The 144,179-nt window shown below is 35.2% G+C and overlaps 4 protein-coding genes across 4 annotated transcripts; 1 reads left to right on the forward strand and 3 right to left on the reverse strand.

The window, feature by feature from the left end:
• Positions 1-21,075: 21,075 nt before the first annotated feature.
• On the reverse strand, positions 21,076-27,107 carry LOC117336320 (patched domain-containing protein 3-like). Its single transcript, XM_033896811.1, has 4 exons — positions 27,003-27,107; positions 25,412-26,393; positions 24,573-24,773; positions 21,076-23,911 (listed from the first exon to the last, which is right to left on the reverse strand). The coding sequence occupies exons 2-4, from the start codon at positions 26,385-26,387 to the stop codon at positions 22,476-22,478; spliced, it is 2,613 nt and encodes an 870-aa protein (XP_033752702.1). The 5' UTR covers positions 26,388-26,393; positions 27,003-27,107; the 3' UTR covers positions 21,076-22,475.
• Positions 27,108-32,745: 5,638 nt separating this feature from the next.
• On the forward strand, positions 32,746-36,912 carry LOC117336781 (patched domain-containing protein 3-like). Its single transcript, XM_033897418.1, has 3 exons — positions 32,746-33,863; positions 34,444-34,644; positions 34,929-36,912. The coding sequence occupies exons 1-3, from the start codon at positions 32,885-32,887 to the stop codon at positions 36,365-36,367; spliced, it is 2,619 nt and encodes an 872-aa protein (XP_033753309.1). The 5' UTR covers positions 32,746-32,884; the 3' UTR covers positions 36,368-36,912.
• A 19,111-nt stretch (positions 36,913-56,023) lies between these two features.
• On the reverse strand, positions 56,024-66,018 carry LOC117336381 (polyketide synthase-nonribosomal peptide synthetase hybrid himA-like). The gene is made up of 5 exons (XM_033896886.1): positions 65,842-66,018; positions 65,528-65,702; positions 58,627-65,262; positions 56,750-56,926; positions 56,024-56,362 (listed from the first exon to the last, which is right to left on the reverse strand). The coding sequence occupies exons 1-5, from the start codon at positions 65,941-65,943 to the stop codon at positions 56,220-56,222; spliced, it is 7,233 nt and encodes a 2,410-aa protein (XP_033752777.1). The 5' UTR covers positions 65,944-66,018; the 3' UTR covers positions 56,024-56,219.
• Positions 66,019-66,833: 815 nt separating this feature from the next.
• On the reverse strand, positions 66,834-71,397 carry LOC117336555 (putative uncharacterized protein encoded by LINC00614). Its single transcript, XM_033897166.1, has 4 exons — positions 71,382-71,397; positions 70,095-70,323; positions 67,577-67,737; positions 66,834-67,072 (listed from the first exon to the last, which is right to left on the reverse strand). The coding sequence occupies exons 2-4, from the start codon at positions 70,301-70,303 to the stop codon at positions 66,834-66,836; spliced, it is 609 nt and encodes a 202-aa protein (XP_033753057.1). The 5' UTR covers positions 70,304-70,323; positions 71,382-71,397.
• Positions 71,398-144,179: the final 72,782 nt, after the last annotated feature.

Consider the following 144,179-nt stretch of genomic DNA (forward strand, 5'->3'; position numbering starts at 1 on the left):
AACACGCTTATTAGTGTGCATAGAATGTCGTATCGGCGCTTTGGTGCTTTCCTGTTACACATGCTCAAACAGCGGGCTGAAGTTAGCAGCGGATTCGTTATTCGTTATTGGGGATTCGAATAACGAATCCGCTGCCAGCAGCGGATTGGGGATTCAGTTTTTTATGTTTAAATGATGTTTCTTTTTATTGACGTTTTGACGATTGGATTGAAATAACAAATCCGGTTCAGCCGTGGATTAGAGATTCAGTTACATATAAGTATTTTTCTTATCATATGTGATTGGGGATATCGAATAACGAACCCGCTGCCAGCAGCGGATTGGGGATTCGAATAACGAATCCGCTGCCAGCAGCGGATTGGGGATTCGGTTTTTTATGTTTAAATGATGTTTCTTTTTATTGACGTTTTGACGATTGGATTGAAATAACAAATCCGTTTCAGCCGTGGATTAGAGATTCAGTTACATATAAGTATTTTTCTTATTATATGTGATTGGGGATATCGAATAACGAACCCGCTGCCAGCAGCGGATTGGGGATTCGAATAACGAATCCGCTGCCAGCAGCAGATTGGGGATTCAGGTTTTTTTTATGTTTAAATGATCTATCTTTAAGTTGACATTTTAATGTTTGGATTTAAATAACGAATCCGCTGCAACAGTGGATTGGGGATTCAGTTACATATAAGTATTTTTCTTATTATATGTGATTGGGGATATCGAATAACGAACCCGCTGCCAGCAGCGGATTGGGGATTCGAATAACAAATCCGTTTCAGCCGTGGATTAGAGATTCACTTACATATAAGTATGTTTTCTTTATTGACTAATGTGATTGGGATATCGAATAACGAATCCGCTGCCAGCAGCGGATTGGGGATTCAGTTTTTTATGTTTAAATGATCTTTCTTTATGTTGACATTTTAATGTTTGGATTCAAATAACGAATCCGCTGCAGCAGTGGATTGGGGATTCAGTTACATATACGTATTTTTCTTATTATAGGTGATTGGGGATTCGAATAATGAATCCGCTGCCAGCAGCGGATTGGGGATTCGAATAACGAATCCGCTGCCAGCAGCGGATTTGGGATTCAGTTTCTTAAGCCTAACTGCTATTTTTATACCCTCGCCATGAAATGGTGGGGGATGGTGGTATAGAGGAGTGTCTTCAGTAATACCAACTATATTTTATGAATGTGGCTAATTATTTGATATTTTTAAAAAAAATATTAGCAACACGAATGAAATATATTTGGCATTACTGAAGATACTGTTAAATATTCTGTTCATTACATTCCATAGTAAAATATACCGAGGCAGCTCAATCTCTCCCAGAATCCATTGTAGTCCCTTGTCAGTGGCTTACAAATGTACGCAAAATTGTGACGTTATATGGCCTATATTCTATCTTACATTATACATCCTATAATTTCAAATCTTTACTTTCCGCATTGTCGTTTTTAAGCAGTGTTCTGATTGGTCAAATCAGAAAAAGTGATATTTTTCAAAATATCATTTTGATAGAATGAATAATTCTCAATATTTCACAGGTAAAAATCTAATAAATAGTGTTCGCGTGTCCGTCCCGTCCCGCTTCAATATTAAACTTTATTAAAACATATCCTGTAATAGCGTTTGTTCTATCTGATTATGGATATTGATGGGAGAAATGATACCATGACAGCACTCATTATAAACAATTAAAAAAAAAAAAAAAAAACAGAATAACGATTCAAGATGGCCGCTAAATAGAGATTTCTGATTGGTCGATACTTAAATATCGTTCGACTTTTATGAAATTTGGTATAATATGCAGTCTGGCTATACAAAGACAATGGCATTATTTATTTTTGTAAAAAAAAAAAAAAAAAAAGAAGAAAAAAAATTCTGGCCCCTTATTGGTTAAAATACAAACATTATCCAAGTATCGATAACTAATTTCATGTGAAGACGGGACCATTTATGTCTTACAGACATTTCTAGTTCTTATAAAATATGATTTGGGGTTTCAGTTACATACATGTTCAATTGATATTTTTCCTTTTAATATATGATTGGAGATTCGAACAACAGCAGAATAGTTTAACAATATTATCCTATTTGTAGCATAAATATAATAACCAAGATTATTTTACTGATATAATTTTAGATTCCGTATACATGTTTGCATTCCAATCAAACCTTCAGCTATATCGAAATGATACTCTGGTCTTTATATATTACAATATATAACATAGAGTGCTGGCGAAGAAACATAGAACTTTGTCTACTTGTAAAGAGACGATAAACCTCCCACAAGAAAGAAACTCTTGGCAGCAGATTTGAACTAGAATTCCATTATTGTTGATTGAATTACCAAGTAATTATATCATTGTAATACCCGCAAATTACCATTTTCGTAATTTATGATAAAATACGTCAATTAAACATCATAAACTGAATCCACAATACGCTATTGGCAACAAATTTGCTATTCGAATCACAAAATAAAAATGTAAAATCGAATCTCCAATCATAGTTTATCAAGCGGATTCGTTATTTGAATCCCCAATCACATATAATAAGAAAAAAATAGTTATATGTAACTGAATCCCCAATCCACTGTTGCAGCGGATTCGTTATTTAAATCCAAACATTAAAATGTCAACTTAAAGATAGATCATTTAAACATAAAAAAACCTGAATCCCCAATCTGCTGCTGGCAGCGGATTCGTTATTCGAATCCCCAATCCGCTGCTGGCAGCGGGTTCGTTATTCGATATCCCCAATCACATATAATAAGAAAAATACTTATATGTAACTGAATCTCTAATCCACGGCTGAAACGGATTTGTTATTTCAATCCAATCGTCAAAACGTCAATAAAAAGAAACATCATTTAAACATAAAAAACCGAATCCCCAATCCGCTGCTGGCAGCGGATTCGTTATTCGAATCCCCAATCCGCTGCTGGCAGCGGGTTCGTTATTCGATATCCCCAATCACATATAATAAGAAAAATACTTATATGTAACTGAATCTCTAATCCACGGCTGAAACGGATTTGTTATTTCAATCCAATCGTCAAAACGTCAATAAAAAGAAACATCATTTAAACATAAAAAACTGTATCCCCAATCCGCTGCTGGCAGCGGATTCGTTATTCGATATCCCCAATCACATATAATAAGAAAAATACTTATATGTAAGTGAATCTCTAATCCACGGCTGAAACGGATTTGTTATTTCAATCCAATCGTCAAAACGTCAATAAAAAGAAACATCATTTAAACATAAAAAACCGAATCCCCAATCCGCTGCTGGCAGCGGATTCGTTATTCGAATCCCCAATCCGCTGCTGGCAGCGGGTTCGTTATTCGATATCCCCAATCACATATAATAAGAAAAATACTTATATGTAACTGAATCTCTAATCCACGGCTGAAACGGATTTGTTATTTCAATCCAATCGTCAAAACGTCAATAAAAAGAAACATCATTTAAACATAAAAAAACGAATCCCCAATCCGCTGCTGGCAGCGGATTCGTTATTCGAATCCCCAATCCGCTGCTGGCAGCGGGTTCGTTATTCGATATCCCCAATCACATATAATAAAAAAAATACTTATATGTAACTGAATCTCTAATCCACGGCTGAAACGGATTTGTTATTTCAATCCAATCGTCAAAACGTCAATAAAAAGAAACATCATTTAAACATAAAAAACTGAATCCCCAATCCGCTGCTGGCAGCGGATTCGTTATTCGAATCCCCAATCCGCTGCTGGCAGCGGATTCGTTATTCGAATCCCCAATAACGAATAACGAATCCGCTGCTAACTTCAGCCCGCTTGCGCAAACCATGTAAATATCCCCTACGTTTGATAACGGCTTGACCATTTCGTCAAAGAATTAAATTTAAAATACGACAATACCCAAATTAAATATCCTTTGAAGCTACTGCCGTAAAATTATTGTTCATACCTACGTTTGACGTTTAGTGAGGATTTTTGAAACAACTGGCTTATTATATATAGATATCATATATTTATTATGAAAAAAAATCGATTTTTTATGTATATCTAGTTTCGTTTTAAGATATCTTGCACATTAATAAGATCACAGGGCTATACACTGTATAATCAAAACAGCAGACTTAAGTACTACAGAAATCAAAAAAAAAAAAAAAAAAAAAAAAATCATATGACAAACCACGTTGTCATTTATTCGTTGAGCAATGTTGATCCAGTAAAGTACCAAATTTTATAGATACGATACAAGTGTATATATGTAATATGTGTTTTATATATTAAACGCTCTATGGAATATCTTACTTGATAAAAAGGATATCTTATATATCTTATAAGATATATTATACAATAGATTAGATATTGTATTTTTTTTTTTTTTGATAAAAGAAATGAGATATCTTATAAAGATAAGAACCCGCTGGCCTTAATGGTCATAGCGGTAATATATAATGTCTTCAAAGACTATAGAACTACTGTAGTATATATTTTCATACTCAGTAGCACTATAGCGGTACGGAAAACAATGGTGCAATACTGTATGTTGTCAGTAAAAATATCAAGATTCAAGATTCAAGATTCAAGATTTTTTTTATTTCACTCTGTATCAACACATGGTCAGAACTTACTTGGGATCTTTTCCTAGTAGGTTTCGTCCAAATCTAATTGATACAAATAAAGAACAAGTTTAACTGTGTTTTCTTTTAGATGATTGTGCAATAATATTAGACCATGACCATTCATTTCCAATCCCTATGCCACGCAGAAAACTAGACAGTTAGCAAGGCTGCTTTTCACATATTTTCACATATAACTTTATGACAAAATTCTATAAGCTAATGAAAATTAGATTGATCTGTTTGAAAACCCGACGGACATTTTTTTTTTTATAAATTGGAGGTAAAGGGAGAGATGATGATGATGACGACGACGACGGCGGCGATGACGATGACGATGTAAAAGATGTTACCCTGTCTTGATCACTTGTATTAAACTGAAACTGTAAATAGAATAGGTATGTTTAATACTACATCGGGTGCTAAGGGTATTTCGTCACCGTATGAGTGACTGGTGGTGATAATTGCCGGGATTAGTATTGGATTAGGAAGGGATTAGTAGCGGTACTGGGGAGGGGTGAGCTGTATTTTGCCTACCTGAGGAGACAAATCAAGAGTTATCTCCCCCATACTTACCTTGGAATGATTTAAAATTAAATCCATTCTCGTACTTTCCTTTAAACTTTTGACACACTATTATAATGTTAATGTTTGAAATACTCTGAAACGTTTTTGATCAAATTTGTTAAACATGAAATTGTTGTAGCGTTTGTATTTTCAAACACTGGTGCGAATATCCACTGCTGTGTAATCAATGGTCCCCTAAGCCCCAATTGGCCTGCTGTTATGCTTTGTCCTGGTGCGAATGTACATGTAGGTTGATACAGTGTAGTAACACTACACTTTAATCTACATATGCATGTAGCAATTGTATTCTTCATAGGAGGTACTTCCGGAGGAATGCAAATGCTTCTTATGGTGAAGAAAAGAGTATGACCCTTGGATCCAAAACGTGACCTTTCAACTGTCGGCCTTGGATACATGTTGGAAGGTACAAGCAACTGTCCTGATACATTTTATAGTATTGGGTTTAAACCAATTATTTTACAGGAATTAATTTTGCCGGTTAATTCGTCATTTGTAGGAAATGTATATCAGCATTTAGCCATAACTTGAATTGTATTTGCATATCTTTTAAAACTAGACTCCAAAAACGTAAATACTTAAGCATTGAACTGTTACCAAATGGTAGTATACAGTCGATATGAATACAATTTGGGTGACAGATAAATATTTCATGTCGCCCTAACGGGCGACATTCTATTTATCTGTCACCCAAATTGTATATTTACATTCATAAAGTTTTTTTTTATTAACTGTTGATTATGACGCGTTTAAATTTACCGCTTACCCTATCACTGACGTCATCTAGTTCAAATACCGGAGCAGCCGAAATTTCCAGAAGGAATAATATAGTCCCTCGTGTCGTTATTAATAGCAAACACATACAATGGTTTTGCACAGATTTGACTTTATTTTCTATTTCATATACGTTTGTAGATATCGTCAAATTATTCACAATTGCATAATTTCTGATTGTTTAAAATCCAAGCCGTTTTTCGGCGCAATGCTATACGGTTAGCATTTAGAAGTGATGCGGCTTTGAACGGGTATTGCACAGGATAGACTCGATTCCTCGGAAACACCTACGTTTCAATTGACTGGATTTACGTTATTTTCAGAAGAATATCAGTTCTTAAACTCTAAATGAAAGTCGTCTTGACACTAGGTGAGAACGATTCCAAGGATACATTTGTATTTCGTTCGAAACAGATTCGACAAGTCAAACCAGTCATATCTTAGAAGACGATTTTCAACTTCACAGGGGCTCGATCTTGTAAGGTAGGCATCAGTGACATCAGTGAATAACCACAAAACTAAAATCCAATATACATACACAACCGGAAACCATGTCGATACTCCCGATTTTTCACGAGATTTTCTTTATATAAATACTGGACTTTTAATGTAAATGTTTAATGTCGTGTCTTGCATTTCATTCGGAAACGAGCCCCTGTGAGTGTGACGACATTGACTTTGACAATTTGATAATACTTAGATCAAGAACGGCGCTTATAGTTATTTTGTGATGACTACATTTTGTTTTAATTATAAAATATTACTCTCATAACTTGTGAAGTTGCTTTATTTTTTTGTTGAGGATTATAAATGCTAGCATTCGAAAGCTCTCCAGGCTGAAAGTAACTGGCGGCCATTGTTTTGACCCGCAACACCTGGGGCTGTATTCCTACTCTGTCGTCTGACCGAATCATTGTAAATTGTAGTATACAGTCTCATGAATACAATTTTGTTTACTAACGACATATAGGCAAATGCAACACAGAATGTAAATATAAACATTTAAACATCTTGATGGTATCAATGAGGACGACAGCACGCAATATGATATGTTTGTTTGCAAAAGTCTAGCATTTAAATCGACCAACAACACGGAATTTGATATGTTTGTCTGCAAAATTCTGGAATCTAGATCGACCATAGATATCGTTTCAAGAGAGTTAAATGCTTACATATTAAAAGTTATGTGTCTGCTAGTCATTAAAATGTTTAACTACAAAACAATAACTTGTAAATATCTAAACTGAAATTTTCTTAATCGCAACTCGACCTTAGAAAATGTGTCAACATGTGATTGCACGAAGCTTGGATATAAGTTGATCTGCCGTCGGTCGTTCAGACGCAAAACGAGACGTAGTTCAAGACAACGACAACAATAACAACAAAAACAACAATAACAGATAAACAAACAAAACAACAAAAACAACAGGAAACAATGACAATGACAATGTGTTTATTCTCGTAAACAGAACAGTGTAGAGAATAAGAATACAGACAAATGGATAACAATGAAACATGGTACAACAGGATGGACATCAGTATTGTTAATTGAATATTATAACTATATCAATAATAAATTTAGCTAATGAAATAAGTTCATTTTTAGTTACGTTATTGAATATTGTATGAAATTTAGATGTATGAACAGAAAAACAAGCATTCATAAACAATTACACCTTATGCTTGGCACAAACACTGGATTCTTGTAACATTTTGATAATTTCAATAGCGAGCGTACACTTGTCAAGCATGCGAGCTTACCATTAGAGGTTATGCTGCAGTACCAACAGTTGGCCAATGGGTCTTGGTTCAAAACTAATGAAATATACCGAATTCCATTTAGGTTTAGTTTAAACATTATTTTATTCAACAAGACACAATAACATTACATATACAGAAAATTGCAAATGGGATGGGAAAACAAGCTTAAAGCCATTTAGGTTTGGTGTGTTGACAGATTTGTTCGTAAGTTACATGTAAGCACATGGTGTCTAAAAGCATGCTAGGAATTGGCCATGGTGTTTGGGAGCGCCTTCTGAGGTTAAAACTGTAGGAAACCCCTTCTAGCGTTGTTGGTTTTTATAATTTCAACATCAAACATCTCTTTGTTTGGGCATAGCCGTGTAATATTCTTTTGTCCACGGAAATGACGCGACAGGTGGCGTTACTGGTCAAGATGAAGTATGTGATTGGTCAATGTAGCGGTAAATGCAAAATACAGATATCGAGTTAAAAACGGAAAAAAGTTAAGATTGAATGCAAGCTGAATAAGTGGATGCATTTTTTCAAATGACACATTAATAAAATTATATTCTTGTTTGAAAGGCAGTCATATTCAGGCGCGTAGCTGCCTATACGCAAATACGCAGTTGCGTACACATCGGTTTTCAACAACAACAACAACAACAACAACAACAACAACAACAACAAATGCACAAAAAAACATCAACAAACACACAAAACAAAGAAAGACAAAACTCTGTTATTTATATTAGCTTATCTATACACAAACTATGAATGCTGTCCCTAGGCGATGGTTCTAGTCAAACCCACTAATTGATATAACTAGTCATTACGTGATAGGGAACGCAATCAATCGGTCGGTTAAAAAAAAAATCCGAAGACCTGTTTCTTTGGAAGAACTTTCAGCTCGCCCCGCAGGAACCATCAGCATCAGAAACAAGTCAAAATGGTACACCTGATGTAACAAAGCTCCCGGGTGTTTGTCAGAATTGTAAAATACTTACGCTAACATTTTAGAGCATTCAGGACATAAAAGATCAATGCCAAATTTATGCATTTTATATAAAAATTTGCAAATACAAAGATATATGTATATATGAGAGGTTGAAGCACGTGCACTGTTATATGCAACACGTAGCCTCCTAATCTAACTAACCTCAATTCCATGCTGTGAAATCGTGGAATGTTTCATTCGAATGTTAGGAATGTTAATGGATATTAAGTAGTTGTACTGTACATGACAAGTTGCAAAATGTACATGTACGCATTTTGTAATATTGAGTAGTTGTACTGAACATGACAAGTTGCAAAATGTACATGTACGCATTTTGCAATATTGAGTAGTTGTTCTGTACGTGTAGAAAATGTACATGTACACAAATCTATTACTCTGTAGTGGTTATTTGGCGGCCGCTGTCGGCCATCGTAAACACGAGTTCTCCTTTTAAAATCACTACTTAAAATAAGATTTACTTCCCTTGGTCCAATGTCTAAAGTTGAGAACAAAGCATGTTGACACATTGTTGGCAAAATATGCCAAAGCGGTAACATTTAGGGACGATGAACAATAAGATGTTTACAGGATACGGTGACTGGTAAAGGACAATGATATGTCTATATAATGATACGATGACTGGTAAAGGACAATGGGATATCTATATAATGATACGATGACTGGTAAAGGACAATGGGATGTCTATATGATACGATGACTGGTAAAGGACAATGAGATGTCTATATGATACGGTGACTGGTAAAGGACAATGATATGTCGATATGATGATACGATGACTGGTAAAGGACAATGATATGTCTATATGATGATACGATGACTGGTAAAGGACAATGGGATGTCTATATGATACGATGACTGGTAAAGGACAATGAGATGTATATATGATACGGTGACTGGTAAAGGACAATGATATGTCGATATGATGATACGATGACTGGTAAAGGACAATGATATGTCTATATGATGATACGATGACTGGTAAAGGACAATGGGATGTCTATATGATACGATGACTGGTAAAGGACAATGGGATGTCTATATGATACGATGACTGGTAAAGGACAATGGGATGTCTATATGATGATACGATGACTGGTAAAGGACAATGATATGTATAGGACAATGGGATGTATATATGATGATACGATGACTGGTAAAGGACAATGTGATGTTTATATGATGATACGATGACTGGTAAAGGACAATGGGATATCTATATGATGATACGATGACTGGTAAAGGACAATGATATGTCTATATGATGATACGATGACTGGTAAAGGACAATGGGATATCTATATGATACGATGACTGGTAAAGGACAATGATATGTCTATATGATGATACGGTGATTGGTAAAGGACAATGATATGTCGATATGATGATACGGTGATTGGTAAAGGACAATGATATGTCGATATGATGATACGATGACTGATAAAGGACAATGGGATGTTTATATGATGATACGATGGCTGGTAAAGGACATTGGGATGTCTATATGACGATACGATGACTGGTAAAGGACAATGGGATGGCTATATGATACGATGACCAGTAAAGGACAATGGGATGTCTATATGATGATACGGTGACTGGTAAAGGACAATGATATGTATAGGACAATGGGATGTCTATATGATGATACGATGATTGGTAAAGGACAATGATATGTCTACATGATACGGTGACTGGTAAAGGACAATGATATGTCTATATGATGATACGATGACTGGTAAAGGACAATGATATGTCTATATGATGATACGATGACTGGTAAAGGACAATGATATGTCTATATGATACGATGACTGGTAAAGGACAATGTGATGTCTAATGATACGATGACTGGTAAAGGACAATGTGATGTTTATATGATGATACGATGACTGGTAAAGGACAATGATATGTCTATATGATGATACGATGACTGGTAAAGGACAATGGGATGTCTATATGATGATACGGTGATTGGTAAAGGACAATTTTATGTCTATATAATGATACGATGACTGGTAAAGGACAATGGGATATCTATATGATGATACGGTGACTGGTAAAATGCATTTAAATTGTTCTATTGACGATAAACAACAGGAACAATATGTATTACAAGTGTTTGCCTGGTAGTATAACGATGTAAAGTAACAACAGATGGTGATAATTTTGCCCAAAAAAATACCGTGTTTTAATTATGTTATAATGAACGAAAAGTATTCCTGAAATATTTTATCAACTCATTAGTTATCATAAACTAGCATCATTAATCATTATCATTGATTATTTTTATTATTTATTATCATTAGAAATGGATTTTCATTAAAACTTGAACGTTTCTCCCATTACGGGTGAGGGTACTGAATTGTAGCAAAAGGAGTTACCTTATTTGTATGAATACATTAATATAATACTTAATACAATATAAACATCTGAGTTTGATTTTTGAACTACTCGGATTTATTTCTCACAGGGGACAAGAGTTGCTGGGTTTTTACCAGACAACGTATCCGTGTTACGGCTTTATCTGAGAGGGTAGAGTTCATGATGTGTTATATATAGATATGTCGTTTTCTAAGAACTGGCGATAACTCCTTCAGTATACAAAACACGGCCAGCCCAGACTGAATATTTCTGCCTGTGTATGTTGGCGGATATCTAACAAACACGATTTATGGTTGTTAAAGAGTCTCTGAACAGATGATGAAGTTATATTTGATGTATTCTGAAAAAAAAACAACAACAAAAAACAAAAACAAAAAAAGGAAAAAAAAAGCAACAAAAAAACCCCCAAAATGTAAGATACCATGAAGCCGATTGATTGGGTCTTTAAACAGTTGCTCCGAACAATGAATGATGTTCTGACGTAATCAATCATTATCCAAATAAGATGTTCTGACGTCATCGATAATGATCTAAATAAGATGTTCTGATGTAGTAAACGATTATCTAAATGAGTTGTTCTGATGTCATCAAGGATTAGATCATATGTTTTGACGTAATCATTAATTATCTAAATAAGATTTTCTGACGTTATCAATAATCATCGAAATATGTTCTGACGTAATTAATAATTATTGAAATAACAGTTTTACAAAGAATAGCATCATTTTTATTCAAATAAAGTACCCATCCTTTTGTCATCGTTTTGTATCATTCATATGTAAAGGTCGGACTGTAGATAAAGGAAACAAGTAACTAATTATGCTTAATACTGAAATACATTGGCAATCTGATAAAGATAACTGTGATAAAATGCTGAAACATTTTTTTGTTCTTTAGAGAAAGCACTCCTCTGGAATTTCGTTTGTGAAAAAAAAGGAATTATATCTTGATGTCAATAAAACGATATTAGAAAAGTTGTTGAGCTTGATTATGAAAAATTTCAGCAGATATTTACAGGTAAGTCCTGACAAATCCTCAAACTAATCATTCATTGATAAGTGTGTTGGATACGGCGCGCCCCTGTAAATCCTTCAGCTGCACTTGAATACGTCTGTTGAACCAAATATTTGTAATAAAAAAACATCACCTAAGTGTTTTCGTTGGTATTTGTTTGACGTTATAGAACTAAAGTTGTCCACAATTTTGTACATTACTTCTAATACGCAAGTTTTAAACACCTTTTGAAATAGAAGGGCCTAACAATGATGATGAATTTTAAAACTGCATTTACTTTAAAAACAAAACCCTTATTGAATGTTAATAGTACATACGACTATTCATATCATCTAATGTATATATCGAAACTGAAAACCTTAATCAATCATGATCTAGATAAAATGTTCTGTCGTAATCAATAGTTATCTAAATAAGATGTTCTTAAATTATCAATAATTACATAAATAATTTGTTCTGATGTTATCAATAATCATCTTAATAAGTTGTTTTGACATAATCAATATTTATCTTGATATATTGTGACGTAATTAAGAATTATCTTAATATGTTCTGACGTAATTAATAATTATTTAAACGACATGTTTTACAAAGGATAGAATCCTTGTTATACACATAAAGTACTCATCTTGTTGTCATCGTTTTGTATCATACATATATCAAGGTCACAATGTGTAGATGTCGGAAAAAGTCATTACTTATGCTAATACTGAAATACATTGGCAACCTGAAAAAAACAACCGTGAAAAAAGGCTGAAACAGTTCTGTTCCTGTTGACCTCGTTTTAAAATTAAGCACTCTTCTGGAATTTCGTTTTTGAAAAAAAGAATGTATATCATGTTTCAATAAAACGGGACAAGAAAAGTCTTACTGAGTTTGTTTATGAAATATTTTCAACAGAATCAAACTAATCTTTCGTTTATAAGTGTCTTTGAGACGGCGCGTCGGTGTACATTTACATCCTTCAGCTGGACTTGAATACGTCTGTTTGACCAAATATTTGTAACAAAAAACATCATCAAAGCGTTGTCGGTGGTATTTGTATGACGTCATGGAACTAAAGTAGTCAACTATTTTGTAGATTACTTGTAATACGCAAGTTTTAAACATTTTTTGAGTAAAGGGGCTCAACAATATATTTATATCTTTTAAATCTGCATCTACTTAATTATACCTTATTGAATGTAAATGGTACATAAGGCTATTCATTTAGTCTAATGTATAATTCAAAACTGAAAACAATATGTTTATATAAACCTTATTACAATATGTTTTGGACGTAATTGTATGCTTGTGTTTCTGTTCAGTGTAAAATGAATAATGCTCCGAACTCACAGGAGATAAAAAAAGCATATTTCCGATATTGTATTTAAATACAATTATTGATAGATTGTATATCTAATACGTATTTTATAAGAAATAAATGCAATTATACTATTTATTAGTAAACATCCATTTTCGTCTTTTCCCACACAAGTTCGTAGTACGAAGTCTGTGTATATTGTTTAAGGATTTACAGTTAAATTGCGACCGGTTCAAAGCGATACATAGGCCGGCTGTTGAACTATGGAATATGTCTATGGAATGAACTAATATTTTGTCACAGATGTCTCCAAACCCAAAACCGTTAACTTGAATGTTTCATATCGGTTCTTGTATTCATCAATGATAGTAATTCGTCAATTATACAAACAACATTTGCAAAAAAGCGCACGTGGAAATACACAAAATCGCCACATATTGACGTAAACGGTAAAATAAGTTTCAGCATTAAATAAATAATACACAAATTACATTGACCGTGTCCATCAGATACGTAAAAGACAAATCACAAATCGGTATAGAGATTTTAGTTGTTCATCTGGATGAAAAAAGGATGAAAACCATAACCAGTCTATTTTCTTATCATTGAGCTGATATATCAGATAGGTGAAAGCACCTATTCAAAAGCAATTCAACATTAATGAATACCTGATTATATTTAGTATATAAATTTAGAGACGTGTTTTAACTCAGGTCTATTTGAAAGGTTTTCTCTACATATACCGACGGTACTGGTGAAACTTTTGTAACAACGTATATACTAGCAAGGTCTAATCTTATCTATGACATCATAATAATGTCAGCGTATCATATTGTTTATATTGTACGGCGGATGTCATGTTATAACAATGCCTCATCTTATCTATGACAATCAACGTATCATTGTTTATATTTTACGGCGGATGCCATATGTTATAGCAAGGTCTCATCTTAGCTATGACATCACAATAATGTCTACGTATCATTGTTCATATTTTACGGCGGATTTAATATGCTATATTAGTATAAACACTATCAACTAACAGGAGGGTTTACAACTGAATACATCTGAGAGTACAATGCAAATAACAACTTCTAGATATTCTGGAAAATTACTTGAATGATTGCTTTCGTTCCATGGTTTTTGATCAATTACATAGAGATTGTGGTATATAATTCAGTCTCATACGAAACAGGAGGTACCGTTCTTAGAAGACAGATATTGAAAAAGGTTAACATATATCAATATTTATAATCCTTAATAAAAAAGCCTATCCATGGTTGCGAGCATTTAAAGTGTTTTCATGGACAGCGTTCGAGGATTTACAATAGCTTTCTCCTCAGTTTAGATATATTTATGATTCAATATAACTATTAGAACACCGGAGACTACTTTAAAGTTCTCAGAAGTATATTTACAAGCGACAGCTTTCAGAGGAACGTCTTAGTCAATTGTAATTTAATGAAGCGGTATTACGATTGCAGATCAAGTGGATATGTTCGACCTATAAATCTTAAAATACTTGGCCGAGATCTTTTTGATCTTTTGATGATGTTTCGATAAAAAAGACAAGTTTACGATATATGCTTTTGATTTACCTTATCTAATAACCATTCACCACTTTAAGATTCAAATATGTACCTTTTTTTTTAATGAATTCGTCGCCATGTGACAAATATTTGTCCCAATGTATGTCGATAACAACATGCGTCCTTATTGCCTTTGTATTTCACGGCTAAGAGTTATAATATCAAATAGTTACAGAGTAAATAGATCGAAAAAATCAAACGAAATCTTGGAAAGTAAAATTTTGATAGCCTCAAAATACCAGGACAAAGTCAAGACAAAAGAGACAAAAATAAAAAAACCAACACAATATATAATACCCCAGAGCAGGCTTAGAGGCAAACAGAGATATTATAAAGAAAGTATAACTGCTAAGATATGTTTTGAGTGATTTTTTAATAATGTATTGTTACGTTTATAAGCATTTTGTTTTACTGATGGGTAAACATGTATTTATATGTAGATATACATTCTTGTCTGGTTATTGTCGAATGATGATTTAGAACACGTAAGGAAAGGGTAATCATTATTTGATTACTAAGGTCGTCGATATGAAGCAGATGTCATCATAAATATTGTTGCTGTATTAAATTCCAAGGGATCCATCGTCATTATATTTATCCTAGCCTAAAATAACTTAACATGCATATCTGTAAACTATTTTAAGAAAGAGATGTGTCCCTTAAGGTACATAGCTGTGACACTCGCATATTGATTATTGTTTTGTAATCTTCTTTGTTTTTCATACAGAAACATAATTGCGGTTTACCTTTTTTAAGGAAAGCTCAACATTAGGAACACTAGCTAAGGTTAGAATTGAGAGTTAATGTAGAAAATGTCAAGTAGGTGAGTGGATACAGTAATTGTATACAATTTAGATTTAATTGTTAGTTACTCATATATAAATGAGTCTTCTCCTCAGTTTAGAATTTTCAAATTTTATTGTGATTGACATGGAATGAAAGGAAGGGTTTTAAAACAGACTTGAGAGAATTTAAAACCCCGCTATGCCCATTACTTTTATGGAAGATGTAGGACAAATCATTTTTGCTGTTGCCAATATTTTATGAAGCTTAGAAACTTGGTTTTCATTTTAGAGAAGCACCATAACCACCAAACCGCCACTACTTATTATACAATCACCTTCTGTAACGATACTTTACTGTTTTTCTTATCAAAGTATTATTTTATGCTGTAATCACGGACAATGCATATGTATTGTTTAGAGATGAGTATAATGTCATTGATAAGCAGTGAGATATTTACGTAACATTTTTGTTAACTCAATAATTTAATGGTGTATTCAGTGAAAAGCTCACAAAGAAGTTTATCATTTGGTTAATATACAAGTGTAGTTTGTGCAACAAAAATAAATATAAATTCGAAAATGATTATATTGAAAAAAAACATTTAAACAGGTAAAAGCAAAATAAAATAAATGTGAGAAATGTTTTGAAGTAGTTTTATTTGTAGTATTAACAATTACCAGCAATCTGATAAAATATACAAAATAAACAAATAAATCATTGATTGAAAACAAAATTAATTCATATAGATGCATTATATTCAGTATGAATGATTATAAACATGTTCTTTTTAAACCGGCAAGAAGGGAGAGGCAGCTATGATTTGATGACCAATATATCTATTTTAAACATCCATGCAAGTCGTGACAGAGGATTGTCAATGATATCTTTGTAGACAGTGTGGCACTTGTTCAATGAAATAGAGTCGCTATCAACAAGCGTTATCGCTACTTCCTGGGTATTTGCCCTACACAAAACAATCCCTATTTGTTACTCAAACTGCCTTTTCTCTGACAAAAAACAACTCAATAAAAATGTGACATAAAGGTATAAACTCGACGATAGCACGTCTGATCCTGTTTTTTTTTTATACTTTCAGTTTTGAATCAAATAATGGACCGCAGAAGCAGGAAGATAAAAAAATTGGGCGTGTCTCCCATTTGGACCGGTTGTTTTTATAGATATATTGATCTCGGAGCGATTTTTTTGGTGTAGTTTGCTTGTCTAGATGCAAAAAAAAAAAAAAAAAAAAAATCCCATGTTTACCTGCAATATAGTCTTTTCCATATCAGAAATATATATATATATAAATAAATAATAAGTATAATTAAGTTATCGTTACAATAAATTATTTGATATAATTTACTTCACTGTGTTATTTGCTACGCATGCATGTATACTGGGTAAATTTGTTTTGTGATTCTTCTTCATGTAATATGGACCTATTTTTCAGCTTTAAAGTGAAGATTTTCGGAATAACGCTATCATGAATCATCTTTTGGCCATATGTATTGTAATAGTATGAGATGCACTCAATGTATCCCTGATATTGTAATAAACATTTGGAAAGTAGCGAACTAAAAAAATCAAAAGAAATCTTCCAAAACGAAAGATAATAAAAGATTTTTTTTTCAGTTTGGTTTAACTAAATTTTACTGTTATAACATTCAATAGTACATTATGCAAAAAAAAAATTAAAGTATTCAGAAACAAACACACAGTACTTATGTAAATTTCCTTCGTTTATAGAAAAACTTTTTAGCGGTACTGGTAAAATTAATAAATGTCAAATATATAACATGCGGGAAAAGAAAGAGAAAGAGTGCAAGGGTGTCGAAGGGATGATGCTGGGGGCATTTCTTCAGTTTCTATTTTCAGTTTGGGGGTCAAACTTACCATCAAAGGCTGTTTGTCTTGAAATTCAAATCTAAAGAGTAGCTAGCAGTAAAACACAACTGTAGAGCTAAATAACATTTAGAAATAAACAAATGTTGTATAACTGTTATATAACTACGAATCACACAGGCACAGATATTAAAATAGATCATTGTTTTATTAGATGTCTTTAACAGATTAATTACGATCTATAGAAATATGAATAATGTTAAGATAAGAAGAAAGCATAGATAGTTATGTATTTAGTTGTTTTTGTTTACTATTTGATGAGTTCATGTCTGCTTTTACTTCTCAATACCACGAATTTTTCTATACTCAACATTGAAAGTATATCAAAAGAACAAAAACACCCCCCCCCCCCCCCCCCCCCCCCTCCAACAAAATAAATAAATAAACAAACAGATAGAACAAAAAAAAACATTACAAATGAAAAGGTGATAAATAGAAAGATGATAAATAAATAGAAGAATGATGATTAAAAGCACAAAACGTACTACTAATACAATGTAACCTACTAAAGATTAATAACAATAATAGCCCAGTATTGTTATGGTACAGACAATGCCTGCTTTGGTGCTGCCCGATTACGCCTTTATAAATGTGTTTAGTTGATCCCTGTCTGATTTGTATGTGGTGGTTGTATTTATCGGAATTAGTTTAGCATGTTGTTGCATGGTAATACGGGACAGTCAGATTATCTTAATCCCGCATTGATCGCTTTGCATAAACAGGAGTGCTAGTGATGATTGATAAATTGAATTCAAACTTGTGTCCTATTACAAGTTCCATGGCTTAGTTCATTTTAGTTTTTAATGCAAGATGTATATAACAGTAGCATGCCAAATTCAAAACAAATTTCACAGATTCACTGAAACTGATACAAACATTATTTCTACAACAATAATGATTAAGCAAACTCCCAAAATATGGCATGATAGCACTAAATTCCTTTCACTTTGAAGGTCATGTCCCGGCAGAATATACTGTAAATCACTTATATTTCGCGAGTACTTAATTTCGCGAACTCACCTAATTTGACTTATTCGCGAATACATAATTTCGCGAATTCTGATCTCATATAATGACTTTAAATTCGCGAATGACGTTACAGATCGGCGATTTTTCCATGTTGGTAGCCATTTTGTTTATGAGAGTCATGTGATTCGATCATGTGATATCGGTGTCTGGACATACTGAATTGTATTTATCGTACCTGTATACATGCTAAATGGCTTACAAAGGCGGTGTCAGACATTGAACAAAACCCACGGGTCATTAAGAATGCCTGGAAGATGACGTGACTACAATAGGTTGTGAGTTAACGTACATTGTAATTAACGTACGTGTGTATACAGTGATGCCGGTGAACAGTTCTCGGGACAGTCTATTGCGAATGATTTATACTCCAGGCGATTATTTGCTCTGCATGTTTGAATTAAATAAATAATTTGTTTGATTTCAACTTTGTTATGGTAAATAATTTTTCGAGAATCAAGCGATGTGAAGTGCTATTTATACATGTAACCTTACATAACTTAATTACAACAGCGTTGGTAATAAAGTACGACGTATTCCGGGTGACCATCCGGAATCCTCGGGACCGTACCTATTGTACTTAAATTAACTACATGTAAAACGTCGTCTAGAAGTTAATTAAGTCCGAGTTCAACCACAATATCAGTGTCCAGTGGGTTTTTTTGTGTGTGAAATTTTGGTGTTTTGTGATATAAAAACACACTGATATATAAATATATAATCTATCACTATCATTACTTTAACGGCGATGTTTGCTCACCAACTAAAGATTACGGTAGATTCAAAATGGACGCCACTTAGTATTCCTGTCATTCTTATACAAATATTCGCGAGGGATTTGAATTCGCGTTTGACTCTCCTCGCGAATTAACGCGAAAATAAATCCCTCGCGAAATATAAGTGATTTACAGTAGATACAAAAATAAAGTGGACTTGTCAATGATTACAAATACAATACTGTTTTTTCCCTTATGAGGTTCTTCAAAGGTCAAATATGTTAAACCATCAGCCTATACACTGTCTGTCACAAAACCAAATTGTACCTACGGAATAAAACTATGTAATTACCCCCAGTTCGAATCCCACATAGGTTTGTTTTCCCTGTATAATAGTTATTTTTTATTGTTATGTTGTTTAGATGTGGATTTCTTGTTTGTGGATATTTGTTGTATCCGTTCTTTTCTCTTTTGTATTTTTCCTTCTGTATTTTTTTTTCAAATTTACATTTCATTTCAGCCTTGTTTGTAAATTGAATAACCATAGTATTGACACCAACAACAGTTAACGAGATCAAGAACATTTGATTATTAAAATGTTATAATCAAAAGATGCAAATTTGTGTTACAACCTTAACGAATTGATGTTATTTAAGCTATACAAATGGACGTACATACTTGCTTACATTTTAACGGCCGGATCTGCTATTTTAATATTTATTTAAGTTTTTATTTCTGTAAATGCATATTGAGTGTGTGACACAGGAGCCATACTTAATAAGCCTAATATCATTGTATTATAAAACGTTAATTAATGAGTTTTTAAAGGCTTGACATTGTTTGCTGTTGTGTTCAAAACGCACTGTTAGATAATATCACAGCCAGTTATTCCACAACGAGAATATGTATGTTTTGTACTCGATATATCAAAACATATACACCTATGCACAGATGGTCTCGTATCCAATGAACGCGACACGATAGAGTTTCTTCGGGATGCAATGAATTATTTTTTTCACTTGAAATAAAACATCAAATCAAATCGGAAGTGAGAGTTTTTTGTAGAATGGTTATATCTTTAAGCATTTGTTTTAAATATTAAATATACTACTATTGGTTTAAATTGATCATAATTACTCTTTGGCGGCACTGTCGCATCTTAAATTAGACATAATTATTTGAACAAATAAAATTTACTTGTATCTCAAAATAGCTTGTAAAATTACCATTTTCTTTCTATTATTTATTCCGGTGTTCCACCGCGCTTTAGTCCTTTAACAAACAATATGTATTTAGTATCAATACAATGAGTTTTTTGTTTTTAGTTGGATTTTTTGTTTTGTTTTCTTCTGTTTCGTTGTTGTTGTTGGTTTTTTTGTTTGTTGATGTTGTCTTTTTGTGTGTGTGTGAGTGTGTGTGTGTGGTTTCTTGTTTGTTTTTGTTTTTGTCTTGTAGCATTCGGAATTCAGTTTTAAAAATGAAATGAAGTTGATCATTGTTATAAATCTGTCAAATTACTTCCACATTCGTAGATAGGAAGGAGTACATTATACGCGATACCTTATATCATTTGTTTCTCTTGTATAAAATGGCAAAACAAAACGAAACTAGAGGTTTTTTTCCCATTTTTATTGATTTGTAAAACGGATGTATTACAATGTCAAAGTGAATATATATAATAAGATATAAATAAATTAAAATCTAACAAAATAAGCAAAATGCAACAAAATTACATTAATGCAAGCGAGCTCTATTAAACACGTAAAACGAAGACGAAGTTACTTATATATTTTCTATTAAACAATGGTATTATCTGGCATGAATCAATAAACACAGCTATTGTTTCTAAACAAAATAAAAAGAATGAAATGCTATCATTTCAATACTCAAAAAACACAAGTTGATATTTTTAAACAAATTACTCTTGACAAAGGTGATTTTATTTTTGGGTATTCATGCAGGAAACACCATTTTTCCTACAGTGTAAGGGATTTCCTCATCTACCCCTAGGGATGAAATTGGGGTTCCCCAGACACGTCATCGATACAATAAACGTAACGTTGAGGAACTAATCATGTCGAATCTGCAATACCTTGTATTTATGTATCGTAAATATTACATATATCAGATAAAAAAGAAGATTATTCACTTGGGGAAAAGACAATGAAATCCCTCTTTTCCTTATAAATCTCTCTTTGGGTTGGGGATCCCAAAGTCCCACCAAAAGGGCAAAAAATCTACTAATACAGGTCGCATATACCTGGGATGTCAAATGGAAATTTCCTGATGTAGTAATAACGTCCAAGCAATAAATAGACGATCTCGCGGTTGATTGACATATGTGGATATTTTCCGTATAGCAGATCCTTATCTACCTATACAATAGATGGTTGATAGGATTATTGGATTGTGGGTAGGATATTTCATCATCAGTACCGGGGAAAATGTCGGAATCCAGAATTCAAACTTCCAGATGAATGAATAAACACACAATATATAGATTAATTAAATAAGTAAATATCACAATTCAAACATATTATTAACAAACCTGCTTTTTAGTTTAAAAAAACCGGCTTGAATAGACAGTATTTTATACTGGACGCAACTTTCATTTAGTTGAATACATCTCAAAAGGCCAATATATCTATAATTTTAACAAAAAGTCACAAAAATATATACATATAATTCCTCATGGCTATTATTAAATCCATATCATCTTGTAAGATTTATAGAGAAAAGTTGCAAAACCCATTGTTTGTTTAATATATCAAACATATAGAAAAAAATATCTATTATGCTGAATTTGTTTTTGATCCTTTATGTTTCATTTATAATACCTAAATTGTCGCAGGTAATGTGAGATTGGGTATTTTGCAACCTTGAATATACAGCAATGCTGTACGATAGAAGTTTGCTGTAATATTTTTAACAGAACTCACGGTTTATCATTTTATCTATAATGTATATTATGTCATATCGTTTCATTCTTTTTTTTTTTTTTTAATTTTAAACCTTTAAAGATATTTCTCTGGATGATTCGCTTCCCTTTCGCTTTTAAAATTTCCATTAACATGTCCTGCACGACTTTCCATTCGGGTATCGTTAGATACAGAATTTTCATCACTTTTCTTGCTTTCCATTGGTCCAACCAGTGAGAGCAAAACAGGAAGGAAAAACAGCGCATGACCAATTCCAAACAGTATCACAAGCAACATGACTTTGAAAAATGACCGAAATATGTATGATTTTGAGAAGACAAGCATAATTATTCCTATGATTGAAGAGATCGCCCCATTCCATATTGGTCCCCCCGAGCGTAAAATGGCATTTTTAACTTTCTCGTCACGAGTTTGACCTTCAACTGTCATAAAGGCATGACAGATATGTGCACTGAAATCAACCGAAAACCCGACACTCATTATGACATGTATCATTGTGATGGAGCTAAGAGTTAGGTCCCAAAAATACATAAAGCCGAAAATTCCTGTCATTATCATTACCATGGAAACAGTGACGTAGATGATCAGAAGTGGACTAGGCATGAACAAAGCAGTTACAACAAAGATTACCGCAACTGCTATTCCAACTGTCTGAAGGGTTGATGGAAGAATGGCAACATACTGTTCATAGAATATGAAACTTGGAGCGTAAGCGATGACATTTAATGAGGAACCTTCTGTTATACTTCTCATACGTGTCATGAAATCTCCCTGTTCAGTTGAATCAACCAGATTGTTGGTGATCACATACATGCGTGATGCGCGTATTCTTGTGCCTGCATTGTCAAACTTGATATCATTTTTAAACTCACCATAAGAATTCAAGAATGTTTTTAAATTGGCAATAAAGGTAGATTCGCTTGCATTGTTATAACTTGGAGACAATCTATAACTATTAAACCAGCTGATAACCAGATTATTGTTACCAACAATTCTGTCGTTTTGAACACTTGCGATCAAGCTGTCAATTTCACGTACCGTAGCGGGTTTGGTATAGTCTAGAACTCCATCAATAACAAATGAAACCGGTACTCGCTGAACAAACTGTTGTCGATTTCTAGTGTTATATGTGAAATAATAAGAATCGTCTGACACAAGATTTGTCGTATCGAGACCCTGCTTGAATTGAGTGGATCCCCAAATAGCAATTCCAAAATAAGTCGCAAAACAGATTAAAGTCACTATCTTGACAGGTACAAGAGTTATAAATTTATTAATCGTTAACCCAGGTATACGTTCCAGTAGGCTCTGCATCTGTGATATAGAAGTCGGGGCTGTCCCACCACAGCAAAACCGGTTTAGTTTGGTAGCGGTCGTCATTTGGTCCTTCATATCTACTGTTTTGCAGCATAACAGGCAATGTCTGTTGGCGGAAACTCGTCTCTCATTGATCGCAATGCAGGCTATGAAGAATGTCACGAAGTTGAGGTAGCAGAATAGAACCGCAATTCCTGAAAAGAATATTTAAATATTAGAAATATGACTTAACATCCAATCACACTATAACAATGTATAGATATATATAACACCCAATGGTTAGATACAAAAAAATAGCCTATAATGATATAATACATTACGTTTGATAATAATTGAATAAAATGAAAAACGAACGGATAATCATAAAATCTTGCAATTATATTGTACATCATACTGCGGGTCTCTGTTTTGATATAATAATTTCTATTATCTATATATATATATTACACAAAAACACAAACATACATTGTTCTGCTCATTTTGGATTTTAAAAATTGTGGCTGTGTAGTTAAACAAACAATAAAATGATCAACATATAATAGTTATCTTCTTTCAGCGTATTAGCGCAAAAAAATTATACCACATCATGATTGAACTTATTGCAGTTTCTACTTGTACAATGTTTTGTTTGCCAATCATTGCACGTATGAAATTAGATATTTTGCCTTACAAAATATTAAAATTAGCTTTATTGATAACCATGCATTGAAATAAATGTGAAGTAACACACAGTCTAAAACACATTTTAGAATTTGTTTTTCTAATATGGATGATGAAAATAGGTATTACCCCGTTTCAGAAACTACAGATGAAAGTAATATCAGAGTAGATACACTTTATAAATAACTTACTTACCTGTGTATATACAAAAGTTCCGTACTCCTGGGAACACAGAGGACGCTCCAACACCAAAAGCTATGATGTCAGTAAGTGATGTTATTGTTATTGCCACTCCACTAGTGCGCATTGTCTCAGCAACACGTTTTGGAGGTGTTTCATGTAACGGGGCTTCGGCTAGACCCGCCAACAATATGAACATGTCGTCTATTCCGATACCTGTAAACAAAACAAATGGAGTTTTAGGTAAAGTGATGATGATACTTCGTCAGTTATTGCTATTTGGTGTTAATTTCATTTCAACAGAATAAATTAATACAATATTCAGGGTATTTCAAAGGCGAGAACTGGCCATTGGGTTAATGTAAATTGTAAATGCCAAATATTTGACAATAAACACATCATCATACCAAAAATATGTAGTATACAGCACATCACAAGTATTAAATATATGAACCAAAACTTATCGCTATGATGCAAATTTGGTTTCCTGTTTTCCGAATACATATATTTTGAGAATTTGACCATATCCAGAGTCGTGTATGTATAATCATTATACTTCCAATTGAATCATTAAAAGTGTGAAACAACCGCCGTCTATAAGGGAGATCAGACTGAAGTCCTCTTACTAATTACTAAAACTTATAAAGCATTTAGAAGCCTGTACTTGGTGTAATCGTCATATCACATTCAGTAAAAAAACACAATAATGGAAAAAGAAATTCGATTAAGGTATTGACAAAGATGTTATTTAAAATCTTTTAACAAAAATAATTAAACTAAGTAATAATGTTTTTAAAAAAGGATTCGGAAATATAACAGGCAGACATACATTGCATACACATAAAAGGCCTTACCTAATATTAGAAAGGGCATCACTCCTACTATATCGACGAAGTCCACTCCACAAGCACTGACCAGTCCAAACGAAGCCAATATCCCGAGTCCCGTAGCAATAACGCCAGCTCGTCCTAGATTTTGTCTGTCGAGTAAGCAGTCACAAGTCATCGTTACCATGGTAGCGTAGACGATCATGAGTGTGAAGGTTAGTGATACAAACAGTATGTCGCCACTGATATTTGATGTCAGTTCTTCATCAAGGGATGTCGAATGGGCATAGGAAATATCCAGTGAGGTTGACTGGAGATTGTTCATGTAGGATATAAATTTTTTCTCCCATGACTTGGAATCCTCCAGGTTTTTCTTGTTGTCCTGTCGTAGGTTGAAAGCAATTTTGATATATTTAGCTGAACTTAACACCCCTGCATTAACATTGACATCTCCAAACAAAGGTTCCAAGGAAACGTTGCCGGCAATAGGATATCTTATATTGTTATTTTGGAGCATCTGATCAAAGTTTGCCGAGAAAATTACATCACCATCCACAACACACTTAGATCCTCTCATTGCACACAACTGGGAATAGTTCCTTCCATTGCCTAAAACGCCGGCTCTTATTTTATCGTAAACCGATTTGATTTCTTGTATGTATGGAACAGTTAGAAGATTGGACGTGTTTTTGCTTTTGAATATGACACTGCCGTACCGGTTTGCCTCGACAAGGCTTCGTTGGTAAAAATTCACTCCAGACTGGTCATCAAACAGATTTTGTATTGTAGTTCTGTCCTGTGACGCCTGGCTATCTCTGGGTGTATAGACCTTCTCTACGTCTGATTCAAACGTTAGATTGACCAATCCAATACCCAGTAAACTAGACACAAGTACCGACACTGTCAGAACAGTCCATGGGTATGTACCGACTAGCTCTCCATACCTCGCAAAACCGTTACCGATAGACTTTTCTACCTTGTTGTACAGGCTCCAACAAACCATTTTACTCTGAAACAATCAGATTCAGAAATCAAATTAATTTACATAAAATGGTGTTTACAAATAGTTACTACCAAGTCAGCTAGACATGTTAATGTCAAATTGAAATAAAATTCAATGAATGTTTTATACAGTATGTAAATAGTTAAATCACGAGATCAGCATAGTGAATTTGAAACAAATTAGATGATAAAGTTAAATAGCTAGTTTGCCATCGCAATAGGTAATATATTCATTTGTATCATCACACTGAGTCATGTGCGGAAGGGAGACTCGCAAATCAATGTTTTAGCATTTTAGCTAAAAAATAGATTTCAGAGTCTCTCTTCACCACTGTTACGAATTTGTTTACATTCAGGAAGTAAAACGTGACTGATAAAATAAACACTTGTCTATTATGAGTCTGAAAAAGTGAGACTAATATAACATGTTTGGTAAAGAAACGAATGTATCAACCAGGAAGAAGAAATATTGAGTTCACGTCTTAATAAATGAAAAAAAAAAAAACACTATGAACGAACAAACGAACAACGCCATGAATTAATTAACGAACGAATGAGCCATCGGGAAAGAAAATGAATGAATAAATGAATGAACAAACATCATATGTATACTTACTGAAGGGAAGGACGTTTATCTCATAACACAGGTATGTATTCTGACTAGTTAACTCAATCCAGCTGTCCACAGGTAGTTACCACCGGTAACACGGACATGACGCTCAATATAATCTTTATTTATGGCATTATCTTGCATGCGTATTACCGAGCCTATAAATATCCCACTGTATACAATCTACTCCGGTCGAAAATGTTTGGTCTAACTTCCGTTAAAAATTGGCTTAGTTCTGACTAAAACAAACATACTGGTATGTGTATATTTGGGCTCGAATGGGGGTTTATCGTCTAGCAATATCACTCCCTGCTATATTGCTAATGTTTTTTTATGTTTACTCCAATTCTTTAGAAAATTGGGTGTTTAAATAGCAGAATAATTTAACTAGGAAATAAATATTCACTCGAGTTGAACAACATACAGCTTATTTCATATCGTTATATTTCTGAATGCAATATGTAATCAGACTTGTTCGATGATTGTTGATATACTCACTGGTTCTGTCAACACAATTCCTTATTCGCATTGGCCGAATTTTAGCGGAAGCCAGACAAACCATTTTTATGCGACGTAGATTATACCCAGTGATATATGTTATCACTAGTGAAAAGGTATTAGTCGATACAGCAACAGTCAGTTATACTGTCTGCACTACAACTTAACTAAAAAGGCAGGGCGTGCATGTTGTATCGAAGATACGTCACCAGAAAATAGCGAAGTTTGTTACAATGTTATTGTAGGTGTAAAACACATTTGTCAACTTTAAACTTCATTCTTTAGGAGTCAAATATGATTACCATACATCAATCGTGTTGTCATTACTGTATTCCAAGGATGAAAATATATTTAACATTTGATGCTAATGCGGCATTTTCTAAATAAATAATAATAAAAACAAAATTAAAAACAAAATTAAAACAACACGTATTTTTCACTTATATGTATATGTTACTTCAAATATGGAAAGAATAAAAAGGGATTTCGTTCCTTTTAAATATGAAAATTGTGAAGAATGTCTTGATTAAAACCTTAACATTTGATACCGTAAGTATAGATATCGCCATGTTTGTTTCAATACTTGAAATCGATTCACAATTAGCTAGTAAGTGTAGTGATAGATCAATTAAGAAATAATATGCATCTAGTAAAGGATCCAAAATATAACACAAGCAAACGGAAACAAAAGACAAAAAATGTTTTAAGAAAAAAAATAAGTAATTAAATTTCAGTTTAATTTTTGTTCGATTAATTAGTTTGATTAATTTCAATTGTAATTGACGATTAATGACGTAGGACGTCATCAGTTATATGTTCACATCACATATGATATTCATCATTGCTAAAGTTATAAGATAATATATCATAGATTTAGTATTTCCATAATCAAGTATATAACGTTCGAGATACAAACGGTAACCTGGGTAAGAATTTAAATGAATTGGAAAAAGCAAATAGAGAAATGATTAAAGAATCCAGAAAATATAATTAAACTAAGGTGATAAGCATCTCTATTTCAATATGTATAGTGAAAAAGTTAGGATCATAATGTATCAATTATATGGCTTATACTGCAAACACAGCGTGGTTTTGCATGGTAGGAGTGAAGACCATTCTACCTGATGAGTCAAGATCTGTTATAGTTTATTTATTGAGATTCAAAGGAGAAGGACGGGGATATCAAGTCGGTCATTGCTATAAATTTTAGTGGGGGAGCTCTCGAAATTATTTATTAGGGTGTCAAATAAACTTACAATAAAAGGCACTGTGATGAATTCGACAAACTCTGATATGTCTATTTATGAATATTGAACATTGATATAAGATCAAAACTATTTGTTATCTGGAATTTTGCCGTTTACTGAATGCTGGTCTGAACCTCGATTCGTATCCGGGTTCACGAAAGTAAATGAATGTTTAATAAAGCCTTTATCGACCTAGGGTGAGGGGTGTTTATCGTCAGATAGCATAGTGACACGAGGTAAAATTACGTTTTCACAGAAACGTGCTTTGTGGAAAATCCAGTTTTAAAGTAACATCTTAGTCAATGCCTAATATAGATCATTTATACAGATTTATATATATAACCACGCAATGTCATAGGCATGAGGGTTAAATATACGTTCGAATTAAGTAAATGAAAATAAAATAATTGTATTTCATATATTTGATAGCTTTAAGGCTGACCGTCCACAAACATGACCGTCAGGTTGGAAGTAAGAATTCCCTCGTCGCATTGATCCGGAAGGGGCTACACAATTTTGACCATATCTTTTTTCGTCTTTCTTTAAAACGTTTTTCTCTCTTTCTGATATGTCCATTGACGCTGTCGCATAACTACGTTCACTTGAATAAAATGTTAATTTCATTCTCCTGGAATCATCACTTCTGCTCTACCAACTTGTTACCTTTCGGGTGTATATAGTTCTATTTCTTCCAAACACTTACAATTTTTATTTCTTGTTATGATACTTAGCATATGTTTTCTTGATTAAATATTCCTTACAATAGTTTTCTCCGTATTGGCCAAAGTTCAATAACAAGGTATTCGTATTGCTTGATTGCTAGATTTAAACCAAAGGAATGGTGAACTTATCAAACAAATTATAAAATATGCTAAACAAACATTTAACATTGCACCAGTTCATAGCGTCATTTTGTTGTATACGGACATTGTTTTACTTTTGTTTTTTGTTTACCTTGGTATTTTTGCTAGCATCCGCCATTTTATTTGTTACCGAGACACGCGAATGCTAAACGTTCTGCATACGAACGGCAGTACATAAAATAATGTTAAGAAATTGTAATAAATGTAGGATCGATCTTATAAATATGAAGTAGCATTCCTAAAAATTAGATCAAGATGATTGTTGTAGATAGGATTGGTATAAAACAAATGGTCTATTGTATAAGACAATTAACATTGCAGGGTGGTGTTCCAAGGGAAACAGAAAGCACTATTGATTTTCAGAAAATAACACTTGTTATTACATTTTTACCAGTGAAATATCAAAAATTATTCATTCTATAAAAGTGATATTTTTCACTAGTGAAAAATATCACTTTTGCTGATTTGACCAATCAAATTAATGATTAGAAAATACCACAATAATTGACCAATCAGAAAGCCCGACATATATGTCAGCACCTGGACAGGGAGAACTATTTTGTTTACAAATTATCGCTGTAGGCCTAGTTAGCATACGGGGTAGGTTTTTCGTTGATAAAAAATGTAATAAACAGAATATCTAACAGTGTCTTCAGTAATACCAAATATATTTCACTCGTGTGGCTAATATTTTGATATTTTCACGAGTGCGCAGCACGAGTGAAAAATATCAAAATATTAGCCCCACTCGTGAAATATATTTGGTATTACTGAAGACTCTGTTAGATATCCTTTATTGATAACATTTGTATAAATCTTTTAATTTATTGATAACTTTTCTGAAAAATTATGTCAATTGTGTTTATCAAGTTAACCCTGTAGCTTTTTTTATATGTATAATTTGAAGTGGTTATTCCTTATCCTAATGTGTTTTATCGCATTGATATCAATGCAGTACCCCTCCCTTGGTATTTTAGCTTCCAGTTTGTTGAATCATACGATTATGGCAAATCACGCGAGGTTTTGATTTATGCCGTGCATCCTGTCATCATAATGAATTCCTGTGTTTACTGGGTATCGGCTTACCTCAGATACCATTAAATTTACTTCCGTGTTGAGACAAAAACAGCACCCGTTGCTATTGGAAGCTATATGGACCAGTCAGTCTGCACGCTATATATAAATTACTCCGATAACATGAGCAAATACACAGGCTCGCCTGGCTGTAGAATGTGGTCAAACACTCTGCAAGGGTCACACATGTTTAATCTGTAACCGCTACACAATGTTATCAGTGGTTTATGGTATGAAAGACGGGGTATCGATGACAAAGACAGTTTAAATGAAGAAGAAAGAAACAATCTTTTACCACTGACATAATGCCTTTTGAACAAAGGTTAGATAATAAAATGAATACAATGACCACATAGTTTATTTGGGTGGAGGGAAAGTGTAACTGTTGATGTATAAAGTGTGAATGTTTTTGTCTCTACTCATGTATTGTATTGTAAACACAACTTGAAAATGAATAAAAATTAAATTTAAAAAAAGAAAGAAGAAGAAAAAAAAAACAAGAAAGTTCATATTTTACATCCATAACTGATTTTAATTTCATGAAAACTATAATTATTACTTACAACGGATTACGATAAAATTTAGAGATATAATTTTGTTTGAAGACATCGGGAAGAGGGATATTTAGCAGGAAATTTTTAAAGTGTATTAATTTCACTTCTACATTAAAAGCGTTTCCGGGTGAGGTAAATAGACTACGGCCCTTGTTTCTCGATATTGAGGTCATATTTTTCTACCAATACAAGTTTTTCATGTGTTTGTTGTCATCATCTGTCATAAATAAGGTCAAACTTTTAAGAACATTTAAATAAAACATCATTAAAAAAATATTGTTTAAAAGTATGTTATCATCGTCCATTTCAGACCAAAACAAATGTCATGTCATTTGACGCTAGAAATCTCAACAGAACTTGTAAATTAGGTGTAAACTGAATTTGTTCCCGGCGTTTTGAGCACGTAACATTTTAAACAAGACCGTTGAAAGGCCGCACACCGGTTCTTCGGTTCTAGATTTTGAGTGATACTGAGCCTCCCGCATCAACAATAAAGAAAACTGAAATAATAACGAAACCATATTTCTACCTCAAAATTGATAAACAGAGGACAACGTATGAGCATAAAAAAGATTTGAATTAGTAGATTAGTATAAGGACCAGGTGCTCCGGGCTAGTAACCGTCTTCATCGACGACACCTGTCATATTAATCTGGGTAAAATCGGGTTAGGTCACATTCTCAAAATATGACCTAGTTTGCTGACACCTTTGCGAGAAGAGAAATATCACCATATGGACAAAAACACTGCCTAATGTTATTTGACAGTAAACATCGTTAAACAGTTCGTGAATACACATCTAAAATAAAGTAAAATTTAGTTTCAACATTTAACGGTATCAATGATAACTTTGGCCCTGATAAGTGCTCTCTTGCATTTAAACTTATACCTGATATCTCTTTTAGTTAACTGTTAAATGAATTTTAATCAAACATTCGAGTGAATTTGAGTAACTTATACGGATATTTATTCCCTCAAGAACACCCTCTACTAATTATCTGCGGACAAAAATATGTTAAATGCAATCATAAAAAAGACAGAATTTATCATTTGACTTGTCTAATTATCTTATTTTTATAGCAGAAAAATAAGTTGTTCCCACATAGATAACAAGATACCCTGCTAAATTAGGTATCTGATGGCTGTATATAATATTACTGTAATTTAAGTGGGTGGAGTGGGCTATATACATGTACATAGAGTTCAAGTAGCATCTCTTCAACCAGCTAGGTATTACCTTAATACCAAAGGAGAACTACACGGAACTACAAAGGAGCAACCGGTTTAAGTAGCGATCAATCAGGTAAGATAAGTCACCAGCATAGCTCTCATATATTTAAATGCGCTACTTTCGTATCGTATGTTAGATATCACGGAGCGGTTTTTCCAAGTAGTGTGAGTATACATTATTAAAGGTATTTGAAATAATTAGCCTGTATGCATTTCATTTTAATACACTTACCATATACATGTGATTGAACTAATTTTCTTAGATACTTGCTTTCTCAGAATATTTTTTTTCTCATTTTTAGTTTTCCAAGACTGTGTTTCATCAACCTAAAGAAAGAAAGCATTAATTATTAGATTTTTACGATAACGCTACAAATTTTGTGTAACTTATCTATACTCCGGCTTATATTTTACAGCGGAAAATGAATTTCTCAAGAAAAGTGGAAGAAAACATGTCCAGCGCTTTCGGGCGATATGGGAAAGTCTTGGCTAGATACCCATGGACTTCTATCATTTTATGTATTGTTGTAAACGGTCTTCTTGGCGTGAACATTCAGTGGATAACATCTGATTCCGATTTAGAAAGAGTATACACGCCAACCAACAGCCAGGCGGACCAGGATAGGGACCGGATAGCGTCTATGTTTCCCGATTCCACAGGTACAAACTTCTATCGACAAAGTACAGATAGCCTTGGCTTATTTGGAGAAATAATTTTCAAACCTCGACATGAGAGCAACGTTTTGAAGAGAAAATATAAAAAAGTTATAGAAGAAATCTTGAAAACCGCACGTGCCACCTATGTGACTGATATTGACGATAAGATATATAGATACGAGGAACTTTGTGCGAGGAGAAATGGTGAATGTGTTGTAGATGGTGAGTTTTTATTAGAAAATGCATTCTGGGATATGCTGAAAAACGGAAGTATTACTAGAGAGATGTTTGACAAAGAAGACTATTTCCTCATTATGGGAGATCCGACATTTGTAAATGAAACTCTGAGATCTGCATTTGCATTAAAACTACGACTCAGTTTACGACAAGATTCTAGAACATTCACTGAACTATCTTCAAAATGGGAGAAGGAATTCTTAAAAACATCAAAGGATATCAAATTGAACGATTCAGATATAGCGTACCAGATATCCGATTCATTGAACTCTGAACTTGATGCAAACACCGGAGGAGACATTACTTATTTTTCGCTAACATTTACTCTCATGATCACATATGCCTCTTTTGTCGCTGCGGGCGGAAACTGTGTGTCACAACGTGGTCATCTAGGACGTGCTGGAGTCATATCGGCAGGATTAGCAATCCTTGGATCATTCGGACTAATGTCCGCATGTCACGTGAAATTTGTCAACATCGTGGGAGTCATGCCATTCCTGATTATTGGTAAGTATTATACTATAAATATATCTATATTCCTAGTTTTTTTCTGTTGTGATTCATTGTTTTTACTCTTTATATTATATGTTGTTTTTTACGTTTGTATTGAGATATTTGTGTTTCTTTAATAATGCATAATGTTTGATCTCCATAGTTTAACGACATGTCCTATTTGTATGATGATGAGGTATAGCCATTGCTTGAATAAACATCAAAGGTTGCTCTGTAATCTATTGATAGGATTTTTGAAAACTTTGTCACAGTTTTACCAATATTCTGGACTTGAAATTTCCCATAGGAAAGTATTACAAGTCTTTTGAGAATACCTTTAATATTCTACATTGTCAACAGTATATATATATATTGTTATTATACTGGATTCGCTCATTGTTACCCCTAGATATCAATAACGAGTCTTTAAAGGACGAAACAACTGTGCGATATAGTTTAATACTGTATCAGTACAGATTCTCTCCATGACTAAACAAACAATAGCGAAACGGCATTGTTTGCTTGTTACACAGTAAGATAAAGGATTGTTATCTAAACCATTCATAAACATTTCGTATTTTCACTCTAATTTCAGGAATCGGTGTAGATGACATGTTTATCATGATGTCCGGTCTTGCAGAAGCTGACCAATCCGCTCAAATAGAAGATAAGATTGCTCATGTAATGAAAACCAGCGGAATCGCAATAACAATCACCTCTCTCACGAACTTCATCGCTTTTGTTGTTGGCATCACATCAGTCTTCAAAAGTGTCCGAAACTTTTGTATTTACACAGGTACAGATACATCCATCGCTGTTTACGATTTATCTTAAACTTCAATCTTTAGTATAAAGTTTTCGTTTAAATATTTCAATATTTCGGTATGATAATATAATATAACTTTTTTTATGTTTAAGATATAAATGATAATATAATCAATTAATATTAATATTAATATGGTTGTTATAATTGTGTTAAGACATAAAAAAAATACAATTATTTTCGTAACATCAAATATACTATCATATCTATATTACTACTTTGTCTGAATGAACAATGTTGTTTTGATTTTGCTTCAGCTGCTGCAGTGGGATTCTGTTATCTAAATCAAATAACATTTTTCATCGGATGTATGGTGCTGCAAGAGAGAAGAGTAGCCGAGAACAGGCACTGTATCACATGTGTACCGATAGAATTCCCGGATGAAAAGAACAATCAGTCGGAATCTGTTGCGAAACGAATCTGTTGTACAGGGTCTCCGCCTAAGTCAAGAAATGAACAAGAGAGTATGCTCGAGAAAATTCCGCGTTTGGTTATACCAAGGATGATTGTTAATCTACCGGCAAAGTTTATAACAATTATGTTGTACCTAGCATATCTTGCTTTTTCTGTATTAGGAGTTACACGTTTACATCAAGGTTTGAATTTACAAAATTTGGTATCGGACAGTTCATATTATTATCAGTTCAGTAAATGGGACTTTGATTACTTTCCTTTGAACTTTCCGGTATCATTTGTCGTACCGTCCTATCAAAACTATTCTTCGGGTCGTGTTTCAGATGACATAGATTCCCTCCTGACAACTGCAAACAGACACATTGATATTGAAGACAGTTATGAACTAAATTGGCTGAAATCGTATCAAAATTCTATTTATTTTACAAATACTTCAGAGAAAGCGTTTGTAAATGGACTCCGTGATTTTCTAAACACCACAACTGTTTTCAGAAATGATGTCGTTTTCAATCATGCCAATGACCGAATTGAAGCCTGTCGATTCCATGTTTTTTCTAAGAGTATAAAGGACAGTTATACACAAGGAAAGCTTATGCTGCAAATGCGAGAAATTGCAAGTAGTTCGATAATTCCTTGTTTCGCTTATTCACCGGTCTTTATATTCTTCGAGCAATATGTCGCCGTGGTACCTAGCACTCTTCAGACAGTAGGGATTGCTGTAGCTGCCGTGTTTGTTGTTGCATGTCTAATGATGCCCAACCCTTTCCTCATTCTTTGTATTGCGTTGTCTTTAGCCTCAATTATCACCGGTGTTCTTGGCTTCATGCACTTCTGGGGACTGTCTCTCAGTTCCATTACCATGATCCATGTAATCATGAGCGTTGGGTTCTCGGTAGATTTCAGTGCACACATCTGTCATGCTTTTCTGACGTCAGAGGGTCAGGATAGGAACGCCAGAGTATGCAAAGCATTGGAAATAACCGCAGGGCCTATTTTCAACAGTGCTGTATCCTCTATTGTAGGGATCGTAATGCTAACATTATCAGAATCTTATGTGTTTATTTCTTTCTTCCGTGTGATGTTGCTTGTGATTTTGTTTGGGTTTTTCCATGGAATGTTTGTACTGCCAGTCATCTTTTCCCTGATAGGACCAAACAAACCGATTAAAAGCAATGTCAGCGTCTTCAAACGCAAATGTGACCAGAAAAATCAGAAAATGGATAAAACAGGAACTTACAATCATGGATATGAACCCGACCATTCATTACAAACACAATTATAGATACCCTATCGACTGCCTTCAAGCTTGTTCGAATATACGTGAAATGTAAATACAAGTTCATTATATAGATAAAGTGGTCACAGGGCATATACAAAGTGGTTTGAATGCATATGCAGTAAAAGTGGTCAGAATCAAAACGATGCAATGTACCATTGGTTAGTGATTTGTTATATATATGTACAAGCTATGATTTTATTTTAGATTATTTGTATATGTTTCTTCATAAGTTTGATCCATAATCACTACAGTGAATAATATCTTTAGTGTCTACCATTAACAAAAAACAACTTTCCATTGATGGATGGTTGCAGTTTATTGTCTGCATGTACATAGCTATATTATATTATTGACCTTTTTACGTAATTAACATAGGAAATTTCTAATAAAATATCCTGATATGAAATGATAAATCTGCAAACCATTGTACTTCGCCAAATCATTATCATTATTATTATATATTTATATATTACATGCATTTATATATGTGTGTTATAATGGAATACCAATTCAGTTAAGTCTCCAATTAAAGTTTTGTGGATAGAAAATGAATTAATATTGAACATGAATTACCACATTTCAGAAATATTAGACTTCATGGACTTTCCTGCTTAAGTTTATATCTTACACTCAGAAATAAAACACAGTTTGATTTTGTTTTAAATTTGATCTGATTCTCCTTTATCTATACACAGACAAATAGTGTAACAGTGTTCTCAGACACATAATTTATTCGCACACTCTCATACACTCACAGGTAACTCTGATATCCGCTTGGAAGGTCAGAAATTTCAAAACAAATACTTGGAGCCTATCAGAGTTTAGAGCACGTAACTGTCAAATCATTAATATACTGTCAAATCATCAATCGCCGTTTATGCCGTTATACGCGTAGCTTCTACTTCTTGCTTTGTTTGCTAGATTTCTTCATAAAGTATATAATATATAATATATTATTAAAATCTGTTCATTTAACATGATTTTGAAGTTTTTGTCTATTTTTTCTCCTATGTGAAAAGCACGTAACACGACAGACGTTTACCACCGCAATCGTCGATCGATAAAACAAATTACATTTGCATGGGACACAAATGAAAAAGTTCAACTGAAAAAGACCATGTGTTTTGGGTGAAGTTAACATTAAGAGATATTTGTCTTGAAAATTGCTTAAACAAATTATGAATTTGTAGAAATTTTGTGAAGGTCTATCCAGATCGTTTGCAAGCACGCGGCCCTGATTGCTTCGCAAAACGTTTGCGTTTCATTAGTCGAACAGTGTGAAATATGTCTGCATTTTGAAATCGAAAAAAAAAAAAAACCTTACGAAGAAAAATAAATTGCGATGAAGGCAGAAATTAATCAATTCCAGAAATAATTTTATACTGACATTGGGTACTCCCATCAATTTGTTTGTCACAATGAATATAGAAAGGATAGTTTTATATTGTTCATAGTTTTAAGATTAATATAAAAAAAACGATTGCCAAAGGCACACAACAACCAGAAATTTAAAACCCGTTCGGCATATTCTTTCTAATGATATTTGCTTCATTCACTTGTTTAGACAATGTGGAAAGACTATATATGTTGTTTCTATCACTGTATCTACTTAAAAGTCTATTAATGTTTAAACCTCCAGAAATGTTTACGTGAATATGCTACACCGAATACAATATTTAGTTTATTCATATATCTACTATCTATTACATTTCTGATGTCTTGGGTAAAAGTCTCGCCTATTGCCTTTGTATTTAGCGTTCGCCGATGGTGTAGGACAGAACATTGATATTTACTCGTCCCTAAGTGACATCGTTTATGCAATATTTGTTGGAAATAACTGCTAATGTCGATATCTGTATATGAATAAATAAAGATATGTCAAATAAACGCGAAATTAAAAAAAATAAAAAATAAAAAACAAAAACAAAATTGGTCCATAAAACAAAGAGGTTCATGTCAACCAAATGATTATATGATTATGGGATCGAACATGAGTGTTCATCTTATAACGAATTTAAAGAATGAGATTGTTACAATGTAGTACCATTTTAAAACAACACAGAGTACTGGCACTATAACCAAACCATTATTCAAAGACAAAGTCAATTAGACGACTGCAAACTAAAATAAGATATTCCTTTCCATGGAGATTCCTGATAATGTACAGGGAATTAAGACCAGTCGATTCGGAAGAGTAAGCGTCCTATGTTTTATCGATAACCATACAAATCTAGGCCAAACCCGAATTAAGTCAGTGTGGTGACAAAGTAATCACTTGGCATGTAAACATCATCTACGAAAATAGAAAATAGAATATTTTCAATTTAGATCATGATGATAATTTTAAAACTTTCCTATGGTCAACCTGCATCTCTCGGAACATTGTCCTTTTCCTACTTTTCCGTTAGTAGTCGACATATGCCACATGAATCCTAATCATGGAAGCATGCCCTTGAATATATCATCAACTTGGACGGTTAAACACCGTATGGAAAATTAACAACTGGAAGTTGAATCCATTACACTAATTATACAGCTTGTTTCTAAGATATCCCTTTTGGTTACATTGTAAGCAAACATCTATCCGATCGACATGAATATGATATCAATAAAAACACTTAATTAATTCAATATTATATGATTATATGATAAAGTTTATTATATAACAAAAATATGCTTACAGGTGGATTTTATTATATTTTTTCTGGTGTTTTCTAAAGTTAATTTTAATATTTATTTTCAAAACAAATATCGATTAATTTTCTATATCGTTTAAAAGTGGTAGAAAATATATCGAAAATAGCTGTACCATAACTCATTGTTAAACGGGGGTACATTTTATCTAAAACATCTTTATACAATTTTGAACAATTTTGTGTAAACTTCTACATTCAATAAAGTGTTTTAAATTATAAGAGACTGAAAAATGTATTACACCAGTTCATAAGGCAAAATTACCAAACATTTGATTTAGAAAAAAAACATTATTGCACTATCTAATGTACCAATCGACCTCAAGTTAATTATGAGAAGTCAAAAAGGATCACTGAATATATATACACCGAATTTCAATATTGATTAAGAAACAAAAATATGTAATAGATCTTACAATATTCTTTCAATACTTGTTCTATTCTATGACTACAATGACAACAATAAAAAGTAAATTACATAATTCACGCAGACTATGATACATCCAAATGAAAAGAAATATTTAGAGTTGTATCCTGAGATTTTGCCTTTTATTCTTTGAGAAATTGTGTGTGTGTGTGTGTGTGTGTGTGTGGGTCATTTTTGACTTTTATATGATCGTAAACTTTGAAATGATATTTATATATCTCATATATACTTTACAAAGCAACAGGAAACCAAATATTTTATTTATTCAATATCTCATCGAGGGTATGACACAGCTGTCTACGCTTTCATGTCTTCAAATGTACATACACGTATCTGAGTTCTGATAGTATTGGATGACGAGATCAGTTGGAGTTGATAACTTGGGGTTTAAATGGAAAATGCATGTTTTTAATGCAAAAACAAACAAAAAACAAACAAACACACACACCCACACAAACACTTTCACTCATACACACACACGCACACAAGGGTGTGTGTGTGTGTGTGTGTGTGTGTGTGTGTGTGTGTGTGTTTGTTTGTTTTTTGTTTGTTTTTGCATTAAAAACATGCATTTTCCATTTAAACCCTAAGTTATCAACTCCAACTGATCTCGTCATCCGCAACTATCAGAACTCATATACGTGTACATTTGAAGACATGAAAGCGTAGACAGCTGTGTCATACCCTCGATGAGATATTGAACAAATAAAATATTTGGTTTCCTGTTGCTTTGTAAAGTATATATGAGATATATAAATATCATTTCAAAGTTTACGATCATATAAAAGTCAAAAATGACTTTCAATTACTATATGATCAATACACAATAGCCTACTAATTTATCGTGATTAAACATCTCTCGGCCCTAACAACTTTGCAATGGAACTCTCGTTTATCAAACCCTGACATTATACACACGATACAGGAGGCCTACCTCTTACCCGGAAGAGGCATATGGGTACAACATACTTTTCAAGAAACCAATCTCAATATTTGAATCATGGTTTCTTCGAAATAGAATGACGTCAGACACTGGCTAAAATGAATCATACTGATATCTAGATAATGTAATCGTAGATGTCAATTACAACGTAAACATAACGTCAGTGGAATTTGTATTGCATAACAGATTAATCTACAAGGAGATCTTAATCGCGGACAATTATCACGGGAACTTCCCTGTGTTTTCCCAGTTTATACTAGTTTTTAAAAGTCTTACAAATGTCTAATAATGAAATCATGTTTAATTAAATCCCTACTAATTTTTATAGAGGAAATTTCGAACCTAAGGAATGATTTCCGACGTACTAGAAATCAAAATTACCATTTAAATAAAAACTCTCCTGATTTCTTTATATATCTCATATATACTTTACAAAGCAACAGGAAACCAAATATTTTATTTGTTCAATATCTCATCGAGGGTATGACACAGCTGTCTACGCTTTCATGTCTTCAAATGTACATACACGTATCTGAGTTCTGATAGTTGCGGATGACGAGATCAGTTGGAGTTGATAACTTGGGGTTTAAATGGAAAATGCATGTTTTTAATGCAAAAACAAACAAAAAACAAACAAACACACACACCCACACAAACACTTTCACTCATACACACACACACACACACACACACACACACACACACACACACACAAGGGGGTGTGTGTGTGTTTGTTTGGTTGTTGTTTGTTTTTGCATTAAAAACATGCATTTTCCATTTAAACCCTAAGTTATCAACTCCAACTGATCTCGTCATCCGCAACTATCAGAGCTCATATACGTGTACATTTGAAGACATGAAAGCGTATACAGATGTGTCACACCCTCGCTGAGATATTGAACAAATAAAATATTTGGTTTCCTGTTGCTTTGTAAAGTATATATGAGATATATAAATATCATTTCAAAGTTTACGATCATATAAAAGTCAAAAATGACTTTCAATTACTATATGATCAATACACAATAGCCTACTAATTTATCGTGATTAAACATCTCTCGGCCCTGGCAACTTTGCAATGGAACTCTCGTTTATCAAACCCTGACATTATACACACGATACAGGAGGCCTACCTCTTACTCGGAAGAGGCATATGGGTACAACATACTTTTCAAGAAACCAATCTCAATATTTGAATCATGGTTTCTGCGAAATAGAATGACGTCAGACACCGGCTAAAATGAAGCATACTGATATCTAGATAATGTAATCGTAGATGTCAATTACAACGTAAACATAACGTCAGTTGAATTTGTATTGCATAACACATTAATCTACAAGGAGATCTTTATCGCGGACAATTATCACGGGAACTTCCCTATGTTTCCCAGTTTATACTAGTTTTTAAAAGTCTTACACATATCTAATAATGAAATCGTGTTTGATTAAATCCCTATTGATTTGTATAGAGGAAATTTCGAACCTAAGGAATGATTTCCGACGTACTAGAAATCAAAACTACCATCTAAGTAAAAATTCTCCTGATTTCTTCTGGTTTCAGGGCTTTCATTGAAGTATTAATGATTTGCACAGGAAAATTGCATTTTGAAAACTATATACAGTGTATATCGAAATTTATTTACCGAATAGTCAGTTCCGGCCAACGGGTTCATATAATGTGTATGCAGTCTATATCATACTTGAACGAGTAAACAAGAGAAGATATTTTTGAAGTTGGAATTATTTTATGTAGGTAACACAGTTTTTACGATTAGCAAGGTGCAACATTATAATTAAAAACTTACAAAACATTACAAAACGGTATGGTTGTGTTCACTGTATATCCTTCTGTGTCAGCTTATAACAGTAAAACAATCTAAACATATAAGGAACATTAACTATACTTTTGAAGCTTAATAACACACAAAGACCTGAAAAAGTATACTGTTCAAAATGTTTTGGCGTCTTTGCTTCATAATAGTTATTGTATTTTGTAAAGGTTTGGTTGTCTAAATGCAAAATAACGTGGTATTCTATATTACCGAATTTTCAAAACGTTTGTTAAACGGCAGGTGTTTTTGAGATAAGGTAAGACTATTCATTAACAATACCAATTGACGCAATTTTCGTTTATGCAATTTGTTCCAATTAAAACAAAACAAAAAACAAACAGAGTGTTGTTATGCTGCTTAAGGAAAAAAGACTATATATTGAAAAGAGATAATATTTTTTTATCAGATCAGCATCTATAACTGCCGTAAAATCTTTACAAAAACTTTTGCTGAAATATGAAGAAATAGCATTTTGCTTTTAAGAAATGTGTTTTATGTAAAGAAGATGACAACGTAAAATGCTACAAAGAAGGAGTAGAAAAGAACATGGATATCCCGTTTAATAGGCTTCGAGTAAGCTTGGCATGCCTCAAACACTTCAGGGGATTAATATCAACTTCATCTTTTGACAAATTCCAAGAACAGAAAGTAAAAATATCTCGACAACCAAAGTCCTATCGTGACACTTTTCGGGAACTTCCTTGTTGTGGTTTTCCAGCCAATGAAATTTAAAAATGAAAAGTCGTACTGATTCTGACATCCTGGTAATATATAATGGTCAATATTGGTTCGAGTTCAATAACAAAGAGATAACCACCCGGTTCTAAGGTGAAAACACATACCATTGCTTTGAAGTGCCACATATTTATCTTTCACTGCGATAGCACAAGATTTTTATAGATCAATTATGTATTGGTCCGTTTAATATGTAAATAACAACTAAAGCTCCGTTGACGCCTAAGGAAATGTATGAAGATTTAATCAGGTGGTTGATTGTAACACGCATTTTTGTCAAAGGCAGTTTTAAAAGGTGCAATTTCATTCTTATTTTCTAGAAATATTGCTACTTTCATATGCAGGTATTATGTGCTAGTAAAAACAACAACAACAAAAAAGAAAAAAATATACAAACAAAGAAGAAAAAAAAAACAAAAAAACACCCCCCCCCCCCCCCCCCCCCCCAAAAAAAAAAAAACTGCAAAAAACCCCCACTAATATTGAATATTTAAAGTATTGTATTGTTCTCTCACTATCCTTTCGATGATCATTTTTATGAAAAAAATATAAATGATGTTTGCCTGTATAGTAAATAACATTTGGGAAAAAAGATCGCATATGAGAGGAAGTCGCTTAATTCAGGTGGTCGTTAAGGTAGGTTTGAATGTATACGTTTAATGAAAAGTCCATATTTGAAACATTCTTTATATCGATTGGTTAAACATCTGTTCAGTGTGACATCAATGGATTTAATTGGGTGATATACATATTTTAAGTCAAGCTGAAAACTATCTAAATGAAAAGAAACATGAAAGTGCTTTGTTAATTTCAATCTTTTTCAGACCAACACTGCGTCCTGGAGGGGGAAATCTAATTTATTATAAGTACAATAATGTAAGGAGAAGAGTAGATACGAGGATTCCTTATTTAGAATTTTATGTCCCTGATTTCATCTGTCATCAAAATATTTAATTCCTGTGGAATTATTTTAAAGATACCATGTAATTTGATCGTGAAAGTGACCGTTGTATAAGGATTTATTTTTATTTTTATCAAATTAAATGTTTTTATACTTCTTAAACTTCTTATTGTTTTAAACGGGATTAACATTTTTCATGGCGGTAAAAGGATTGAACATATTTTTATTGCCATTAATTTATATGAGGGCCTTTAAATGAACATATTAATCATTATTATGAAATCGAGTGTGAAATTAATGAGGCCATGGCAGTAATATGCATTTTTGGGCTGATAAAACCTTTTTTTTTTAACAAATGGTTTTTTTCGGTTTGGTTTTCAGGATATCAGTTTTTTCACTTGTTTGAAATTTTCACATGCCCCATAAGGGCCCTTTATATTTAGCTGTCACCCAGATTGCAAGTTACAGCAAAGTTAAATGCAATTTAACAAGCGTTTGTTAAATATCATTCATTGAAATGTCTTATAAAAAGTATTTAAGAAGGCAGTAAAGGACAAACAACTTCTTTCTTGGGTAAAACTGATTTACTTTTGGAGTTCTGCAGCAACAGTGTCAAAGGAACATCATTTGTACCGGTCAGTATTAAACTAATAGTAATATGTTTCAGTTTCAATTGTGAAATAATCATCAATAAAACGCATAGCTAAAACATGTATATATATTTTTGCGTTGCTTAAAATTCAAAATGAAAACAAAACACAAGTCTGTATTTCTTGATCTCATTGTTTTGCTCAAAGATCAACAAATATGGCTTTTGATAATCACAAAAGGAACTAGGATTGTTCAACAACATGTAAACTCTATCAACACATTGGCTGATCGCTCTTAGGAAAAATTCTGTGTCCAATCATTCTTCAGCATTGAAATCATTAAAATCCCTGATGAAGGAAAGGATGCGGAAATCCCTCGTTTGTATTGGATTCCAAGCATGCATAAGAATAATTAGAAGCAACATTTTATTGCTGGCAGGAGTTGTTGTTCCATTTAGCCTTTATCTAATCTTTTTTTTACTATTTTTCTGATTGAAATTCATTTGGGGCTGTAGGTCCTCCGTTGATACTGTTTACTCTAGAAACGAAATTATTGGAATGTTAATGTTAAAAAACTTTAAAGTTCTTTCTTTTAATTTATCTTGGACATCTACTCCTAAAGAACATTTCTTTATCAAAACGTTTGATTTTCTACGAGCATTCCCCATTCAGAACTAAAGGAACTCCTTCGATCTCTAGTAATGAGAGCATTCTTTTCCATAAAAGGCGAATATAAAGAAGATATACATGTAGTTGTGAGATATACGAGAGCATAGTTTTAAAAAATATACAACCAGGGCTTACGGAAAACTCACCGAAGATGAAATCATGAGAAGGATTGAATTAATGATCTAATGAAATATCATTTTCTTTAGGTCTTAATTATCAATATAAGTGTATCAATAAGGTATACACAGCCATAGGTACTGGTCTCGTCTGTCAATATATTCATCACTACGTAGATGAGTGTGGTGACAAACGAGAATTGTACCTGTGAGCTTTGTGTGTGGAATTTAATTATGGGTAGCCGAATGCTTATCTGTGACAGTGTTTGTATCTGTTTAGCTCTCCAAATCCTTAACTGTCGTCATCTGCTTTTGAAAGGCTGAGCAAATTAATCATTCTGCCGTGTATGGTGTGTGTGTGTGTACGTTACGTAATTATATTGTAAATGAAATCCGATAACAAATATGTTAGATGGTTGGACTCAATTTAACTTTCTAATTTGTGCCATTAGTTAAGTGAGTATGGCAAATTTCAAACATTACATGCTCTTAAATCTTAAATGCTCTTTATCTTCAATAAACATATTGTCCATTCAACTTTAAAAAATAACACAATTAAAATAGTTAAAATTATAAACATTATTTGGATTATGATTAGTTTACCATCTCCTTAAAATGAATTTTGCTATTGGATTTTATTTCATAGCTATGATAAGAAATTTCCAGGATTATCTATACTTTAATTGTCGCCATTTTACCTTAATAGCATTTATTAACAAACTGATCAATTGATTTAATGCAAGCTAACGTAAATATTTAGTAATCGAGCACGCCCTGTGTAATGTTTGTAATTGAACGCACCCATAGATTTCATCCTTTCTAACTTCCGGTGGCATGCCTATGCTGCTACAGTGATCTAACGGTAAATTGAAATGTTCATATGCATCCACCTTCATCCAACCTTTATCTGTATTTATAACCTTACGGTCATGAAACTTGTTGGTGTTGTATTTCATTTAAGTTATGAAAGAATACAAGCAGAATTCCAAGACATATTTCCTCGAATTTTTGTATTATTTCGTTGATTATCCTGAACATTTTTTTCCAATAGATTTCTGATATACCTGTGCTTCATAATAATAAACAAACATCTGCTTAAAACTGTGTAGCCTATTATACAACATATTACCGTTGTCTAAGAAACGTATATCATTCATAACAAAATTTCAATTGACGGCTAGTTTGTTGTAGCATTTGCTGGAGTCAACAGCTTGAAAATATTCATGCCGATTCAAGTTTTTAGCAAACAGGTAAATTCTATATATCCTAAGGATGATGAGTATTTACAAACGAGTGGACTGTTAAGAAATTAAATCATTGGAATACTTATCTCCGTGTCCTATTTTGTATCTTTTTAAATTTGATTTCCGCAATCGTTCGGGCTGAAAGCTGTAAATATTAAATTATCGTATATGACCAACATATCATTCTGTGATGATGTGATTGATCATATATATATACTTGAAATTATGTCGTCTTCACAGAACTGAGAAATGCCAAATGTTTGTCACTGTCAATGGTCCTTTCGAATGACAGTACATCTGTCATGCAGAGTTCAAGAATATTACTTAGCCATCGCATGCATTCTATTTATGATTGCTGGGGTTTCGATTTGCAAAGTTTAATGGGAAAATGAACATATACAAACTGGTTAACAGGCTTCAAATCAGTTTAGGCCACTTCAAATGGTCACAAACATACCTAATAATGTTTTTCATGGGAGTTGCATTTACCTTTTTCATGAGACTTACATTAAGTGTTCGTTTAAGAAATAATTAACGATGATTCGTGTATTGTTGCAGGATATACAACGAGGACGAGGATATTTTGAAATTAAATTAATAACGAAGGCCGCAGGCCTGAGTTATTAATCAAAATTGCAAAATATCCGAGTCCGAGTTGTATATCCTGCAACAATACACGAGTCAAAGTTGATTATTTCTATTCTACCATGTACTGTTTAGTTCTGAGATCGACCTCTTTCTAATAGAAAAACAGCAAAGAAACCCCGGGAAAACCTTGTAATTTATTTCTTGAGTATTGCATTATTTGTTGATGAAATATACATTTCTTTACAGACACTACAGTACTACGATCAAGAGCATCTATCATATGGCATTGATTTTGAAAATTAAAAAAAAATGATAAAAGAAAAAGAGAAAAAAGGGGCCTCCGTAGGATTCGAACACGCGTCGTGATAAAAATTTAATGAAAGACTAACCCATTAGCCCACTCGGCTATAGTAACCTTATAAGAAATGTGTGAATATTAGATATATATAAAATTGTAACAGCCGTGAATCACGAGCGTGTTATTGGCACGAGCGTGTATTATTGGCACGAGCGTGCATTATTGGAAAATAATACATGGTTTTAAACCAATCAAAACTGGCGTTGCATAGCAAACATGGTAGAATATGCAATAACATATGGTATGTATATTTCAACAGCCTGAAGGTTATTGCTGACATTTCTCGAGAACTTTAGTGATGAATGTTCCAAGCTCATGCTAGTTTATAATGAAATGTTGTACTAATCCTGAAAAGGATATCATATTGTGATCAAGATTTGTTCGAGTCCATAAAAAAGATAACCACACGGATCTATGGTGCAAACGGTTAACGTCTCTTTGAAGTGCCACGCGTTTATCTTATGCTGCGATGGCACAAACATTCTAAAGATATTGATTTATTGGATCAGGTCGATTTGTAAGTAACCTGAAGGGGCCGCGGTGGCCGAGTGGTAAAGGTGTCCCGACACTTTATCACTAGCCCTCCACCTCTGGGTTTTGATTTCTAAACCTACATAGGGCAGTTGCCAGGTACTGACTGTACGCCGGTGGTTTTCTCCGGGTACTGCGGCTTTCATCCACCTCCAAAACCTGGCACGTCCCTAAATGATCCTGGCTGTTAATAGGACATTTAACAAAAACAAACGAAACAAACCAATTGTAAGAAACCACGAAAGCTGCGTTGGCGCCTTATATGTAAAATTTACTTAAAAGGCCTATTACATTAGGATCTTTTTTAATTTTTTGATAAACAACGAGATATTTTCATAGAGGTCCAAAATAATATCTTGAATATCCATGCAAGCAGTGTCATAACATAAAACTAGCTTCGGTATCAAACTGATCTCTGTACATGGAATTATCTTCAAACAACAGAAAAAGCCGTTATTATAACGAAACTATAATTCTCATCAACAATCTATCAAAGATGGTAAAACATGAACAAAATCATAGATTTTACGGAGATCAATTCAAAAGTACAATGATATTAGAATAATTTTCATAGTTATAGGTAAATAGTTACCGGCTGTCACGGAAGTCAGGACAATGAGAATAAATACTTCAATGTCGAATTAACTGGGTCATGAAAAACTGCAGGCAGTGGATGCATGGGTGTTACTATCTAGAAATGAAAAAATAGCCAATGTATTTTTGTAATTTGCCCTTATTACTTACGTTATAAGAAAACATCGAGATAATAATATAAGCGGCTGTTGTTGATGAGTCTGTAATGTTCTTGATTTCAAGTTCCAATCGACATGGTCAATAAAGTTTAATTATTTCAAGATATTCATAATCTAGATATTTCGGGGGTTTAACTGGAATATGTAATCGCTCCCTAGTATCACACTCTTTCAGTAGCAAGCTTGTCTGTGTCGTGTTTACTACCACATGTTATATATTTTGTCTACAAATGGTTCATAACTGTAGTATGATAATATAGCATGGAGTGTTTTTTAATGGTGTCCAACTTTAATCAATCTCAATGATTATTATCACTATCTTTGGGCCGTGGTGGTCGAGTTGTTAAGGTGTCCCGAGACTTGATATCTAGCCCTCCACCTCTGGGTTGCGAGTTCGAAACCTACGTGGGGCAGTCGCCCGGTACTGACCGTAGGCCGGTGGTTTTTCTCCGGGTACTCCGGGTTCTCCAGCTTTCCTCCAAAACCTGGCACGTCATTAAATGACCCTGGCTTTTGATAGGACGTTAAAAAATAAACCAAAATATCTATGTAATCTTACAATCCATTATTTATATGTAATCTAGCCATCTGTTTTAATCCTTTTCTGGCAAGTCTGGCAAATACCATCTTTCATACTACATACCTAATTACTCATTGGTCATTTCTTGTACTAATATCAATATTGATTAGTTTTCATATGGGTATTGAAAATAGCATAATCGCACACTAATTAGGACGATGTGCGCGTGATGTTCCGTGTGCCTTGTTTGATACCACAACTGCATTTTGTACTGTGACCGATGACCACCAAGATATAATTAGGTGTATATATACTGTATGTTATAGAGTTCATTAAATCGATATCTTGTTATTACGTACGAACACGAAAACCAACTGATTTCGAAATACCTTCTTTACTTATTCTGGGCAGGGGCTTGGAATTGGGTGAGGAATTGGGAGGACCGGTTGGTAGAACAATATGAATGAATTGACAAAAGGACCAAGGAATTTAGCATGGAGTAATATAAGGAAAATAACTTATCCAATTTTCAAATCTTTTGGTTAAGATGCTGATACCGATACTGACCTTGGTACTTTTAGGTATAATTTCAGCAGTGTAAGTGATGTGGTTATTTTTATTCAGCAAATTTTACAGCAATGTTTCCCATGCGAAAAGCTCGAAAATAAGAATACTTAAATATATACATTAGCAGTATTGTGTCTTGCTAGAGAGTAGATGCCAAAAGCTTATAACAAAATGCCTTTTTTCAAACAATTTTATTAAACATTTTCAGTATGTTTTAGATCAGATTTCGCTAAGGTCAGATATTTTTGTCATTTAAAAAAAAAGCTAGTCCATCAATTCTACTACTTATAAATATCATTTTTCTTCATAGCAATACCTATCTTAATTCTTGGGAAATAGAAATTTTATTTTAGTCCTAATATACGCATTATTTGTAATTTTTGTGAAAAAGCCACTAAATAAGTATGCAAAGAAAACACAAAAATATACTTAATCTCAGTGACTAAGGAACAGTTGCTGGGAAAAGAAATGGAAATTATAAAAGTGGGTCCCAACTTAAATATAAACCTTTTTTACTCACAAAGTTCCGAAAGCCGCATAAAAAAAACCTGCATACATAGCATAAACATAACATGGGGTCAGTACGAGGCAGAAAAAACTTTCAAATTTAATTAAAGAGGACTCGTAAAAAAAGAATGGAACTGAAAACAACTCCTGACAGTCTGAATAGGAAAATTAAATTAAACGAAGCTGATGTTGAAATTGGATGTAGAAATGGTAAAGTGCTTTGGGATATGAATATGTAACGTGTTACAATGTACAATAGGGGTTGTGTTATGTGAGACAAATGAGTTAGCCTTATGTTATAGATTAGAGAAGTATCATCTTTATAATCGAAAGATAAAACTTTTACTTAACCGAGAGTTTTGGGCTTACAGCACTGTATGGCATGTGGCGTGAAGGCTTAAAGCTTATTCAGAGTGAGATACCATTACACAACAGGCGTGAGTCATTTATAGTCGTATCAGAATTACTTGTGCTTTAAAACTGCGATAAACATATTAAATACAAACGAGTCGGTATTCCTATAAGGAAAACAGGTGCATTACATGCAAAATTTCAAATACTGTATTATACTGTGTATATGAATTTGTCGTGAGGATAAAGTGGGTACGTCACTGAGGTTTGAATCCCAAAGGAATTGCTTAAAAGAGGTTTTTCTTCCTTTTTTACGCAAATGCTCACGAACGTGTCAAATCGAGCATATATCTGTCTTACAGTAATACATACTATCTGTTTGCATCCTTTGGTTTTGTCTTCGTTTAACGCTTAGTAATCCACTTAATAGGCCCTCAATGCAGTCTAGACGCCAAGGCCAATATTCTTATTTGCGCAATATCATTCACATCAAAATACCAAGAAATTGTCTATGAATTATCGCTTGTACATTAAAGAATATCTTTTACATAACTAAAATCATTACGGAAACCCTAAACGTGTTCTTAATGTGTCACAGCGCGGAGAGAGTGCTTCCAAGAGCTCCCAAAAATAATAATTTGAATAATCACAAAGCTTTAATGAAGAAACCGGGCATGTGAGCAGCGTTTCATTTACATCTTAAGGCCAGTAAGTTACCCTTAAAAAGAAAATTGATGATTGTTTTTACCGTCATAATAAACCATAGCTCCAAATAAAAATCAATAAAACGAGGGCAATATATGAACAACATTCATTGGCATGGTAAACATTGATAATATACATGTGGATACGACCAGGTGCTTCGAAAGGGTCAGCGTCTCCTGCTTCATCGACGACACTCACCATCAAATCTAGGTCACATCCGGGTAAAGTCACATTCTGAAGAGAACTAAGCTCGTGTCTTTAACAATGATAAACGACTTATGCTTGTTGGGAAACTTTTCCATTAGTCCTCGCTTTCTCAATTGAGTATTATTTTAGGTCTCACACAACTAATTCAGCCAATCAGCTGGTGTTTTACCTGAACCAAAGCCCATGAAGAAAATGTGTTTCTTGGGTTTGAAGCTATTAATGTCTTCCAAGAACTGGTACGCTCGTTAATGCTATTTAACCTATCCAATAATATCATTTTTCTGACAGAGAAATCTTAAAACTTTAATTCGATATACAATTTAACAATATTTGAATTTCAAACGAGCGATTGAGGGTAATGGAGCCATTGGTAATAACATATAGTGAAATAATTTGTTGTGTATAGGATTGGTTTACCCATCGGTATTTGGAAGTAACATCAGATTTCAGTTGATTGCTTCCTTTAGTATGACACTTTTTCAGTTTTGTCAATGATCAATTAAAAAATAAATTCAAGAAAATGGATATATTCGATCTTTTATTTGAGATATACACTCAGCACATGATCAATAATATTATAAGCTTTTAAAATAGAATAAACTGTTTCCAAAATGGTGGAGCAAAAGCATACTTATCAAATGGTCCTCTGATCATCATTAGAAAAACATGTTTTGAATGCATTTTCCCCTCTTGGACTTTAAATAGTGCAAACATAGGTTATATCAAGATTTTAACGAAAGCTAAAATTTAGTGTTTTATTGTATTTTATTTTTTAGAGAATGCTAAGATGGAAATGAAAAAGAAATCACAGTCGGCACAATTTTTGAGAGAAAACATTTTATACTATTAATGGTTAAAATTGAAGAATATAAATCACACATTTGGTCAATAAAAATTCCATATCAATGATGCTCACTGCAAACGGTAAATACTAACTCCAATGGGAATTATTTACCGCATTACTAACTGTTTTGCGTTATCCTACCCTATATTTTTTTTAGAATCCCCTGATACGCGATATCCGAAATTTCGCTTCTATTTCCCCTTAATATTGTCATTCTGTATATTAATTATTTACAAGAGAAAACAAACTCAAATCTATGAGAAATGTGTCCATTGTAAAACCTACATTTCAATGTAGTAGAACAAAATAATTAGGTTAATGATCAATTGCCAGTTTACGTAATCAGTGATTTACTATGCATTTGTAAGTAATGCAGTATCATAGTATGCTATACTGTAGGCCTACGTTAGTAAACACGTTATTCATGTTAACGGACAAATAAAATCTGACATATTTTGTAATTTCAATTTTCGGTCTCATAATATATAGCGATATATAGCGAAATTACATGCTGACGAAATAAACTTGTTAACGGTATATCATTGCTTTAAAAGAAAGCATGCTCTGTTCACGAATGGAAATTAGATGTTTGTAAACTAACAAACAAATACATACATGTATATAATATATAATACAATTTCATTTCAATGCATAAGTCAGATATTTACGAAAATCATTTCCTTCCGATTTGAATCCAATGCAACACTAAATCTTATATGAGTTTTTAATCATATACAGATGGCGTATTATATGAAATTAATTCGAATTAAGTACAAAAGTAGAATAGTTTCCATTTGGTCCGTTCAAGGCCTGTTGAAATCATAAAAAAATGAATGCTAGTACGCAATCCCATCTAATAGTTCATACAATTCATGGTCTGATAAATTCATCACCTATCCCTGGGTTTTAGATATGATTTGAATATTACTCATCACTGGCTATCAACGAGTCTGATAAACGCCAACTTGTCAACTATTTATTTTCCCAAAAAATATTTAATCAGATGATTGATGTTTCTTGTATTGTTTTTGCACTGTACCATTTTAATTAACATTGTATTGTATTGTATTGGTCACACTCAATGTTTTCATACTGTGAACTGAAAGGTCTTTATATTCAATTTTAACCAAAGTGTTATATACTGTTTATCATAAATGGACGTGGAGGTTAAAGATTTGACTAATTAAACTATAAATCAAAATATAGATTGGTGACCAGTGTCAGTGTTACCTTTATTTATAAATATTTGATGTTATCGTCGCCCGATAAACAAAAATGTCTTTGTTGACACGTTATGCTAAGTTACGTACATTGTATGAATGCAATGTATCAATGCTCAATACAGGTACTGAATATTGAGCTATATCGATTGGCAAATAAAGGCAATTGATAATTGTACGGTTAAACAAAGATGCAACTCAAACTATGTTACAATGATTAAATACTGTCGATTAAATAATTATATATTCCGCCAATAGTACACTCATTGTGTGTAATATTCAATTACAATACGTAAAACATACCTGTATTCATACATGTATACGTGCAATTATATTTTGTTGATCCACAAGAACTATTTATGACTTTATAGTTTATATGGTCTGCGGATGAATTTTTACAAAAAAAATCTAGATAACATCTTAAAAGTATTTTAAATATAAAAAAATACTTTTCTTATTCTGCAACTCTTGCGATTGTGATGTCAAAACTATAAATGTTTTTATATTTTGTTAATCAATATAAAAACGGCTTTATAGCTTTTAAATAAGATTGTCGGATGAACTACTAACAGCAAAAATCTAGGTAACATCTTAAAAGAATTTCAAATATAAAACATATACTTTTTCATTCTGGACCACCTGCGATTGTAATGTAAGAAATGACAACAAAGTCGGTACCGTCATTCAACCATGACGATACAATTGGTTAAATGTACGAAAAGCCATAACAAGTTGTAGTTAGATGCAATGAACGTATGTTAATCTATGAAATAGGTAATATTCTACTAGATTATGCAACAGCGTATCGTATTTAAGTATGGACAAATTAAATACCGTAACTGGGTTTGAACAAACAAAAGTTTGCATGATGATATTACCAAAACAGATAGTAGATAAGTAATGATTATAAAAAAGAACAAAATCATATATCTATTGTCTGAAGTTATAATAATGATAAGTGATAATAATGATTATATTTTGTTAATAAAAACAACTGCATTAGTCCATTTACGTTTGATGATAGTATTGAAATAAACAGTAGATAAAGGATAATTTTTAAAAAGGAACACAATTATATATATATATGTATTGTCTAAAACAGTAATAATTATTATATTAAAGTAATAAAATAATTGTGTATACTAAAGTAGGATTGGAGATATTACTAAAGCTACACAAAAAGTCCTGAAAAAAGTCTTTAGACATGTCATGATTTCTAACTTTCAAACAGCTATATGTATAGTACAATTACCTTCCTTAGTATATTGAAGGGGTACTCTTTAATTATCATGTACTTATTAAGTATAATATTTTGTATAATTAATGAATGAAAAAATCAGAACTTTTTTCGATGGGAATCAATTGTAACCTACTTTATTGTGACTTGCATATTTCACAGCTGCAATTAAATTGAATTTCAGTCATACCTTATTTTGTCTCATAAAAAATTTAACATGTCATCAATGTTTCATTCTGTATGCATCAATGGTGAATTTTGTTGTTTAATCGTTGAAATCAAATTCACGTAAATCGACGTAAAGATAAAAACGAGTATATGAAATGTTTTATATACAATGCTGCTTTTTTGTACCAAATTATTGTTAATGAATATCGTTCTTTGGGAATAAATATTTCTTTCACAGACAATATATTTGATACTCTTAATATACATATATATATCAAAATTTGAATACATCTTATACACAATATTATATATATATATATATATATATATATATCAAAACAGGAACACTTTAATCGTTGGAACTGATAATATTATTACTATTCACTCTACTATTCACTCGATATTTTCTTCATTTCACTCGGACGAAATTATATCACTAGAAAGATTTATATCTAGTAAAAATTACAAAAATGTAATAAAAATATTTTTGTCCATTATTTAACTCAAACAAAACCAGATTGTATGAGAATACGACGTGAGGCGACGCAGACATAAAATTAAGCGAACTAATGCTGGTCATAAATTCAATGTTCCATTCTGAATAACCGAAAATCTTCATTGATAAAACATTTCACAATAATTTTGAAAAAAGATGTTCTTAATTAACTTTAATTCAAAAGAAACATTTCTTAAGCAAATAGTGTAATACAAAAAAAAAAATTAGTTCTATACCTGCCAAAAAGGGAGGTACACAGAAGACAAAAAAGTGCAAGCGATTTCAATATTTATGAATGAGTCACACTGCATTATATATAATGATATTGTAACATAATAGAACATCTCCTGCAGAGGTAAATATGTGCAAGACGTAATTTGTACACGTTCATAGAACTTTTAAAGCATGTGAGAAAATTTAATGTCATTTTTCTCTGGGTGGAAAAGATAAATGGGATCACATCTTTCCACCATATACATGACAAGTTTTAGATATGAATCGATTCATTATCATAGATCACACATTACTATACTGAGAGACAAAACGTAGTCACAGCACAAAATAAAGGTTTCGAAGCATAATATCGTGTCTCCTATTTGTATACGTAACACGTATCGTGGTAACATGTTACGTAAATTCATGATCAAACAAATGTCACAAACTTGTATCTGGGTGTCCATTTCGAGCTCTCTCTAATCCATCCAGTAAGCCGTCGGTGATTTCATCACACAGTCGTTTATTCGGAGTCATGAAGGTGAACACTCTTTTCCTTGTCCTTACCAGTAGCGTCTGTAAACCTGAAATGTATAAATATAATTATGTTTTGTATACGTTATTCATTATACTATTCAACCATTGTATAACGTCAATTTACGATAACCATATTTACAAGTATGAAGTTTTTGAAAGATTACAAGGATAAAAAAGATGAAAAAGTATCGTACAATTTCCTCGCATAGTTATCGTAAATTGCGTGAAGGTGAACAATTTACCGACTGCAAAGCAGTTCATTTCAAATTTGTCTAAAGACAAGCTCAGTTCATCAACCTAAGCAATCAACCAAACAAGATTCACATACATTCTTATCCGTCTTTCATTGATGACGAGATGGTAGACCTTGTAAAAAAAGAGGGGGGGGGGGGGGGGGGAGAGAGAAGAAGAAGAAGAAGAAAAACAGGCATTACCATTGCAAACTGCTCTGTCAACTGATTCTATATCCTTCCCATTGAGGTCTCGAGACTGTTGACTGTTCGGTTTACTCCATTTCAGTATTGTTTGGAAACGGTTTCCATCTTTTTTCCGACAAACTGAGAGCTGGACTGCGTGATTCCATCCGTTACGAGTTTGCTTGATAAACTCTCCTGTGTAAAAAGTTTTCGGTTAGAATGATAAACATCCCAAATACAGTTCACAATGTACAAAAATACAATAAAACACCTTGAGTGACATAGTAATGAAACGGTAAGAAACATTGTGTAAAAAGTTTAAGGTTAGAATTTGAAACATCCCAAATACAATTCACAATGTACTTGGTGTTATATGAGCAACTAAAATACCTTGAGTGACATAGTAATATAACTGTACTATTCAGATCAAATCTATTTCTCAACGATTTTCAAGAGCAAACAGACATTCGTTTTACCCGAATTCTTACAAATTTGTACCCAACGACTTTTCACTCAAAATCTTTTACTTTTTTTTTTATAAAAAAATGGTGTTTTCCGTTGCTACCATACTGATATCTAGAAAATAAGAAATGCAATATATGAAGTGTTTTCTAACCCTAGAAGGTATGACTTCAAGACATGCATTGAAATATTTCGCATCATGCTATCCGTAGATTATGCCCTGTAGCTTAAGCTACAATGTACCTATTGACGTTTGCTGGGTTAATGTTAATGTTGTGCCGATTGAGTCAGTCGTTAATTTATTCAAAGATACATTATTGAAATTAATAGATCGAAATGACGTCACAGATTAATAGGGTCCGAAGGTATAGGCGGCAATGGCCATAGGAACTCACATTTCAATTTACCCCCCGTAGCTATTCTAGTTTTCACATAAAGATGCAAATTTCCTAGAATTAATCAATTAGTGCGTCGTTAGCTCTCATGTGAATTCAATGGTCATACGTCGCGACCCATGGTGCAAATCAAGAACTTATTAGGTAGAACAAAAAAGAAGACAAAACTGTTATATTGCGCTTAGGTTAATGGACGTCTTTCAAAAAGACTGGTCTGAATATTCATGCATATCTGTAAGTGTGTATAAGACTACTTGGTTAGCTCAGTTATTACTAAGGAGGCCAACGAATCTTTCTAGGGATTTGACACATTTTTTAGTCATCAGTGAAACGTCTTATCAATTGAATAGTTGTTATACACTGCTCTCCAAAAGTCCTGTTACAATTATTACATAAAATACAGCGAAGTTAATGTCGAAGTCTTTATTACAATTTGTTAGAATCATAACTTCTTAGGATGTTTTTGTTCATGATTTCAAATGTAAATGTTCATTTTTCAATAGTGCATATGTTTTGTCACAATGGAAATCCTCAAAATGCAACATTCTGGAAATTTCTCCCTTTGTTTAAGATAAATTTCAACACTAAATTTATCACATTTTTTTTACTGTTCATCAGTCAAACAATTACTTTTATTTTTCAATAGTGCATATGTTTTGTCACAATGGAAATCCTCAAAATGCAACATTCTGGAAATTTCTCCCTTTGTTTAAGATAACTTTCAACACTAAATTTATCACATTTTTTTTACTGTTCATCAGTCAAACAATTACTTTTATTTTTGTAGGTAACCCCCCCCCCCCCCCCCCCATATTTTTATTCATTTTAGAACAAATTTTGTTGGCTAGCCATTCGATTTAATCGTTCCAAGTGTAACAGAACTTTTGGATGGCAGTGTATATCGTAATTCAAACACATCAAGTTTTGCGAATTTCTTCACAATAATGACAGATTATAACATACGTCTATATTAGTTACCAATGAGATTTCTAGTTTTCCTTCATTTAAGGAATAAGTACTGAAAATGAAATCACTTACCGGAATTCAGATAAACCGGCTGTGTTGACTCTAGTGGCGCTCGGTTGATAACACTTGTCATTCCCTGCATGGTGGAGTCAGTGTGGTCAATCAGATATTCTATTACATTGACAAACATCTGTAAGAGGGATTCTGCTTTAGACTTGGTGATGGCAAGTGTGTTGTATTCAAGCTCCAAACTCATATGTGTGTTTTTGCGATCGTTCATCACCGCAAGCATTGTCTCATACATGTGGTTAGGAGACACCATATTCAACAAATTGACATATCCTTCATTTTCCTTTGTGTTTTCCTTCTGGAAATCTCTGTAAATTAGCATATGTCTCAACACAGAGTCCGGCTCCACTTGCCTCGTACCAACCTCTTTTACTATCTGGCTAAAAGGATACAAACTGCTGTTTAAAATCATTCGAATTTCTTTCCCGTTTTCTGCCAGTATGTTGCTGATTGTACCATCTCTGGGAAAAGTACAAAATAATGGAACTGTGTTTACTAAGCAACCTATTTCCCGTTGAAATTCTGGGAAATGCATTCGCATGTCCGCCAAGGTAAGAACACAGACAGTTTCCGCACCGGTGACTAAGTGAAGAACCATTTGATATGCTGTCATCATTAATTGATACGGGGTAGTTTCATGGTTGCGACAAAATTGTACCAGTTTCATAACAAGTTCCTTGGGTATCTTATCCGTTGTTGTAGATATGTCCTTGTCTTCGAAGTGGTAACTATCAGCGCCAGCCAATGATAACGGTGATAGCTGTTTAGGTATCTTGTTTCTCCAATATGTCTCCAACGCCGTCTCTTGTTCACGTAGTCGTTCCTTCACCTGTCTGGCTATATCTTGTGGTGGTGCAGAAACTTGAACTGGTACTTCTGAATTGATGCTGAAGTTTTTTATATCTTCAAGAACAATCAGTATTGAGGCCATATCAAATGTAAGGTGCGAAAACACCATTCGAATGAAAGACGTTCCATTTCTGTTTTCAAAGATATAACGAAGTGGTAAATCAGCTTCCGGAAGGAATCTGTACAGCGCTAAATCTGATGGTATCCGTTCATTTCTGTCAATTGTTCCTTTTGTGACCACCCGGAAGTCTATTTTCGTTTGTTCAGCCGGCTCTACCAGTCTTGTGTATACATTGCTTGCGTGGCCATCTGTATTATGTACAAAACGAGTCCTCAGTGCTGAGTGTTTCTGCACAACGTGTGTAAGATTAGCTCTCCACAATGTCTCGTCAGCAAAGATCCCGGTTGCTTCAAAGTCACAATAGATGAAGAGACTGAGCGCTTCTGCATTATCAATCATGTATTGGAAGTAATCCTTTTCCATATGCGTAAGGTCATCCGTCACTGTAGAATCGTTGTGGGAACTCTCCACATCATTTGTTCTTTTTATGTTTGCTTCAATGTAGTCAACTACCTTTCCGATGTTGGTCTCCTCGGACAAAAGCAGGACAATCGGGATTGTACAGCCTGTGGCATTGTTGATGGTATTCACAAATGTCATTGCTACCATAGAATCTATTCCGAGATTCATTAGTGAAGTAGAGCTGTTGATCATATCGGCATCTACAGCAAATACTCGTGATGCCACGTCCGTCACAAAGCTTGTGATACCTTCATTGGTATCCAAATCGTGATTGCCGATAATTTCCTCTGATATCGCCTGCATTCTTCTTCCGTTGTCATTGCCCATTACACGTCTAAATCTTCTTCTCACTCTTTCCATTGATTTGTCTGAAAACTGTCGGTCTACCAACGACCAATCGAATATCCCCGCAACTATCTGATTCCCTTCTGACATAAGCATTTTCATCAGTGTGTCTGTAATCTTTCTGACATCAAGAAACATGTAGCCGATTCTTTCTAGTTCCTCTTGGAGGGAATTGTCTGTGGCCATGCCGACAGCCAACGGTCCCCAGTTGATGCTTAACGCAGGCAGGCCTTTCGCAGCTCTGTAATGTGCTAGTGAATCCATGAAGGCATTCCCAGCACTGTAGTTGCTTTGACCTTTATTTCCGAAAATCGATGTCATGGATGAGTGTAAAATGAAAAAGTCAAGGTCATACCGATTCGAAAGTACATGGAGATTCCAGCTTCCGAGAACTTTAGGGAGCAATACTTTTCTAAAGTCAGCATCTGTCTGCTTCGTGAACAATCCGTCATTCAAAACAGCCCCGCCATGGAATATTCCTTTCACAGAATGACGTCCAAATTCACCATCGATTCTGGCGAAAACTTTCTCCAGTGATCTGATGTTTGTAATGTCTGCCGACATTGCCTTTATTGACGTCGAAGTAGCTTTCTCCAGCTTAGTTATTTCTCTAACCTTAGCGGCGTTTGGATGGGATCTTGAAATCGTGACTATCTTTCCAGCGCCAGCTGCTGCAAGGTATTTGAGGATCTCCCATCCTAACCCGGTCAATCCTCCAACTATAATATAACAACTGTTTCTCCGGAAAAGCTGCTGCATCTTGGATTTCACTCGCATTCCTTCCTGTTTTGCTGATTTCAACTGAACCACAGTTCCTGTTGTGCTACCAATATCACTACTGTTGATCTTAGGTATTTTCCTCCTCAGCCATTTTACAACTTTTGGAATGGTTTCTAAGAGAACTTCAGGGTTCAGTATTTCTTCATTTCTCAATATGTTGAAAAGGATAGCCTTGTGTCTCTTCTTTGCTGTTTGCCAGACTTTCATCCCCCCAAACATTTCTAGGGAGTAGCATGCATTGACCCCTTTTATCTTGTTCAGTAGGGAATCAATTGCAACGAAGTCTACAGCTGTTAGAATCACAACTATGTCAGCATTGAATTGATGAGAGTCAGATTTCTTCAGGCTGTTTAACGTTGTAAAGGTGACTTGGCTTGCCAAAGGTTTTGAAAGCATTGACCGTAGCATTAAACCGGAAGTGTCATCACCATCGCTCACAATAAGCGATTTTCCTTTGACAAAATATTGTTTCATCTGCCATAAGAGAGTGGACGTTAGTAGGAGTCCTGGTTTGTAACTGGGGAGGTCGTCAATTCTCAACATGCATTCTTTTGGCACCTTAACAATGCTTTGTAAGGTGAATTGAGAGCAAGCAGCATACAATCCTTCTAGTTGTTTTGGGGGGGCATTTTCATCTAACTGTGAAGTTACTTTGCCGCAGATTTCAAACGTTATTATATCAAATCCATCCTCCTTTGATGTTTCCCAAATCGGAATGTCATTTTCTGCAGATTGTGTTGTCAGAGAAAACATTGTCTTGTCGTGCAAAACAGCTGTCTCGACTTCCATAAGTAATCCTTTTGGCAGGGATTCATCATCTTGTAGTAAACAAAACTTCTCATTTACGTCATCTGGATGATAGGATTTCAGATGTATTCGGTCGAATGCGCTGAGAGAAATCCATTTGTATTCCCCCGGTTCTTTCTGTTGTCGCACCATTTGGTTTGAATACACTTTGTTCCTAGTGACTAAAAGTTCAGCTTCTGAGCACAACTGGGGATTTTGATGGACTAGAAGTTCAGTGATGGTTGAACTGCATAGACGTAACGGAACATGCCTGTCAATCAAGGTAAGCTGCAAAGGAAATTCGCGAACTATGGTCCTAGCCATTCCCCAAAGTTCTGAACCTATGATATTATCTACAGAGTTGTGTGACGTATCAATTCTTTGGGTTTGTTCAGTAATGATTAGAACATGTAACTTAGTCTTCAGTTTTACAAGCAACTGGCAGACGTGCAGTAGTGTCGAAACATTTTCAGATGCATTTTGCATCACTTCTTGACCTGTTAACAAGTCCAGGTTCTCAACTTTGCCCACTGAGAAAATAATTGATTGAAATTGATCAGGAATCTGCAAGTGTTGTGTGAGGGTGTTTTGGAGATTTTTTCCCTGTGTCAAAATATGAGATATTGACATTTGGCTGATCTCTGAATCAAGTATTTCCGCGTCCTTTCTGTCAAGTGAGATGACGATGGACTTGTGTGGTTCATCGTTGGAGTTAAGACTATCTGTCAGTGAGGCTTTCATCTCTAATTCTTCCCAATGGTTTTGATACATACAATCCTCGTCATCCCTGTGGTTGGTTCCAATACAAAGGATAAAAAAGTTTCTGACTTCTGCTATAACCCTTCCATCTTCAGTCAAAAGCAGGGCGTTGTACTGGATTTTCTCTTTTGTTTGAGAAACCAATGATGCAAAGGCAAGCATGTTTCTTTCTGGGGGTTGGCGGATGATGATACTTTCGATTCCACCTGGAAGAAGTGTAGTACCAAAGTTGACCTTTACGTTAAGAACACCTGGTGTTTGTAGAAGTCCATCAAGTATTGACGGATGTAAGTTTGTAGAGTCGATGTTTTTGAAAATTGCATCTGAGAGCGTCATTTGAACAAGACACTCATCATCAGATTTAATAGAGTCACCCAAGATTTGTAAGTCGTTGCCATATGCGAACCCAAGTCTTTTGAGATTCTGGTATGTTTGTGAGGCCGACTGGCGAACTGTACATCTTCTCCGAATCGCTTCTACGTCAACAGTTTCTAAGGACATTTCCTTGATATCCGTAATTTGACATTTGGCAACCGTTTCCTTGTTTTTCCGTATGTAGATTGACAACTCGTCCTCAAACTGATCGACGGATGCTTCTGCTTTACAAGCTTCTCCTTTGCTTAACCGCAGTGGCTGTAAAAATTGTGCTGCTATACTTAGATTTTTCTGGCTCTTGTTTTTGACAAGCTCCTTGCAAACCGCCATCGCGACGTCGATGTAAAACGCACCGGGAACCATGATCGTACCTGAAACAACGTGTTCATAGAGAAACCAAGTTGTGTTCGGCGATATGTTGATTTTGAACTGTATGTCATCTCCTCCTGCTCGTTCCACAAAGAGGTGATTTGACTGAGTGGTCTGAACACCACTGTATTTCAAAGATGTAACGTCTGATTCAAACAGCAGTTTTACCTGGTTGAATAAGCATTTTGGAATATCCGTCAAATGACCTGTTGTGACAATGTTTTTCCAGTGTAGGTCGACGCCATGTTTGTAGAGTTCCATCAGGGAAAGTCGCACCATTTCCCATTTCTTCTTTTCTGTCATTGATGGCAGAGCTGTAGCATTACTGTTTCCCACTATATCACCTAGATGAAAGCGCAGTACAGGCTTTGGTCCTATTTCAAGGTAAATGTTGAAAGTTTTATCCAACTGCGCTTTAGTTATGGCTTGTTGGAATAAAACCGGTTGTCGGACATTTTTGGCCCAATATCCCGGAGAAACAAAATCGTTTGTCTCTGCTTTTCCTCCTGTCACTGTTGAAATCAATTCGCATTTCGGTTTGACCCCTCTAAGTCCAAGAAGACTAGTTTCCAATTGTTCACTTGCGGCTTTCGTGTAGTGACTGTGGTACGCACATTGCACATCTAATGGGCGTATCAAAATATTTTCTTTGCTCTTTTTTTCGAGAATTTGTATGAATTCCTCTATGGCATCTTTATCTCCAGAGATTGTACATGCCTTAGCACTGCTATGGACTGCAATGCTCACCTTCCCTTGAAATTTCTTGCAAACGGCAGCTACAATTGACACGTAACAATTTCCAACTACACACATTGTTCCACCTGTGGCTTTAGCTAGTAAAAATGATCGTTCATATATGACCCTGACTGCATCCTCCAGTGTCAAAGCCCCAGCTGCATATGCTGCCGCCACCTCTCCAACAGACTGGCCAACAATGATGTCGGGTTGTATTCCAAAGTGATTCCAAAGTTTTGTCAGTGCAACCTGACATGTAAAAATCGCCAGGTGACTTTTTAGTGGATCAGTGATGTCAAATCCGTCTGTAAGCGTTTGGAAGATCGACCATCCGGCTAAAGGCGTGAGGATGTTGTCAATATTTCTGACCGCGTCTTTGAATATGTCTTCCTTCTTCATCATTTCCTGACACATGCCCGTCCAGGTAGTTCCTACTCCACAGAAGACGAAGACTATGTTTGGTCTGGAAAAGCCTGGTGGTTTAATCGACGGAAGCTGTTGTAACTGTTCGTTGCACATACTCACGACTTCCTCTTTTGTCTCCACGTGTAAGGCAACACGGTATGAGTAATGATCCCGTCTACAGGTTGATGTATACGATACGTCCTCTATGCAGTATTTGGCTTTGTGTATGTTCTGTTTCAAATGGGTTAAATTCTTTCCTAAAGATGTGATATCACTACCCGAAACGGCGATGATATGTTTTCCTTTACTTGTTTTCACGTGGTTTCTAATGTTTCTATCAGGGTATTGCTTTATTACGGCATGGCTGTTTGTCCCTCCGAATCCGAATGAGTTCACACACGAGAGCCTTCCTCCTTGTTTATGACACGGCCATGGTGACATTTTTCGTGCAACTTCTAAACGATAGCTGTCAAAATCGATATTTGGGTTCGGATTTTCAAAGTGAAGAGAAGGAACAATCTTACCCTGCGTCATCATCAAGAGAACTTTGATCAGTCCTGCTGCCCCAGCGGCGGATTCCAGATGTCCAATGTTTGTCTTTACGGACCCTAGAAGGATGCTATCCAGGTGGTTATCGTCGTCTGGTAGCTTATTAGCAAAAAACTGACCAAGTGTGTTGGTTTCAATTGGGTCACCAACTGGAGTACCTGTTCCTGTAAGGCAATAATCATAACTTAATTTAAATCATTAAAACATAAATAACATTTCATTACAAGTTTCGTACTGATCTGAAGACTGGATTTAATCCGGATTTCACTGGAGTGTTCCCTCAAAAAAGACATACGAAATCCTGTATCACAAAAATTTAAGGTCAAAACGGAAAGAAGTGAAAACTTTTTACGCGCAAGAAAAAACTACCTATTAAAACAGTCACAACTTAAAATGAAAGATAAATATGTGAACAATATTTCTTCTTACCATGTGCTTCTATGTACTGTATGTCCTTCGGATTAATGCCAGTTTCAGAATAGACTTTCACCAAAAGATTCCGTTGCTGAACACTAGATGGCGCAGTAATAGGAGTTGTTGTTCGTCCATCTTGGTTGCATCCTGTTGCTATGGCTGCCCATATTTTGTTACCGTCAATCAACGCCTACAATATAATTAAACCAGCATTTTGATTTTTTGATGAGCTGGAAGAAGACATTTATTTTTATAAATCACGCTGAATTACGTCCATATTTTCACAAGGTTAAATACCAATCAGTTGCACTAGAAAACAGTATACGTGCCTGCCTCTTTGTTTTCAGCATAACGATTCCACATCCCTCTCCTCTGGCATAGCCATCAGCCTTATCAGAAAAAGCTTGACACTGTCCAGTAGGTGATACCATACGTGCTTTGCTGAGCGGAACAAATATATCTGGGTATAAGATACAATTGACACCGCCACAAATTGCAACTTCACAATCACCTGAAGGCAACAAAAAAACATACGTTAGCTGTATTGTGCTTCATCACGCAGTTTTTTTAAATAAGTGATATCAACAATGGTTTAAAGAAAAACGCAGTTCTGTATTTTTCAAGAAAATCATTGAGTATTTGAAACAAGAGAATGATGCCTCAAGTGTAACTGAATGATACTGTATACGAGATACACACGTGATGAATACTTTAAAATATGAGTCTAATAATAGATGAACTATATGACGAACGATGAATATCAATTTGCATTATACAGCTGCATCATGCATGATCAACGCCTTCTTAAGTAATTCATCCTAAAGATAAAACAATTGCAAATCCATAAGAAGAGGAAGGGCAGCGACTAAAAGTGATAGAATATATTTGATTTTAGTCCTAAGTTGACATAATTATATATATTTAAGCTCAATAGAATCTATCATGGGTCTGTTCCGTGGACACGGAAATCTCAACCCGAGTGTAAGAGATTGGCAAGCCTCGTTCTGGCCTGCCAAACTCTTACACGAGAGTTGAGATACCACGTTCATGGAAACAGACTCATGTTTGATTATTTTTCTCACATACTTGCAAGCAAGCTTTTATTAATGTGCGTCAAAATTGATGACGTCATCATTTACGACATGGTTATTCAAGGTAAAATGATGACGTTAATATATTGTGAGCAGCGTCATAAAGCGCCTGTCAGCTGTCTTTACGCCCAACCCCTTGCCCACGTGAGTGAAGTCCGTTTATATTTTCCCTTAGAAAAGAGCCGAACAGAAAAGATAAAATTTCTGTTTAATCCCAATAAAAAGAGGTCTTACTGTACAATGTACAATGGGACGGGACACGTACCAGACTTTAACGCCTGCGAGGCGGTATGAATTGCTACCAGTGCCGAGGAACAGGCGGTGTCGATGGACATCGAGGGCCCCAGTAGGTTGTACATGTAGGATACTCTAGCGGATATGATACTCGGCGATGTCCCAGTCAGACTGTAGTTGTTCATGTCGTTGAGATCATTGTTAGAGCTGCCTTTGTAATCATCGTTCATCACACCTGTAAAGACAAGATGTATAGCATTTTGTTCTTATATATTGATACTGTAAACATACTAAGTTTGGCGAGCTCAATTTTAGCGGAAAACCAAATTGAACCAGACAACAATGATTATCATAGAAATCAATGAAGATAAACTATTGTTAGCGCATTCATAATTTACGAGGAATGCTTCCCGAGCAAAAAAACAAAAAATACCGATAACAAAAAAAAACAAACAAAAAATAAAACAAAACAAAAAACAAAACAAAGACAAACAAAAAAATATATATATACAAAAAACAAAAACAAAAAACAAACAAAAAACGCTAAAATAAGATTACCGCTAAAATTTGCACGTATACAGTAAAATATATCTATTGGACACAGTATTGAAATTGATATTTATATAAAACATTTCATTTCAATACTTCCTTCGTTGGTTCTGTTATATCTTATCATTTCACCATGTATCTCAATCACTTTATAACTATGAATCCCTTGTTATATGTCCTGAACACTTACCTATATACACTCCCGTATTGGACCCACTCAAATCCTTTCTTGTGATTCCACCATCCTCCATTGCCATGTGGACACAATCTAACACATAGCGCTGCTGGGGGTCTACCCAGGCGGCCTCCATTTCATTGACATTGAACAGCTTGTTGTCCCATTCATCATATCTGGAATTGAATAAATAATGGGTTTTTTTTTCAATTCACTTCACAGCAGTTATACTATCCATTTTATAAACCATACTTATTTGTACCAACGTAATTAATTAACAATTAGACGCTTGGTAGATTGTACTTATTGGCAAGATCAAAGCAATCTGGGTGACAGACAAATAGAATGAGGCGTCATGAATATTTATGTCACCCAGATTGCATTGATATTGACAATAAATACAATCTAACAAGCGTTAAATTGTTATTTTACATTTAAATACGTTAAACTTCACTTCCTCTTTGCTAAATCGGGGGCTTAAGTTCTGCTATTCCCCATGTTTGTTCAATTGAAAGAACGGCACATGTGAAATCGATTTCATTGTAATGCTTGGTTTGCATTAAAATTGATGTGTAATACAAAGCCTCGGCGTGACTATGATCAACAAAGCACCAAAATGACGTCATAATTACACGATTGTTCTAAGTCGAAATCCTAGCTGGGTTTGATTCACCCGCAAAGCATTGCCAAACATTTTTTGACGCTGTCGGAAGTGACGTCATGTGATCTGGGTTGCATTTAAACACATGATTAATGGTAGACTGTCACACAGAATGTAAATATTATACTTTAGATACATTTTGGCGAATAATCGACAATGTCGCGATTTTTCCAATGACAACAATACTCCTGCTCTTTGTGTTTCAATGTATGTTGATTGTGAAGTGTATATCAAAACATTCACAGAATTATCAAGTTACTGAAATGTTAGTGTCGTTCCAGTTTATCTCTCATACGAAAATACAAACAATATCAAATGAAAACATACTATTACTATGGGGCAAGGCAAAATGTTCAAAGAAAGAACTTTAACGGACCAACTTAATAATCTGCGAAGCACTTGCAAAGATAAAATTATACAAATTTGAATACTAGTTCACTCAAATCAAGTGAGGTATATAAATTTCGGAATAGAAACTGTTTTTTTCTAGGTCTTTTATTGTGGTCGAATCAAGCTCTTCTGGCTATAGAGAGAGACATTAAGACTTTTGTTTTGACACAGTGTTTGGTTTAACATGTAAACATTACAATGGGGTTATCGTTATTTTATTAAATGGCACAACGTTAAAATATAGGAATCTTAGCGGTCTCTTCAGAATACTATAACATATGTTATTTAAGGCGACAGATACAGTGTTGGCGTAAAATAAGCAAACACCGCGTCACAATGTTATTCATAAAGTATTCATATTTGTTTTTTATATAGGTTATAATTTAATTTTGTATGAAACACGCATTTTCATTGGCTGAAATAATTTTGTTATACACTCCTCCATAACAAAATTTTTGACGTTGCGAAATGTAACGTCATTTTTGATTGGCTGATGACGTTGCGTAATAATTTATCACAGAAAAGAGTTCGCCAAAGAAAGTGAAATATCTTGGTGTGTATAAGACGAAATTAAATTATAAGAATTAACATTAATTATTTTTTCTGTTATACAGTCATAACATAAAAAAAACTGGAGTGTACTCTCTTCATAAACCGCTTCGCGGTTTATTTAGAGTACACTCCAGTTTTTTCTGTTATGACTGTATAACAGAAAAAATAATTGATGTCAATCCTTAAGTCTTAGGCGATGTACAAAGAATGGACGTCACGTAGATCAACATGGCGTCAAAATGACGTCACATTATTGTAATATGACCAGGGTGAACCTACATCACTGTGAATACATTCCAGGTTGTCATATGTTTCTAAGAACCTCATTACTCTATATAGTATGCCTAATAATTAAAGAATGTTTTGGTGTACAATAACCGGAAGTGTGTGCATCACTTCCGTAAGTTAAATATTAACAAAACAAAAAATGTGCCTCAAATGCAAAAATAGTCAATATATTTCCATGAAAAGTGGTCGGGACAAAAATCGAGTTCGAAAAACCAAAGGAAGTTAACAGTGCTCTACGGGAATTGCAATTGTTTCTTTTCTTTTTCTTTTTTTACAATCTATGTTCAAAATGATAAACAATTTCATAAAATGTTCCGATATCCCGGAGTAAATACTAGCGGTGTTTCGTCACTGCAAATATAAAACGTGCACGCTGTACCGAGCGTTAATGATAATTTTTTTATACTTAAAACAACTGTATCGGTTTGGAAACAAAACCAAGTCGTGAGTGGACATCCAGACCCTGATAACTAAACCGGTTTGTCAATACGATAAACAACAGTTAAATAATAATAAATTATACATCATCAACTTCATTAATAAGTGAACGATTGCGCAGAGTGTTTGCGTGAACATTCAAAAACCGTGACGTCATCTGTTTTGATAAAATACTGCTTTGATGGTATAAGTACACAGACTTACCTTTTGATGAATCCAGCTCGTGTGACGTAGGTTTTTCCTGGTTCACTGGGATCTTTATGATAGAAGGCATCGTTATTCCATCTCTCTCGCGGGATTTCTATCACGTGATTCTCGCCCTCACTCAGCACCCGCCAAAATTCATCTAGGTCGTCTGCTCCGGGGAACTTGCAACCAACTCCAACGATGACGATAGCGTTATCATCGTCCATCCTTTTAGGATCAATTATTTCTATAAATGATAATGGCAATGTTTTTCTAAGAACATACTCCGTCATTTACCTATATTTCATGTATTCCCCGTTTGCTGGTGTTGGATTTTACATTATTTATTTATGTCAAAACAGATCGACTGGATAAAATGTACAGTGAAATTGATGATATATAAATATTGATTTATCTTTGTATTTTTGTTTCACTATTATTAGAATCGGTTGTCTTACTTTAACGCAAACATTACCATTTAGCATTGCTTTATTTGTTTTAATGCTGTATAAACGAGATAGTTTTTTTCGCGGCTGTCGCTAAAGGTAAAGATATTAAGTCTGTAAGGATTAAACTATCGCGATCGTGAGTTCATGCTTTTTTTTTTTACGGAGTTGATACACTGTGACTCGCTATTAATGCAATCCAACGTCTTTGGTGGTGAGCACTGCTGATAGAATATTTAACCCCCAGATTTTGCCTTAACTCTGCATGCTTATAAGAACATATATTCAATTGTCGATATGCGTTTTAAAAAATCAGGTTTTCCCAATTCCCTTTTCTCTAGAAAAAGGATGTAACAGCTGTGCAATACAGTTTCATGTGATATAAATATTATTTACATTCCAAGGTTGTTTACAAAGCCAACAAAGAAACGTCATGGGTTTATCTGTCAAACGTCTATCACTACTTTATACATTCCGCACTGATTGGCTCTTGATAAGAACTGAACGGAGTGGAATATGCATTTTTCAACGACAGTGAAATGTGTGTGTGAATTACTGATGTGTACGTAATTCGTTAACTGAGCAAAACTAAAAAAAAAATAAAATAAAAAAAAAATAAATAACAACAAAAACAAAAAACAAAAAAGGAAGATTAAAAAAAGAAAAAAGACAAGTAAAGTTTTAAGGTCTAAGGTAGTAAATATTTATTAATGTAATGTTCATATACCTGTTAAATTTTTAATTTAAACTTAATTGTACTTTACTGTAACTGATTGTAGGTTGGAAAAAGTACGCCTATATATTTAAACGTATGACAAGGAAAATTCTATATGTACGTGTTGTTTCTCACAGCTCTTACCTCGATGTCTGTCATTTCTCCCTGTCTGATTAACAAATACATTATGCATGCCCTTTAAATAGATTACGGTACACGGATTTCCATTGGTTATTCGGGTATCTACTGATGTATCGACACTTGTGATGATATACTGCCTCTTTATTGCGCATGCGTTAATTTTTTCGTTCGCTCTTCCGCGTTACAGTCTCATGAGTCTTATAACAAATCGACAGAGTCAGGCACAGTGTACTAATCGGTAAATCAGTGATACATTAAAATCTCAATTGATATCAAAATTGATATATTTTTGTTTTTATTTTCCTTTGTGCTCTGTTAATTACTAAAGTATGTATAGCTTTTGCTTTTCTACTTTTAATTTTATACATTAATTGTACATTATAACGTTAGTTTAAACTTTCGTTTATTTAAATATCAAAGTACATTACATTGCATACAATACAAATTGTATAATACAAAAGGAAAATAGAAACAAGTGTCTAAGACACTTATATAAATTTACCACCTATGATATGATATTATAACGTTAAGACTAATATCTCAATGCACATGAAGATAGTGTGGTTTCTTGTGAATTTGAAATCGTCATTCAAGATAAAGATTACATATTAGATAATGACAGAACAGATTTATCTCGTGGGAATGTCTGTGATACTTGTAAAATTCAAATGATTCACCTTTTCAATATTGATTTATTTAATCCATGAGTGTTTAGTTGAGCTGGTGCTCTGTAAATATATTTCAAGTGCCGAGTTGATGTTCTCGGCGATGGTATGTACGGTTTTGGGCGTGTATTGAAATTGCTCGACATGCATATATTTGAGACGTTGTTGGGAAGCTTTTATCGCCTATGTTTCTAATAGCTTCAATGCAGTACAATTAGTTACATGGTCATTTTATTTGGTGTCTTGACGTTGAATAATACTTAATAAAATTAATAATACATTTTTTCATTTTTTTTTTAAAGTTTTTTTTTTTTGTGTATTGGGATGGGGGGGGGGGGGGGGATGTGTGTGTGTGTGTGGGGGGGGTAATCTGTTAAAACGCACTTTGTAGCGGATTGCTACAACCTCACTCTGTCGAATTGTAAAGCGTACGATTTGTAAACGCTTATGCATGTAACATAATTGATAATTGTATAATTTTAATTTTAATTTAAATCAATGTTATGTAATTATTTTAACTTTTCTATTAAAATAGCATTCAATGTGGCCATTTTCAATGTACGATGTACTTTGTTATTTAATGAGTTGGAGACACATCAACCAGTATAAAATATTTAAACAATCTACATGTCTTCTAAAATAAGATGTGATGACTTTCCTTTCTCGACCACGGTATTAAAAATTCAAAAAAAATATCTAGTTCCTGGTCAGCTCCGTACGAGAGCGATAGTGCCATGTTTTGCGTGTACACGCATCCCCAAAGAATGTTTAACAAACACAAGTTAGATATAATGATCGATTATTTAGTAGTTTACATGCGTAGTTGCAATAGCATGCTAGAAAGTACATGCAGTTTCGACAATATAATGAAAGGAAAAGCATGTGCATGTATAACTAAGAACCATTTGATGAGGAAAAAATCAATGTCATCCTCTGCAAATGTCTATGACCGTACCTGTACGTGTAACACCATAACTAACACTGGTACAATATCAATATTTTGTCAATAAAAATTGCACAAAATTTATTTAATCATATAGAGTTAACTTGTAGGGTAAAAAAGCCCCAACAACGGCAGAGTTTAATGGTCATAATTTGAAACATAATTAAATTACAGTATATTGTTTTAATCTTGCTTAGATGTTCAGAGAATTTTAACGCTAAACTGTCCATAAGGGCTTTGACTATCAAATGGTTCATATAAATGCTCTATCTGTATTAAAATTATTATAATTATTTGATAGGAAACAAAACATATTGTTTGTTGGGATCGAGTTTTCGTACAATTTCTCCGTTAAACGTACGATATTGTACATGCTTGCCAATGTTACATACTTATATACCATATTAACTTAGTCAAAATCATGATGTCCACAGCAATAGACTTTCTTTCTCAGTCCTGGTTCAGCAGGCCGCGTGCCTCTCGAAGTTACAGGGTCTCCAGAGTTATCGTTCTTCGCTATGCCTGCATACATCAGAGTTAACTCCCTTTAACAAAGAGGAAGAGAGTCTACCATAAAACAAAAATACAACATGGTTCCACACCCTAAATTAGTTAATTAACTTAATGTGATATAACAATTGCCATAATTTTAGTAAAATTTTGTCACAACAGGCTTCTCGAACATGGTTCTCCTTGTCACATGGAAGCAAAGGGTTGAAATATGTTGATATGAAATTTATAATAAAGCAACGTATAGATATTTCAAAATTTACTGATTTATGAAATTTCAAAGTCGACTATTTTGTAAAATTGTGATAGCTAAAACCTGGTAACTCTTTGATTTTGTCAAATAATTTTTCATCTTTACCTTTTTCGTAATAAGTTGAAATTAATTTAATTTCAAACGATAAAAAAATTACACGACATCTGTCTACACCCAAAGTAACTGAATTTTACTTAATGCGACATAATAATTGACAATATGTAATGTTAGTTTAAATTTATCAGAAAAGCTTTCTTGCATATCATTTTCTTCGGTGCATGAATGAAAGTGTAAGGTTAAAATATGTTGTATGGTATTTGAGGCAAATATATTTGAAAAGTTACTTCATTTATTTAATAATGCAAAAGATTATATAATTTGACACTGTCCCTAAGAACCATCTCAGTAAAGGGCAGGTCAGAGACTTTTATTTCAAAATCTAAAGTATTTGAATATAGATATTTTAATAAACAATTTCAGAAAAAAAACTCTATTATTGAAAACAACTTGTTTAATATCCTGCTAGTGTGTACTGGAGTACTTGAAAGTTCGTGTCATCGTAAGCTTATATATACATGTGATATGATTCTTGAAACCTTGCTCCTCGACATAAACAAATATCAGCTGATCAAGATATCAAAACATAAACATGCATCAACTAACGAAACAGTATAATTTCATTAAACAAACAAACATAATACTTATTAAAATGTCGCCTGTCTCTAAAACGTTAATGAACACGTATGACATTAACACTAGGCCTAGTACTGGAAGCTTACGAGTTTGGAAATTTAATATCGAAAAGAATTGAACGCTGGTTTGGGTTGACGATGAATACTGATACTGTGAAGCATCAACTGTACAAGCGGTCATCATATAGCACGACATGTGTTCTAGAGTAAAGTTAAAAGGCGGACAGGCAACGAGTATCACTGTACTCAATGAGGGGTCAGAGTTAAGAAGCTTAACTATTAGGGAGCTTTGTGCATGTGACAACCCAGCAGAGCAAGGAAAATCACACTTTACCTCGTTTGGAGAGGTTGCTTTGACCACTCTTTAGCTGCCTTCATATATAACGCAAAAGTTTCGTGACAGCGTCGGTGTGCAAACCTATCAATTTAAAAATACATTGATTTACAAATTCCATCGAAGATTAGACAGCGGGCACATATGTGATATGATAATTTGTACATTTGAAAATTAGTTTTCTCTGTCTATCCGCGTTCAGAAAGCTATGTTTCATTATAAACAATAATATCCCTTAGCACACGCATAGAAACAGTTTCCTTTAAAATATTAATTCATTTCTGCGTCTTAACAATTCTCAGAGAGTTAGGAATATTTCAGTATTGTACGTTGTACTCTATGCGCACATGTAACTCTTGACCTGTTCGTTTGGTTAATGTTTTACAATTTATTTGAAGATAACAGTAACACATATGTAAATCAGCCTTTCACCCTCGTTTCCGGTTGTAAGTAGTTCTTTATAGGAATGGCACCAAAGGGAGGATGGGGGGCTAGGTCCGACCCCAGAAAAAATTTGAAAGTTATTATGCCCAAATTTTACATCATATTTAAATGAGCAATTTAAATATGTAAATGAGATATTATCTCCAATTTTCACTATTTCCTCATTCATTACATGTTCGTTTAACAGTAGATGATATAGGCGCTTATTTTAATTAAGAAAGTGTCAGATGTTTTTTCTACAAGTTTTATGCAACAATTTTTGCCTCGTGAAATACGCACGTATTAGAATGGTGTTTTCGTTGTGTATACTTATTATAATGTAATGTGTTAATTTCTAATTTGATGTTGTATTGTGTTTTGGCATATTATTATGATAATATATCTTATATGAGATAATACATCTTTTAAGAGATAGCAGTTCTAACAATGCTATATAGTTTCAGTTCAACACGGGTATGAATATATATGTTAAGATTGTCTGACATGTGTCTGGTGATTGTCAGATATCCATTTTCCTCATGGAATAAATTGAAATTTACTTTTACTTTAGATGGTATCCACTAGCGGATTCAGGGGGGGGGGGGGGGGGGGGGGGGGGGGGGAGTATTCCCGAAAGATTGCAAAATTTGCTATAATCATTTAATTTTCCGAAATTTTGGCCCCCAGACCCCTCGCCAAAACAAATCGGCTTGCCACTAAACTACTGGACCCCCCTTTCAATTTCTGGACCGCGCCTGGTATCTACATATATATATAACTTCAACAATAGAAATACATGCACTACTGATGTATTTAAAAAGCAAAATCTCTATTCTAGGAAAATAACTTGTATTGTAAAAGGGAATGGAAGGAAGGATAAATAGGATGTGTCAGACACAAAAGTGCTAGACTGATCAGCATCTTACAGGTAAGGTGTGATAGGATGCATGTCCTCAAGGCTGCGGAGGGGTTGCATATTGGGTCCAGGTGGCCATTAGCAACAGGGTTATAGGCCTTTCCCAATCGGATAACCTCGGGCCTTTCCGGCAAGCTCGGAAAAACACACACCCGAGGAGTTCCGATTGCCTAGACGTTTGCTAATATAGTATTATGTAATGTACATGTAGTCTGGACATGTACATGTCTCAGATCTGTCGACAGAACATACAATGTAATATCATATAGATGACATGTACTGTAAAAAAAACCTTCAAGTTTAAAATAACAATGTAAAAGAAATTTAAGTAAATTAAGATTTAATAAAAATTTAAGATATTAATATTTTGTCTGACAAAATATTTACATGAAGTACATGTACACCTGAATCAGCCATTATTAGGCCTCTGACACAAACTGATGTGTTGTAATAGAAGCATGTAAATGATTAAAATGATCGCAAACAGCATCAAAATTAATTTCAAAAGTAGATTCTTCACTCTACACTGTTCAAGTCTTTATACAATGTATATTGAAACATGGTACAATGTATTACCGGGTTACGTCTTTTGTGATAATAAGTTTAAAAAAACAGTTGTGTACTAATTATAAGTTTACTTCAGTACCTTAAATATCGTGCACTCCTCGCTTCTCCTAGGGTGCAAAGGTTAACTGATCGACACTCAACAGAGGGATACCCCCCCCCCCCCCCCCCCCCCCCAGCCCACCACCAACCCACCCCACCGCTAGTGTAGAGAATGATTTTATCTTTAAATTAAATGCTATCGTCTTTTGTTGCCGAGAATAATAAATTTTCCTAAAGAGGTATGGTCGTTAAAATAGCATGTGACCCCAGTGATTCCCACAGTACCAAAATAGATCGTCATTGTCCACTGGCGCGCCGTGTGTTGTGAACGGTTACATGTATCAAGTTAAATTGACCTGCTGAATTTGAGGTTTTTAAAGTAAAACCAATTTTCATGAGGTAATACTTACCATAACTTTAGTATGCATATTCATCACTTACACCCATCTTTGTATCCCCAAAAAACAAGATTCAAAAATCCCGCCCTCCCTACCGTCACGTGACCTGTATCTTAATGATTACGCAACAGAGTGATCTCCCATCCTCACAAACCTTTATGGAGCCACATGGGCAGCCAGGATAATGAGTTAAGGGGAGGAATAAAAGGGTGGGACTCCATAAAGTTATGGTAAGTATTACCTCATGAAAATTGGTTTTACTTTAAAAACCTCAATTTCATTTCAGTAATAATTACCATAACTTTAGTATGCGAATTCGTCTTACCGTAGTGGAGACTCGAAGCCAGGCAGCCCATAACGACGGCACAGCAACCCAGACGCAACTCCAGGTAGGTAGGGAGATAAATAGGTTCAAGGAACCCCCCAATTTTAGCCGACAATGATTAAAAAATGGCAACTACCTCCGCGTATGCAGAGCAGGTGTACCATTGTGATGCCTGATCGCATGATAAATTAAAAAACCCTACAGATTACTGTGGAGGCACAGCCACAGACTGTGCTACCACCACCGGACCAAGAGAGTACAACCCATCTGAATGCGAAGCCAATGACCGGAGATAAAAATCTGTAAAGGTATTCTGCCCACGCCAGAAGGCAGCGGACATGACATCCTGAAAGGAGGAGCCATTGAGAAGAGCCCATGATGTAGCAAGGGCCCTAACCTCATGAGCTCTCACCTTGTAACGAGCCTGAACCTGATCATCAGAATGGTCATAAGCAAACTTGATAACCTGACAGATCCATCTGGAAATGGACTGGGAGGAGATCTCCTGCTGACTCTGCTTGATGGACAAGAAAAGCCGGGATCGAGTACCCCCCCCCCCCCCCCCCCCCCCCCCCCCCCCTTGGTTTTCTCAAGGTAAAACCTAAGTGCCCGACAGGGACAGAGCAGTTTATCCCGCTCCACAGAACCCATTGAGCCCTGCAAGGAAGGGATCTTGATAGGCTCAGGCAAGAAACCAGGAACCTGATTCTTAGCCAAAAAAAAGGGTCACGGCAGAAAAGTTCCTAGCCCAACGGAGGCAAGAGGGGTGAGAGGACAAAGCATGGATCTCACTTCTCCTACGACCAGAAGCCAAGGCGATGAGGAACACCACCTTGAAAGTAAGAAACTTCAAGGTGGCCGACTCCAAAGGCTCATAAGGAGCACGCGTCAGAGAATCGAGCACCAGAGCCAGATTCCATTGAGGAGCCAACTGCCGTATTCTAGGTCTGTCCAACCCAAACCCCCTAATCAGGGCAGATAGAGAAGAGGATGAGCTCACCTCTGATCTACCCTGAAAGGAAAGCACACTGGCTATCGCCGTACGATAACCAGCAATTGTGCCCGGGGCAAGATTGCGATCTCTAAACAACCAAAGCAGAAAATCAGCAATCAGTTGTACAGATGCCTTGACCGGATCAACCTTCCTGCCGACACACCAATCACAGAAGATCTTCCATCTTGATTGGTAGACGGCAGAAGAGGAAGACCTAATCGATCGAGCGATGCGAGCTGACACGTCTCTAGAAAAGCCCGCCTGAGCGAGGCCTCCTGAGATAGCCTCCACGCGTGAAGGTGGAGTATCTCTGGACGAGAGTGCATCGTCCTGGACCGAGGCTGGCGAAGGAGATTCGTTCTGAGTGGGAGAATCAGAGGATCTTCCACCAGAAACGACAAAAGCTCCGGAAACCAAGGCTGCCTCGGCCACAGGGGTGCTATCAGGAGCAGGGAGCAATGATGCTTCCGAAACTTCTGCAACACCCTGCCCACCAAATTGAAGGGGGGGGATGCATAAGCATGCATCCCCTCCCAGTCCAGAGATAGAGCGTCCACGGCCCAAGCCCTCGGATCTGGAACCGGAGAGACAAACGTTGGCAACTGATTGTTCAGGGATGTGGCGAACAGATCTATGTGAGGTCTGTCCCACACCTGACAGACTCCCTCGAAAATCGAAGGATTCAGTTGCCATTCCGTCAACACCGGTTGGCGGCGCCTGGACAGAGTATCCGCCAACACATTCAATCTGCCCGGAAGATGCTTGACAAGGATAGTTAATTGCATCTCCTGGCACAGAAGAAGAACACGGATAGCGAGGGCACACAGGATGTGGGACCTGGTACCCCCCTGCCTTTCCAGATACGCGACAACTGTTGAGTTGTCCGTAGCCACACAAATCACCTTGGATTGCAAGATCCTCCGAAGAGACTGCAATGCCAGTAGAACAGACCTCATCTCGAGCACGTTGATGTGCTCGGAGAGCTGTTCCCCAGACCACTCCCCCGACCGGCAATGCCCGTCGAGGTACGCCCCCCAACCCGTCATGGAAGCATCCGTGAACAGGGTCATAGTGGGAACGGGCTTGGACAAAGGAACCCCACGGAGAACGTTGTCCTGAAGGGTCCAGCAACGGGCAAACTCCTTGACCGACTGGTCCAGAGGAATCCAAGCTTCCCAGTCCCTTGACGAAGGGACCCAATTGCCAAGAAGGAACATCTGGAGAGGTCTGAGTTGAGAAATCCCAGGAAACTGAGAAACCAACGCACCTGGACCCGAGACCAGCCGATGAAAGTCAGGGCGAGATCCCTGGCTTTCCCCAACTTCTCCATTGGTGGAAGGGCAATGCCCTGAACCGTGTTGAAACGGTTTCCCAGGAAAACGAAATCCTGAGATGGGGTCACCTCCGACTTCTCCCTGGATGGAATGAAACCGACCTTTAGGAAGAGTTTCAGGACCAATCGGGTGTCCTGCAACAAGGATCTCCTCACTAGGTGAAGCATGAGGGAATCGTCGAAATAGATGTGAACATCTATTCCCCGAGAATGCAGGAATCCCACGACCACCTGCAGCAGTTTGGTAAACACCAAAGGTGCAGTCGTGAGCCCGAATGGCATGGCCCGGAACTGAAAGACCTTCCCGTTGCAAGTGAACCGGAGGAACTTCCGTGCCGACTTCTTGATGGGGATGTGGAAGTAGGCATCCTTCAAATCTATTGAAGTGGCCCACATTCAATCTCACGGAGGCGATTATGCCCCGAGGAGTCTCCATCTTGAAGTGAGGAGAATCTACGTGCCTGTTGAAGGCACTTAGATCTATGGTCGGGCGCCACGCCCCGGACTTTTTCCGTACCAGAAACATTCTGGAATAGAAGCCGGGGGTGCACTCCGTCAAAGGTACCTCCTCGACCGCGCCCTTGACAAGCATGGTCCTTACTTCCTCCTGGAGAGCCAAAGCCTTTCCTGGATCCCCGGGAGGAGGAAAAAAGATTGGCCTTGACGCTAACGGCGGATCCCGCAAAAGCGGAATGCCTAGCCCCTCCTTGACCACAGACAAGGCCCAGGCGTCCTCCGTGATCTCCCTCCACTCTGGGAGGAAGGCGGATAGACGTCCCCCCACAGGAAGATCTGGCCGTGGCAGATCGAGCCCTTGCCAAGCAAGAGAGTCGTCTGCCAAGCCTGATCCTAATCCTGTGAGAGACGGACCGGAATCTGAAACGGGAGGACTGCACTCCTCCCGTACAAACTCCTCGTCTGAAAGGACCAAGGAGGGTAGAAGAGAGTCAGGAACTCTTCTTCTTACCCCCAGGAGGGTTCTTCCCTTTCTTACCTTTCCCTTTGTTGCCCTTGAAGGAAGGCTTCGCCTTTGGCTGAGCAAAAGATTGCGTAGCCTAAGGTTTTGCCTTCTTCTTAGGAGGCGCTGACCCCTGCGAGGTGCGGGCCTTCTCAGCCTGAATCCTCTTCACCAAAAGTGCTGAGGCGACTGAGTCCTCCATCAAATCCTTCTGAACAGAAGGAAGGGACCCTCCAAAAAGAGTGGACCCAGAGAAGGGGGCAGTCAACAACCGGGAGCGGTAAGGTTCATCGACCGGGCGGTTTTTTCAAAACTGAAAAACGCCTAGCCAACAAGACATTGACCAGCAAAGACACCTGCAAGGCTGCCAGAGCTCTCAATGCCCCGTTCAGGGCAGAGGTCATCCTGTCCTGGATGTCGGCCTGTTCTGTCTCGGAAATCCGACCCTCAGGCACATCGGAAACCCTATACAGACAAACTGTCAGAAAGTCTATATATGACAGAATCTGGATGGAAAGACGCAGCAGTCTCTCCATCTTGTGGTGCTCTTTAGATCCAAACACCACCTGATCCACTGACTTACAGGGCCAAGCCGCCAGCTCTCTCGATTCCAGCCTAGCTGGTTGAGAGACAAGCAGGCCATCATGTGTGGCATAGTCAGAGGGATGAACCTCAGACAGGTCACCAACACTGAGCTGCAACCCAGCAAACCCAGGCGTACGGGTTGAAGACGAATTCTTCTCCAGAACCCGTGACTGGGCAGTGGCCAGAGCTGAAGACACAATAGTGCCTTCTGGCAGAGAGCGGTCCGACTGGGCGGATGCTCTAGGAGCCACCAAGGAACCCAAAAGGGTGGTGGACTCCGGGATAGATGACGCAGAAGGAGGTGGGCAAACCTTCTCCCCGAGAATCCGGGAAACGTCGGCCCTAAGGGCCCGCATACCGGACAAGACGTGCTGGGCCTCAGCCTCAGCAGCCTCAGGGTCACCCTCATCCTGGGAATCCCCACCTTGAGGATCGTCATCAGACGACCCGGACAGACCAGCGTCTATGTCCGAGCACCCAGGAGAGAGATGAACGACATCCTCCTCATCTGCCATACCCGCGTCCTCACAGTCCATAGCCTCCACACTAGCGGGACATGAAGTCTCGACTGCATGGAACGGGCCAGCCATAGGAACCAATTCAGGAGAATCTTGAAGGGGATCCACAAAACGGCGTTTAGGTGCAGATCGCCTAACAACCGTGGCTGCAGGCTTAGACTTAGAAGTCACAGCCCTGCCCTTGGACCCGGAGACAAACGAGTCCGCACGCGAGGCAGAAGTCCTAAAGGTGCGGCAAACCTTCTTAGGACCGGCCACAGTGGCCCCCGAAGAAGCAGAGCGCTGGAGGGGGTCAGCGGAACTGCCAAAACGTCTCCGTGAGGGGGAGACCAAACCCCAAGGGTTCCAAGCAGGAAAAGCCATGGGGTTAAAACCATATCCCTGAGGAAATGGAAAAGGTCCCGCGGGTTGGGAGTGACCCCAGAACTGGTCAAACTGACCCGCCTGAGACTGGGGCTGGCCACTCAGTCCGAAAGACATAGGTGGACCACCACTCCCACCAGGTGGAAACCCGGACATGTGCGGGCTAGGCCCGCAACTGCCGGGATGCTGACGATACCCAAAACCATCCGCAGGCTGGTTTGGGTGGCCCAAGGATGGTTGCCCGCAGGCAACCCTATACCCTGAACCAGGGGGAAACGGCGCCTGGAACCCAGTCGCCTGTCCAGCAAAACACTCCCGTGGGAGAACACCCCCTGGGAAAACCGAACCAGAACACTCCGGGCTGGACCTAATAAGACCAGGGCCGGGTAACTGGCCAGGATGAAAAGCCGGACCAGAATTGATGCAGGAATAAGACAGCTGCGCATCCCTTACCCCAGTGGAAGTGGACAATCCCGCAAGAAAATCCGTAACCCCTGGACCTGAACTCGGAGGAACAGGCCCTGCATCAAAACTGCCCCCATCGACAACACCACCTGGATTGCCGAGATCACTGACCAAACCAGTGACCGGTGGCTGAAATTCCCTACCCAAAGGCAAGCTCGAAAGCTTACGGGAATTGTCAGCCAATTCGACCCTGGGCAGAGTTAAACCAGGGTCGGGATGTCCCTCCCCTACTCCAGGGAGTTCCTGAATGGGAAGGACCACCCTCCCGTCACGAGAAGAACCCGACGACACGGGAGCTCCCGAGATAGGAACAACAGAGTTGACAACCGACTCAGAGCCGGGAGCAACATTCTTAACATGCTTCCCTCTCTTGCCGGAAGATAAAGACGAATCCTTCCTACGGGAAGAAGAGGGTCGCCCAGGTGCTAGAGAAACCCCGTCATGAGGTTCGTCCTGAGTAGTAACGCACGGCAAATCCTCATGACCGGAACGATCAAGGGAACATATCTCATTAGAATCCCGTTCTCCGTAGAGATAGGAACGCTCATGAGACGAACCCCGTCGTAGTCCCGAGCGAGACATACTACCTACTAGCACACGACGTTTGTATTCAAAAAACAACAAACACGTAAAAAACAAACTAAAACATACAACGTACGTAAACAAGAATGAACTTTACATGCAGTGTAAAACAGGAACGATGCCAAAAAACAACGAAAAACTGCTACAAACGGCCGAACAAAGACCGGCGATTTACAAACGACAGCGAATGCAAAACAATGGCGGACCACGTGGTACACCGCCCGCACACGCGGAATGTAAACACCGGCCGAAAAAGGCACAAAACAAAAATCTGTATATACAAAATGTATGTAACTCAACACAAAAGGGGAGATGGGCAAAAAGCAAACAAGCGTTGCCAAAATTTGACCAAATAGTCAAAACAAACAGCTAAATAACAATGTCGGGATATCAACAAACTATGAGCCGTCAGCTATCAGTAAGCGCCATAAAGGAAAGAGGATGGGAGATCACTCTGTTGCGTAATCATTAAGATACAGGTCACGTGACGGTAGGGAGGGCGGGATTTTTGAATCTTGTTTTTTGGGGATACAAAGATGGGTGTAAGTGATGAATATGCATACTAAAGTTATGGTAATTATTACTGAAATGAAAAGGAATTTTACACTACTCACCCATGTATGCCTGTGGTCGACGCTGCAGTTCATTTACATTTTACTTTGAATGATATGGAGTAAATCGGTTATGATTTCACTCTTTTTTTTATCCAAGTGAAAATTAACTAACTTAAATATATTATATTAAATATGCATCTAATGTTGAAAAAAAAATCTTTTAAATATGACCAAGATAAATTAAATGGTATTATTCTTAGAAACATAACAAAATATGAATATGATACATCTTGGTGATTCGAACTCAGAACCTTCGGGTTGCTATGCGGACTTCTGGGAATGCGAAGCTCATGTTATCAATTATAGTCAGTCTGGTTAATGCGAAAATTAAAATATGTTATCAACTACGTTTTTTCAATTTTTCGAGGAGGACCACTTTTTAAGAATAGGATTTCAGTTGTCTTTTGGTACATAGAATAAAATAAGACATTGTAAAAGTTGGTCTTCCGATGCACTCTATGTCAAAAATGATATGAATGCGGGAAAACCCCCCTTGAAAGTTGCAAATAGCCCGATGATGCAACTTTACGGTCATTTAATAAAATATCCAGTGCAATGAACAAACACATTTTTTGTAAATAAGAATTGTTATATGTTACAGATTTAAGGTTTGTATTTAAAAACTCGGTTTTTAACAATTTTTTTTTTGATTCTGAAAACGGTCACCATTAGGTCGAAACAGGCCAATATGCGCCATACCTCTTTGATAAATCCTTATATTACCTTAATATTTCCGGTTTCTAAAAGTTGTACACAATTGTCGTATACGGAGGTTTTCTATAATAGTACGGTTCGATAAAACGTTCTTCCACTTCTCGATACAACATTCACTCCACCAGAAAACATTTCACTGTCGTTTCTACTTGTTCGCTTCGTCTAGGATCCGTTTTTTATAAGAACCAAACAATTTATTCAGATACGGTCGAATATTTGGACTAAGACCACAATTAGCTTCGCTATATGTTTCATTGCAACATTAAAATTCATAATAAATTCCCAAAATCTCATATGCAACTTTCCATCTCACCTGGCCAATACCAACATCTGAGAAGCAAAATATAAAAGTTTCAACACAGCATGTTGGGCATTTTCTGCAGATACAGTTGAGTGTAGACTAAAGGTTACACAAAGTGCACTCCGACTTTGGACTTCAGGTAAACTTTGAGTGCACTCCGAGTGGCTCCAATTCTACCTGGGTCCACTTGTATCAGATGTACCTGTAACCAAGTGCATATATTCATAATGTTTATAGCTAGATGTATGCTCATATACATTTAGACTCATCAAATATGTAACAATAAGATATGTGTTACTGTTTTATCTTTGTATATATCATCTTATTATTTTGTTGGTTCATTGGTTAACTAACAATGCATCTAATATAATTGATTTTTGTTGTTGTTAGAAAACCCTATATAAAATAACTGAATAGATCTGGCACTTCATTGACAAATGTATGATAGCATTCCTTTGATTTCAAGAGTTTTAACAAGCCACGTAAATAAATAGAAATTTGGAATAAACCAAAATGTATTTGGCAAGTTGTTTCTGGTCTCTCAAAATGTAGAGTCTGAATGTGTACTTGAACTATCTTGTACTCGAAGTACTAATGTTTTTAATATTTCAAATACTTTACTTTCAACAGTTTATATTTATACAATACAAAAGAAAATTGTTGTTTTTTGTCACCTTGATAGCATATTTCGGATCCAATGTCTAGTTTTGATTTTGTAGCTGTCAAAATGTGTCACCAACGTGGATTATATATATCCGGGTCAGGGGTAGAGGTCAGTTCGACTTCAGTTGTCTTAATCCTTCAATAATCCTAGTCTCTAGAGCCAATTGCGACTTTTTTATAATTCACGTCGACCATCTGTGCTCCATTACAGTGTGATTTAGATGTTGTGAAGGCGGTTTCTGGGCTTGGGTTATCTCCCTTCGACTTCAACGCCGATAGATCATTCTTCATCTTGACCAATATTTTGGTTGCCGAAATGATAAATATAATCGAGAGTCTTATTGAAATATTTGGCAACGTGTGTTGTTAACTTTTCAGGGATAAAACAATTATGCAGTTAGATTCTCAAAGATTCACTTATAGTTCAACTATTTTGCATGTATTTATGTTTTCACCAGGAAAACTCACAGAGACTGGAGGAGGTGTGTAGCACGAAGTACCCGGATTTGTTTTTCGTATTTACTCGGTTTATTTAATCAAAGTATCAACTTATCGGTAATTAATATATGGAAGTCTGTGTCCAGAATGATATTCAAAGCTGTGCCTATCTGTATTCGATAATGATTATTTTTTTCAAGCATAGAAAACGCACAAAATAGCATAGCTAAGAAGATAGTGTAGCATATTCTCGCATCTATGAAATGTCAATGTAATGATTATTTCCATAACCCTACCATATTCTACTTTCCGCCACTGGCGTGATTCCTGACCGTGCGTGCATTATGTACACAGGCAATATTCCTTCACGTGAATTTCACGTGAAAAGGGCAAAAAAGTGAAATTCACGTGAAATTTTTCATGTGAAATTCACGTGAAATTCACGTGAAGGAATATTGCCTGTATACACATATCATTTAAAACTGTACATGTATCCTCATACAACAGTGTACATACTTCTATAAGTAAAACAGATTTTTTTCCCCAAAAAATGTCTATCCACTAGTTTCCGGATTATAATTGAAAAAAGGTCGTTATAAGCTGAGCGTTACCGGACTGCTTTATTTCCGGTTATCGATTATGGTGCAATGTAGTTAATGAGGTTCTACGAGAGACCTTTTACGCCGAAAACCGCTCTGCTCTTCACACAGTATACCTATTTCCTTTGCCCCGAACTCCGATTATTTAAAACACTACAGAACACTAGATATACACTGTTGAGGGTCGGTACTACCTCGATATCCCGGTCGATCACGGATTATGCTTGGATCAAGTCTCTGTGCTGCTTTGTTTAACATATTTTTACATGAGATTGATAAATGTTTTCAAAATAAGTTTAAGTTATTGAATATCATTACGAGCGTATCCGAGATAACAGTTGAAGGGGCGGATACGAGGCGCGTTATTGCACAGCTAGGCTCTGCCCCAAACAATGTATCGGGGTACTTATTGTATGACTAGGCTCCGCCTATTCTCGAACTATCGAGATTTATGCAACAGTCATCTTCAAAGAAAAATAGCCGCACCATGGTACAAGGACTGGTGTCATCCTGTTTCTCCCAAAACTGAAAAATATATATCCTGTTTCTCCCAAAAACTTATGTAAACAATATAGGAAGAGTGTTGTTTTAACAGTTAACTGCTACCTGTACAGGTTAACCAACGTTCCTGTTACCTGTACAGGTAAATTAAGGTGTCTATTACTGAATGTACCAGTTGACAAATAAATGAAATAATAGATTTATCCATATATTCACAGATGGTTTGAATTTAAAAATAAAACGTGTAATTTAAAAAGAAATAGATAGATAAAAATAAAAAGTTATGTATGTAATATATTTATGATAAATTTATAGAAGTGATTATAATTGACTTCTTTTAGATTTATACATATATTCATAGATGGTCTGAATTTAGAAATAAACGTGGAATTTACTAAGAAATAAATAAATAAAAAATTATGAATATAATAAATTTATTGAAGTGATTATAATTGACTTCTTTCAGATTTGTCCATATATTCATAAATGGTTTGAATTTAGAAATAAAACGCGCAATTTAATAAGATGATAAATTAATAAAAGTTATTTATATTTTAACATTTTTCATATATTTGACTTATTTTAATATGTATCCCCCATATTATAAATTATCAACTTCAGGAGAGGTGTCACTAATTAGGCTATGTTCATCTTCAGGAGATCTGTTATCTGTACCAATTAAGCTATTTGTTCAACCTCAGAAGAGTTGTAAACCAAACCAATGTGGGGGGCTGTATGATGGTAGGACTCTAGTCCAGGTTGCATACGGTACATGGTGAAGAACAACTACAGAGACACTATATACTACTGGAGATGCTCTGATAAAGACTGTCCTGCAACCATCAACACTACCAACGGTATTCCTGTAAAATTCGGTCATCAACACAACCACCCACCTAACCATTTCCAGGGGGAAGTTCAGAAGATAATGAACAGCATCAAGTAGAGGTGTAGGAAGAAACTCAACACATGCCCGCCATCTACAACGAAGAAGTATCCAAACTACAGACACAGGACTGGGCAGCTGACAGACCACTACAACGGCGACATCGACTACATCAACTATGGCGACCGAGCAACATATTTATTACATATGGAGTGAAAAACAACATACTACATATATGTAATTACATAAAGTTCTGTTAACAATGTATCATCCTTGCTATAAATTCAACTTTTGTTATACAGTACAAATATTATACAGATAAAGTAAACTATTGGTTTATTTATGATATAAATAGTGTTCATTTGTAATATATGTATGAATGTATATATGGTGCTTATTATATTGTATTTTGAAGATAATATAGTGCTTATTAGTTATCCATTGTACAAGTATCATATCACCAGTAAAAAGTACATATATGTGTGTAATACATTATTTTTTAACTTTTTAAAGTTTAGAATATGCTTGACATATATATTCACATATACATGTATATGATTTTGTCAATGAAATAATATGTAATTTCATATCTTAAAGTATAACATTAAATTGACATTTTTGTAGTTCTATTACCTATCTACATGTATTTACCTGTATTTACCTGGTTTTGCAATAAATGAATGAGACAGATAATTACTCTCTGTGTTTACGTAATAATTAGACCCCTGTGTAAACAAATCCTGTTTCTCCCAAAAAAATTTTACCTAGATTTTCAGTTTTGGGAGAAACAGGATTAAACCCAAGGACTTATGTAGAACGTGAAAATGATAGTTAATAGTTCTCAAGTTAGGCTTGAGCTTTTCAGCTCATCAGCAAAAAACAACAACAACAACAACAACAACAAAAAACAACAAACAAACAAAACAACAAAAAACAACAAAACAAAAAGTTAAAATTTGTCATGACATACGTTCAACTACGTAGGTTTTGACTTTCGTGGTGGTGACTATGATCAATATAAAATCCAGAGAAACATAGTAACTAGACAAACTCGAGAAGCAAAATCATCATATTATAAATCCGGATAATTCCAAAATTTATAGAAATTCATTCGTGAAGTTGTTCCAAAACATGCATGTTTTGTTTTACCAAACATTATCTATAATGAAGGAGAAGACGGTCACGATAAAAAAAAAAAAAGATGGCTGTCCATCTTCAAAAGTAACTTACTGGTAAAGCTGAAAAAAATAATCATAGAGCAAGACAATGCTCACATCGACTATTCACTTAAACTTTAAGGATTTTATCTCAAAGAGAATGGTTAAAAATTGTAGTTTTGAACTTCCGAAATTAGATGTTGGGTTGATTCACTTTTTCTTGAAATCATTAGATTTGAAAAAGGCTGTTGGTTCAGACGGTATGAGTTATCGGTTACTGAAAGTAGCTTATTCTGAAATCGCAACTTCTTAGTATTCAATAAGAAAGATGCCTAAACCAGTGGAAACGACTAAGGTTATAACTCTTTTTAAAAAGGGCTGTTAAGGTAAGGTACTACAGGCCAATTTCATTATGACCTACTTTATCTAAACTGTTAAAACGACATGTATACAAGATGTACACATTTTATGAGATTTAAAACAGAAATTACATTATTGTCTCTGCCCAGTCCGGCTTCGGAGAGAAACATTCTTGCGAAACAGTACTTTTAAGTATTCTCAATACAAGGGCAATAACTATTGATAAAGGTCGGGTTATATTTTTAGATTTTAGAATGGCCTTTGACTTACTGAACCTTAATGTTCTTATAGATAGAAATGGAAATTATACAAATGTGACCCCAACACAGTTGCCTGGTTTACATCTTACCTTACAAATAGATCATAAATAGTAGCTATTGCAGGGAGTTTATCAGAGGCAACTAATACAACGCACAGTGTTCCTCAAGGTTCAATACTAGATTCTCTGATGTTTTTTTTTTTTTTTTATTAATGACCTACCATTATATAAAGTATCTATTGCAGGGAGAGTATTAGAGGCATTGGATATAACACATGGTGTTCCTCAAGGTTCAATACTAGGTCCTATGATTTTTTTTTTAATTTTCATTAATGACCAACCATTGTATATGAAATCACAACCTGACATGTATGACGATGACTCCAGTTTAACAGCATCTCATGTTTCTGTAGACAATGTCCAGTCACGACTCCAACACGATTTATCTCACGATGAGACTTGGTGTAATGAAAATGAAATTATTGTGAAGTAAAACAAATGTACATGTATGTTAGTGTAGTGATTATAATTCAAATGTTCCTTTAGAGCAGGTTCGACAAGAAAATCTTAAAGATATAAATATAGATAAATGTCTGTTATTTCATTCATATATTTCATCCATTGCTACCAAAATCAGACAGCGTTTAGGGCTACTACGTAGAATTCGTAAATATCTCCAAATTAGCGGGAATCTGAAGTATTACAACTATTATATATTTCCAAATTTCATGTTGTAGCACAGTTTGGTCAGAGTGTTTAGCTAAATTAGTTAATACTCCATCGACGGCTCAAAAACAGGTAGTTCCATATGACACGCCATCTAGGGTTTGTTTATAAACTTGAAATGGATGTCTTTTGGAAAATATATGAAATTCAGAACATTATGTATGATTTTTAAATGCCTACATGGAACTGTACCTTAATACTTATCAGATTTGTTTGGTTAGTACAAAATGTCCATTCTAGACACACTAGGTTTTCGGAGGCGAATAACATCAGTATTCCGAAACACAGAACAATATTTTATTCAAAACAGTTTTTATTGCTGGTATCCAACTTTGGAATGGACTTTCAAATTAATTTTTAAACTGTTAACACATTTTCCAGTTTTAAACAAAAGCTAATCAAACATGTTCATTCATTTTAAGATATTCTCTTAATCTCGTTACATTCATTTTAGATTATGAATTGTTTGAATATAACTAGGTCACATTTTATGTTTTGCTATGTTAGCATGTATGTATATTAGGCAATAGCAATTAAATTGATTAAACAACTTGGCATGATAATTGGGCATTCTGTGATATTTTTAAGTAATACATGCTGTGAGATTAGGTTATCTTCACTTTAATATTGTGATATTTGTTTATGCTGGGTGATCTCCTTATCATTTAGTTTAACAACTAACGTCTTAACAAAAGGACCATGTCTACTATCAGCCATTGTGTAATATTTATCCTTAATAAAGAATGTTAATTATTACCTATTATCATTATTTTCTTTCTATACGAAGGCCGGTTAAATTTGACCCATTCACTTGCACCACGAAATTGGAATTTCCCCAATTTTCTAATCGTAGCTTGTATCTTAAACGCATTAGTGACTGTCTGTTTTACATGTAGCAGCTTCATCTTTCGTTTTAAGGCAAATATCTGATAGCAAAATCTAATAAACGAGTTTGCTAAATTGAGTATCGTAAATGTTCAAACACGAAGTATCAGAGTCACCGCGAAGTAAAGCGGCATTAATTGAAAATTAATCTCCGTTTAGGTAAGATGTATCATTGACATTTAGGAAATGTAAACTTGTTCAGAATCCCGTAGATAATGGAACAGGAAACCAGCCGTGGAATCTTTAACGGTCTGGTGAATAGAAACTTTCGACATTTAACCCTTAAATATTACGATGTAGTTAATCAAATCCAAACTGTGAAATGACAAGGATGAACATTTTGATTCGCCAAACATTTCTAGAATGCATGAGAGAGCTTGGTTTGGAATGAATGACTTTCATTTAGAGATTGAGGAAAAGGCAATGTAAAATGTTCAGGATGACACAACCGCTTTCTCGTGTCGTCATTTGCATCGGAAATGCACACAGATACATATTTCAACAGGGAACTGATTTTCGCAGATCCGAAATATGTGAGACAGATTTTGTCACGATAAATTCGTATTTGAGCAGAGAAGTATTTAAAATTAAATATTTTTTCTGTGAACATTTACATTTTCTGTATATATATATATATTGTTTTCGGCGACTTCGTGTACGTGATCTTTCATACGTTTACTTCGCTATTTTTGCCTATTTTGGTTCTACGAATTATTGGCGCGTAAATAGACTTGTTATTATGATAACTTCCTGTATGTAGACTTAGACTTGTTAGTATGATAACTTCCTGTATGTAGACTTAGACCTGTTAGTATAACATCCTGTATGTAGACTTGTAAGTATGATAACTTCCTGTACGTAGGCTTGTTAGTATGATAACTTCCTGTACGTAGACTTGTTAGTATGATAACTTCCTGTACGTAGACTTGTTAGTATGATAACTTCCTGTACGTAGACTTAGACTTGTTAGTATAACTTCCTGTATGTAGACTTAGACCTGTTAGTATAACATCCTGTATGTAGACTTGTAAGTATGATAACTTCCTGTACGTAGGCTTGTTAGTATGATAACTTCCTGTACGTAGACTTGTTAGTATGATAACTTCCTGTACGTAGACTTGTAAGTATGATAACTTCCTGTACGTAGGCTTGTTGGTATGATAACTTCCTGTACGTAGACTTGTTAGTATGATAACTTCCTGTATGTAGACTTGTCAGTATGATAACTTCCTGTACGTAGACTTGTTAGTATGGTACATGTAACTTCCTGTACGTAGACTTGTTAGCATGATAACTTCCTGTACGTAGATTTGCTGGGCGAATTTTTTTTTTTTTTTTTGTAATCTTGGGGCACAGGGGCACGTTACAATAATAATGTATACATAAAATGATTAAAATGTGTTATGTTTATACTGTCCCACATACATTTTTAATCATTTCATGTATACACTATTATTGTAACGTGCCCCTATGCTCGCGGTAACACGTGTCTGTAACTGGCAATGTCTTTCAAATCTATTACTATATATGATACATGAATTGTAATACATTTCAATTTAATTGTTTTATTTACTTCTTAAAAACTGATAACAATAACTATTTTCCTAGAGAAGGAACAAGATGTACCGACACAGCCATTCTTCTAGAAATCAAAACCAGAACACTATTTTTTTCTATTACGTTTTTTTCTGATTTCTTTAGTACACAATTGTAGTTCGGATCCTGTACTGATATTGGAAGCGGCCGTAACGTCATCATTACGTAACTTCCTGTACAAAGAACTCTCATTTTGATGATTTCCTGTAACTATGCCAGACTGGTGACTTCCTTTATACGTAGAAGTATGGCGGAATTTTTGTACAGATTAATTAGAGTGGATATCTCTACCGTATATCTCTGAATACAGTTTTTAGTACATACATTTCCCTACCAGTATAATGGCCTATAAGGTACGTATAGAGTTATTCTGCTATACGTACTTTATCTCTACCCCTGATTGATAGAAATACTACTAACACATCCGCCAAATTGGTTTCGCGACTTTTATTACGCTGATCCCGTTTCATCCCTGCCCATTAGTAAAGTTTTTCGCAGTCATTAGTGCGAGCTGGTCTGCTCCAAATGTGTCATGGTGTGAACTCGGGAATGATAGGGATCATTTGTAGGATAGCCCTGCAATACTGGACAGTGGTTAGCTTTAAAACCAAAATTTCCTTAAAAATAATATACAAAATGTAACATATCGCCCGTTTGGTTTCCGTTTTAAGTCAAACTAATATGAGAATTACAAAAAAAAATCAAGTGTAAAATTAGAATTACACGAGAAAAATATAGGATTTGAATTTTCAAAATATTTTATTTAATTGGTTAAGCTAACAGCGATGAGAGTGTATATCATATATGCTATCGCCTCAATACGCCTTCGCGTCCGGACCCAGACGCACACATCCACGCATCAATGATTCGTCACTTCCGCTTCCTACACATCGCATCCTCTTGGAGACATTTTGACCATTTAATGTGATCATTGGCTTCGAGATTCCATTACTCTATTAACATCACTCCTGATTTATAGGGATTCCTGGCACCTCGACATGAAAACGTATATATTTTCTCTATTTTATGGTTTGTTTTTTTAAAAAGCGCATGATGATCGGTCTGAAAAAGTGGTGGTGGGTGGACGTTTAACATTTCTAGCTAATATGTCTGCAAAAAATGTCTCATACTAAAATTGAAAATAGACGATTTTGAGATAACTTTTGTTGGTCCTGGAACAAACTAGAAAAACCATGTGTTGTGTGTGGTATTTTTATTTATTTTATTTTTTTTCCGCATTCGGAATCTGCAGGCTGGTTAGTATGTTCGGTTTGAGTTAAAGCATTACTAAAGGGCATAGTAGGAAATGGAAATGAGAGTGGCTGAAAACATTCCTGTAGGAGCGATTTCGGTGTTGATGAGTTTCATAAGAGTCTGGGAAATGTCATTTCTACATACGGTAATACCAAGCTGTCACCATTTTAGGTTTTACTGGAACATGTTATATCTATCGTATGCAGGTACAAAATGTGGTAATTGACTTCTGTGACGACGTCCCGCATATCGTTAGAATTCGCATATCTTTCGGTTCTTTATTTTTTTTATTTTTTTTTTTAAATCCCAGTAAAAATGTTTATCTACTCGTCTATTTATCTGTTTATTAATCTATTTATTTATTTGTTTATATATTTATTTTTGGTATTGCATTAATTCAGCCATTGATACATATAATTGTTTTTGTTTATTGTTGATGGAATGTGTTTTGGTTGTGAACAGTGCTGACGAAGCCCACAAGGACATCCGTCTGTCATCATCACTTTGGTTTTGTTTTTATGATCAATATGTCTGAAATAGAAATCTAGTTTATTGAATAAATGCGCTTTTATTATCAATTTTGACACATTAACTGTACATTGACCTGGCGATGAACGAGCTAGGGGTACTTCCTCTGCCATGAGAAATAATATCTTGCATCTACTTTAATAGAAACATGAAGAGCCCAACTTCATTAGAGAATATTTCTCTTATTATTTTATTTCGCCCAATTTTACATTTACAGTCATGTTTTTAGTGTAGAAATCATTGAAAATAAATACACCTATTTAAATTATATAGAAAGTCTTTAAAACTTGATAATAAGCCATTAACATTCCTCTCTCTTACGTCACGAAACTGTTAATGGACATGTTGTTGTAAGCACGTTTATATTTGTCCTGAAAATGTTGCCCACTTTGGTGTTTCCTTACTGTTTTGCTGATATTGTATAACACATGCTGATAATAAAAAGATCGATTTACTCACGACATAGTTATGTTAGAGAATAAGAGCTCTCGTTTCTCCCATCTCCATGTCAGATTGAACTACAGCAAAATCTTTATATTAGCTCTCTCTCTCTCTTATCAGAAACTGCATACTCTCTAGAGGGCGATACGAACAAAAAACTACCTGTTTGAGTAGAGCCTTGGTAGTTGGACAGGATAGTGATATATTTTCTCTCTTCTGTTTGAGTTCAGTCCTGGGTCGATGGACAGAATAGTAACATATCTTAGTACATTCCTGGGTCGATGGACAGGATAGTATGCTTTTCCCATTTGTTTGAGTACCACCCTCTACTTAGACTTGTTATCTTGAAATCTTAGACCTGAAGACCCGAATAAAAATTAAAGAAGAAAGGGTGTTTCTAAACGATTGGTTTCGTAGAATTTATACAATCCTGAGAGTTTGAGCTATCGAAGCAATATTTAGAGAATACAATTTAAAGTAAAAGAGTTTGTGTGGCGAAAGCTAAACGAGAGGGACATCAAGAGTCATAGTCCACCTGCTTGCCTTTCCCCAAACGAACTGTTCCTAACAGCTAGGCTCCACTTCCTTTGTCGATATAAACAGTTCTGCTGACAAAGGAAGTGGGCCTAGCTGTCAGGAAGACATTTTCTGGGAACGGCAAACAGACGGAGTATGACTCTTTATATCGACAAAGACCGCGTATCCGAGCTATTGGGAGGCATGCGCATGGAGTCGTCGAATATGTTATGATATTTTCTGGAAAGATATATGCATATCTATTGGAAGACCGGATTTCCTATGCAATCTATTAAATTCCCAAACCGTATGTTAAAACGAAAATACAAGATTGTAATTTAAGTGTGTTCACCGGGAAAGTTGGGAATCTGATACCACAGTATTTGGAAACCGAGGTTGACCGAGAAAACACTTTAAGGTTGAGAAAGGAATTCCATGTAATATGATTATCCTAACTCTGATGAGATTACAATAGTGAACGTTTTAGGGAAAACAGTTCGCTTTATTTGATAACACAAAGCAAAAAATGACTGGTTTAACCTTGTCAATGATTTAAATACTCTATAATTCTTCTCAAAGCATAACACTTCCCTATAGACTGATAGCAAGCATGCAAGATTGATGTTATGATATATATATATATATATTATACATATATTCCTGATACGATGATGATAATATAGATACCATACATTACTTACCGTATGATTTTAACATCCGGGCAAATGTTTTAATATTTACATAAACAAGATTGATTTCCTTCAGATATACATCACAAGTGCCAGAGTCACAAACTGAACGCATCGATAGATTCGATTGCAAACTACGATATTTCCTGTCGGTCAATATACCAGATAATTATCATAAACTGAAGGAGGAAACGTAGCAGTAATCAATGACCACGTGACAGATGACAGATTTATGTTTGGAGATGTACCCACAAGCTATTTTGTCATTGGCATGATCAACCAATACTATAATCTTGCTTTGTCTCCATTATCAGGAATCGCTGTAATTACCCATCATTCCTTGACGCTGTTCCGGTTCTATTTGTGGAACATGATTATAATTTATCACTGATAATGAAAACCGGAAAACGAAAGAAAGCTAGTTGCGTGTCATATTATAGTAAATGGGTAGATATGACTGATTTTCATGCAAGAGATTTCAGCAGGATAGAGAGAGGTGAAACGAATTACTACCTATAAACAAACCGTGTATCTAATGATGACATTAACAGCCTGATTTAACACACGAGAGGCTGGTTACAAATCTACCTGTACTAGATCCTATGTTTAAGTTACTGGACATTTTTTTTTTTGTTATGCCTTCTTGCAACCATTTTTTTTCTGTAATAGAATCAATAAATTCTGCACAGGCGTTTGATTAAATCCCCGGTCATGAAGTCACTTTTAGACTAGCAGGTTTCCGGCAAGTGCTACTGTGTGCTACGTTGAAACCAAGAACTAGCCAACCTTGCCATCTCCTTACAGACACGATTGGCAAAGTTGCAAAAAATGAAGTATTTATATAACAAACAAATTGCTTGCCTCATTGGAAACCAGGATTGTATTATATCTATCATCTCGACTTATTCGGATTGCTGACAGTGGTTGAAGTGACTAAAGCTTTGATACTCATTAAACGCTGATCTCTTATCTTAAGAGGGGTTAAATATATACTAGTGACATTTTGTAAGCTTATATATCACTTAACTGGCGCAATTGAGCAGAACTTAATCAATTGTTAGTGTAACATGGTTAACTATTGGACTATGTTTTTGCTGTTTTTTAATGTCGGCAAAGCATGCGAAAAAATGCATATTTCTGAAGAACCTGTGCTGCTTCTAACAACCATTGGATAATGTTCGCTAGTGTCAATAAGACATTCATTTGACCGAATATGACTCTAAAAACGTACACATTGATTCTGTTTTGACCTAGAAATGCAAATTGTGGTTATGATTAAATAAACACAAGTATATGATATAGGGATGCATTTCAATTAACAAAACAAAAACAAACAAAAACAAAAACAAAAAAACAATCATTAGGCAATATTAAGAAAATAGTTAAACTGCTGAAGCTGTGGTAAACAATAAAAAAATTCTAAAAAAGCCCCAAACTCCACAGATTGACGTTTTGTCTTGAAAACATCTTCCTTCTGTGAATTCTTGATAGTATCAAATAGGAGCACTTTTAATAATTGAAATACCTCCCTGTAGGTCATAAACAAATAACAGATGGTGAACAGCTACCTCTTAGCTAATAGGTCACTGAAAACGGAAACAGTGAGAAAAATGAGAACACGGCAAAACGGTGAACGTCATAGAAAGTAATGATATCGCCAGGAAAGATGGCGGAGAGCGAAGGAGGTCGTGTCGGTCGAGTCGAACGAGTCATTCAACGTGCTTCTGCTCGACAGGTTCGAAATGATGTCTTATTCGTTTTTCTTTCGTTTTGCTTGTTATGTACTGTACCATATTGATACTTAAACTAGATATTACCTATAAAAAATAATAAGTGATTTTACGAGTATATTGGTTTTGTTGTTGTCTTATCTTTGTACTAAATCTGTAGCCAATCCATTCTTTATTTGGCTGTCGCGCTTTTGTTTACGTGACATGTGTTGATGCGTTGTGGCACACATGCGTTATAAAAATGTACTTGTATCGCCTTTGGTATTCTAAACTCAATTTCTAGTTTTGAATGGTGCCATAACATAATTTCTCGAGGGAAAATGAAGCTATACGTGAGGTTTATCATCACGAGAAAAAGGAAACACCCACATATGTTAACAGTTGTCTGTGGTGTCGCTTAGTATCTTTTATTTAACGTCATATGTGTGTGTTCAATTTCATCAAATTTTCTTTCAAAAAAGAAAAAAAGGATCAATCAACAGATATAGCCTATATAAGTTCTCTCCTAGAGGTAACCACTAGTATTATGAATAATATGAATATAATATAATGGGATGTTAGTAGAAAATTAAGCATAAAGCATAAACGGAATAGACATACAATATGTGTTTGAATATATGAACAACATATAAAACTTTTATTTATAAATATTATCTAAATTTTTATTTATTTTCAATGTTTTTCAAAACTAGTACGTACATGTTTTAGCTTTGAATCCAGCATCCATGAAAGGGTTCCCTCCACCCATGTGATACAGAACAAAAATGTCCATATTGCCACTGGTCATCCACCCATGAGTTTTGGGGCCAGCCATGAATACTGCATTCTAAATTTTAGTTAGGTTAATTAAGCAAAATGAAATAGTTTGGCAAAATTGATGTGTTTGGTGAGTTCAATTCAAAATGTTACTAAGTATATTTGTATCAATAATTTGTAATCATTTTTAGAAGGTCAAATATTATAAAGATGATGTCAACTTAAAAGGAATCATTGGTCCACCATAATAATATTGTCCATATTCATAAATAATTCTTATTAATATTTTTAGGTATAACCTTATTATGTACAAAGAAACAACATACAACGCACAAAATATATGTCCATCAGATCTGATGGATAGCTGTTTTTGGATTTAGGGATAATTATGATTGCTTTCAATCATTAAGTCAGTTTGGACTATAAGATGTTTTATACATGTGGAAATTTATTTGTAGTTCTGACAAACTCAATAGTCCATTCAAAATTATTTATATTGGCTTGTTGATCACAATCATTACACCTAGATAAAAGTACATGAAGGGTGTAGAGATTGTGATTGACATCAAACAACTTATCTTTCAAAGTTTGACGTGGAGTGTCATATTTATTACAGAATATAGTGGTGAATTGTTTCATATGGAGGGGCGGCGGTGACCGAGTGGTTAAAGTGTCCCGACACTTTATCACTAGCCCTACACCTCTGGGTCGCTAGTTCGAAACCTACGTGGGGCAGTTGCCAGGTACTGACCGTAGGCCGGTGGTTTTTCTCCGGGTACTCCGGCTTTCCTCCACCTCTAAAACCTGGCACGTCCTTAAATGACCCTGGCTGTTAATAGGACGTTACACAAAAACAAACAAAACCAAGTTTCATTAGTACTATTATCACTGGTGCAGGCTGGTGATTCAATAAGATGGCCCTATAAAGGTCAAAATTCAGATTGCTTGAGAAATTTCTAAGTTGACAGATCAAAATATTGTATTTTCTTTCACTGGTATTAATAAAAATAGTAGTTTTTCTTGTTGGTTCAATTAATTCAGTTAAGTAAAAGGGGTAGTTCTTGTTAGTATTTAATATAAAGGAATAAGTCTGGGTTTTTTCCCTCTTGCAGCAATGGTGTACCAACCAAGTGCACAATACATTTTATAGTGTGAGGTTCCTTTCGCAGTCCAGTAATAATTCTAGCAGCCTCTGTTTGACTAGATTCAAGTAGTGCTGCATCCTGCTGTGTACAATTACCAAAGATAATATCACCATATTCTAGTATGGGTCTTATGTAAGCAGTAAATATGGTAATTAACGTTTTACGATTTATTTTATATTTTATAGACTTCAATAACTTTATGCGTTTATATGCTTTGTTATAAATAAAGTTGATATGTTGATGCCACTTACCATCTTCAGAAAAAATACACCAATATGCTTATGAGCTGAAACATTTTCGGCAATCTCATTTTGGAAAATGACATCAGGAGAAATAATATTTCTTTTTCGACTAAATGTTTGTTATTCAGTCTTTGTAGGGTTAACATTTATATCCCATTTCTTAAACCATATATTTACATTATCAAGATCACTGGATAGACTAGTAGCTGCATAAACTGGATTACTGAATGTATTAATTTGAAAAGAGATGTGTCATCAGCAAATAGTCTTTTCTCATTAATTATACATTCAGTAATATGATCTACATGTATATAGATCAGAAATAGAAATGGACCAAGGACTGATCCCTGGGGAACACCTGCGCTTACCTGTCTATATGATGAGAGGAAGCCTTCAGTAGTCATTCTATGTTTGCGATTACATAGGTAATCTTTAAACCAGTTAAGGAGATTTCTTTTAATGCCATATTTTTCAAGTTTGGATAATAATCCAAGATGCCAGACACGATCAAATGCTTTACTTACATCCCAAAATATTAATCTAATTTCAAATCCTTCATCAATTTTTTTAATAATAGTAAATAATAGAATTATACATGGATAGTAATCGATACACAGTAGAATCACCTGGAATAAATCCAGATTGGTATTTTGTTAGTAATTCAAACTCCAATAGATGATTATATACATGTTTGAAGATAATTTTTCCAATATCTATATACTATTTCAATATAAACCAGAAGTAATTGAGATTGGACGATAATTAGAGACATCATTTTTATCATCTTTGTCTTTATACATAGCATTTATATTAACCAATTTCCAAGAGAGAGGAATAGAACCAGATGACACAGTTTTATTGAATAACATAGTTAAGGGAGTTATTAGTGATGGGGTAAGACGTTTAATAACTTTCGGAATAACTTCATCCGGTCCTGCAGGCTTCTTGTCATTAAATATGCTGAGTTGATCCCTCACATCCTGCTCATAAATTAAAATACTGTTAAGTGTGTTAGGAGATTCAGGAACAGTAGGTAAGGGATCAATATTATCAGAGGATGTTGATAAGGATGTAAAATAATCAATAAGACATTCCGCTTTATCAAGAGGATGAAACAAAACAGTGTTATTATGATTCAGTGGTGGAATACTAGATAATTTTTGTTTTAATTTTCAAAATAGTTTTCACTGTTTTCCGCCATTTAGATGATGAAATACTTGAACCAATTGAAGAATTTTCTATTTTTTACATAATGGTCTATGGTAGTACGTATTAGGCTGATAGATTCGTTCCCAATGTTCCTTTAATCAGCCCAATGATCTGGGTTATTGGTCTGTATTGATTTTTTATAAATTCTATTCTTCTGTCTTAGTATTAATCTTATCTCGTTTGACATTCAACGCTTATCATTCGGGCGAATAGTAATTTACTTTGTAGGTATACAATCATTTATACATTGTAGCTTGATTTATATTATCAACAAGTAAAGCATTAAAACCATTCGCATCCTGTTGTTCTTCTAGACTTACCCAGTTTATATTATTAATCATTTGATTCATTTTAAGAATGTCAGCATTATTGTACATGAGAACATTTTGTTTGTGTGTGTAGGCATGCTTTCTAACACAGCATAGGAAACACTACAATTGATAACAGAGTGGTCACTACAGATTGGAGGAGATACAAATACATATTCAACAATATTATCATCATTAGTAAGGACAATATCAATTCAGGTAGAGGAGTCCCGAGTTATTCTTGTAGGATCTTTTACATAGTTGTACTTTTGTTGTTGTCAAAAGTCTTTTTAAGTGAGAGTTAGGTTGAATATTACTCATGTTTACATTAATGTCACCAGTAATAATAATAATATCTGAATTTGTTTGATGTGAGGCATCGGTTACGTGATTAAGTATATTATCAAGTTTATCCCAGTAGTTGATGTTACTATCGAGGTCTATAAATACACCCTAGGAGTATTTTGTGATTTTTCACTGTAATTTCTGACCAAAGCAACTCTAAATCAGGAGTGTCAAGATCAAGTATTCTTTTCCTAATGATATTACCTTTAAAACAAACCATGATGCCACCCCCTGGGCGCAGACACCGGTCAATTCTGAAGATATGATTAGAAAAAATTGTCGAGAAGTACCAATTTCGTTAAAATGACTATCAGTTTAACATATAATATCTTTATAAATTAATTCAGCTTCTTATATATCCAGTTTGTTTCTTACCGAACGAATGATTAAACAAGCAATGTCTGGACTGCATAAAAGACCAGGATTTTGTTCAATATCCATATACATAACGGCTTAAATCAATATTAAAACAAGAGAGAAATGATCATTTGAATAATGAAAACCGTAGTAATATATATAATACGTATGTCTGTTGAGTCTGTCAGAGATTGTTAAAGACTGATTGATACACTGTACTTACATCTAAAAGTATAATTCAGTCATGTTAATGATAATCAGAGAAAGACAACCATTGGAGTGCACTCCATATGAAACTATGTTATACTTACAAATATGAATATTACCCATGTGTGTGTTTTTGGAAACTGTGATATTTTCGTGTTTGTCTCCTTTTGAAAGGGCGGAACTGATGCCGACTTTATAGTGTTATCTCATTGAAGCATACTGCTGAAGACACCTAGCAGGACACCCCACACGGTCACATTACACTGACAACAGGTAAACCGGTCTTTTGGTAAACATACGTTACTATGGACAACAAACAGTTGTATACAATTAATTTTGATTTTATTACAACTAATAACAAAATTAATTTAACATAATGCATATTCTCACTCCGTTACACTCCACAATATATACCCACATATATACCACTTATACCCCACTTACACACAAACTGTACAGCACAGAACTGAACATGTGTGTGATACGTCACAACATGTGACGTATCACACCTGTTTACTTGTTTGCGTTGTCCACGTGACTACTAGCATCACTCCCAAAAATGCTGAGCGCATAGCAGGAGTAGCAACCAGTATTTCTATAGACTTCGATATGTCTCGGCCAAGACACAGAACCCAAAAACTTCCTCATAGGGGCGAACGCTCAACTTAAGGCCAAAAGTGAGGTAATATCAAGGGAGACATTAGGAAGAATAAAGTTGATCGAAAGAAAAGAAAGCCTAAAATCCCAGATTAAGTCGCCTTACGATCATTCTTGCGACCCGCAGGACAATAGATACCGAGGTAGTGACGGAATATCAAGTATGGACGTACAAACACAGTGTTTTCATTGAGGATTTTCTGCACATATATGGTATTTATTTCCTCACATTCAGCTACTAACATGATTGATAAATTATTGTTGAACTCATATCTGCCATTGGAACGACGGAATGCTCCTTTAAATTTGGCCCCAGAAGCGATATGCTAACTGCGATGTGCATTCTTTAACCGTTTTTCTATATAGATGACTCTTAAGATAGATATACACGAGTCTATATCTTAAACACTGCTCTACAAATATGCATGTATGCTCACGGGTTGTAAAACACTGTTCATGTTTGTAGGCGATGCTACACGGAGAAAGTAGAATGGAGTCACATTGGTGCGACTCACTAGTCAGCACCACCTGGTGTCTCTTATTGGTAACATGTAAATTCTTGTAGAACCTACCGAAATATAATGTGATTTTTACACTGATTTAGGTATTTATAAATCATAGTTGCAAATACTTATGCTTGTCTTTAATATAGAAAATATTTTTATATATCAAAACTATATACCGTATAACGGGAAATTTTAGCGGGGCTTTAATTTGGCGATTTGGCGTGTCCGTATATAGATCGCCAAAATTGAACCCGTCAAATTTTAACACCGCCAATTAAAAAGACGCGAAAATTTCAATTTAGCCAATAGTTTCCGTCCCGACCGTCATTTACCTTTGATAACTTCCAAGAGTATATATTATACGCCTATAATATTTCCCAACAGTGATTTTTCCAGTTATAGGGCTAGGTAAGTTAAAGAAAGCCCGATGATGATTTCGACATGAAGATGTATATACTGTCAATACGAGACAGTAGATATATGTTTCAGTAGCTGAGATCTGATCTAGATGAGGGTCAATGAAGGTCACTAATTTCCTTGGAGACGGAAATGCCAGTGAAATGGAAGCTGTGTGCCCGCGTATATCGGGTCTGTCAATTCGCCACTGGAGACGCGAGACCATCGGAACAGCACATTATCAGTTAGAAATTAGACGTACATTTATCAGGTTGGTTTGTGTTCGGAATACCTCGTGTGTAATGTGCTAACGCTATTAGGCTCACGTTGATTTATCGTAGAAATTGATATTTAAAATTGCCTGTGTCCAATTTCAACGCATAATGTTTGTCTTACATGTAGTTAGATACAGGTTTAACTCCAACATGACCCCTCCTATTCCTGGTTTTCGTCTCACTGACTAAAGTCAGTGTTCTGTCGGCGTAAGGTTAATACAAGTTTTATTGCCAACATGACCCCTCCTACTCCCAGATTCGGTCTCACCGACTAAAGTCAGTGTTCTGTCGACGTAAGCTAGATAAAGTTTTATTGCCTACATGACCCCTCCTATTTCTCGGCTTCGCCTTACCGACCACAGTCCGGAGTCAGGGAGTAACCATTTATTATGAAACCGTAAAAAATGTTTGTGTAGATTTAAAAGACCCTCCCTGAAACTTATGGTGATTTACCTTATTTAAACGCGTATGACGTCACTCGGGGAAGGGGAGGGGCATGGTTATATTGAATTTGGTTTAATTCATTTTTTGATGTCCGTCAAAACCAGCGGCATGGTCTAGACCGATTAATAGTTTTAATCTTACCAGCAATACCCTTCAATGTACGTACAGTATCATGTCAAAATATTTTAAAATTTGCAATTGTTAAAACAAATGTCAGCACGACTTATATGATTCATACTATACACTTTAATTTTGTATTGAAGACAATATTTTGTGGTGGGATTTTTCATTGTGAAATGGATTTATGTTCGCACTCTTTAACAGATTTTGAACTAACGGAATGTTGTTCCAAGCATCAGCGTTTTTCTTCATAAACTTTTACGTCCTCAAAAAATATTCTAAATATCTTATTCATAAAATGAGATATATTTAAAGTCACATACAAATATGTACCCCATATATATTGTGTCAACTTCTGGCGTTTGGATTTGTACATTGTCGAACATGCTAATTACATTTAAATGTTCAGCGATGTCATGTCAATACCCTCTTTTCATACATCAATCATTTACTCCAAAGAAGTCAAAGGCATGAAAGGTATTATATAAATCTCGAGGCATAAGTGATGTGAAACATCAGACTGGAATAGACTGCTCGGTAATTAGAAAATGGAATAGAAAGTAAATTCAAACGGATCGCTATTTTCTTTATTCTATACTTTTGTTCCACTTGATACATACATTCCGTAATTTTGATAACCAAATCCATCATATCTGAAAATAGGTCAAATAAAACTGAAGTGATGCAGTAGTCTGATTCGTAGCAAATAAGTATTTATCTAATGTGCCTTAGTAACAGAAGTATTTAAATGAGATATATAATACATGAACTATAAGCATATATGGTTGTTATCAAGCTTTGAGCTATAAACAGAGATGTTATCTAATTTTGGGGCAGGTCGAGCATCAGGGACATGGGCTGGATGGGAAATAATAAGTCACAGCCGGCACAATAATACATAGTATCTGGTAACAACGACTTAGTTATGTCGTAATAACAACTTTGTTTTCGTTGTGACTATAACTGGTTTCCGTAGTTGTCTGTCTGGAATAGTAGGTGAAAGAATCATTTTAAACCATGCACAAAATATTATTTAAAACCTATACTAGATATCAGTCATCTCATTATTATTTTCAAATTTGAAGCTACAAATAAAGGTTGTCAGTTGCCAAGTACTGACTGTAGGCCGATGCTTTTTCTCCTGGTACTCCGGCTTTCCTCCACCTCCAAAACCAGGCACGTCCTTAAATGACCCTTGCTGTTAATAGGACGTTAAACAAAATAAAACCAAACCAAAGGCCTCCTTCAAAACAATTCATGGAGGTCTTCCTACTCCTTTATGGTTCGCTGCAGGTAGGTTCCGCAATTTTTCTGTTGTCTTAACGATTGTCTGCTTTGGGGACAGGCGCGCGTACTCCCGCGATGCACATGTGAATCTCTTAACATTGAAGAGCTTAGAGACGGTTTTTGAGTACGTTCTCATCGGAGTACAGAAATAAGCATGAGCACAAAAATTGTGTTTGTGCAGGAATATTCATATTCAGTATGCTTGGAAGCACTGGAGAAAATTGGACTTCGTTTTACAGTAAAACATTAACCTCATCATAATGTGTAGTAATGTCGGGGACTGTGCTCTTTTAAGTAAACACGATCAATGTAATATTGACATAAATCCAATGCTGTTAAGGTCTCTTTAATGTTTAAAACATACAATTCACTAAAATATTCTCACAGAGTAAATGTTGTAGATTGAACTACATTTCGTTTGTGTTGCTGTTATGACGGTGCCAAGAACTCTCTGCCACTTTCCCACGAAAACGACTGCTCTCTCTTTCCGACGTCACTCCAGGTAAAAACAGGGAAAATGATTTTTTTCCCCATAATTGGGTGTTTTAATAGATAAAATTAATAATAATCATAATCTAAATATAAAGGATGTAATTTTTAACATACATGCGGTCTTAATAACATTAGCTTTTGCGACATTTATATCCAGAAGCCAATGTTGTTATGACCTCATAAGTGTGGAAAAATCAAAATCCATTCCTTTAGTACAGTTTCTTCAATAAGGGCGAATGCTAGATATCTTGCCCTCTATCTACCAGAAGATTATATAAAAACCTGCGCTTCTGCAGGAAAACCACTGCTAGTCAATTCATCAAAGAGCCTGCATAATGTAAAACAGAGGAGTAATTTGCATAATCATACTCTTACGACATCAAGGAGGATACAACAGAACTATTGTTTCTTAAAGACTATTGATGTTTTTCCGAAATATAAATTGTGGTAAATTACAGCTGTTGTTTTAGCCTTGATTTGGGCATACCCAAATCGTTGTAGTGTAAGAAATCAAAAACGCACCCAATAAACTTCTATAGAAAGAACAGCTTGTGAACTGGGAAACTAGTTTCATTATTAAATAATTACGTTCCTTAAATATTGATTTTATCAGAATATAAATGTCTATATTTAGTAAATAAAAATGTATAAAGCCAACGGCTTTCATAATTGGATCGTAATATTGCCTGGGTTTACTAAGAATTTGCGTAGATGTTGTTGTCCATAAATAGAGGACGCTCATCAATCCGAGACCTCATGTCTGTTTCTCTTTGTCTTAAATAAAGAGTATCTTGAGATATTTATTTTTTGTTCATATTTTTTTATCGATTTTCATTTAGATTAACTATTCACAAGATCTTCATATCTTTTGTTTATATCGCAATAAAAAATGGTTCGTCTTTGTATCGTTGGCTATGGCAAACATTTTTAGCAAATATGGGAAAGAATGAATTTGTTGACCGGTGCAGCCGTATACATTCAATGTATACAGCTATACAGTCTGTGTTACGTAACACAATTACGTTCCGGACAATTAGAATTTTACCCTATTACGTTACGCCATCCCGAATCTTTGTATACTGCTAAAGACGGACTGTCTGGACCATGGAAATCAGAGTGGGGCGGTGATGTGTTCATACAATCTAATTCCGAGACAATTACTTCCATCGTCCTTGACATTGCAAGCTGTCGTCTAGAACTTTGTGAATTAGTTTTTTCCAAGTCATAAATTCAGGCATTACCATTAGCTGACCTCTTGACCCGTTAATCAATAAAAGTCAATTATTCAGACTGGAGACGGAGAAAACAAGCTCGGATGTAATTCAAAAGTCAATAAACGAGACAGACAAATAACAGGGGAAGTTCGTATAGCCGTAATTATCAATCTGGCCATTTAGGGATAATTATCTGCATTTATAGATGGGAATACGCATTTCTCACGGAAATAAGTTACCGTTTTTTTTATTATTATTTTTTTTTTTTGAAAACCATTATCGTATTCAAAGCACAGGATATTGCTTGACGAGTCATAGATACAAACTTGATGCCATTAAAGATTAGCTACAAGATGTTCGATAAAAGGTTTGTTTAGCGAGGTCGCGGAAATACCTATCGACCGGTACCGAAAAAGCATATTTGAATAGTTTCACTCTTGTTATTATGTTTCTAATTCATCAACATTGAACATCATTTAACAATTAGGGTTTTATAATTGTTTCGGTGATCTTATTGGTCCATAACTTTTTAGGTATGGTGGTCATAGACTTAAAATCTAAAAACGAATCGAATACTCTTATTTAACACCATTTAGGGGTATTGTTTCTTCGATGGGGATTTGCAAAGTGACATCATGAAGAGTTTTCATTGGTGCATTTTTTAATTGTCGTATAACGTTGATATAAACGTATAATATAAAATACTATATTTTTCCACGTATCAGTTGTTCATAGTATTTTATAAAAACAATCAAAGATATAGAAAATATGAATGAGATGACTTGAATCATGAGTAAATCGTCAAAGCTGGGTCATATGCTAAGTGCATGAGCAGCCAATGAAATACATCTGTTGAATTTTGCATATCTTGTAAACAAATGAGTAGCCAATGAAATACATCTGTTTAAATTTACATATTCTGTAAACAAATGGGTATAGCCAATGAAAAATCCCTTTTATATTTACATATCTTGTAAACAAATGATAGTAGCCAATGAAATGTGTTTGTTGAATTTACCTCTCTTGTTAACAAATGAGTATTATTTGTACAATTCACTGTGATATCACGGTACACTTGCCATACCACAACCTTTGTTAAACTCGTACTTATTGTAATATAAATATGACTACATCTTGGTAAAGAAACATAATCATGAATAACTCTGTTTACATAATTATAAGATTCAACTCTTAGTTAGATATATGCACATTGGCGTTCTTGTGTTGTAATTATAACATGACTATTCCGTGCTTGACTTGTATATTACCGCTTGCTGACGCATGCCCTTCAGAACTTGAATTTTTTTTTTTTTTTTTTTTTTAAATCTACTTCTATAAAAGATAGCGGACACTAGTTATCATATATTGGGAGTCGAGTCATAACCAGTCCAGCACGGAACCACATATTCTTGTTATTCTTGTATATGTGAATCATAAATATTGCGTATTTAGTAAATATGAAGTGACATTTGTGTACATATCTTGCTGACCTCTGTCCCTCCATTTCAACCAAACCCTACATATGTTTCTCTTTCTCTTCTACTTCTCTGGACTTCAAAACTTCTCTACTTCTTTTTCTAACTCATCTGGAAACAATTTCTATTCCCTGTACCCCCTTGATCTAATGACTTATGTGATACTAACGATGATAAAATTGTACCCGGCATTTTCTATCCGAGCACACCACAGTTTCATGTTTCTGTACAATGTTACTGATGTGACATAATGCCAATATCTCTGTCATTATACCGTACTCGGATAGGTTTATTTAACAGAAAACGTCTCCGATTTTTTTCAAAATCCTTTAAACAAAATGTCAGCACTCGTGGCTGTCTGAGACTTGGTGATATGTTTTTTCTCCTATGTGTAATTCAGTTGTTACTTATTACATCGGGGAATGTTGAGATAAATCCAGGACCTGTAAATATTTCTGATTCTGATTTCGATATATCCTCTGAATCCTCATACCTCTCTAGTAATGCAAGCGACTACTACGACGATTCTAAATACTCATTTGTACATTTGAACGTCCAAAGTCTCCGGAATAAGATGGATATATTATTTACAGAACTACACAACGTCTGTGTTTTATCTTTCACTGAAACTTGGCTCTCCATTATGATAATTTAGCTGATTTTACCTTTCCCGGCTATTGCGACCCTTTTTGCCACGTTAGACCAGATCGTGTCGGTGGGGGAGTATCTGTGTACGTTAAAAACAACATACCTGCTAAGCGTCGCCCTGACTTAGAGCTTCCCTCTGTAGAATGTGTTTGGGTTGAACTAAATTTATCAGGAACTTCTATACTCTACGGCACTTTCTACAGGCCTCCTAATTCTCCGGTCTCTCAATGGGACCATATTTCACGATCTATAGAACTAGCTTTTAACACTGGATGTGAAAACATTATTGTAACCGGTGACCTGAATGCTAATTATCTTACTAACAAACAATCAGTCTCGCACTTACACGAACTTCTCCAAACTTTTAACCTGTCCCAAATGATATCGTCTCCTACATTTTATACTGAAAACTCCTCATCTCTACTTGATGTAATATGTGTTAGTAACCCTCAGTTGATTGATAAATGCTCTGTAGGTGAAAGTTTTCTAGACCAACCTCTGAGGTATCATTGCCCCATTTTTGGTAGCTTAAATATATCTGTACCGAAAAAGTCGTCAGTTAAACGTAACATATGGCTGTTTGATCAGGGTAATTACGACATGTATAGAGAGAAACTTACTAATATTGACTGGGATACTATTCTAACAAATGATAACATTGACGACTCTGTCGATTCCTTTACTAATATACTTATTAATACTGCTAAGGAATGTATTCCTAACAAATTAGTAACAATACGCACCAGAGAACCCCCATGGATGTCCAGTGAAATTCGTAAATTATGTCGGAAAAGAAAAAGATTATTCAGATTAGCCAAGAGATCAGGAACTGCGGAGGATTGGAGTAAGTATAAAAGAGTCAGGAACAAATGTGTAAGTTTAATACGTAGTGCGAAAAATATCTACATTCGTAAACTTTGCGGAATACTTGGTAATAAAACACATGGGAAATCTTGGTGGAAAACGGTAGGTAAACTGATGTTAAATTCTAATAAAAAGAGTAATATACCACCCATTCATGCTAACACGTCTACTCTTACCAATGACTCTTTAATGAATTCTTCTGTCTTAACTCCACTGTCGATGATACTAACGCAGAACTTCCACCCACTAACAACAATGAACCTTTGCTTACTCATATCCATATTGAAACAAATGACATTTATTCCGTCTTATCTAATCTGGACTGTTCCAAGGCAGTGGGACCTGATCTTGTAAATCCAAGACTACTTAAGGAAGCGGCAGCAATTTTGTGTTATCCCCTTCAAATAATCTTTAATTATTCTTTAGCCACTTCATCTATTCCTAGTACATGGACATTAGCAAATGTTACCCCTGTGTTTAAAAAAGACGATCCTTCTCTTCTCAAAAACTATCGACCAATATCTTTAATTTCAATAGTAGGTAAAGTAATGGAGAAATGTGTTTTTAAGTACCTTTATAAGTTTATTACTGAAAATTCTCTATTATCACCGTCTCAGTCTGGATTCAGAGCTGGTGACTCTACAGTAAATCAGTTAATTGCAATCACTAATGACATTTATTCAGCTCTAGACAAGGGTAAAGAAATTCGAATGATCTTTTGTGATATTAGTAAGGCATTCGATCGAGTTTGGCATACGGGTTTACTTTCCAAATTACGCAAAATAGGCATCGGTGGAAGATTTTTATCATGGTTTCAAAGTTATTTAAATAATAGGAAGCAAAGAGTTGTTGTTAATAGTAAGACTTCCGAATGGATGGAAATTAGTGCTGGGGTTCCCCAGGGGTCAATATTAGGCCCTCTATTGTTTTTGATTTTTATTAATGATATCGTTGAAGGCATCAACACCACAATAAAATTATTTGCAGACGACACTTCTCTTTATGCTATAGTAGATACTCCCACTCACTGTGCTGATATGTTAAATGACTGTTTAAGGAAAATACATTAATGGTCTGAACAGTGGTTGGTTAAGTTTAACCCAGAAAAAACCGAATCTCTTTTAGTGAGCAGGAAAATTAATAAACCCCGTCACCCCACATTATTCATGAATAACGTTCCTGTTAGTGAGGTCAAACATCATAAACATATAGGGCTATTCCTCTCCCATGACGGTACTTGGTCTGAACATATAAATTATATGATTAAAAAAGCATCAAATAAACTAGCCATCTTGAGACGTTTCAGATTTAAAATAGATAGGAATTCACTTCAAACCTTATACTTCTCCTTTATCAGGCCCATACTAGAATATGGGGATATCGTCTGGGATAATATTACTATTCAACAGTCACAATCTCTAGAAAATATTCAACTGGAAGCTGCAAGAATTATAACGGGTGGGACCAAACTTACAAGCCATGCTAAATTATATGAAGAAACTGGGTGGGACACTCTACACTATCGCCGTAAAGTGAAGAAAATTGTTCAGGTACACCAAATGATTTTTGACCTCACTCCCCCATACCTTTCTAATTTACTCCCTCAACGCAGAATGGACGTTCATCAATATAACACACGCGATGCTGATAACTTAAATAATGTATTCTGTAAAACGAACTTCTACAAAAACTCTTTTCTCCCTTCTTCTATTGACCTGTGGAATTCACTACCCCCAGATATTAGAAATAGCCCCTCCCTTAGTAACCTGAAAAAATACCTACACAGACACTCACCGACAGTCCCTCCTTATTATAGTTATGGGAAACGTTCTGATCAGGTTCATCATGCTAGATTGAGGATGAATTGCAGCTCTCTAAATGCCCATCTATTTAGTCGTAATCTTATCGACAGCCCTGTATGTTCATGTAGACAAGCGCATGAAACCACTGAACACTTTCTATTGTCTTGTCCAAACTATACCATTGTAAGAAACGAATGTTTTGTAGATCTACCAATAGACTATACTTTTGATATGCTTCTATACGGAAATCCAAATCTATCGATTACAGAGAATGAAAATATTTTCCATTGCATCCAACTTTATATTTTAAAAACCAAACGTTTTTTAAATTAATAGTGCCATTTTACGAGTCCCAAGAGGTCACTAGTGCTGTATATTTACATTATATTACTATGTTTTATTATGTCATTTTGCTTATGTAGTACCTATAGTATCACTAGGTCCCATTACATCTCTCTCTCTCTCTCTCTCTCTCTCTCTCTCTCTCTCTCTCTCTCTCTCCCTTCTCCCCCCTCTCTCTCTCCCTCTATCTCTCTCTCTCCCTCTCTCATCAATAGTTTTGTTTTTAAGTTATACTATTTGACTAATAAATGGCTATACAGTGTTGTCACCCGCCAATCTATTATTTAAGGAGACAGATTTAAATAAGTATTTTCATACTTTTTTTCTGAATCCTTTTATTATTATGTATCATATATATGACATGTAAATATTGAATAAAATATTGTTTAAACTAACGTTGATAACAACAAACAACTATGTTTTTAAACACAATGTTTCAGTTTTTGGTGACTTTTCAAGCGAAGGTTTGACGCTGGCTTATAAAAGCTATCATTTTTGATAATTTTTCGAGGTCGTACGCCATTGCCGTATGAAAATAAAATATAAAATTTTGATAACTTTTCAAGAAATCGTACGCCATTGTCTTACCAAAAACGTATTTGATTAAGTAACTTTTCAAGCAATAGCACGCTATTATTTCATAAAGAAATTATTATTTTTGGGAACTTTAAAAGAGATCGTTTAAGATTGTCTTATAGAAAAAAAACTATAGTTTTTGTGACTTTTCAAGCGATCGTACGCCCCTGTCTTATAAAAAAAAAAGGTTGTTGTAAAATTACTGGTTGTTAGCATTTTAATATCAGAGCAAAATACATTGAAAAGAAACTTAAACGAATTTGTCACCGTCGATGGACGTGGACAAAAGGAAACTCTCTTTATCAAGACCAAGATCACTAAGTCACAATAAACAAAATACGGATAATAGATAATTTCCATTTAATGTATTTTCGTTATGGAAGTTTCTTAGTGTTAAATCTAAATGGTATGGACTTGATTAGATAATAATTTGGTCACTCGATCCATAGGCTGAAAGTCAAAGTGGTGTCGTTCCACAACCTGCGTCGCAGCCTTTTTCGGAATACACTTTGGTTTTCGATCTGCAATGTAGCTTATATTTTTAAGGTTATAAATACTTTATTGACGGTACTCTGGGTGTTTTATAGAGATATACTGCTTCATACTATTAATAGTCACTTAAATAGAAAAAAAAATCTAGTGATATCAATGATATTGTGCAAGTGAAAACATACTTTGGTGCAATTTAGCAAAAGTAATTTAATCAATTGTCATGTTTCATGGCTACGCACACTTTTGAGAAATCTGAGCATGCAAGAAGGCTGTTTATAGGGAAAATTGTTAAAAGATGAGTTTGAAGTTAAAGATGTTTATTTTTGAGAAAGGCCCCGACCTCCATAGTTGAATATTTTTCCTAAAAATACTCTTGGTCACATGTTTTAATATGATGATTTAGGAGAATGTTTATTGATTGTAATATCTCCCGTAATGCTATATTTGTATAACCTTATTCACAGCCGCCATTTGCAATTCAAGGTCAAAGAAAAGTGAAGTATCATTCGGTCAAACAAATGCTCCAATTGTGTGCTGTAGACACTTGTGAGCATAACAGTATGGTTATTGTTAGGGTTTGATAACTTTTGTTACTTGTACATGCAATTATTCCCTGCTACATATTACAACAAAGTTACAGAAAAAGATGTTAGCATCTTCAGCAAACCATTGATGATTTTGAGAAACTACATGTCCATAATTTTTTAGGTATGTTGCATGGCTTGTTTTGTGGACATTTGAAAATGTTTATTCGTGTTTAAAAATAAAAGCTATTTTCTAATATAGAAGACCTTTAATCAATGTATAACAGTGTCTGTTTGTTTCCTTAAAATACTGTGTGTGTACTTAATTTTCCGGCACAGGGCTTGCCGCGTAATCCAATTAACATTGTCCACTGCTATGCATTGATTAATCAACACATCCGTTATATAGGTAATAGAAAACAATATACAAAAAACTTTAAAAAACAAGTTCAAGCAATCATTATTTATAAGTAGCAAAATGGACCAATCGTCCACATCGCTTTTAAAGAATAACCACTAATATGTTAATTGCACAGTAAACCATCGTCCTTGAAATCTCAGCATTTTTCTTCTCTTATGGTGCCACTGTAGAAAACGATGATTCTCCCAATGTGGCGTATTCTTTTGTTTGGATGGAAACAAGATTTAATTGTCAGAATCAATCGAATGTACATGTAATACTGTAACTAAATACCATAAGATTTTCTCTTTGTTTCTGAAGCGGAAGATCAGATTTATGCAGGCGCATAAAAGCCAGAAAATAGCGCCCGCGTGATCTACTGGAGCGGAACAGACAATTGGATATATGTCGGCTTATGCTCCTAAATCACGTTTATAGCCTCGAGGGGAAGCCACCCTCAGATTGGAACCGACAATTATATATGATGCTATTGCTTCGGATTGATTAAACCCAGCCATTACCTTGCCGGTTGTTGATCACACGAGTTTTGACCAGTTGTGGAAGAGTGTTGACAGAGCGATGAAGCTGCGCGCGCTTGGATAATCCGAGAAAAACTCCACCTTTGCTGTCTGATGTTGTCAGTCAATTCGTAAACACTCACAGATTTTATAAAGTGGGCCGCCTTTTATTTTCGTTTTTGTTTGTTTGTTTGTATGTTTTTGTCTTGTTTATGAGCTTGACACAAGTCTATCATTCCAATGTATCACGTGAACACACCACATCACGTGATTTTTCATCCGGAATCGTGACAGTGCCACCGTAACAAAAACTGGAATAAATTTCGTTTTTTTTTTGGTTTTTTTTTTCAAAATTCTCCGCATGTTGGCGAGGAAAATTTTAGCGATATTATCAATGCAATACTTGTTGGATATGTAGCCAAAATAAGTAAACACGTGCAAAAAAAAAAAAAAAAAAAAACATGCATTGCCCAAAACAGCCACTTTGAACAGACATATTGTAGACATCGCGTGACTACATTACGCTGATGCTGTGTTATTTAAGTCTCAGGAGTACAAGATTCTATTTCACACTCTAGGGCACGATATTCCATTCACTTATTGTCTGGAGACACTACGTGTAACATCTGTAGTCAATACAGGTGTTGGAATGGCATCATAAAAGCCGATGATGACAACCCTTAAATGCTCGACAGCTCTTCATCTCCTTTAATTGACTGATTAATGTTGAATTATGGCGGTATTTTGTCTGGCACATCACTTTATGACGCAGTTTTATTTCATTATAAGAGAATATATGAATGAACCTAAGGGAAAAGTTATCGTCCACATCATGTGAAATGGCTTCGTTATTCACAAATAATATGACACAGTGGACGCGTAAGACGCGATTTGACATCGCCGAGGTGTCACAACCGTCGTTAGTTACGTAACTGTTTTGTAGTCATAACAGGGGACATCTTTAGACAAAGGAATGGGCAACTGATGAGCAATGGGGGAGAAAAGACGAACAAAATGTGAGTCGCATTAAACGAGAAAACTCGAGTAATGTAAGTAAATAAATCAGTCTGATTTTTCACTTAACCAGCCATCTTAGATCATAGAGTTAAAGAGAGACAATTACCCCACTTCCTATATCGGGCCAACCACATCACCTTCTTCCTTTGTCAAAGTGACCACTGCCTCTCCTCACTACGTCACAATTACCACTACTTAGCCCTCTTCCTTATATATGTCAGAGTGACCATCATCTCTCATCCCTATGTCACAACGACAACTAACTCAATTCCCTTTGTCAGAGTGACCACTTCATCGTTTCCCCCATGTAAAAGTGACTTCTTCCTGTCCTGTCTATGTCAGAGTGACCACTACATCTCCTCTCTAGGTCAAAACGACCATTAACTCTATTCCCTATGTCAGATTGACAACTACCTGTCATATTTATGTCAGAGTGACCACTACATCTCCTCTCTAGGTCAAAACGACCATTAACTCTATTCCCTATGTCAGATTGACAACTACCTGTCATATTTATGTCAGAGTGACCACTGCATCTCCTCCCTACAAGTCACAATGACCATTTTACCTCCTCGCTATGACACTGTGACCACTACCCTTCTCCTATCTCGGAGTGACCACTACCTCCTCCTATCTCGGAGTGACCACTACCCTCCTCCTATCTCGGAGAGACTACTTCATCTCATCGCTATGACACTGTGACCACAACTCCTCCCCCTATATCGGAATGACCACTACTCCTCCCCTTATATCAGAGTGACCACTACCCCTTCCGTCGTCACAATCGCCACTTAATCTCCTCGCTATGACATAATGACCACTACCCTCTTTCTTTGTGTCTGAGTGACCTCCATTCCTATTATGTTTGCCAAAGTTACAACTATTTATCTGCCAAATGTCGAAAAGACCACTCCACCACGTATGAGAATATCGACTTCATACATTTCACAGTGCCTGCCAAACCTCGCCATACGATGGGAGCTTACTGCTTTACACTGTAGGTACAAGTGACCTTGTCATCTCCATGGCGACTGGCTCATTCGTCAAATATGTGCGCGGTGTGACAATGATGAGTTCTGTCACGGGAAGCCGTCAAACTGATCATTTAGAGGGAAATATTTGACACAATAATACATCAGTTTTCTCGCTCAATCCCTCTGACTACCGTACGAATCAAACACATTTCTTCTTATTGGATATTCTTGCTATTCTATTCAAAATAGTTACGCATTCATAGTTGTCTCCCTGGCTTAAAATTCATTTATGCTTCTTATCAATTTATTTTGCTTGTTCATTTAGTGTAAAGCATAAATTGGCCATCTTGCCATTACCGAAATCATCGACCTCAACTTAATCACACAATGTACCACTGACATGTGATTTAAACCAAACGAAATTCTCGGAGCTGAAACTAAAACGGATCCCTGTTCAAGCGTGCAGTTATTATGTAACATGGTGATGGATTTATTGACAAGGCAAAAAAATTATTAAATAATGATGAAAACTATACCACTCCTTTTGTAGAAAACATGTTCTATTTTAGTTTTAAATTATATTAAAAGGATTGTAACAGACAATAAATTTGCTGTTTGTGCTGCTGAAGTGCACTTGTTATGAACACTGAAGTTATATATGTAGTTTATTAGCAAAGCAGCGTTTAAGTCACATTAGAAAAGATATAGGGCTTCTATTTTAAGGTAATCTCTTTCAAGAAAAGTGAAAAAAAAAGCAATTACTCAAAACAATACTCCTATACAAAAATAAAATATAATCCGTCTATTTTTGGATAATAGAATAGGCAGAATTAATTTATTGTAAGGAGGGAAACGATTGTATAAAACACTGCTTTTATGTAGGCACTCGCAATATCATACATACAATAACATACTGCCATTCATAGTATGCTGTATACAGTTAGGTCAGAACTACAGTTCTTACGGGACACTTTTAGGTCCTAAAAAGTTCCTCAATGGAAACCTTTGAGTTCGCCACTCTTAACACTATCATTCCCTGATCTAAACTGAAAGATGACATTCGTTCTCTGGTGAAGAGAGTTGTCTGTCCAAAAAACGCGACTGGCCTTATAAGTACATAATTATGAACAACTGAAGTTAAAATCGTGATCAAATAAGATGAATTTTTGATCGATGCTGACTTCGCTTAATCAGTTTTCTTCCAAACACTACATCGATAGTATCAGAACAAATGCTCTGCTACTAACGTTATCATTCCCCTTGTACTGTTTTGTTTATTCGTTGCCTACATTTGTATCTATCATTAGTATTTTCAGTTGTTTTATTCCATCGACACCTCGTGTTGTTTGGATGTTGCAGAACATTTGTGAAGTAGTGTTCATACAACGTGTTTACATTGTCGGTCGCCATTTTGACTTGGCTGATTGAGATGGCAGTAAAAACAGTCAACAACATTCCTCGCCACACATCAACTTGTTAAGGACTTCTTGACCATAGTTATTGGTCAAGAATTCATTGCTGCCCAGCATCGATCTATAATAATTTGATTTCCTGTTTCAGCCTTTTTATTTCGAGTGGAGATTGCGAGGTCGCCGTCCTGCCTGTTAATGGTGATGTTTTAGACTGAAGTTCTGCCTACCAATTCAATCAAAACCTCGCTTGTTCATTCGAGGCCGATTGTAACACCGTGTCCCGCAGATGGTCGAGTTTAAAGAACCCATTCAAAACGAAATAAAGGGGTGGTTCAACATTGTTTCGCTAATGGTAAAGTTTATATAAATCAAACTAAATGGAATTAAAGGAACGGTAACATCATTTTGCAGATGTTTCGACTTCAAAGCGAAGTGAAAGACTGAACTAAACAACTATTTCTTTTTCAAATGCCGCCCTTGACGCTGTTTAACGTTTGACGGTTATGGTGAGCGTTGATCCCAGTGAGGAAGGCTATGGATGATCTACCAATGCTTTGACAGAGAAAACATGACAATCCCTGCTTGGCACACAGTTCTGGGCAGGAAACAAAAAACAGCATAGTCATATGGCGATGATGTCAGTATAATAGTATAATTAATCAGGAATAATGTCATTCCATTGTGCTTGCGACATGGCATTGCAGAAAAATGGAGTTATCAGATGAAACCGGGGAGGGGAGGAGGGGGGGGGGGGTGTGTGTGCTTTAGTCAATTCTGTCCTTAACTATGTAAATATTTGGTGTATTTGTAACGTCCAATTAACAGCCGGAGTCATTAAAAGGACCCGCCAGGTTATGGAGGTGGAGGAAAGCCGGAGAGGCAACTGCCCCATGTTGGTTTCGAACTCGCGGCTCAGAAGTGCAGGGCTAATGATAAATTTAAGCGTCGGGGCACCTTAACCACTCGGCCATCACGGCCCCTAAACCTATATAAATATGTTGCTCGAAAATTTATACAGTAAGTATATCCTAAACATCTTGGTACAGCTGCATAAGTCCTAAATATACACCAGAAATCACTTTTAAAGAGGACCAGCGTGGTTCCAGGGAAATAAACAGGCCTACTACATCCCACATTAGCTCAGCAATCGACTGGCGCTACGTCTCGGCGTAGAGAACATTGTTACTGTTTACTGGTAAAAGATGTTTAAGAAAAAAAAGCTCCCTGTTGGTAGACATGAGATCTTATTTACTTCATTTATCGACTTTCAGCTTGTAGTGTGTATTTATGTTTTAACTGTGTAAGAATAATGTATTTTTAAAGAAATGTAAGTTAAAATTGTGTTTAGATATGTAGTAGAGCTATATAAGTATAAATGTACCTGGTTCATCCTTTAAGGACTCGTTAGTGATGTTAAGGGCCTAAAGGGTTGATCAGAGGTTGCGACCAAACACTCGAAATAATAAAAATGTCAAAATCAGAACAGGGAGATTCATTTATAGCTCCATTCAATCAATTTAATAATTTTCAATATTGCAAGAACTAATCTTACTTCAACAAACCATCTGCCAAAGCAATTCAGTCTCATTTGTATATGAACTATTTTGGAAACATTATTTAAACTCTCGCTTCTCCTCAAGTGCTATATTGAATTCAGGTCGAGTAGTTGTTTTTAAATTATATATATATGTTGAATGCCCAACGATAACCTTTAACAGACAAGATGGCATTTGAACGCGCGTCTTCAATTTCCGGTATAGTATAATTAATTGTACATAGAAACAAACTTTCAAGTCAGTGTTCGGATTCCGGAAATATGAAGTTGTTAAACGCGAAATAGAATAGCTGTAAGTTGATATGATTTGATGAAAAAGCGAAATTACATAACTGCGAATATTTGAAAGTTCTCCGAAATTCCTGGTCATGTCTTGAAAGCTGTCTACTGATGAATTCTAATATTTTTTCATAGAATTTAGAGTTATAAAGCTGAAACTTTAAGAGAAGTTGTAACAATGATTGATTCTATGACGTAATAAAATCTATGCCCTCATTAATTACATGCATAAGCGATGTATTTATATTAATTAAACCCACATTGATGAAACAATGAAGCTAAAGCAAATTAAAGAGACACTATATATAGACGCTTTAGATCCAAAAAAATCGCCGCGGACAAAAAAAAGTCTGGAAAGAAAGCACGCCAGTTTAACATTTATTCCGTTCGATTGCAGCGTTGGCCACGCCGGAGGCTTTTCAATAATCCAGCTTTACATCGAAAGTCCGAGGGAATTATCATTGTTACATTGAAAATAGAGTTCAATCACCCGGATTTTTTCGTTATACAAAGGTCGGCTAGAATAGACGCTGGCTTTACGAAGTAGCGGTCACTAATTCTCAAACGAATTCAGATAAAAAAAAAAGATGATTCCGTGTGGGATGAGGTTTAATCTTGTATTCAAGTTAGCGAAAATACATTTTAGTTGCTCCTTTTGAATGCTCTTACATTTCTCCATTGGCAATAGATTGCTCCAAATTATTTTGTACTACTGGAGAGGGAGGTGAGGCTGTGTCTCAGATTCTAACTGTTAAAGGTCATTGTCGTTACCACCAATTTGCGGAATAAAGCCCCGCGTGCCGATTTTGTATTAGTCCGTTATCCGCCTATGCTATTCGCTTTCTAACCTCGTTAGCGCTGACCGTCCATTCACTGGTATTTATAGACTACAACTAATGGCAAAATAACAGCTAGATTTTGTGAGCGTGGGGATATTTAACGAATCGAATGATCTGGTGTTGTATGGAGGTCGACAATTATAGAATATTATAGAGAAATAACTCAGAAATGCAGTTAAACATACAGGCAACACGGTAATTAAATCGAATGATGGCAAAGCCAATATGTCCATTCAGAAGTACAACCGAACCACAATGTATTGATAATCATTAACAAATAATCAAAAATTCTGAAAGGAATGAAATCAAACAGCTACCTAACCGTTATCAGATCTTTACTCGTTAGTATGACTCCTGTATTCATTACCAGATCTTTGCTCGTCAGTATGACTCCTGTATTCGTTATCAGATCTTTACTCGTCAGTATGACTCCTGTATTCGTTACCAGATCTTTACTCGTTAGTATGACTCCTGTATCCGTTATGAGATCTTTCCTCGTTAGTATGACCCATGTATTAGTTATCAGATCTTTACTCGTTACAATGATTCCTGTATTCGTTACCAGATCTTTACTCGTTAATATGACTCCTGTATTCGTTATCAGATCTTTACTCGTTAGTATGACTCCTGTATTCGTTATCACATCTTTACTCGTTAGTATGACTCCTGTATTCGTTATCAGATCTTTACTCGTTAGTATGACTCCTGTATTCGTTATCAGATCTTTACTCGTTAGTATGACTCCTGTATTCGTTATCAGATCTTTACTCGTTAGTATGACTCCTGTATTCGTTATCAGATCTTTACTCGTTAGTATGACTCCTGTATTCGTTATCAGATCTTTACTCGTTAGTATGACTCCTGTATTCGTTATCAGATCTTTACTCGTTAGTATGACTCCTGTATTCGTTATCAGATCTTTACTCGTTAGTATGACTCCTGTATTCGTTATCAGATCTTTACTCGTTAATATGACTCCTGTATTCGTTATCAGATCTTTACTCGTTAGTATGACTCCTGTATTAGTTATAAGATCTTAACACATTAGCTTACTCCTTTTTTTAACCGATTCCCGTTAATTATTTAGAATGAGATATTAATCAAATTGATGAAGATTTACATCATCAGTGCCGCCGTCAATACAGAAGACGCTAGCATCAATGGAGCTCCTTGTCTTATTCCTTTTCACGTTTAGAGGCCCTGCTGAATTAATTGATATTTTGTCATCACTTTATATTTACATTTTCACTTCGCTCCGCCTCAATGAACATAGTAAACTCATATCACTTCATTTCCCGTTGAAGATTTTGGGTCGCGTGCTTCTGTTCTGAGAGACACATCACTTTCTTGCCGGCGTGTGAATACATTCACTGAGTTTACAATGGCGATCGTGTTCTGTACCGCCTCAGACTTGAATGCACTTTCACTTTGTGAATTGTGTAACATTGTTATTAACGTATATGGACACAAGTGGAATAGCCGCTTTATCTGCTAATAAAAATGCCAGTATAATGCAGACAGTTTAGAAAACAGGATCTGACAGAACACTGACACTCCCGATAGCACCGAGCTCATGACCTACGTAGCGCAGTAGGTCTAACGTTAGCTGTATCTCGAATGCCTTGCTTGATACCGTTTTAGTGGTCACAGAAAATAAACCTCAATTTTAACACTATTTAACAACACAAAACAGACTGGTAGCAGCAGTATGCTATATCGAGCACAGGGACACATTATTGTCGTAATTTGACTCAATCTAAAACATATGGAGGACACAAGTTTCCGGCCGTCGAATACCGCCAATTTTCAAATCAATGTTTCTTTACTTACTATTATCAGAATTTACATCCCAAAACGCCAGTGCGACAATGAAATCCAATGTTTCAAGAACACCATGTACATCACCAGCTAACCTGCGACTAAAATCCACATTGTTACACTTTTTCTCGAGTTCTGAATATCCCGGCTATTAGACTGCATCACATCATTTTTTTTAATCGAGTCCCTGTGTCTCGAGTGACCAAATCACACACATACTATACTGTCAACACTGCACTCTAAATTCGTATTTATAGGGGTATTGCTAAGTTTTTATTATACAATATCATAAATATTTGTTATTAATGAATATTTTACCTTGAAAATATCGTTTCTATGTGTATCAACATCGTAATAATCAAAACGTGTATGGCACTATATTTTGTGTTGCCTTGGCGACGATAATAGTTGACTATCTGCTGTTCCACTACTGTGCACACATATACGATAGGTATAACAATGTTACAAAGTGACGCACTTACGTCACACTGTTGCGACCGAATTTTGCAATCTGGTGGCGAAGTTTTAAATTTGGTTAACGTAAATATAAGGATTGATTGTCAATTTTGTTGCTTGCATGGACTGATGAAGGGAAGTGAACCTCGTGCAAATGGTACATGAACTGCTTCGCAGTTCACTTCATTTACATGAGGTTCACTTCCCTTCATCAGTCCATGCAAGCAACAAAATTGGCAATCAATCCTTAAATGAAATATAGATATAGTTCTGTATTTGGATCTTGTATTATTTACTCTATTCGTCCAATAATACAGACATATACTTTTGTAAGTGTGAATAATGTGTAATACACGTGTATATTGTCCTAATATGGCATAAGGACACACACACCTTCCTCCCTGCCTTTTAATGCCTGTATCGCTGATTTTGAAGTATAGCTGAGTTTGAAGTATGACCTTTTCAGTTTTCTTTAATAGTTAATTTAACTTGATTTTTAATTTTTCATCTCTTACCGGAAGAGATGAAGACAACTTGAATTGGAAAATGGCTATTCTGTCTCATGTTTCGGCGACGCCAGTCTTTTTTGACGGATAAGCATGTTTTTAAGAAATGTCGGGAATTCAAATAAAAACAATGCAGTAATAGGGACGAGCAGACTTAGGAGCTACATGTATGGCCATGTTTTATATATAAGGGAATTTATAATCGATATCGAAAGCCATTTATGACGGTGATAAATAACTAACTTTGTGCACTTCTGCTATTGTCATTTAATTTGCACGAACCTTGCAGTTCTTATCTCAATAAAGCGTTAGATGGATTTATACAATAGATTTTGTCAGTATGGATCGTTATGGGACGCTGTCTTCTTTAATTATTTGTAATTAGAGAAAATGATAGATATACATGCATTATAAACGAGTCATTAGCCGACGCCTTGCTATTGTACTCAACAGTAAATGCCCATTGTTTTCAAATAATCAAAGGAAGGCGAAGGCCGTTTTGAGAAGGTTTTTAAGAAAGGACTAATAGAGGCTTAGCCTGTTGGCCACTCCTATTTGTCAATACTGTTAAAAATATTTCTACGTAAGAATATTTTGTTTATACTTGTTGTGTTGACAATAGAATACTTTGTTTATACTTGTTGTGTTGACAATAAAATACTTTGTTTATACTTGTTGTGTTGACAATAAAATACTTTGTTTATACTTGTTGTGTTGACAATGAAATACTTTGTTTATACTTGTTGTGTTGACAATAGAATACTTTGTTTATACTTGTTGTGTTGACAATACAATACTTTATCAATACTTGTTGTGTCGACAATGAAATACTTTGTTTATACTTTTTGTGTTGACAATAAAATACTTTGTTTATACATGTTCTGTTGACAATAAAATACTTTGTTTGTACTTGTTGTGTCGACTATAAGAAATTTTGTTTATACTTGTTGTGTTGACAATAGAATACTTTGTTTATACTTGTTGTGTTGACAATAAAATATTTTGTTTATATTTGTTGTGTTGACAATAGAATACTTTGTTTATACTTGTTGTGTTGACAATAAAATATTTTGTTTATATTTGTTGTGTTGACAATAAAATACTTTATCAATACTTGTTGTGTTGACAATAAAATACTTTGTTTATACTTGCTATGTTGACAATGAAATACTTCCTTTATACTTGTTGTGTTGACAATGAAATACTTTTATACTTGTTGTGTGGACAATAAAATACTTCGTTTATACTTGTTGTGTTGACAATACAATACGTTATCAATACTTGTTGTGTTGACAATAAGATACTTTGTTTATACTTGTTGTGTTGACAATAAAATACTTTATCAATACTTGTTGTGTTGACAATAAAATACTTTGTTTATACTTGTTATGTAGACAATTATATACTTTTGAAATTTAAGGCCGTTTTGTTCAAACTGATGCTTTAAAAAAGACAGTCATTTTTTTTAAATTATTGATTGTATACATGTATTATACGTATTGAGGAAGTACCCTTTTAATTCTCGTAGGAGTGGTTACAATGTAAGTGTGACATTGCTGGCTTGTAAATATATCCTGTTATTGAGGATCAATTATCAGAATTCAGGAATACATTCCGAATTTAGAATTAAATAGCTGAGCCCTGAGTTATAAAGAGTTATTGAGGGGATCATGCTGGTAGCTTGAGTTACAAATAACACCGCCAAATTGTTAATTTCCCTAAATTGTACAATATCGCATTGGTCGACTTTACTTCCACATTGAACGCTTTTTATGCTTATATTGCAATTATTCAAAGATATATTATCTATATTTCCATTCTAATTATTATTTTTATTTTGCAATCAATCAAAGATATATTTCCTATATTTCTAGTCTAATTAGTCTTGTAATTTCAACTCTTCTTCGTTACTCTGCGATACAATGCAATACCTTCGTACATGAATATATAATATATCGTGTAAATTGGTAATAATTTCACATGAGATTTTTTGAAACGAGTCTGATTTTTGTCAGCTTTGGCGATCAAAATTTAAACATAAAGACAAAACATTAAATTGAATTGGCAATGCTTTAAAATAAGTTCTATTGCAAGACTAAGAAAACCTTATTTTCGATAGATTTTGAAGTCAAAATGTAGCGGACGGAATCTTCAATTCATGACGTAATCTCAACGTCTACATTCTGACGTCACTATTTGTTTCCTGACTGTCTCGACCAATGAAAATCGCTCAAAGGTACATACCACTTGTGACATACAAATATAGTTATGAAAATATATGACTTGGACATATTTACTAGCCGGTTAATTGATAAAAAAAAGACATCTTATTTTTCAAACAAGAAATATCTTTAAAAAAGATAAACGTCATAGTTTAAATGCTGGTGTTTATAATATAAAACTGTTGGTGAAATAAATGAACGAACTAATGTGTTTAAGCACAGATAACAAAATGATATCAGTTTGAATCATTTTGATGATAATACCATGCACGTATGTGTATGCAGAGAAATGAAATGAGGGGTGAATGAGTACCGTATTATGATATAGAGTTAAGTGTTTGGACAATTTAAGTTTGTCATTTAACGATGTCCGAATAGTTACGTTGACCTGTTTTCTGGAAACGACGAGCCTTGTACAGCATTTAGAATGATAATTTGTGTTGACTTCACCTTATTTTGCACGCTTGTAACAGGTTTACATAATGTCCGAATATGTGTTCAATAGCCATACGTACATAACCATAGTCCATTGGGCAAAGCAATACCTTTCCTGTGGGAAGGGCTGTAAAAGAAAGAAACCAAGACCAAAAACCTGTATTTAAGTCGCGTTACCGTAACATACGGAAGCGTATTAGGGTCACTATAAAAAAAAAGTTAAATCGTACGTACGATTTACTAATTCGTACGTACGGATTACTAATCCGTACGTACGATTTACTAATTAGTTCGTACGATTTACTAGTTCCAGAGACATATACAAGAGAGATAAGTAACATCGCTATTTATTCGTGACCAATCAAGCATATCCCTTATCGAGAGCGTCTTGTCCCCTATCAAACACACGCGAGCACAGGTAAATCGGGTTTTGCGCATGTGTGTATTGATGTACTGGAACTTATTCGACATGTTCTGGTTAATCCGCCATTACGTCAAACCAAAACATCGTCAATTTTCAATACACACAAAAAGCACATGGTTTTATTTAGGCCACCACAAAAGTTACTACATAATCCAAAAACTATAATACTTATATGATATAGTCTTGATGATTATGTACACTGTTGTCATTAATCCGTATTTTCGAAAACCCCATAGGTTAATTGAAGATTCCAGCCGATCTTCCCTGTGGTGTGCTTGACTTTCATATTGAAAATACGAACACTTTGACAGCAAATGTGATATATTTCATGTTGATGACACTTCTGCACTTTGCTATTAATGAAATTAAAGCACATCATTGGATCTTGGTTATGATTTCAAATAGAAATTATCGATAATTATGTGTCTGGTTTTCAAGTTTTCTCCATTATGGCATCAGGAGAAGACTGAACAGAGTGACCGCAATGGATTGTGGGAAGGTCAGGGGCTACCACGTAGACATAAGGGCAAATAGAGAGCTGCCAATCTCTCTATATATGTCTCTGCTAATTCGTACGTACGATTTAATATTTTTTTTATATTGGCCCTAATACGCTGCCGTAGTAACACGACGTTTTGGGGTGAACATTGCGACAATGGGTGAGTTTTCATGACGGTATGTGTAGGTAAAATACATTCATATATAAAAATACAGTTGTAGTTATAAAAAATTCCAGTAAAGTCGAATTGAATTTAATCTAAATCAATCTTTCAACTGTACCGGTGGTCATAACATAGCATGACATGTATTCTAGAGTTAAGTTAAAAGTTGGAATTATAACGATTATCGTTATACTTAGATAGGGGTTGATTGACGAGGATTAATGTCCTTGTTCCGGTTATAGCCGAGCCTTGGACACTCTCTCAGATAGGGGTCAGAGTTCAGAAGCCTAACTACCAGGGAACTGTGTTCATGTGACAACCCAGGCTTTATAAGTTTCATAAAATTTTATTCAATATTTACAGATAAAAACGTCATTCAATAATTGGAAAGTAATATGGAATCAACATTGTAATTATTATCAATACATAACTCCTTTAAAAAAGAACCATTTTAAAAAAATAAATAAAGCACAAAACCATCGATGTACGGCAAAACCTTCGTGACAGCGTTGGTGTGCAAACATTATGATTTAAAAATACATTAATTTACTAATTTCATTGAAGATCAGACAAAGGGTGCATATATAATATCAAAATCTGTACTTTTGAAAATTAAATTTCTGTGTCTATCTGCGTTCAGAAAGCTGTGTTTCATTATATTCTATAACATTCCTAGGCATACGTATAGTAACGTTCACCTAACGTTTGAAAACAAACGATTTCCTTAAAGGTATTGATTCATTTCTGCATCTTACCAACTGTCATGTAGTGAGGAAAATTCCAATAGTGAATTTTGTACTCTATGCGCATATATAACTCCGGACCTGTTCTTTTGGTTAATGTTTTATAATTCATTTTAAGATTAACAGTAACAAATATGTAAATCAGACTTTACCCTGGTTTCCGGTTGTAAGTAGTCCTTTATAGGAATGGCACCAAAGGGAGGATGGTGGGCTAGATCAGACACCAGAAAAAAAATTTAAATGTTACTATGCCCAAATTTTAAATCATATATAAATGAGCAATTTAAATATGTAAATGAGATATTACTCCAATTTTCACTATTCGCTCATTCACTACATGTACGTTTAACAATAGATGATATAGGCGCTTATTTTACTTTTCTTAATTGAGAAAGTATCAGATTATTTTTTTACAAGTGTCATGCAATTTGTGCCGAAATACACACACACATATTTGAAAAAAAATGTTTTTCTCGTTGTGTATATTTGTTATAATGAAATGAGTTAAATTACAATTCTATGTTGTATTGTGTTTCGGCATATTATCGTGATAACATATCTTATATAAGATAATACATTTTAAGTGATAGGAGATCTAAAAATGCTATATAGTTTGCATTCAGCACGTATCTGAATATAGCTGTTAGATTGTCTGACATGTGTAAAAGAGCTTTCAGATACCCATTTTCCTCGTGGAATCAATTGAAATCTACTTTTACCTGAAATGGTTTTACATGTACGTCTTACTGCAAAAAAAGCAAATATGTGTACTTGAGACATATTTAAAAATATAATCTGTTTAGTATAAAAAAAGATAATCTGAATTGTATAAAATAAGTATGTATTGTAAAATGGAATGGTAGGAGAGATAAACAGAAGAAAATTAGGAGAATTTTTAAAAAATAATTTGCTCTATTTTGAAGATACAATACCAAATAGACTGATTGATCAAGACAAGAGAGGTGGAGGACGCCAAACCAGAATCAAGTTAATAATCATTTAGTAAATTTACAAAAAATATTATTGAATTATTCTATTTTTTTCTTTTAATTTAAGTTTCCTTTGTTTAGGACTTAACGTTTTTGTATCAAAGCTCATTTTAAATTTATCGAAACACTTTTAAGTCTATATCAAGTTTTTAAGTCTATATTAGTATATATATATGGCATCTTTTTTATTTGAAAACTAATTTTGAAATTATTTGGATTTATTTTCATGTTTCCATATTTTGTGTTAACCGTTGGGTATCAAAACTAAGTTTTGTGTGCTATTTAGAATTTGCTTCAACCTCTCATAATTATAAACATATATCTTGCAAATTTTGTATATAAAATGCATACATTTGGCATTGATCTTTTATGTCCTGAATGCTCTAAAATGTTAGCGTAAGCATTTTGCAATTCTGACAACCACCAGGCAGCTTTGTTACATCAGGTGTACCATTTTGACTTGTTTCTGATGCTGATTGTTCCTGCGGGGCGAGCTGAAAATTCTTCCAAAGAAACAGGTCTTCGGATTTGTTTTTGTCCCACTTTAACCGACCGATCGATTGCGTTCCCTACCAATGACTAGTTATATCAATTGGTGGGTTTGACTAGAACCATCACCTAGGGACAGCATTCATAGTTTGTGTATAGATAAGCTCATATAAATAACAGAGTTTTTTCTTACTTTGTTTTGTTTCTTTGTTTTTTTTTTTTTTTTATAAGCATGTTGTACTAGTGCACGCTCGCTATGGAAAATATTCAAAATGTTACAAGTAATCCAGTGTTTGTACAATGAATAAGGTGCAGCTGTTTGTGAATTTTTGTTTTTCTGTTAATGTTGTTTTTGTTGTTATTGTTGTCATTGTTGTCGTTGTCTTGGAGTTCGTAATAAGATGTCGCTTTTTGTCTGAACTACCGGCAGTAGATCAACTAATATCAAAGCTTCGTGCAATGACATGCAGACACATTTTCGCAGGTCGAGTTACGATTAGGAAAATGTCACTTAGGATATTTTCCCAGTTATTGTTCTGTAGTTAAACATTTTAATGACTAGCAGACACATAACATTTAAATACTCAGTAAATGGCATATGTAAGCATTAAACTCTCTTGAAACGATATCTATGGTCGATCTAGATTCAAGAACTTTGCAGACAAACATATCAAATTACGTGTTGTTGGTCGATTTAAATGCTAGACTATTGCAGACAAAACATATCATATTGCGTGCTGTCATCGGCAATTGATACCATCAAGATGCTTTAATGTTTTTATTTACGTTTTCGGAGTCTAGTTTTAAAAGATATGCAAATAAAATTCAAGTTATGGCTAAATACTGATATAAAATTCCTTGAAATGACGAATTGACCGGCAAAATTCATTCCTGTTGAAAGCTGTCAAATAATCGTTGTTTATAAACAATACTATAAAATGTATCAGGACAGTTGCTGGTACCTTCCAACATGTAGTCAAGGCCGACAGTTGAAAGGTCACGTTTTGGATTAAGGGTCATAGTTTTTCATCATCATAAGAAACATCTACTTAAAGCTGACAGTGCAAGTTAAAAAGCATCCAATTGAGATTTTTTAAAAAATAATACATGTACAGATTTCCAAAAATCGTTTCCGAGACAATCCCCAGTTATGGTAGTGTCGTATCTAAGGACGGGCAGACATTTTTCTTTTTTGTTATGCGTGGATACAACCAAGCCGCCGCTGCTATAAAAAGATCGTGCTTCGCATCCAATTGAGATTAAAAAAAAAAAAAAAAATACATGTACAGATTTCCAAAAAATCGTTTCCGAGACAATCCCCAGTTATGGTAGTGTCGTATCTAAGGACGTGCAGAAATTTTTCTTTTTTGCTATGCATGCGTGGATACAACCAAGCCGCCGCTGCTATAAAAAGAACGTGCTTCGTCACACTCACATCCAAGGACGTTAAGCCCCATCAATCAATCAATCAAACACTCACATTCACTCTAACCTCAGCTGTTCACGGTGACACATCAGTATCACCTACACTTTATCTGTACACCACGTGACCTACAACTGCATTCGCGAACGACACCAAACAGAAACACTTACCTGTAACCTGAGCAGAAAGATGGTCAGTGTCTCTCAATTATCTTTCAAATCTTGTTGAAAATAAAGTCTCCAAATAAATGCTGGAAAATGCATAACGAATTAATCCCAAATACTCTATCCATCTTCTCACGTGTTTTTCGTGGGTGCAGCCATTTTCATAACAAGTAAACAGTCCGAGGAGTTCCGATTTTTACTCGCATCTACACTAGCACTCCTCGGATGTATTCCTATTGTCTACACTAAACTAGGGCTGTTGTTGTGCACTAGTGCGGTTTTATCACGCATTAATTGCGTTATGACACGTGCACAAATAATACGAAGACAAGGAAAATATTTCGATGGGAACTATGGATATAATACTGTAACAGTTGTAAAGTTGTTCTTGCTGCATATCCCACTGGAAAGACTCAGGTAGGAATTTACGCATATTTACTCTGTTTATAATTTCATTAGGTACATGTTTTGTTGAGGCCCAAATATTTTGTATTGTCAATACTTTCTTTTTTTTTCTTTTATTGTAAAATAATATATATGTATATATGAAGTTATCTCTTCAAATTCCATATTCAAGTTCCGCAATTGCGTACAATGTGAACAAAAACTCATTGGCGTGTGTATTGAGAACGTATACTATGTATAATGGAGAGATGTGTCGCTATGCGCACGTATCGATAGACTGATACTTGTCTCAATTTATTTATTTATTTATTTATTTATTTATGGGTTTTACGTCCGCTATTACGGCCTTTCAGCTGACGAGAACAGATAGGAAATTGAGTAGAGTGGGTACAGTATGGAGTGAAGGGAGAGAGTGGGACAGAAGAGAAGGGAGTCGGTTGGAGAACTTATGGGTAATTTTGAGACGACTCCCAGAGTCCGAATGAGTTCTAACCTGGCACTGTTTAGTAGCATTTACGCCTACCCTATCGAAGATGAGTGGAGAAGAGAGGACCCTACCCTTTATGTAAATTTGGTTTATCGAAATTTTGGACTTTTTATCAAATAAAATATTTTTTCATATCTTTACAAATTTCCAACATAGATTTATATATATCTACAACCATTTCATGTTTAAAAAATTTGATCAAAAACTGTTCAGAGTATTTCAAACATTTACATTATAATTGTGTGTCAAAATTTTAAAGAAAAGTACGGCGATGGATTTGATTTAAATAATTCCCAGATAAATATGGGGGAGATAACTCTTGATTTGTCTCCTCAGGTAGGCAAAGTACAATTCACCCCTTCCCAGTACTGCTACTAATCCCTTCCTAATCCAATACTAATCCCAGCAATTATCACCACCAGTCACTCATACGGTGACGAGATACCCTTAGCACCCGATGTAGTATTAAATATACCCATTCTATTTACAGTTTCAGTTTAATACAAGTAGTCAAGACAGGGCAACATCTTTGAAGCACTGTTTAAAAAAAACCACATGAACAGTATATATCTCGGTCAAGCCTTTCGCCGACACCATATTTAAAAATAACACTTTGTTGTACCTCGTACAAACCCATCATCATCATCATCGTCGTCATCGTCGTCGTCGTCGTCGTCGTCGTCGTCGTCCTCCTCCTCCTCCTCCTCCTCCTCCTCCTCCTCCTCCTCCAATTTAGAAAAAAATGTCAGTCGGGTTTTCAATAAGATCAATCTACTGTTCGTCAGCTTATAGAATTTTGCCATAAAGTTATATGTGAAAATATGTGAAAAGCAGCCTTGCTAATATAACTGTCTAGTTTTCTGTGACATAGGGATTGGAAATGAATGGTCATGGTATAATATTATTGCACAGTCATCGTAAAGAAAACACATTTAAACTTTTTCTGTATTTGTATCAATTAAATTTGGATGAAACCTTCTAGGAAAGATCCCAAGATAGTTCTGACCATGTGTTGATACAAAGTAAAATAAAAAAAATCTTGAATCTTGAAAAATCTTGAATCTACAGTATTGCACCATTGTTTTCCGTACCTCTATACTGATACTGAGTATGTATATGTATACTACAGTAGTTCTATAGTCTTTGAAGTAATTATATATTACCGTTATGACCATTAAGGCCAGTGGGTTCTTATCTTTATAAGATATCTCATTTCTTTTATCAAAAAAAAAAATATATAATATCTAATATATTGTATAATATATCTTATAAGATATATAAGATATCCTTTTTATCAAGTAAGATATTCCATAGAGTGTTTGATATATAAAACACATATTACATATATAAACCTGTATTTAAATTTGGTACAATACTGGATCAACATTGCTCAACGAAGAAACGACAACGTGGTTTGTCTTATGATTTTTTTTTTTATATTTTTGTGTGTGATTTCTGAAGTACTTCAGTCTGCTGTTTTGATTATAAAGTTTATATTCCGGTGATCTTATGAATGAGCAAGATATCTTAAAAGGAAACTAGATATATCATATAATAAATTCGATTTTTTTTTATAATAAAATAATTTAACGGCAGTAGCTTCTTCAAAGGATATTTAATTTGGGTATTGTCGTATTTGAAAATCTAATTCTTTGACGAAATGGTTTCTCGTCAAGCCGTTATCAAACGTAGTTAACGTAACCCCTGTAGTATCTAGGGGTGAAGACCCCTGTAGTATCGAGGGGTGTAGAGGGCGAAAGTTAACGTAACCCCTGTAGTATAGAGGGGTGTAGAAGGCGAAAGTTAACGTAACCCCTGTAGTATCGAGGGGTGTAGAGGGCGAAAGTTAACGTAACCCCTGTAGTATAGAGGGGCGTAGAGGACGAAAGTTAGCGTAACGCCAGTAGTATCTAGGGGTGTAGAGGGCGAAAGTTAACGTAACCCCTGTAGTATCTAGGGGTGAAGACCCCTGTAGTATCGAGGGGTGTAGAGGGCGAAAGTTAACGTAACCCCTGTAGTATCGAGGGGTGTAGAGGGCGAAAGTTAACGTAACCCCTGTAGTATCGAGGGGTGTAGAGGACGAAAGTTAACGTAACCCCTGTAGTATCGAGGGGTGTAGAAGGCGAAAGTTAACGTAACCCCTGTAGTATCGAGGGGTGTAGAGGACGAAAGTTTACGTAACCCCTGTATTATCGAGGGGTGTAGAAGGCGAAAGTTAACGTAACCCCTGTAGTATCGAGGGGTGTAGAGGGCGAAAGTTAACGTAACCCCTGTAGTATCGAGGGGTGTAGAGGGCGAAAGTTAACGTAACCCCTGTAGTATCGAGGGGTGTAGAGGACGAAAGTTAACGTAACCCCTGTAGTATCGAGGGGTGTAGAAGGCGAAAGTTAACGTAACCCCTGTAGTATCGAGGGGTGTAGAGGACGAAAGTTAACGTAACCCCTGTAGTATCGAGGGGTGAAGAGGAAGAAAGTTAACGTAACCCCTGTAGTATCGAGGGGTGTAGAGGCCAGAGGGCGAAAGTTAACGTAACCCCTGTAGTATCGAGGGGTGTAGAGGGCGAAAGTTAACGTAACCCCTGTAGTATCGAAGGGTGTAGAGGCCAGAGGACGAAAGTTAACGTAACCCCTGTAGTATCGAGGGGTGTAGAGGAAGAAAGTTAACGTAACCACTGTAATATCGAGGAGTGCAGAGAGAGAAAGTGTACTATCGAGAATGGTTTTGATGCTGAAATAAATCATTTCATCATTACAATTGTTTCTAATATGCCAGACGAAAATAGATAATTGACACACAAATTCAAATACATTTTGAAATTTTGATCTTGTATGTATACATTGGCATTTTGTGGTACTGTATATGGCTATTAATAAAAAACAACAACTTGATAACCAGCGAAGGATATGAACAATTTCAAAGCGGAGTGACAATTACTATGGACAACTCTATCTTATGGAAAAAATCTACACTGTAACAAGTATTGGAGACATCCATTAAATAATAAAATTGCATCCTTTAAATTCAAAAGGAGGAAACCCTTAAAGTGAGCAAAGGAACGAAAGTCTACGAAAGGTTTCTCGTAGAAAATGAATGTTCATGTTGCGTTTCAGGTTTCTCCAACTAAAACCACTCCCTATCATTTCTTGGAACGGTCATATCTAATCGACATCTGTCGTAAAATTACACCGAACGGTTTTCACGCCGACATTTAAACGCCAGTATTATGAACATTTCCATATCCCGTGTTATAATGGCCTGTCCCTGTCGAGTCGCAGAAGCTGTAGAGGTGGCCAAATATATTGAATCAAACACGTCTCTGTAGAGCACTGTTCAAAGGTTGCTTATAAAACTGGCAATCATAAGCGGAAATTGCCGTAAGGGAGACGGTTTCTTCTACTATCACATGATATATGACGGGGGCAAGATTTACCATAAAAGGTGTGTCATATGTGGATATTTTGCGATTTCTTTCATCCAACACTTTGCTAACATTTTACCCCTATGAACCATGATTTGGTTTGTACACATAATCTTTAACCATCGCTTTGAATTTTCAAAAAAGATATTACATATCTTGTCGGTTTAGCAAGAAACATTGACACTTCCGGTGTGCATAATATTACTTTCTATGAGTTTTCCGTGTAAAATTTTGTTTCTATATTAAGCTATTATTTCACCGATGATTTTTATTTTTAGTACGATAGTAAAAGGTACTATGAAAATATGAATACATCTATAAATGTAAACTTTGGATACTATTGAAAATGTTAAATCTTCTCATAAATCTTGTATTAAACCGAGACTGTGAAAAGCGATAAAAAGTCTAACAATCGACCTTGACCTGGTCGTGAGCGCGAAATGTCTAAAGTAGTCACGTTCTTCTTCGGCATGTGCCTCAGTGACCTTACTAACGCCCGTATAATCATCACAATTGGAATCGATTACGTGAGGCCCATATCAGCCGCCCTGTCGCAGCCCATATTGTGTTAAAACGGTTAATGAACCGCTTATATAATCGAATAATCTAACCTACTCGATAGACAGACTTCAAGACTTCATATCTAATCAGCTTAAGTATCTGAATCACATGACCTAGTATATTTTAACAATTTGTACCAATTCCAAAACGAAATGATTCTAAAAAAGGTGTTGTCGTTCATAAAACGTTCAGGTAAAGTTCTTTTTACAAAAATCAAAAACAAAAACAAACAAACAAAACCCCGAAAAAAAAAACAAAAACAAAAACAAAAACGAAAATATGACTAAATTTGTTTAAGGTTGAAAACAGATATTTAACAGGATATTTTTTAAAACGTGCAGCGACGCCGTTTATTTTGGGTGATTTTCATTGAATTTTCATTATTTAAAACAACTTGGGGAAAAAACAACACACATTATATTTTATATTTCTCGCAATGAAAATATTTTGTGTTCGCTATGCAATATCCAAACAGATGCTAAATACACTGGCTGCTATAGAAGCTCAGTTTTTTCCCAAAATTGTTTCAGACATGTATACATAACAAGCATCCAAATTGAGAGTGATTGTCATTTCTTTTTAAATGAATATAATATCTAGGGTAACACTGGATATCTCAGATAATAACACGACGATATTTGTTCAAAAATATTACATAATAATTATCATATATGATGTACAATCTCATTTATCAACAGATAAAATAACATCTTGAAAAAAGACGGCGATCAAAGATCAAAATAAAATACTGTGTAGAAACAGTTGATACCATCTTTGGTGAAAAAAACCCATTTAGAAAATGACAAATAGGCTAAAACAATATCGTATTAAAAAGATACATGTAACTTATATTTGGAGAGGGGGGTGAAGGACGAAATTCTCTTCAAGATGATTACTTGCGCTTTGCGCGATCGAGTACAGCCTCGTTCTGAATAACTATGGAAGGCTACAACTACAATGCAAGGAAAGTAACTTGTCATAACTTTCACACTACAAAATGAATATTTGTCAATGCTACGCTGCATGATAATAATTTCACTCCATAATGAAATATAATATTTTCACTCACTATTGACCAATGAGAACACAGTAGTTGTAATAGAAATACACTGTATATCCCTTACCACTATTCCCTGACATTGACAATGATTAAATATTTAACACACAGACCTTGATCTTTGCAGTAGAGATTTGTTTGTTGGTATTTGTTGTAAATGTTCCTCCGTAAACGGCTTCAGAATGGCTATATACATTGTAGGTAGGCCTGTCATTCACAACCAAATTCAAATAACGACATATTGTGACAGTTGTAGATACGGGTATTATTGCGCAAACACTTTTCAGTAATTGTCTAATCGATCAGTGATGTACATAGTTATTTATTAATCCTTTATCACTTGCATAACATTGCCAGAGTATTAAACGTGTTGTGTTTTGTGACTTTGAACTGGTTTTGGTTTGGTTTGCATTGTTTAACGTCCAACACCGCTATGTCAATGTAACGACGGCCTCCCCTGTGCGCGAGGTGCACGCACGTGGTGAGTGTATGTTGGTGCCTCCTTGTGAAAGCGGAGAGCTAATGCTGATTTATAGTGCCGAAGACATCGCACAGGATAATTCACCAGGTGACATTATCGGTACCCTGCCGGTGAAATCGGGCGGGCGGACTAAAGGTTTCCTCTCCGTCCGTCCTGTACTTTGTATTTAACGCAAAATAATGAAATAATGAAGAATTCTGCAAAATTCACACGATTCATGTCAGAAAAACTGCCGGATAACTAGAAAAGGAATGAGTAAAATGAAAACAGAACCATCGAAGCAAAATTTGGTTTGGTCACAAAAGCGATGCAAAGTTAGCTCGCAAATGTTTCGGAAAATAAGAAGAAAAAAATCAATCTTTCCACTGGTAATAGCCAGAGCGTTAACAAACTTGTTTATATCAAACAAACAAAAAAAAAAAACAAAAAAACAAAAAAACAAAACAAAAAACAAAAGCAAAAAAACAACAACAAAAAACAAAAGCAAAACATGACCACTTATTACGCCATGCGTGGCTATGAAAATTTCTTTAAAGATTTTTGTTTTGTTTGCCGTCGAATATTTCGCTGTAGGTTTCGGTAATAAGAGTGCGGGGGCGTAGTCTTTTACCGCGGCCAAAACTAATGTTTCATGTAATGGGAGGCGAACATCGTGATAGCTGTTAATGCATTGTTATTATCTGTATGTACACATTCTGGAAATAAATATTTTGGATACTGCTGAACTGAAAAAAAAATCTAATGCATATATGTTGGTTCCCAAGTCTATTTTCTTTCAATTAGGGGCCGCGGTGGCCGAGTGGTTAAGGTGTTCCGACACTTTATCCCTAGCCCTCCACCTCTGGGTTGCGATTTCGAAACCTACGTGGGGCAGTTGCCAGGTACTGACTGAGGCCGGTGGTTTTTCTCCGGGTAATCCGGCTTTCCTCAACCTCCAAAACTTGGTACGTCCTTAAATGACCCTGGCTGCTAATAGGACGTTAAACAAAACAAACTAAACAAACGAAACTTTCAATCAGGATAATAAACTGAAATAGACATTGCTTGTTTTCTGGATTCGATCGTTACAGACGTGACAGGAGTTCCCAAACAAATAGGTGTAACACTCTCTCTCAGCTCATGCCTCCCGAATATTGGGACATATTCTTAGTCATTTATGTCATCCGACTCGTGGAATACATATTTGGGTGATTGGTAGTAATATACAAGTACCATTATTGTGTCAATGTGCTTAATGGAATATATGACCTTAAGACCGTTGCAATTACCATACCCATTCAAAATGGAGAATCGTCTGATGGGAGTTCGATCGTCGTGGAGTAATCTGTATTTCTTTCGAACTGTAGCGGGCGTCTACTGTATGTAGAGTAGAATAAAAACTATATGTACCTATTGTACTTATAAAGTAGATCTTACATAGAAACTGGTTCATTTAAGCAATGAACAGTGGTTTTAATGTTGTTATAGTCGATATGGCAGCAAGATGTATGGTGGGCAAATGGCATTTGCCCACTATACATCTTGCTGCCATATTGACTATAACAACATTAAAACCACTGTTCAATACTTATATTTACATTGTCTTACCATTTTCGTCAACTTTGAAAAAAACTAAACCTACACAAAACATCCCGCCTTTTTTAATGTCACATGACCCACTGGGTGTTATAGGCGTATGGTGGCAACTGCCTCTTAGCATTGTGTCAATGGGGAAATGGGGAGCAAATGTAAATATATGTACATGACACAGACGCCTGTGATGTGGCCGAGAAATCATTAAAGACAATTCGTCACCGTTTTGTGTCCTTATTATCACTAGCATCAGTTGTTCATGATCAGATATTTCTCCCCAAACCATTGATGTTTTCCATGATTGTAATTTTCACTTCATTGTATCTAAATGGCTCCAGTCGACTTTTCAGTTCCATTACCACTCAATAACGTTGGACATTAAAGAGTTCATTGAACTAACTACCAATGCAAATCACTATTAAAATGCGGTTATCTCTGTAATAATCGAGACGTAAATAGCAGATCATTAAATATCAAACGAGTAAATTCTATCATTACGACATAAATAATATATCGTTCTGTCGATCTTGAAAGGAGAACAACCCTTGTCGACGCTACACATTACACTACATCTTTACACGGAACAATAATCCAAAAGATTTGTTTCGGATTTAAACCACTATTGTTTTTCGAAATAAATCAAAATAATATCAAAAAAATATTTTAGTGTTAATATATGGATTTTAATGGTATTTATTTTACCTCCGTACCTGTAGGTAGGTATACGTGTTACATTCACAATTATCAGGAAGCTACAGAATGAAAGAATTTAGTGTTAATATATCGACGACACCCACAAATTCAAGATCAAGTCCGTGTTAAGCCACACTTGCGAAATAAGAACCAGGTTTCTGTCAATGGAACCTTTAGGTAGCTTATAACAAACATTAATCATGTCTGACTTCATACCGTGTGAGGAAGAATATCTCCCGATGGGATAACAATATCATAAAACATTCCAAGAGTTTTGATAAACTTGCATCTCAAAACCTTGTTATTAAAGTCTCTGTGAGAAGTCGACATCTTTCACCGAAATCGGAATAAAGAGAACACGTCTTTATATATCGAATCAATTAGGGCATGTACTTGTAAACGACGTACATGTAGGTAGAGGGAAGCAAGAATGTCTCTATCAAGAAATGGAAAATTACCCATTGGGAAATTAAAAGCAAAGCTATCATACAGTAAGTTATTAGTTGTTTCTTAAGATAACGATCGAAGAAGGGCTTGTGTTGAGGATTCGCTAATTCTTGTGTGTCCGACCTTCAAATTTGCCTGTGTTTTTGTTTTTTGTTGCTTTTTTTGTCAATACATATGTGAAACTGAATGACGCTGCAAGGTATTCGTACAGAATAAAACAAAATCATGTCGGTCAACAGAGAGGCTCAGTTTGTACCATGGTTATACCAATAGTTTGTCGGTAGATACTGTCCCCAAGCTCTACAATTATGCATTTCCGTAAGGAAATTGATAGCAAAACAACATTAATTGTCACGCATGTTCGGTTACCGTGTTAATTGACGAACCTGACTTATATAATGAATACTAAGAAAAAAAAAAAAAAAAAGTAATACATGTTATTCCCTCTGTATTTTTATGATAGTTTCTGACATATTGCAGTTATCCTTAACTATTCCTTTTAACGGCGAGAACACACGTTGTATTTCTGTTTGAAAATAACGAAGATATATATCTGAAATATTGCTCAAATGTAAAGATGGTACATGTGTACATTTTAAATGCGTGTATCTTGGACAATGTTTGCCCTCAAACACTGTTGTAAAATATCTAAAATATCATATTCAATTATATCCTCGAAATCGATATTTTATTGTAACAGAAGACGAATTTTGCCATTAGTTGATTAACACAAAAAGATAAAAACCAATATTCCATAGTTCATTCCAAATCCCAATTATGGTAGTCGATACGATACGGGGAGTCTTCCGTTCAACACGTTTGGGATTTTGTCAAAGTATTCTGACAGAGAAATGAAAGGAATTTGACGTTAAAGTTAAATGTTATTATTAACTTTGGTGAAGGTAAATCAAATAAAAATATATATAAAAAATGACTTTCGTGACATGGTATCATTTAGTTGGCATAGCCAAGGGACACCATTTGTCCTGGTAGTTATTAAACTCATAAAGATTGGAGATCGACTGCTTTGAAATTCTTCTGTGAAGCATGTCATATACAAACCGTATTCCACTTCTCAAAGAAAGATTTTTTTTATCAATTTACGTCAAACATTATGGCGGTTGGAATTGGTTTTAAATCCAATAAAGTAATTGCCGGCCCGGCAGAGTCAAGGCTAAATTCCGGAGATTACAAATTTGCACCATACCCTGATGGATTTGACTAAGGAGCATAGTTTGTTTCAAAAAAGTTCAATACCAGTTACCTTCATAATCAATGTTGATGGGGAACAATTTCAATACTATGAAAGACAACGAGGTATAATCTGTTTCAATGATGTTCAGCTGGTGCTATATTTGATACATATACATAATATCACATGAATGGCTATGTAAAATGGTTAATTAAATGAGTTCAATAACGTTACATGACAGGAACCTGTAGGCGAGTGGTATAACCTTATTTAACGAGTTATATAAACTTCATGACATGGACGTATGATACGGACGTATGACAAGGAAGTATGACACGGACGTATGAAACGGATGTATGACACGGAAATATGAAACGGACGTACGACAGACGTATGACACGGATGTATGACATGGAAGTATGAAACGGACGTACGACAGACGTATTTTATGGAAGTATGACACGGACGTATGACAGATGTATGACATGGACGTATGACACGGACGTATGACAGATGTATGACATGGACGTATGACACGGACGTATGACAGATGTATGACATGGACGTATGACATGTAAGTTGTTTCAATAATGGTAAATTAGCGTCATGTCGCTGTTGTGACATAGCGTACATTTTAGCTTGTCTTAAAGGAAAACCTAAAACCGTTATGACGAGAGATCGCTCGAGAAATGTGAAATACAAAAGAAATTTCAATTTCTGTTGTGATGATAGAGCAGTGTTTCTCAGTTCATGTATCTCAAATTTGAAATACAATGTTATAATAAATTACAAAATCCAAAACCATGCAGAAAGGTAAATGTAGTTGTTTGCCATTTTTATGCCCTTCGCCATGAAATGAGGAACAAACAGTGTTGCCCATGTCCGTCCCGTCCTGTCGCGTTGTGTTTGCATATTTCGGGGTGTCAAGTGGCGGCGGAGATATTGATGTCTCATAGATATTTTCTAGTCTTAAAATGTAAGCCCCCAAAAAATCCCAGCTATCTAATCTTATTGAAGCCACAATATGGCGACCATTTTGTTGACAAGTTCAAGCTTTTTCAGCCGGCTTTAGGGCATGTTTTTCAACAATCCTTTCCAGAAGAAGAAGAAGAAGAAGAAGAAGAAGAAGAATCGTGTTAAAAAACAACAGGTAGTAATTAAGGTGACTAAACATCTATACTAACAAGTCCCATTTTTTTCAATATTGCAGGACTAGTTCCCGATATCACAATTTCTGTGGCAGATGTCGTCGACTGCTAAAAGAAAACTTTACAACACTGGATTTCATGACGTTATTTAAGATATGTTTTGTTTCCTTGGGCGTTGCGATGACATATGTATACGGTGTTCGTTGATAATCCTGTTAGTTCCATCATCACCAATCTAGTTGTCATTTTTAGGACGTTACATTTCCTAGATTTCACCTCGATTTAATATGGAGGTTGCATCGATGGAACATTATTTTCTCTTACCCTGGACAGGGATATCCGAAGTTTTACCGGGGTGACACCCTAGGGAAAAGACAAGCAACACGTTCTCGATAGGATGACATCACTATGACTTGACCCGGAACGTTTGAATGTTAAATATCAATATCATCCACAAAAGAAATTGAAATAAATATTAATTACCAGAGTTAACCGAGTGTTTGGTATCTTTTTGACAAGCTTATCGGAACTGTATTTTGTATGAAATCAACATCGTAAGGTGTAAAGCTCTGCTGCAGCCTTATCACAACAGTCATCCGCCGTCCACGGGTT

This window comes from Pecten maximus, chromosome 10, assembly GCF_902652985.1.
Source record: "Pecten maximus chromosome 10, xPecMax1.1, whole genome shotgun sequence".
Classification (NCBI taxonomy): Eukaryota; Metazoa; Mollusca; class Bivalvia; order Pectinida; family Pectinidae; genus Pecten; species Pecten maximus.

Coding starts and splice junctions, on each gene's coding strand:
- LOC117336555 (XM_033897166.1), bottom strand. CDS start 70,303: ATGGACGATGATAACGCTATCGTCATCGTTGGAGTTGGTTGCAAGTTC. Junction 67,738..70,094: donor CGAGCTGGATTCATCAAAAG/GTAAGTCTGTGT, acceptor ATTCAATTCCAG/ATATGATGAATGGGACAACA. Junction 67,073..67,576: donor CAATACGGGAGTGTATATAG/GTAAGTGTTCAG, acceptor TTGTCTTTACAG/GTGTGATGAACGATGATTAC.
- LOC117336381 (XM_033896886.1), bottom strand. CDS start 65,943: ATGGTATCACCTACTGGACAGTGTCAAGCTTTTTCTGATAAGGCTGAT. Junction 65,703..65,841: donor TGCTGAAAACAAAGAGGCAG/GCACGTATACTG, acceptor ATTATATTGTAG/GCGTTGATTGACGGTAACAA. Junction 65,263..65,527: donor ACAGTACATAGAAGCACATG/GTAAGAAGAAAT, acceptor ATTGCCTTACAG/GAACAGGTACTCCAGTTGGT.
- LOC117336320 (XM_033896811.1), bottom strand. CDS start 26,387: ATGGTTTGTTGGAGCCTGTACAACAAGGTAGAAAAGTCTATCGGTAAC. Junction 24,774..25,411: donor GATGCCCTTTCTAATATTAG/GTAAGGCCTTTT, acceptor TTTTGTTTACAG/GTATCGGAATAGACGACATG. Junction 23,912..24,572: donor GAACTTTTGTATATACACAG/GTAAGTAAGTTA, acceptor TATTCTTTTCAG/GAATTGCGGTTCTATTCTGC.
- LOC117336781 (XM_033897418.1), top strand. CDS start 32,885: ATGAATTTCTCAAGAAAAGTGGAAGAAAACATGTCCAGCGCTTTCGGG. Junction 33,864..34,443: donor CATGCCATTCCTGATTATTG/GTAAGTATTATA, acceptor CTCTAATTTCAG/GAATCGGTGTAGATGACATG. Junction 34,645..34,928: donor AAACTTTTGTATTTACACAG/GTACAGATACAT, acceptor ATTTTGCTTCAG/CTGCTGCAGTGGGATTCTGT.